Source organism: Oreochromis niloticus, linkage group LG10, assembly GCF_001858045.2.
Source record: "Oreochromis niloticus isolate F11D_XX linkage group LG10, O_niloticus_UMD_NMBU, whole genome shotgun sequence".
Classification (NCBI taxonomy): domain Eukaryota; kingdom Metazoa; phylum Chordata; class Actinopteri; order Cichliformes; family Cichlidae; genus Oreochromis; species Oreochromis niloticus.
In genome coordinates, this window is record NC_031975.2 from 17810752 (window position 1) to 17932647 (window position 121896).

Below are 121896 nucleotides of genomic sequence, written 5' to 3' on the forward strand. Positions count from 1 at the left end.
GTTGAACTATTTTTAGCATGACCTAGACATAAGCGCAGTCCAAAACAGAAGAAGAAGAAGAGATTTTTTAGGCCCTTATTATTTGAGGCCAAACTATTCAACAATTCAACTAAACCAAAACAAGCCATTGATATCCAAGTGGAGCCAGGTCATAATCTACTCAGCACACTAAACTATCCAGCTGATCACATTGTGTGACCCACTCAGCAGCACAGAGCTACCCAAACGAAAAGTACATTTACTTTGAAGGATTCTGCACTTTCTTTGACAGCAATTATTCTTTTAGTGAAACAAATGAGCTCTGATTATGGAAAATGACACCTGATATGACGGGCACTCTTTGTATGTATTTCTACTGTCATATTGCAAAATAGGAAGTTAGAACAAGTTATTTTTCCGTTTTATTAATTCCTCATATTTACTTACACTAACAATGCGAACATTGTTTGTCAATCACCATCATCCCGAACTTATTCCAGTGCTGAAATACCATAAGTGTGGTGACACATTCCCCTGTGGGAATGGCCACCACTTAAGCTCTCTTCAAGAGCGATTCCAACTGTGCAGCTTCCAGCTGGACTTTTTCCATTAGTTTAGCACTTTTGCGAGTTTACATGGTTGACTATGATATCATCATTTAACAGTTCTCCAGGTCACAAAATAGGCTTGAATGATCCCCTCCACGATTGTGTGTGTGTGTGTGTGTCTGTTTCTTTGTCAGTGAAGCCTTTATTGTTTTATGTGTGTCTTGAGATTTGTAGCCTTGGTACACCTCTCTCCTGACTTTATTTGCTAGACTGTTTTGTTCATTTTCAAGCACCATTAGTGTAACATTGGTGGCTTGTTTACCAAGCATGAAATGGAACAGATGGTTACAGAGGTAACACTAGTTCTATGAATGAAGGTCAATGATCCTGTTGGTGTGGTCACTCAACAGGCTGGTGTGGTCAAGTTGGGAAAAACTGAAAATGATGCCATGGTGGCACAGCTGTATATGTGCTATATTAACAGGAAAGTGGTTAATTTGGTATTTTATTTCTCCTAAACAGCTCACGCTAGGACAGGCTGACTCATACTGTGGCATTTCGTGCTTCATTTAAAAAAAAACCAAAAAAAAAAAAAACCACAGTAACCTCTGGAGTCATCTGTTATTTCAACACAGAAAAAAAGCGCAGCAAACAGTTTCAAAATACAGTGGGGTGAAAAAGTGTTTGCTCACTTCCTGATTTCCTTTTTGTGTATGTTTGGCATGCTTAATATTTCAGATCATCTAAAATATTAAAATATTAGACAAACATAACAAAAATAAACACAAAATGCAGTTTCTAATTTAAGATGTTCATTATTTTGGCCCACATCTTTGCAGAATTATTGTATTTCAGCCACACTGGAGAGAGAGAACCAGCTAATTGTAACTGACATCCAAATACTTTTTGAAACATGACACATAAAATTTTTTTTCAAATGCAGCTTTTTATTTTAAAAAAGAAGAAAAGTAAAGAAAAGATCTGTCTGTTGCTACGTGGGTAACTAATATCACAGGTCTGTATGTGTCTAATCTTTTTCTCCATATGTTTATCTTCAGCTTCTGTCACCTACATTTTTCCCCCATTAGGTTACAGCTGAACAATTAGTTTTAAAAATCAAATGTTCAATTAGGATTCCAGCTTCATGTAACAAAAGTTCAAGTTGAGCAAAAGACAACTATAGACATTACAATAGTTATGAAAGTTATCAATATACACTAGCCTCACTATAGAGATATAGCCACACATAAGTTTGAAATGCATTTTTAAATGGTAACAAGGTACTCAAATACGCAAATTGCAAACACTTCTGTATGCTGTCTATTTTAACCACAATTCAGACTTTGCTTTTCTACGCATGCAGTCAGAGCCAATTTTGGCTCATGGAAAATCAGACAAATTGATCAGAAATAAAACTTGATGAAAGGACTATAAAATGGGTTGCATGTTCAGTTTTCTACAATCTTTTGCATCTCTGCATAATCATCAGAGCTCTGTGAGCCAATTGATCTTCTAACATTAGAGCTTAAAGTGATCTTGCTTGCAGTTTATGCCTTGGTGACCCTGAAATTGAATAAAAAAGAACCTGATTGCTTCTGTATGCAATGCCTGGATATAATGTGTGCATGCAGAATGTATTTAGGGTGAAGTGTTTGTCAGGTTATCATAGCTGCATGGTATTACCGACTATTTATAAAAATATGTTAAAGAAGCAATTAGTATTGTTGAAAAGCCACATTTACTGATGCAAGTTTTTGTGGGTGTATTTTTGTGTTCTTTTTTTCATGGGATAGTGGAGCACAGATGATGATGCTCCGCACAAAGCTGACAATGACCAAGGCCAAGCCTAGAAGTTGTCTTACACCAACAGTCATAATGAAATTCTACAGAAGGGCTGGTATGTAAATGAGGTCTACAATATTTTATCTACAAGAAAATGAGTTGAGCAGTAAGTGGTCTTTGTGTTTTTTACTCTGAGCTTCCTCACTCACCCTCTGAACACACAGAGTAAGAAAACTGTACATTTTGCAGTCAAATACTGGCAGCAGTGTTCACAGTAAAAATGTCTTTGATTGTTTACTGTATGGCAGCTACAAAAAACATTATAAAGAAAATTTTGCAGAAAACTACTCAAAAACCAAATTCTAATAATAATTGACGAAGGTTTGCTTGGCAGCTGGTATGCAAATTAGTGCACTTGGTTGGCATAGCAAAAAAAAAAAACAATGCTGAGTGAAGAATATTATTGCTCTGGATTTAAAACATATTGATATTATGCATTGCTACTACCAAAGGTCTGTTTTGTTGTTATATTGTTAATCTGATCCTTTTGAAAAAATTCTGTATTTGATTAAAGAGGAATCTGATTTGCTTCAGATCTTTATACATGTGTGAGATGAGTAGTCTCTGTATGTGTGTGTGTTGCATGTGACTGATGTGTGCATACAGAATGTATCTGAGAAGCCGGTGGAAAATGATGAGAAACAATTTCCTATGTAAGAACCAGTTTCACTGAAATGTGGCTTTTGTGTTAAGTTCTGTCTGTGTCTCTGTGTGACCTGCCCAACCAATTCCTCTTTCAATCCACTTCCTGTCCTATTTTGAATGTTCAAGATTCAAGATTTTTATCTGCTATTTGTGCACAAGACCAACAGTTCATGCACATTGGAATTCTTGTGCAGAGCTCTCCAGGTCAAGTTAAAAAATTAAATTTTTCACAAGGTAAAAACAAAGAAACTAAAAAAAAGAAAATAGAAATAAAGCAAAGAATGGAGCAATCATAATATTCACTATATACAAAAACACTGTACAGAGAGGGTGGTAATACACTTCCTAGTATTGCACACATAATATTGCACATTTTCACAAATCTGTTCCACAAATCTGTTTCAGTGAGTATATTGCACATTAATCAGTGATATATTTCCATTGTACATTTGTACATTCAAAATGAGGTGAGGTAATGCTGTGTTATTTTAAGAGTTCAGTGTTGTTTTTTTTGGTTTGCCATCAGTCTGACAGTTGCGAGAAAGAAGCTTTTGAAAAACCTTGTTCTGTGTGTGATGATGCTGTTCGCTGTGTTGTGTCTCAGACTGTATGTACAGTTTTTGTGTCTGAGCAGATGGTGAGCTGGATGGTGTGGTTCCCTGATAACTCTCTACTCTAGTGTTGTGTTTACGGAGAGTCCGTGGAAGGAAGTTTTGTTCCTATGATCATCTCCGCAGACTTTTTGCAGGGCCTTCATCTCTGCTTGTGTGGTGTTCCCATACCAGACAGAGAGCATCCTCAGCACAGGCATTATTATGAGTCCTCTGTAGGCCTGAGTGAAAGGGCAGTGGTTCATGCCAACAAAGGGGGTGTCCAAATTCATAGGCTGCACATTCACAGCCAATTCCAGTGTCCAACAATGGCGGCAGATACTTAGTTTTAATATTACTCTAATTACTCTTTCTGGGTCACAAAATAAACTTTGAAGATATTTTCAGGCAAGACTGTAGCTGTGTAAACTTCAGATATCTGCTCTGTTTATCAAGACATCACATATTTACAAAAGTGCTCCGACATTTTCAGAGACGTCTGCTACCCACCAGCTCAATACCTAGCCGGGAGCTCGAGGATCACTAGAGCTGGTGAGAACAGCGAACTCCCGGCACATCATTTTCAAACCCCCCGCGGTCTTTCGCTACTCAGGTAAACATGATATATAAGTCACTTAGATAACTTAAAAATGTTATTGTGTCACGGTTCTGGTTCGTTTCGACCCAGTATTTTTAGTTCTTGTGTTTTGGTTTATTTTTGAATGATGGATCGTTTTGTTTCCCTGGTGCTTTGTTGATGATTATTATTATTATCATTATTATTATTATTATTATTATTATTAATCTATTTTCAGTGATTCTGGTTTAGGGTTTTGTGTCTCATGTTTTGCATAATTTGAGTTCCATGTGTTATATTCTGTCTGCCTCTCTGTGTCGAGTCTGCATCCTTGTGTGATGGTTTCTTGTTTCCTGTTTTATTTTGATAGTCCCAGTCTGATCTCAGTGTGTTCAGTTTTACTTCCCCCCCTGTCTCGTTAGTCTAACTTCTCCCAGCTGTGTCTCCCTCCTGTTGCCCATTCCCTGATTACTCCCCTGTGTATATAAGCCCTGTGTTTTTCTGTGCTCTCTGTTGTGTTGTACTTTCTCCATGCTTTGTGTTTGTCATGTTCCAGTTTTCCAGCACCTCTGTTCGTGAGATTTTGTTCTGTTTTTGTGAGTCTTATTTCATGAGAACGTTTTGCCAGTAATAAAGCTGTGATTTTGAGTTCCAGTCCTGTTTTGAGAGTCCTGCATTTTGGGTCCTTTTTCCTGCCTGCCTGCCACACAGCCCCCCATGACATATTGTTTGGCTTTTTTTCAGTGTTTTATTTGTTCCTGAGTAAATCGTTTTGGCTGAGATTAAAGTTATAGTTTTCACACAGCTGAAAAAAACGTTAAACAGAAGTGTGAGACGTTTGAGAATTTATGCCAGTGTCCTGATTTAATTTACATAGTAAGTAGCAGAAGGCTGATTTATTAAACTTCAATGAGACAGCTGGTGACGCAAAACTGAAGGCTAGACCATCCAACTTCAAAGCTGCTCACTTCCGGTCTACCCGGCCTTCAGAAGACCCGGCCTACGTACACCCTGAAGGAGTCCTCAGAAGGATGCAGCCTATGAATTTGGACACCCTCAAAGCCTGGGCTTTTTTCACTGTTGCTATGGTGTTGAGAGCAGTATTGGTCAAGTTACTTGAAGAAAGTAATTAGTAACAGTAACAGACAAAGACCTGATGAAGAAGGGCCATTGAGCCTGTTATTACAGGTCTGATGAAGGTCTGATTGCAATAAATTGGTTTGACAACAAATGTGTCAACCTCTTAAACAATGCCCGTGGGTTCATGCCTCTTTCATTGGCCAAACAGTGGAGCAAAGAGTCCAATGCACAGATCACCATTCCATGCCCATCACTCATCCCTGTATATAATTAGCATTATGGGAGGAATTAAACTTTCTGATATGCTAATACAACTCTATAAGACAAGTTATAAGTTACAAGTTAAGGAGATGGCATATTCCACTGTTCGGATACATCCTTGACTTGAATACCTAGTCTACAAGACGGACTGTGCCCTATTGGACCAGAAACCGATGGCTCTCAAAAAGTTTCCACCTTGCCGTGTCTGAACCAAGTTAACAAGCCAGCATCTAGAGTTGGACAACCATGATTCAGCTCCCCAAGACCACAGAATAAATGCTACACCCTAAGACCCCAACGACCGAAACCACAAGCAGATGTGCTTGATTTCCACTGTTTTTATTTTTTAAAACAAAAATGATTTTGCACAGTAGCATTCAATAAGAAGTGGCCTGAATGTGAGTATTTTGTGCTGTTGCACATTTTTCACAATTGCATAATAAAAAATATGCATTTTGTTGTTTGATATAATACTTTCCTTTGATTGAATTAAAACAGCAATGGTCACTGGCATGCTCCTAGAAATAAACTGTATCCAATGCCCTGAATAGTTTTTGTTATTAATTTAGTTATAATTTGGCCCTTTATTTGATTTTTTCAACTGTATCATCTACTGTACTTGTATTTGCATGACATTTCATACATTTACCATGAAGTGACATCTTAACCATTTGGTAGAGATCAATATTTTAAAAACTACAGGGTCTATTGAAAAAGAAATGATTGTGGTTATTACTCACCCAAGTCAATAAGAAAAGCAAACTAAAATTTTTCCATTGCTGTTTTCTTGGTGTGGACCTCAAAGGGTTATTCAAACATTTCATACCTCAGCTGTCTCACTCTTACTATAGCGTTCTGCAACTGTGACTAACGTGAGGAGGCTTGGCTTTGGCTGCAGGTATTCCTGTATCCTTCTCAGCATCACACATGTGGGGACCATATAACAGTTCAATAATACTTCTTCCTGAACTTTGCTTCCTCACAAGACCAAGCTGGCATCCTATGTTACACAATTTTTTATCCCCCTGGATGAAGAAAAATTTACACCAAACCTTATTTTTGTTTTCTGATCCTGCAAAACGACTGAGATGAGCAAAGCCCAGAGAACACAAGATACACAAGATCCAACATTCAGACTCAAACAGCCTTCATAAATGAAGTGCACCATGTTGGTCCAATACCAGATACCATTATACATCATATTACTGTGTATAAATAATAACCACAAAGCAAAGTTTGAATATGCTGAGCATGAGGTCCCATCAACAAACTGTAAACAAACATCTACCAGACTTCTGTGTTGGACGAGGTCATGCCTAAAAATAGGACTGTTTCTTCCATCAAGGATCTGTGAAGTGTGTTAAACTGTGGTATAGGCAGCAGTCATTGAAATATTACCGACCAAAGCCAAATGCAGAGGAAAGGGCAGCTCATACATACCAGGCCCACTGAACTACTCCACCTAGAAAGGAGAAGGGGGGCTTCTCAATCCAGAAACAACAGGTGACACATCATGCCAGCAATTTCTACCATGCAAATGGCTCAAATCAAAGATTAGGTCCAAAACAACCAACACATCAAACATTCAATGCATACCTCTTCTGTTGTATTATGCTCGGCCGGACAGCGAGTGGTAAACCTCACATCCCAGTACAAACAGGAGACACTCCAAGCAAGAGGCCTCTAAGTGCACAAACAAGTTGGATTAAGCAGACGGGAAATGGGACCGCCAGTGAGCACATAGCACAGAGCAATGACTGTAGAAATCAGATAACAGATTTTCTACAGTCATTGGCATAAAGAGGCAGGTGACACAGTCTTATATACACAGCGCACCTGCTTGCAATAGGTCAGCAGATTCAAAATGCTGTAGATCACTCATTGAGAGCAGGTTTAAATCATCCTGCTACATTATTAAAACCTTTCCCCCATGAAAGAGAGAATGCTCTTGCTGTGAGTGAAATGCACAACGCTGAACTGTTGCTGCATTTTCAGTATAGTTAAATTTTATGTATAGTCCACCTGGTTAGTACAACCACATGTGTCAGTTCACTTAAGTAGCAGTTTTAACATGTTCATTTCCACAGAAAATGAGCACAGCGGGTAACAATTATAGGTTACCTGGGTTACCTGTGGTTGTTTACATCCTCTGAGCGCCTGCTGATGTTTCTAGTCACAATGGGGGGTATTGAAGATTTGATCTATTTTCAAACAATAAGAAAGCATGTAGATGTACAGTATTTTTTGGATATCAAGCACGTGAAGCAGACTTTGTAACCAGTGTCTAATACATGTAGGCTAAGGGAAATTAATAATGTGAATAGAAAACATGCACAGAAAGTGTGAGAATTTAAGTTTCTTTTTTAATAATTAATAGAGAGATCATGCTGTGTGTGCAGTAAACATGAACATTGGTCAGTTATAAAGGGATGTGCAATGTGTGTAAAACGTAATCCACTAGCTTAGGACTATTGTGCCACTTGGTTTTCTCAGAAATTTACCAAGAAGTCTTTGTCAGGTTGTTGTCATTACGTTTTCTTGTGCTGACCTTTATGCTTTGATTTATTTTATTTGCTCAAAGATTTGTTGTCATTGTGCAGACTCCTCTTTTAGTTCTTTTTCTTATTATTATTGCTGTTTTTGAGTTGCCTTTCTGACTGACTGCAAGTACAACCTGATTTTCTTTCGGTGTTTGAGTTGAACAATCTAGTTTAGAAGATACTAAATGTTTATAAGTATAAATTGTAGATTTCTGTCAGTGTTAATTAAATTTAATTACTTATTTAATTAAACAATATTTTTGTTCAAGTGGAAATCTAAAATGAATGTCATGAATACATATTAACAAATGTACTTGAAAACAATAAACACATCTGTGCTGTACTTGTTCATATTTGTTTTCTTCAGGTCTTCTTCAGTCTTTTAAAGATAGAAAACATGTCCCGAACAAAAATATTTTTTCAGAGTTTTTATTTAGGCTTTTGATATTAAAACAGAGACAATGACATAAAAATATTTGCAACATATGATCTCTCATGAGAATCCAATAGAGAATTGAGAAAAATGAATCTTGATTTGACCTAAATTGTATGGTATATAATCAAGCAATAAGAGTTAAAAACAACAACAACAACTCAAAAGAAAAGTATTCAAAGAGTAAATGAAAATCACATTATCATCAATATTGAAGCAGTTTTTCAAAGAAATAGTTATCAGGCTTAGACTTAAACCACTTGATACACATTCTATAGGAATATTAGATACACAGCGTAATAATATCACAGAGATCCGGGGGGTTGGGGGATAAAGGAAGAACATAAGTTACACACTCAGTGCTAACATTTCTCCTTATTTTCATTACATTTCAGGCTGTATTATTGTACTGAAGGGAAAAACAGAAGATCATAATTATGAAATAATTCTGAAAACATTTCTTTTGTTTCCAATGGGCTGGCGGATATCTAAAAGCAAGCCTTACACTGAATTACTTAACTGTACATTCAGTATGACAGTATCATTCCTGCCGGTACAGGAGCAGGCCTCCTCCCAGGAACAGAAACCCAGTAGTGAACCAGCCAATGTAGAGTGAGGCTCCCAGCTTTATGCTGGCATCACTGCCGTGATTTCTGAGCTCGTAGGAATCACGAATGATGATGTTGGCCATCCAGCAGACAGGTATGAACACCAAGAAACCTGCAATGATGAAGACAACTCCGGAAGCAAAGCCCACTTTGCGTTTTTGCCCATCATCCAACATGAAGTTAATGCGCTTGTTCCCGGCCACACCAAGCAGGATTCCAAAGATCCCACTGAGGATTGCGATAATGACGAGTGCTCTGATAGCTTTCATGGTGTCATCTACCAGTGGTGCAAAAACCTCATACTCAACGCATTCCATCTTGCCTGTGGTGTATATTGTACAGATTTTCCATAAACCATAACATGCCCCATAAATTCCATGATGGTACACAGTATTAATGAAGACTTTCCAGGCAGGGAGAGCACAGATCATGATGGTCCCCAATACACCGTTGATGGCTAAAGCCAAACCCAAAATCTGTCTTCTACCACCATCCATAATGAAGCTCTTAATCTCTTCAAAACAGTAAGTTGGTGTGTGCTTCAGAGCTGCAGTAATTGATCTTGTTAGTAACTGCTGATCAGGCAGAGTTTTTATGCGTCCTAAACACTCAGCGCAAATGGGTTGTGGCTTTCTCACCCACTTGGGGGTGTGTCCATATGAAGCCTGTGTTGAGGCCCTTATCATTATCATACATCTCTCTCTCTCTCTCTTTCTCACTCTCTCTCTCTCTCTCTCTCCCTCTCTCTCTCTCCATCTATCTGGTGGAAGGAGGGCGATACTGCAGGTCACTCCCCAGCCCCTGGTGCACACAGGGGGAGCTGATAATAGAAGATAAACTTTGATTAATGGGAAATTTCTTTGGTCACGGCGGAAAGTGAACAGTACAAAGTTAAGAGCACCAAAAATTAAGAAAAAAAAACTGAATAGAAGATAAGATAGAATAATATACTATACAAAATAGAATAAAACACTGTTGCATCAGAAAAAAATGCACTACTAGAAGGAATTAAAAAAAACTAAATAAATTTACATTTAAATTTAAATTAAATTTTAAGAAAATAATTTGGGGATAGGACTTAAAAGACTTAACATTTTTTAAATTAATTGATTAACAAAGACAGAGTAATAGTAAGGTATAAATAAATACAGAGTATAAAAAACAACAGTAATGAGTGAACAGGATTATTATTATTATTATTAATAATAATGATAATAATAATAATAATAATAATAATAATAATAATAATGACAATAATAATTAAACAACAAATGAAGTTGAAATAAATAAAAACAAATTAAAAGCAGTAAATAAAAGGGTTCAGGGAGGTCTGTACACAATGAGAGAAGTCAATGTTCAAAAAGAGAACAAGGAAACACAAGGAAATCACTAAGCAAGCTGGGGTTACACTGACAGACGTTAGCACAACAATCCAGCAAAGAACTCCACTGAGGCCTTAAGTAGGGCAGGAGGAATCAACGGTGATAGATAGCAGGTGAACAATTAGCAACGATGGAAAACAGGTGAGTTTGAATTTAATTCTGGATTTAACAGGGAGCCAATGAAGGGAAGCCAATATAGGAGAAATATGCTCTCTCTTTCTAGTTCCTGTCAGTACTCTTGCTGCATTATTTTGGATTAACTGAAGCCTTTTCAGGGAGTTTTTAGGACATCCTGATAATAATGAATTACAGTAGTCCAGCCTAGAAGTAATAAATGCATGAACTAGTTTTATCTCAGTTGTTCTTCTGGCTGAAGTTTGTTCCGTTTACAGCATCCTGACATGTGATTGCATTTGTCCCTAACCACTGGGAACCAGGGGCGTTTTTAGCCCATTTTGGGGTGTGCTGACGCATCCCCAAAATGAATCAAAGCACCCCCAAAGATTTCTTACTTTTTTTTTTTTGACAATATTTACTGTTTGCGTGACACACTACTAAAAATATGAAAACCATAAGTTCATACAGATTGAGACGTAATATTTTAACAACAAGAGTATAGATATCCCCCCCCCCAAAAAAGAATGGTTTGTTCCAGCTCGCTCTCCCCTACTCTGGCTCTATCGCCCTTTCTGCCACAGCGATGATGGCTGAGACGCAGCAGAGCAGAGGTGTGAGTGCCTGGCTTAAAACAGGATATGTTAGCTGCATTTAACCTTCAGTTACTCTTTATATAGTTCGGTAGGAGTCAGACCATGTTTCTTTTTAGCTGAAAAACATTACACCCAGGTAACCAGCAGTGTTGAAAACGTGTTTTCCGACGATGGTGGAGGTGGTGGTGGTCAATGGTAACTTTATTGTCCTGAATGGGAAATTGATTTGCAGTATGTCCATACAGTGATATAAAAAAAAAAAAAAAACAACACACAAAACACATGCACGTCACTGCAACCCCTCTGGCCTCTGCTCCATGGCTGCTGGGTGACCTCTCGTTTGGGGCTCTCCTCAGCTCTTTCCAGGAGGGTGGCACAGTTGCCCCTTTGGTGGTCCTCCGTGGGTCCTCGTACTCTGGGGCCTCTGGATGTCTGGACCACACAAAGGCAAATGTGTCTGACAGTTAAAGGTATAAGAATATGGAATTCTCTTCAAGATAATCTCAATCTCAAATATGCAGTGTTGAAATGAGTTAGATACTTAAAACAATAAATCAATATGAAGAACACAAAAGTAATTTGGGCTAAATGTGGAAGGAACAATATTTCTTTGCCATCTAGTAGTGTTGTATATTGTTGATTATAGTGATTTGTTGTTTAGTTTAACATGTCTCGATATGTAACAATGCAAGAGTGTTTTTGGGGTTGTTGGCGCCCTCTTGCAAGAATAATTAGATTTCAGATAGGGGGCAGGTGCTAATAAGAATTTATTCTTCTTCCTGTTCCTTTTTCACCCATGGGTGCAGTGTAGTGATGCGCGAATCATGAACGAATCGTTCAATACTCGAGAATCACTTTACTGACTCGTGAATCATGATTCACAAGCGCAACTGACTCACTGACTCATCCCTGTTGCTGTTAGCAAACTAATTTCATTAGTAGAAATATATCTAGCTTATAATTCAAATTGTGAAGAAAAACACAACATCCAGTATCTTAACAAAAACATTTCTGCTCTGAACTGGAAGAAAAAACCCTGAGTAGAAGCTCACATCAAGACAATAGCTCCTCGGTTCACAGTAGCATCGCTCTGCTAACATGCTAACAGCACATTTGAGCTACTCACCCCCTCCCTTCCTGCGCTGAATCGTAGGGGAAGCAAATCACTCAGGACTCACTAACCCTCTCCCTCCTGTGCTGAATCGTAGCGTAAGCAAATCACTCAGGACTCACTAACCCCCTCCCTCCTGTGCTGAATCGTAGTGTAAGCAAATCACTCAGGACTCACTAACCCCCTCCCTCCTGTGCTGAATCATAAAGCGCGCGAATCACTCATGACTCGCTAACCCCCTCCCTCCTGTGCTCAATCATAGAGCGAACGAATCACTGGCTGTGTCCCAATTCAGGGTATGCACGCTTGAAGTACGCACACTACGCGTACTACGTACGGTGCGTACTACAAGTACGGGAAGTGCGGAAGTGAGAGGCTTGTGAAATGGGACGGTCTAGCCTTCGTCGCGCTGTTCAGGTTGCCTAGCAACCATGATACTAACCGCGAGAAATGTTTCATACAGCTTTGTGTGACAGAAATGAAGGAGAAAAAATGTTTTGTTGGTCATTCATTTTTGTCATGACATCACTTTGATTAGTTGAGACCACAGGACTGCTTGCTCATAGGGGGTCATATGATTGTTGGGTTTTTCTCTGTATTTATTATTGTGCTATCTACTGTACAATATAAAGCGCCTTGAGGCGACTTTTGTTGTGATTTGGCGCTATATAAATAAAATTGAATTGAATTGAATTGAATTAAAACATGATAGTTGGGCTTCATTTCTGTACTGAAGTCATTTCAATATTAGTTAGTAAATAATAATTAGCTAATGTTGTTCATGAGACTAAAGTCATCTCACTGTGGTAATGTTAATATAATATGGACAATATTATATGTATTGTCAGAATATATCTATATATATCTATATATATCTATATCTATATATATAGATATATATCTCTATCTCTCTATATCTATATATCTATATCTATATCCATCTATCCATCCATCCGTATATACATACGTATATACATATGTGTATATATATATGAGCTTGAACTCTGGGTAAAAGATGCAAGTAGCAGTTATTTATATTTCCTATCACCTTAAATCTTCACTCAAAGACAAGTATCTCTGACAGTGTATATACAGATGTATTATATATAAGAGACAAACATTGTTCTTTCAATATGTTGGCATTACTAAATTTGGCTCAATGCTTATATATATGTGTAAAAAGAAAATGTACGAGCTGTGATAACCGTTTCTAATAGAATGAAGATCAGACTGGTATATGAAATATTCCTTTATTGGGTGAGAAAATCAGACCATGTCATAACTGCTTTAAGTCATACAGAATAGATATCAGAGCCTTAAACAGGCTGACTTCTGCTAAATGGGCCAAACTGGGCAGAAAGTACACAAACACATAACATCCTTATAGAATATGATGTAACACTATAGATCAACTTACCTCAGAATATATAAAGCATATAAACAATTACAGCAATATGATGCAACAAACACAGCAGTGCTACTAATCCAAAATACTGAAAGCTTCATAGAACTGAAACAAACATTTATCTTTAGCTCCATTCTGCTGCTGATACATACTTTAGGTTTCTGAATATTAAACTTGTTGCTGCCTTTCATAGTGTGTAACTTGAAGGCCCTGAGTACTTTCTCCCACACTGAAAACACTGGAATGATCAAATTATTTGAACATTACCTAATAAGACTGATTCAGGACAGACAATTAGTTATTTTAAACTTTTCTAGCAGTCCTTCACAAACAGGGAACAGTCTGTCTATTCTCTCCATCTGTCAGCTGCTGCTGGCTCTTCCTCCTCCTCTTCCTCACACACTCCTGAGTTTGTCCTGGTGGATCATCAGGGGTGCAAAGCCTCACAGATGATGTGCAGCAGTGGGTCCCTCAGTCTGTCCTCACTCTGGACACTTGTAGTTGTCACACATGGAAATCAAATGTGTGATAAGCTGCAGGATTCAAACACAAGTGTAACTTATAAATACATGTTCATACTTTTATTCCACAATCAGAGAGAAAGAAACAGAGAGAGAGTGCAGGACAGACAGACAGGTGACAGTCTCAGGTGTACACACTGCTACAAAACAGCACAAGAGAAGGAGGATTTAGTGTTTGTGTTATTACGAGTGCTAAACAAGAAGAGTTCCAGATGGTCCAATGGACACATGTGTGACTCCTGTCATTAAAGCATCTTTCTTTCAGCTTAACGAGTGAACCGTCAGCTCGTTCAAACACACGTTAAAGTCCGTTTGGCTCGACACCACCGAACAGAGGCAGCAATATAACATAGCTAACATTAACAGTGCAGTGAATCCTGCTTGTGCCGTCATATTCAGGACTGCAAACCGAGCAGCATCACTGACTTTCAGCTTGTGTTTGTGGATATATGACTGACTTTAATTATCCATAAAACCATCACATTCTCTGTAAGATTAAGGTCAACTATATATATATGTATATATATTTAGAAGTAGAGGCTTTAAAACCAAGTTACCGCTGAAAGTACAAACATCACTAATGTCACATAACTTTGCCGACATGTGGCCAACAGTAATGTTTTAATGTTCTTAAACATTCGCACATAAATAAGTGACATAATATTCAGTACTTACTTTTGACAGTTCACTCTTCGGCCGCACCCTTCTGCCGTATTTTGCGGCAAAATTATCCACACCCACCGCCGCGCTATGGATTGTGGGATATATGGGGCCACGAAGCGTGCACCGGACCACGCTTGATATTTGGGGAAATCGACGGAGCATTTGGAGTATGTATTTGAAGTACACTTTGAATTGGGACAGCCGTCGTCGCGTGGCGGTGACGTAATCGCACTTGAAATGCGTACTTCAAGCGTGCATACCCTGAATTGGGACACAGCCACTCACTCACTCACTCACTCACCCCCTCCCTCCTGGCTCGCAGCTACTTCTTCTTCTTCTTGGTTGGCAACCAATGTTAAGGCGCACTACCGCCCCCTGGCTCACAGCTCAGTGGACATTTAGATGAGAAAATATATATTTGACACATGTAAGGACAATACTAATGAAATAAAAATAAACAAAATAAATGTTCCCTTTAGAAATTCTTTTGCTCTTTTTTGCTATATAAAATAGTTGTTTTCTTTAAGAATCACTCATCTTAGCAGTAGGATTTACATTAAAAGAGAAACAAATTAAGTTTGAGTGAAAATGTACATTTTTTGCACTCTCTGGTCAACTGACTCAGTGACTCAAATGACTCAAAAAACCCGATTCACTTTGGTGAGTGACTCATTAAAACTCGATTCAGTAAAAAGAATCAAATTTACCATCACTAGTGCAGTGTTATATTAATGGGAAAGAGGATTTGTATGTAGGAAATGAAATGCTGTTGAACCATGTGTGAAACAAATAAATAAATGAAATATATATTTAGTTTTATAACAGAGAGTTGTATATATGTTTTAGTATGTTTAGTGATTTATTTTTTTATTATTTTAGTAACTTTGATTAAGACTGGATCCAAGTTGTTTTACATATTTAAATTTTTTTTAAAGTAATACAGTTACTTTTCCTAGTAATTAATTACTTTTATAATACTGTAACTCAGTTACTAACTCAGTTACTTTTTTGAAGAACTAGTAACACACACACATTTAGTTTTGTTTTTTAATTATACTGCACTATAATTATACTGCTATATAGATAAATCTCATTCCTCTCAATGGCCTCAGAGCAGTGAAAGGCAGCTTATACCGGTAAAGACCAGAGTTTCATCCACAATGCGCATGTGCAAACCACGGGGGGAAAAAAAAGCTGCTGGTCTCTCAGCTTGCCCAGCTCAGTCAGTGTAATCGGGAGATGGATACGCCCACATTAAAGTGAGAGTTTTCATCAACAATAGCAGACTGTGGCCACAAGATGGCAATAATGTAAAGGTTAGATGTATCTAAGGAGAAAGATTGCTATTAGTGGTGTGCGATACTGCATATTTTGGTATCGATCTGATACCAAGTAAATACGGGCCAGTATCGCCGATACCAATACCGATATCGATACTTTTCAGTAAATAAGGTGGATGCCTCATTGAATTGCTAAATCGCAATTAATTTTCATGACCTTAAGTGTTTTTTGTGATTTTTCTTTTTGTATTATTAATTACTTAAAATCCGGGACATAATTAGGAGAAATAATTCATTTATAATTAAATAAAAAATGCTTTATTATTGTGGCAGCCGTCTGCCATGCTGCTGCAGGTGAGATGGACTCACCTTCATTGCATCTACAATCATGCCTCACCGGCTTAAAACCTGTGCGCTGCTTGTGCTGTTGTTGTTTTTGGTGTTGATGTGTATAGCTGGCAGCAGGAGGGCTGCAGCCGTTTAATGTAGGCTACTGTTACAGCAACCGTGTGATCACTGTAAGGGTGGACAGCGCGTGGCTCGGGGTGAGCCGGAGGCTGGCGCGCCAGTGGGACCTGCCAAGCTGGAGATGGAGGTCGAGGTGCGCGGGGGTCCTGCCTGAGGGAGGCATGCTGTCTGCTTCGGCCGTCTGCCCAGCTGCCTCTGAGCCCCGGCTCACTTCCACTCCTGCTCCGCCGCCTCTGCTTGCCATATGGGTGGCCATCAGGCCAGCTCCCGGGCTTCCACTGGAGGTGCGGGCGACCGCCAGAGTGGACACTTCCCCGTCGCTGGGCCGGGGAATGGGGCGCCGACGGTCCAGGCCGATTCCCTCGCCTGCTCGCGGTGGGGTGAAGCTGGCAAGGGGGTATGTGGCAGGGCGTGTTCTGCGATGCCGCTGCAGGTTTGGTGGTGGTGATGTGTACGGCTGCCAGCGGGAGAGCTGCAGCCGTTGAATGTACTATTACAGCAACCGTGGGATTATTGTAAGAATAAATGATGCGCGAAGCATGAAAATGCCATCGGGTCTGCCGTGGTGGCGATCTTTTTTTTTTCCTTTTTCTAAATCTTAAGTGCACGGAAACCAGTAAACAAATTAAAACAAATACTGTTGATAAACTATAATACAAAAATGACAATTAAAATTCTCAACAACAAAAACAATATATACTAGAAAGCGAAAATTTCAGAAGAAATTTTATGTGTGCCTATGCCGCTGCTAATCTGTGTAGTTTTCCATTCATACGGCTACAGACAGCAAAACTCAGAAGAGCAGCCATTCTCCACCATGAATTATGGTAAAAACAAACACCGCTCGCGCCTCACAGATGACAGCTTACAGTTTTGGGTAAAGATGAGGTCACTTTGTACAGCCCCGATTTGCAGACGCTGTGCACACAGGTTCATAAGCAGAAGTCCCTCTGTACCACGGCAGACCCCGACAATGTTTGCACGAACACACTTTGAACCAGTACGTTATGGACCACTTTTCACACATGGTTGATGTACCCTCCCAGCCAGCTGTAGCTTTTCAACTCACAGCCCGACACACACCCAAAAAACAGCCGAGAGAGCACAGACTACGCCCGAGAGGTGTGATTGCAGATGCCCCTCAGGTGGGTCCACCTCCCCTGCAGCGGCACTGCAGACCACGCCCCGCCACACATATCAAACACGTAAAATAAATATGTATGCACTTTCGCATTCACTTTTTGTTTTTTGTTATTTTTACATAGTGTTCTGAATGATGAACAATGGTCTACAGCCAATCTTGTGTATTATTATACAAACTTTGGTTGTAAGATTCAGATAACTATTTAATAAAAGCTAAATATTTTATACAGGGAGTGCAGAATTATTAGGCAAATGAGTATTTTGTCCACATCATCCTCTTCATGCATGTTGTCTTACTCCAAGCTGTATAGGCTCGAAAGCCTACTACCAATTAAGCATATTAGGTGATGTGCATCTCTGTAATGAGAAGGGGTATGGTCTAATGACATCAACACCCTATATCAGGTGTGCATAATTATTAGGCAACTTCCTTTCCTTTGGCAAAATGGGTCAAAAGAAGGACTTGACAGGCTCAGAAAAGTCAAAAATAGTGAGATATCTTGCAGAGGCATGCAGCAGTCTTAAAATCGCAAAGCTTCTGAAGCGTGATCATCGAACAATCAAGCGTTTCATTCAAAATAGTCAACAGGGTCGCAAGAAGCGTGTGGAAAAACCAAGGCGCAAAATAACTGCCCATGAACTGAGAAAAGTCAAGCGTGCAGCTGCCAAGATGCCACTTGCCACCAGTTTGGCCATATTTCAGAGCTGCAACATCACTGGAGTGCCCAAAAGCACAAGGTGTGCAATACTCAGAGACATGGCCAAGGTAAGAAAGGCTGAAAGACGACCACCACTGAACAAGACACACAAGCTGAAACGTCAAGACTGGGCCAAGAAATATCTCAAGACTGATTTTTCTAAGGTTTTATGGACTGATGAAATGAGAGTGAGTCTTGATGGGCCAGATGGATGGGCCCGTGGCTGGATTGGTAAAGGGCAGAGAGCTCCAGTCCCACTCAGACGCCAGCAAGGTGGAGGTGGAGTACTGGTTTGGGCTGGTATCATCAAAGGTGAGCTTGTGGGGCCTTTTCGGGTTGAGGATGGCGTCAAGCTCAACTCCCAGTCCTACTGCAAGTTTCTGGAAGACACCTTCTTCAAGCAGTGGTACAGGAAGAAGTCTGCATCCTTCAAGAAAAACATGATTTTCATGCAGGACAATGCTCCATCACACGCGTCCAAGTACTCCACAGCGTGGCTGGCAAGAAAGGGTTTAAAAGAAGAAAAACTAATGACATGGCCTCCTTGTTCACCTGATCTGAACCCCATTGAGAACCTGTGGTCCATCATCAAATGTGAGATTTACAAGGAGGGAAAACAGTACACCTCTCTGAACAGTGTCTGGGAGGCTGTGGTTGCTGCTGCACGCAATGTTGATGGTGAACAGATCAAAACACTGACAGAATCCATGGATGGCAGGCTTTTGAGTGTCCTTGCAAAGAAAGGTGGCTATATTGGTCGCTGATTTGTTTTTGTTTTGTTTTTGAATGTCAGAAATGTATATTTGTGAATGTGGAGATGTTATATTGGTTTCACTGGTAAAAATAAATAATTGAAATGGGTATATATTTGTTTTTTGTTAAGTTGCCTAATAATTATGCACAGTAATAGTCACCTGCACACACAGATATCCCCCTAAAATAGCTAAAACTAAACACAAACTAAAAACTACTTCCGAAAACATTCAGCTTTGATATTAATGTGTTTTTTGGGTTCATTGAGAACATGGTTGTTGTTCAATAATAAAATTATTCCTCAAAAATACAACTTGCCTAATAATTCTGCACTCCCTGTATGAGAGTAAGAAAGAAAAGTATATCTTTGTGTCCACCTTTCTCTGTTAATGCCCTACCTGGCCCCCTGGCAAAAGCTTTGCTAGATCCGCCCCTGCACAGTTACCAGCTGTCAGCTAAATAAAAAAAGGAGCTTGGTGTTTATTTCTCTCAGAAACAGTTCATAACTTCCCTTCAACTCATTCATGTCACCTCAAAAAAAGGTAAACCTGTTTCTCCATCACCAGTTCAGCTCTGATGATTCAGTAAGGTCATCTCCTGGTTTCGACCAGCCGCTTCTACAGCTGTGGCTCCAGCAAACATCAGCTGATACTAGAAATTAAAATCAAATGAATTCTAACAACAGCTGATCAAGCTTAAACGTGCTGCTGTTGTTTAGCGCGATAAACAAACAAGAGAGAAAAGCCGATCATTGATCAGTTTCATGACTGAAGTTTGAACAGGCGAGAGAATGACAGGGGAGGCTGTCATAAACTCCATCGTGCTAGCTACCACGCAGTACGAGTTATTATAACTGATTGTAAAAAGTCAGCACAACAAAAATAAACTACACCTAAACTCGGTTTATATCTGACCCAAATAGAGTGCAGGTCATAACTTCTTACCTGAAATTCAGTTCACCTCACGCTCCGACCGGCAGCCGCCTGCTTCTCCTGCCTTCGGTTTCCCTGATCCACGATCTACCACCGGTCGATCGGCGGTCGCCTCGCCGCCTCGTTCCCCGCATGTTCTTTCTGACACACACCGGTGGATAGCTGCCCTCGGTTGTAGCTCCGCGTCAGCGACTACCAAACAACTCAGTTATTTTTTCCACATCGACCAGCATCTGGACAATCCACCGCCTTTCACTGTTTGTACCGTTACTAAAAAAAAACCCTCATCGGCTCATAAAATCGAAAAAATAAGTCCAGCTATGACCCTGAGTCAAAAAGACAGCCAGCTCGGGTTAGCTAGCTACCTGTCTAGCTCTTTGCAGGCACCGAAAACATCAGAGCTAATATGGGATGTCTTGGTAACACGAGCAGATATTTGAAGTTTACATCTGGCCAATCCACCACCTTTCACTGTTTATACCATTACTAAAATGAATAAATAAATAAATCATCGGTCCATATAAACGAAAAATAAGTCCAGCTAAAACACATACTGTCGGCGAGCGACCGGGTGCTGACACGAGTTTCACCCGCCTCAATATAAGCCAAGCCTGGGTGCTTTTTCACGAAGGGTCGCTAGCGGTGCTAGCTAACTATGCTAGCGGCGCTAGCTAGCTAGCCGGCTATCAGCAACACATAAGAGAACTGCTGCTAAATAAACTACACCTAAACTCGGTTTATATCTGACCCAAATAGAGTGCAGGTCATAACTTCTTACCTGAAATTCAGTTCACCTCACGCTCCTGCCTTCGCTTTCCCTGATCCACGATTGACCTCCGCGTTAGCAAACACAGGTCGATCGGCGGTCGCGGCATGTCCTTTCTGTCATACACCGGTGGATAGCTGCCCACTGTTGTAGCTCCGCGTTATAGCACCACCAAACAACTCAGTTATTTTTTCCACATCCAGCTGTAACTCCGATTCTGTGCGAGCATTTGCGAGAGACCGGGGAGGTGAAACGACAGAGAGAGTCCCCTCGCTATCCATTTGCAGCCAAGTGCGGCAGCTAGCTAGGTAGCCGGCTAGCTGTCAGGCAGGACCGACGTCGTCAGAGCACTGTCGCTAAATATGGGATGTCTGGATAAAACAAGCAGATATTTGAAGTTTACACACCTACATTCTCGCCTGAAATATCTTAAAAGTTTATTTTGTGACCTAGAAACACGAATAAAAGACATATAAAACGAAGTGGTGGCCGCCATTGTTCACTCTGTAGAGGCGTGCTATGAATTGTGGGATATGGAGTTTTCAACACAAGGATAAATCTTTTCGGCTGTACTACTCCCGGTATACCACTAGAGAGAGCCAAGACACCACAAATGAAGTCTGTTTATTTGGCGCCAAAAGATGAATTGGCCTAAATTTGTACTAAAATATTAATATTTAAAAAACTATAAAAGTCATAAACACCAAAAGTCACAACATAATAGTCCAGCTCCAGCTGCACAAAATGATCTAACATATGTAATCCTAATGTCAAAACTGTTTGGCAGAGGAGCGCGGGAAAATTTTCACTAAAATATTAATATTTAAAAAACTATAAAATTCATAAACACCAAAAGTCATAGCACACCATTCCAGATCCGGCCGCACAAAATGAGGTAACATATATGAAGCTTGTCTCAAAACTGCGGGGCGTGATACGTGCCGAAATTTAGGCGGAAGATGGAGAATAATAATAATAATAATAATAATAAGAACTAGAAAGCGAAAATTTCAGAAGAAATTTTATGTGTGCCTATGCCGCTGCTATTCAGTGTAGTTTGCCATTCATATAGCTACAGAGAGCAAAACTCAGAAGAGCACCCATTCTCCACCATGAACTATGGTAAAAACAAACACCGCTCACGCTTCACAGATAACAGCTTACAGTTTTGTGTAAAGATGAAGTTACTTCGTACAGCGCCGATTTGCAGACGCTGTGCACACAGGTTCATGAGCAGAAGTCCCATTGTACCACGGCAGATCCGACAATGTTTGCATGAACACGCTTTGAAGCATTACGTTATGGACCACTTTTCACACATGGTTGGTGTACCCAAACAGCCGGCTGTAGCTTTTCAACTCACAGCCCGACACACACCCAAAAAACAGCCGAGAGAGCACAGACTACGCCCGAGAGGCGTGATTGCAGGTGCCGCTCAGGTGGGTCCACCTCCCCTGCAGCGGCACTGCAGACCACGCCCCGCCACACACATCAAACACGTAAAATAAATATTTATGCACTTTTGCATTCACTTTTTGTTTTTTGTTATTTTTACACAGTGTTCTGAATGATGAACAATGGTCTACAGCCAATCTTGTGTATTATTATACAAACTTTGGTTGTAAGATTCAGATAACTATTTAATAAAAGCTAAATATTTTATATGAGAGTAAGAAAGAAAAGTATATCTTTGTGTCCACCTTTCTCTGTTAATGCCCTACCTGGCCCCCTGGCAAAAGCTTTGCTAGATCCGCCCCTGCACAGTTACCAGCTGTCAGCTACACAAAAAAAGGAGCTTGGTGTATATTTGTCTGTCAGAAACAGTTCATAACTTCCCTTCAACTCATTCATGTCACCTAAGGGTAAACCTGTTTCTCCATCACCAGTTCAGCTCTGATGATTCAGTAAGGACATCTCCTGATTTCATCTTCATGCTCCAGCAAACATCAGCTGATACTAGAAATTAAAATCAAAAGAATTCTAACAACAGCTGATCAAGCTTAAACGTGCTGCTGTTGTTTAGCGTGATAAACAAACAAGAGAGAAAAGCCGATCATTGATCAGTTTCATGACTGAAGTTTCAACAGGCGAGAGAATGACAGGGGAGGCTGTCATAAACTCCATCGTGCTAGCTACCACGCAGTACGAGTTATTATAACTGATTGTAAAAAGTCAGCACAACGAAAATAAACTACACCTAAACTCGGTTTATATCTGACCCAAATAGAGTGCAGGTCATAACTTCTTACCTGAAATTCAGTTCACCTCACGCTCCGACCGGCAGCCGCCTGCTTCTCCTGCCTTCGGTTTCCCTGATCCACGATCTACCACCGGTCGATCGGCGGTCGCCTCGCCGCCTCGTTCCCCGCATGTTCTTTCTGACACACACCGGTGGATAGCTGCCCTCGGTTGTAGCTCCGCGTCAGCGACTACCAAACAACTCAGTTATTTTTTCCACATCGACCAGCATCTGGACAATCCACCGCCTTTCACTGTTTGTACCGTTACTAAAAAAAAACCCTCATCGGCTCATAAAAACGAAAAATAAGTCCAGCTATGACCCTGAGTCAAAAAGACAGCCAGCTCGGGTTAGCTAGCTACCTGTCTAGCTCTTTGCAGGCACCGAAAACATCAGAGCTAATATGGGATGTCTTGGTAACACGAGCAGATATTTGAAGTTTACATCTGGCCAATCCACCACCTTTCACTGTTTATACCGTTACTAAAATGAATAAATAAATAAATCATCGGTCCATATGAAGGAAAAATAAGTCCAGCTGTGACCACGAGACATTGCGAAGGACCGGGGGTGAAACCATAGTAAGCCGCCCTCACTGTCATCCAGGCCGGCTGTAGCTTGTTAGCAAAGCCGCGCTAGCTAGCTAGCCAGCTAGCCTCAGGCAGAAACGACATCGTCAGAACAGTGTCGCTAATATGGGATGTTTTGACAAAACGAGCAGATATTTGAAGTTTACACAACTACATTCTCGCCTGAAAATATCTTAAAAGTTTATTTTGTGACCTAGAAACAGTATTAAGAGGAAAATAAAAACTAAGTGATGGCCGCCATTGTTTGACTCGGCAGAGGCCTGCTATGAATTGTGGGATATTGAGTTTTCCACCAAGCATTACCGTAACTTTTGAATGATTTGCGCAACCTTAAAAATTCCAATGGCTCCTGAAAGCAGCGACGCTGTGCGCACCGTTGAAATTGTCATCATTACGGTAATCCAAATAAGGGTAGACAGGCTGTACCACTCCCGGCATACCACTAGAGAGAGCCAACACACCACAAATGAAGTTTGAAATTTGTTTCAATGGGACCAAAAGATGGAGCCAACACACCACAAATGAAGTCTGTTTATTTGGCGCCAAAAGATGAATTGGCCTAAATTTGCACTAAAATATTAATATTTAAAAAACTATAAAAGTCATGAACACCAAAAGTCATGACATAATAGTCCAGCTCCAGCCGCACAAAATGATCTAACATATGTAACCCTAAAGTCAAAACTGTTCGGCAGAGGAGCGCGGGAAAATTTTCACTAAAATATTAATATTTAAAAAACTATAAAATTCATAAAGACCAAAAGTCATAGCACACCATTCCAGATCCAGCCGCACAAAATGAGGTAACATATATGAAGCTTGTCTCAAAACTGCGGGGCGAGATTCGCTGCAAAATTTCAGGCGGAAACTGGAGAATAATAATAATAATAACTAGAAAGCGAAAATTTCAGAAGAAATTTTATGTGTGCCTATGCCGCTGCTAATCACTGTAGTTTGCCATTCATACGGCTACAGAGAGCAAAACTCAGAAGAGCAGCCATTCTCCACCATGAACTATGGTAAAAACAAACACCGCTCACGCTTCACAGATGACAGCTTACAGTTTTGTGTAAAGATGAAGTTACTTTGTACAGCGCCGATTTGCAGACGCTGTGCACACAGGTTCATGAGCAGAAGTCCCATTGTACCACGGCAGACCCGACAATGTTTGCATGAACACACTTTGAAGCATTACATTATAGACCACTTTTCACACATGCATTCACTTTTTGTTTTTTGTTATTTTTACACAGTGTTCTGAATTATGAACAATGGTCTACAGCCAATCCTGTGTATTATTATACAAACTTTGGTTGTGAGATTCAGATAACTATTTAATGAAAGCTAAATATTTTATATGAGAGTAAGAAAGAAAAGTATATCTTTGTGTCCACCTTTCTCTGTTAATGCCCTAGCTCCCCCCCTTAAAAGCTTTGCTAGATCCGCCCCTGCACAGTTACCAGCTGTCAGCTACACAAAAAAGGAGCTTGGTCTTTGTCTCTCAGAAACAACTCATAACTTCCCTTCAACTCATTCATGTCACCTAAAGTGTAAACCTGTTTCTCCATCACCAGTTCAGCTCTGATGATTCAGTAAGGACATCTCCTGATTTCATCTTCATGCTCCAGCAAACATCAGCTGATACTAGAAATTAAAATCAAAAGAATTCTAACAACAGCTGATCAAGCTTAAACGTGCTGCTGTTGTTTAGCGCGATAAATAAGAGCGAACAGCCGATCATTAATCAGTTTCATGATTGACGTTTCAACACGCGAGAGAATGACAGGGGAGGCTTCGTAACGACAGAATAAATCATAATGTTTTCTCTGAATGTGGGACGATTCCGTTTGTACAGCACGGCAACTCTATGAACTAACCCTAATGAATAAAATAAAGTCCAACGTCAGTAACTTAGTGCGCACACAGCTGTATATAAACTCCCGTGGCATTACGATTGTAAAAGGTCAACGAAAATAAATTACACCTAAACTCGGTTTATATCTGACCCAAATAGAGAGCGACCGGGTGCTGACACGAGTTTCACCCGCCTCAATATAAGCCAAGCCTGGGTGCTTTTTCACGAAGGGTTGCTAGCGGCGCGAGCTAACTATGCTAGCGGCTATCAGCAACACATAAGAGAACTGCTGCTAAATAAACTACACCTAAACTCGGTTTATATCTGACCCAAATAGAGAGCGACCGGGTGCTGACACGAGTTTCACCCGCCTCAATATAAGCCAAGCCTGGGTGCTTTTTCACGAAGGGTTGCTAGCGGCGCGAGCTAACTATGCTAGCGGCGCTAGCTAGCTAGCCGGCTATCAGCAACACATAAGAAAACTGCTGCTAAAGAAACTACACCTAAACTCGGTTTATATCTGACCCAAATAGAGAGCGACCGGGTGCTGACACGAGTTTCACCCGCCTCAATATAAGCCAAGCCTGGGTGCTTTTTCACGAAGGGTTGCTAGCGGCGCGAGCTAACTATGCTAGCGGCGCTAGCTAGCTAGCCGGCTATCAGCAACACATAAGAGAACTGCTGCTAAATAAACTACACCTAAACTCGGTTTATATCTGACCCAAATAGAGAGCGACCGGGTGCTGACACGAGTTTCACCCGCCTCAATATAAGCCAAGCCTGGGTGCTTTTTCACGAAGGGTTGCTAGCGGCGCGAGCTAACTATGCTAGCGGCGCTAGCTAGCTAGCCGGCTATCAGCAACACATAAGAAAACTGCTGCTAAAGAAACTACACCTAAACTCGGTTTATATCTGACCCAAATAGAGAGCGACCGGGTGCTGACACGAGTTTCACCCGCCTCAATATAAGCCAAGCCTGGGTGCTTTTTCACGAAGGGTTGCTAGCGGCGCGAGCTAACTATGCTAGCGGCGCTAGCTAGCTAGCCGGCTATCAGCAACACATAAGAGAACTGCTGCTAAATAAACTACACCTAAACTCGGTTTATATCTGACCCAAATAGAGTGCAGTTCATAACTTCTTACCTGAAATTCAGTTCACCTCACGCTCCTGCCTTCGCTTTCCCTGATCCATGATTGACCACCGCGTTAGCAATCGCCTGCCCGGCCTCATATGTCTCGTTGGCGGCATATCCTTTCTGTCACACACCGGTGGGTAGCTGCCCTCTGTTGTAGCTCCACCACCAAACAACTCAGTTATTTTTTCCACATCCAGCTGTAACTCTGATTCTATGCGAGCATTTGCGAGAGACCGGGGAGGTGAAACTACAGAGAGTCCCCTCGCTATCCATTTGCAGCCAAGTGCGGCAGCTAGCTAGGTAGCCAGCTAGCTGTCAGGCAGGACCGACGTAGTCAGAGCACTGTCGCTAAATATGGGATGTCTTGATAAAACAAGCAGATATTTGAAGTTTACACACCTACATTCTCGCCTGAAAATATCTTAAAAGCTTATTTTGTGACCTAGAAACACGAATAAAAGACATATAAAACGAAGTGGTGGCTGCCATTGTTCACTCTGTAGAGGCGTGCTATGAATTGTGGGATATTGAGTTTTCCACCAAGCATTACCGTAACTTTTGAATGATTTGCGCAACCTTAAAAATTCCAATGGCTCCTGAAAGCAGCGACGCTGTGCGCACCGTTGAAATTGTCATCATTACGGTAATCCAAATAAGGGTAGACAGGCTGTACCACTCCCGGCATACCACTAGAGAGAGCCAACACACCACAAATGAAGTCTGTTTATTTGGCGCCAAAAGATGAATTGGCCTAAATTTGCACTAAAATATTAATATTTAAAAAACTATAAAAGTCATGAACACCAAAAGTCATGACATAATAGTCCAGCTCCAGCCGCACAAAATGATCTAACATATGTAACCCTAATGTCAAAACTGTTCGGCAGAGGAGCGCGGGAAAATTTTCACTAAAATATTAATATTTAAAAAACTATAAAATTCATAAAGACCAAAAGTCATAGCACACCATTCCAGATCCGGCCGCACAAAATGAGGTAACATATATGAAGCTTGTCTCAAAACTGCGGGGCGAGATTCGCTGCAAAATTTCAGGCGGAAACTGGAGAATAATAATAATAATAATAATAACTAGAAAGCGAAAATTTCAGAAGAAATTTTATGTGTGCCTATGCCGCTGCTAATCTGTGTAGTTTTCCATTCATACGGCTACAGACAGCAAAACTCAGAAGAGCAGCCATTCTCCACCATGAATTATGGTAAAAACAAACACCGCTCGCGCCTCACAGATGACAGCTTACAGTTTTGGGTAAAGATGAGGTCACTTTGTACAGCCCCGATTTGCAGACGCTGTGCACACAGGTTCATAAGCAGAAGTCCCTCTGTACCACGGCAGACCCCGACAATGTTTGCACGAACACACTTTGAACCAGTACGTTATGGACCACTTTTCACACATGGTTGGTGTACCCTCCCAGCCAGCTGTAGCTTTTCAACTCACAGCCCGACACACACCCAAAAAACAGCCGAGAGAGCACAGACTACGCCCGAGAGGTGTGATTGCAGATGCCCCTCAGGTGGGTCCACCTCCCCTGCAGCGGCACTGCAGACCACGCCCCGCCACACATATCAAACACGTAAAATAAATATTTATGCACTTTTGCATTCACTTTTTGTTTTTTGTTATTTTTACACAGTGTTCTGAATGATGAACAATGGTCTACAGCCAATCTTGTGTATTATTATACAAACTTTGGTTGTAAGATTCAGATAACTATTTAATAAAAGCTAAATATTTTATACAGGGAGTGCAGAATTATTAGGCAAATGAGTATTTTGTCCACATCATCCCCTTCATGCATGTTGTCTTACTCCAAGCTGTATAGGCTCGAAAGCCTACTACCAATTAAGCATATTAGGTGATGTGCATCTCTGTAATGAGAAGGGGTATGGTCTAATGACATCAACACCCTATATCAGGTGTGCATAATTATTAGGCAACTTCCTTTCCTTTGGCAAAATGGGTCAAAAGAAGGACTTGACAGGCTCAGAAAAGTCAAAAATAGTGAGATATCTTGCAGAGGGATGCAGCAGTCTTAAAATTGCAAAGCTTCTGAAGCGTGATCATCGAACAATCAAGCGTTTCATTCAAAATAGTCAACAGGGTCGCAAGAAGCGTGTGGAAAAACCAAGGCGCAAAATAACTGCCCATGAACTGAGAAAAGTCAAGCGTGCAGCTGCCAAGATGCCACTCGCCACCAGTTTGGCCATATTTCAGAGCTGCAACATCACTGGAGTGCCCAAAAGCACAAGGTGTGCAATACTCAGAGACATGGCCAAGGTAAGAAAGGCTGAAAGACGACCACCACTGAACAAGACACACAAGCTGAAACGTCAAGACTGGGCCAAGAAATATCTCAAGACTGATTTTTCTAAGGTTTTATGGACTGATGAAATGAGAGTGAGTCTTGATGGGCCAGATGGATGGGCCCGTGGCTGGATTGGTAAAGGGCAGAGAGCTCCAGTCCCACTCAGACGCCAGCAAGGTGGAGGTGGAGTACTGGTTTGGGCTGGTATCATCAAAGGTGAGCTTGTGGGGCCTTTTCGGGTTGAGGATGGCGTCAAGCTCAACTCCCAGTCCTACTGCCAGTTTCTGGAAGACACCTTCTTCAAGCAGTGGTACAGGAAGAAGTCTGCATCCTTCAAGAAAAACATGATTTTCATGCAGGACAATGCTCCATCACACGCGTCCAAGTACTCCACAGCGTGGCTGGCAAGAAAGGGTTTAAAAGAAGAAAAACTAATGACATGGCCTCCTTGTTCACCTGATCTGAACCCCATTGAGAACCTGTGGTCCATCATCAAATGTGAGATTTACAAGGAGGGAAAACAGTACACCTCTCTGAACAGTGTCTGGGAGGCTGTGGTTGCTGCTGCACGCAATGTTGATGGTGAACAGATCAAAACACTGACAGAATCCATGGATGGCAGGCTTTTGAGTGTCCTTGCAAAGAAAGGTGGCTATATTGGTCGCTGATTTGTTTTTGTTTTGTTTTTGAATGTCAGAAATGTATATTTGTGAATGTGGAGATGTTATATTGGTTTCACTGGTAAAAATAAATAATTGAAATGGGTATATATTTGTTTTTTATTAAGTTGCCTAATAATTATGCACAGTAATAGTCACCTGCACACACAGATATGCCCCTAAAATAGCTAAAACTAAACACAAACTAAAAACTACTTCCAAAAACATTCAGCTTTGATATTAATGTGTTTTTTGGGTTCATTGAGAACATGGTTGTTGTTCAATAATAAAATTATTCCTCAAAAATACAACTTGCCTAATAATTCTGCACTCCCTGTATGAGAGTAAGAAAGAAAAGTATATCTTTGTGTCCACCTTTCTCTGTTAATGCCCTACCTGGCCCCCTGGCAAAAGCTTTGCTAGATCCGCCCCTGCACAGTTACCAGCTGTCAGCTAAATAAAAAAAGGAGCTTGGTGTTTATTTCTCTCAGAAACAGTTCATAACTTCCCTTCAACTCATTCATGTCACCTAAAAAAAAGGTAAACCTGTTTCTCCATCACCAGTTCAGCTCTGATGATTCAGTAAGGTCATCTCCTGGTTTCGACCAGCCGCTTCTACAGCTGTGGCTCCAGCAAACATCAGCTGATACTAGAAATTAAAATCAAATGAATTCTAACAACAGCTGATCAAGCTTAAACGTGCTGCTGTTGTTTAGCGCGATAAACAAACAAGAGAGAAAAGCCGATCATTGATCAGTTTCATGACTGAAGTTTGAACAGGCGAGAGAATGACAGGGGAGGCTGTCATAAAGTTCAACATCAGTAACTTAGCGCGCACACAGCTGTATAGAAACTCCATCGTGCTAGCTACCATGCAGTACGAGTTATTATAACTGATTGTAAAAAGTCAGCACAACGAAAATAAACTACACCTAAACTCGGTTTATATCTGACCCAAATAGAGTGCAGGTCATAACTTCTTACCTGAAATTCAGTTCACCTCAGGCTCCGACCGGCAGCCGCCTGCTTCTCCTGCCTTCGGTTTCCCTGATCCACGATCTACCACCGGTCGATCGGCGGTCGCCTCGCCGCCTCGTTCCCCGCATGTTCTTTCTGACACACACCGGTGGATAGCTGCCCTCGGTTGTAGCTCCGCGTCAGCGACTACCAAACAACTCAGTTATTTTTTCCACATCGACCAGCATCTGGACAATCCACCGCCTTTCACTGTTTGTACCGTTACTAAAAAAAACCCCTCATCGGCTCATAAAAACGAAAAATAAGTCCAGCTATGACCCTGACTCAAAAAGACAGCCAGCTCGGGTTAGCTAGCTACCTGTCTAGCTCTTTGCAGGCACCGAAAACATCAGAGCTAATATGGGATGTCTTGGTAACACGAGCAGATATTTGAAGTTTACATCTGGCCAATCCACCACCTTTCACTGTTTATACCGTTACTAAAATGAATAAATGAATAAATCATCGGTCCATATAAACGAAAAATAAGTCCAGCTAAAACACATACTGTCGGCGAGCGACCGGGTGCTGACACGAGTTTCACCCGCCTCAATATAAGCCAAGCCTGGGTGCTTTTTCACGAAGGGTCGCTAGCGGTGCTAGCTAACTATGCTAGCGGCGCTAGCTAGCTAGCCGGCTATCATCAACACATAAGAGAACTGCTGCTAAATAAACTACACCTAAACTCGGTTTATATCTGACCCAAATAGAGTGCAGGTCATAACTTCTTACCTGAAATTCAGTTCACCTCACGCTCCTGCCTTCGCTTTCCCTGATCCACGATTGACCTCCGCGTTAGCAAACACCGGTCGATCGGCGGTCGCGGCATGTCCTTTCTGTCATACACCGGTGGATAGCTGCCCACTGTTGTAGCTCCGCGTTATAGCACCACCAAACAACTCAGTTATTTTTTCCACATCCAGCTGTAACTCCGATTCTGTGCGAGCATTTGCCAGAGACCGGGGAGGTGAAACGACAGAGAGAGTCCCCTCGCTATCCATTTGCAGCCAAGTGCGGCAGCTAGCTAGGTAGCCGGCTAGCTGTCAGGCAGGACCGAGGTCGTCAGAGCATTGTCGCTAATATGGGATGTCTTGATAAAACAAGCAGATATTTGAAGTTTACACACCTACATTCTCGCCTGAAAATATCTTAAAAGTTTATTTTGTGACCTAGAAACACGAATAAAAGACATATAAAACGAAGTGGTGGCCGCCATTGTTCACTCTGTAGAGGCGTGCTATGAATTGTGGGATATGGAGTTTTCAACACAAGGATAAATCTTTTCGGCTGTACTACTCCCGGTATACCACTAGAGAGAGCCAAGACACCACAAATGAAGTCTGTTTATTTGGCGCCAAAAGATGAATTGGCCTAAATTTGTACTAAAATATTAATATTTAAAAAACTATAAAAGTCATAAACACCAAAAGTCACAACATAATAGTCCAGCTCCAGCCGCACAAAATGATCTAACATATGTAATCCTAATGTCAAAACTGTTTGGCAGAGGAGCGCGGGAAAATTTTCACTAAAATATTAATATTTAAAAAACTATAAAATTCATAAACACCAAAAGTCATAGCACACCATTCCAGATCCGGCCGCACAAAATGAGGTAACATATATGAAGCTTGTCTCAAAACTGCGGGGCGTGATACGTGCCGAAATTTAGGCGGAAGATGGAGAATAATAATAATAATAATAAGAATAATAAATCCGACGAATAGTAATATGTGTGCCTCTTGGCATAGGCACACATAATAATAATAATAATAAATCCGAGGAATAGTAATATGTGTGCCTCTTGGCATAGGCACACATAATAATAAATCCGAGGAATAGTAATATGTGTGCCTCTTGGCATAGGCACACATAATAATAATAAATCCGACGAATAGTAATATGTGTGCCTCTTGGCATAGGCACACATAATTATTAATATGTAAACAACTTAACAACCCTCAAAGTGTCTAAGTCACGTGACGTGTCAGCGCAACACCGAAACATAAGAAGGGGGTGGGCAAAGTGTGCCTGCTCTCCGCTGTCACAGGAGCGGCGAGTCCAGCGACCTGGCTGTTTCGTTTTTGCCGAAAGCACAGCGTAGCAAGCAAGCAGAACTCAAAGTAAAGAATCGATCTAACCAGGCTAGTATCGATCCGATACCGATCCAGACTTGGGATCGATACTATCGATATTTGGATCGATCCGCCCACCACTAATTGCTATACTTTGGTCATTTCTTCTCTCTGCCCTTGAAGGAAATATTGTTTTTCCTACTTTGTTCTTCCTGTCTGAATGCGCACTGCACACCTGGTTGCACACATTATTTCAGCAGTACTTTGAACTTGGAGCGGAAAGGCAGTACGTTTTTTGGGAGGAAAGGTTTTATTCATTTGATAATATAGGAATCATCACACACACATACATTAAGCAATCAAATAAAACAGCAAATGAATCACTATCGGCTGCTTTATTGCTGTTTTGATTATGGGTGAGATTGTGTTATATTATGAAAATTAGGATATGACATGTACAGTGTTGGGACTAACGCATTATTAAGTAACGCGTTACAGTAACTACGTTATTATTGTGGTAACGAGCACGGTAACTAGTTATTATGCCAAACCAGGAACGCATTACTCCTTACTGGGATTTAGATAGGCTCGTTAGTCGTTACTTCGTGTGGTGGATATCGCGGAGCTTCCACAGATTCAATAACATTAGCAAGTGGTGGAGGCCAGCAGGTGGATGAAGGAAAAGGGAGGCAAGAGCAGAGACCCGAAGCGGCCGCCGGTCTGCGTGTCAGGTGAACTGAACTTCAGGTAAGAAGTTATGACCTGCAGTCTATCTGGGTCAGATATAAACCAAGTTTAGGTGGAGTTTATTTTCGGTATGCTGACATTTTCGTACTGCGTGCTAGCTAGCATGACGGAGTTTCTATACAGCTGGGTGGGTGCTATGTTACTGATGTTGAACTTTATTTTGTTCATACGGTTAATTATTAGAGTTGATAACCGTCCCGTAAAAAACAGAATCGTCTGGTATTCAGAGAAAATATTACGCGTTTCGTACTGAGGTGAAAAGGAACACAGTTTGTCCCGGACTTCAGCTACAATGAAAAAGACACAAAGCTGAAGCTGCACAGCTGCCTCTTCTTCTCTCATTCTCTCCTCTCCTGTTTCTACTTCAATCACGAAACTGATCAATGATCAGCTGATCGGCTTTTCTCTCTTGTTTATTTATCGCCCACATTGCGCCAGAAAGAGGAAACCAGCGGATGTCGCGTTAAACAACAGCAGCATGTTTAAGCTTGATCAGCTGTTGTTAGAATTTATTTAATATTAATTTCTAGTATCAGCTGATGTTTGCTGGAGCCACAGCTGTAAAGCTGCTGGTCATGATATCGGTTTGGTTATCTGGTGAGATGGAAACATGCAGATGAAACCAGGAGATGTCCTTACTGAATCATCAGAGCTGAACAGGTGATGGAGAAACAGGTTTACCTTTTAGGTGACATGAATGAGTTGAAGGGAAGTTATGAACTGTTTCTGAGAGACAAATAACACCAGGATCCTTTTCTACGTAGCTGACAGCTGGTAACTGTGCAGGGGCGGGTCTAGCAAAGTGTTGCCAGGGGGCCAGGTAGGGCATTAACAGGGAAAGGGGGGCACAGAGAAATACTTTTCTTTATTATTCTCATTTAAAATGTCTAGCTTTTAAAAAAAATAATTATCTGAGTCTTACAACAAACGATTGATAGATTGATACATATATACCATCAGAACAGTGTACATCACTGTCACAACAGTGTTTGTTTTAATTCAAAGGCTTTATGATTTTTCCTATAATGGTGGGCCGGTCTCTAGTCAAAATGCCCGGGACGATTTTTTTGTCCCAGTCCAGCTCTGTATGCAGCTCATCTGCAGTCTGGTGTTACCTACATCTTCCTATTCAGAAGGCAGAATTTCCGAGTTCTGAGTACAATCAAAAGCACCACGACTGCAGTTTTTGTGTTGGATGTAAAAAGCAGGCTAGAATCATGGCGGCGGTCAACGACGGTCCAGGTGTGGGATTTCTCTCGTGGAAATGTGCACATTATTTTTTCCTTTCTATTGGTAGGTGGCACAGTGCACTTGTGGCAAGTAAGCAAGCTAGAAGACTGGTAATCTTGCTGGGTATCCAGTTACGGAAGCAACACATTAACAAGAGAATTCTGAGTAAAACCAAAGTTACTTTCCCTAGTAACTAGTTACTTTGAAAGTAACGAGTAACTTGAAGTAACTGAGTTACTTTTTTAGAGAAGTAACTAGTAATGTAACTAAGTTACTAATTTAAAGTAACTTACCCAACACTGGACATGTAAAACTTAGTTATTTCACAGTATTTCCTTAACCTTTGAGCCACCATGATTTTATTGGCTCAGTTTGCATTTACCATACCTTGTGGTGGATTTTTGTATGATATGTATAACTATGTAACTATATACACTATATATATCTATGTGCACTGAACATATATATTTTAACTTTCATGTAGAGTCTTAAGCACAAGAAATTTTGCTTCACCGAGGTTTTTTAAGGTGGTACAGTAACAGGGCATTTAACGTAAGGGGAAAGTTCTCCTGAATAATTTACTCTCCGGTAACTAACCTTCCCTAATACACACTCAACGTCTTTCATGCAGCACAACCAAAACAGTAACATTGTAACAGAGATCCTGAACACATCACGATAAAATATCATACGATATAATCACACATACACACACACACACACACACACGCACATACTTTGAACAACACTGAAGTGTTTTAAGAACCTATGTAGTTAAGATTTAATAATTAGGATTAATGTGTGACCTTTGACCATGTTGTGACCTATTGTCAGAAGGCAAAGCAAAGGGTTAACCTAAGGGTGTTCCTTTGGGCAGGGCCCTCAGCCAGAGCCCTGTCCGTACCCTGGCCTGTACCTGACCCCTGCAGCTGTGTTTGGGCGCGTGGGAAAGTTACCCAGCAGCAGGGGGCGGGGATACTGGTCCCTATATATTAGAGGACCAGAGGACACCCCCAGCACTTTTTCCCCTCTGCTGTTTCCCTCTGTCCGGCTCTGTGTTTCTCTGCTGTCTGTGCTTAAGGCTGTACACCCCGGGGTTTTGCTTTGCTTGCTTTCTGCTGTGTAACTCTCTTGCTAAATGTCTGTATGTATTTTTCCTGCTGTTCATATGATTCAGTGTAATTCTACTCTTTTCCAAAGCATCTTTTTGAGTGTCTTGATTTTAATTGGATCTAAAGAGGTTGGATCTCCACTTCGTTGGTGGGAGAAGGTTATCAGGATGGCTTCAAAATTTGCGACCACAACCTCTACTAATTCTTTTAAATTTGATAAAAATCTACTTCCACGGTAATGAGCAGTAAGCATAGGGACCACTTAAGGACGTTGGGCATTCTTACAAAGTCTGTTTATGATCACTGTTTAAAGACATTCACATCAGTGACCTGCTGGGGAAAATTATCTCCACCTCCGTCATTCCTCTTTACACAAAGGAGCAGATATCGGCCCTGCCGATGAGTTAAGGACCTTCTACGGCCCTGCCCAGCTCTCATAGAGTAACTATCTCCTTGAAACTCCACCGTTTCCTTTAGGCTGTGCTGGGAGACACAGCAAACCTTTTGGCAATGGCACATATTGAAGTGGCATCCTGAAGGAGCTGGACTAACTGTGCAACCTCCTGTAGGCTCCAGGTATTCCCTCATGCTACCAGTAATGACACTGACCATAGCTGAATGCAAAACTAGTGAAAAAACAAACAAACGTAAAAGTTGAGGAAGGAAAAATATCAGAAGCCTCCACCTGAAAAACTGTTTGCTGTTTTAGGGTTGCGGCTTGAGGAGGAACAAATAGTGCAGCGGATGTCATCAAGTAATGACGCCATGCGTTTGATATTTAGTTTAATTTAATAATGAAAAACGCACTGTTAAGACAAGTAAAAGAAGCTTGATGCATACTGACACAGAATCATACTGACACTGGCTCAGCTTCAGCACCTGGTGAGCTCATCATTGGACCCACTTCAGTTTGCATATCAACCTGGCATTGGAGTGGATGATGCCGTCATTCACCTCCTAAATCGTTCCCTCGCTCACCTGGAGACCGCTGGGAGCACTGTGAGAATCATGTTCTTTGATTTCTCCAGTGCCTTCAACACCATTCTTCTTACGGTCCTGAAGGACAAGCTGGAGAACTCAGGAGTGGACCATCACCTCACTACCTGGATTCTGGACTACCTGACTCACCGACCACAGTATGTGAGGACTCAGGGCTGTGTGTCGGACAGGGTTGTCTGCAGTACGGGGGCCCCACAGGGAACGGTTCTGGCTCCGTTCCTCTTCACCATCTACACTGCAGACTTCTCCCACAACTCCACCCAGTGCTTCCTGCAAAAGTTCTCTGATGACTCTGCAATAGTCGGCCTCATCACTGATGGGGACGACAAGGAGTACAGAGGACTGACTCAGGACTTTGTGGACTGGTGCCAGCTGAACTACCTCCAGATCAACACCAGTAAAACCAAGGAGCTGGTGGTAGACTTCCGCAGGCACAAACATCCTCCACTGCAACCACTGAACATCCAAGGTATGGACATTGAGGCTGTGGACAGCTACAGGTACCTTGGTGTTCATCTGAACAACAAACTGGACTGGATTCATAACTCAGACGCCCTCTACAGGAAAGGGCAGAGCAGGCTGTACCTGCTGCGGAGACTCAGGTCGTTTGGAGTAGAGGGCCCACTCCTGAAGACCTTCTATGACTCTGTGGTGGCCTCAGCCAGCTTTTACGGTGTGGTCTGCTGGGGTGGCAGCATCTCTGCCAGGGACAGGAAGAGACTGAACAGGGTGATCAAAAGGGCCAGCTCTGTTCTAGTACTTCATGACAAACCAGTCACTAAGTGAGTTAATTCAGTGCAAATAAAGAAAGTTTGTTCATTATCACTGAAATGTGTGAGATTTATTCAAAGCAGATAGTAATATAGAGTTTCCAGGAAGAACTTATGACTTTCAGAGTGACTTTATTGATGGTTGTAGGTCAACTTGTTGAAAGAAAGTTTTGAACAATAAAGTGTGTTTCATGGAGAGTGGCCAAAAGTTCCCTGCCTAGATGCTGATTTTGATTCCTAAGCAAATAGTGCAGCCTAGCCTTGCTCAAAGCCCATAGAAAATGTAATCCAAGTACACTAATGTAACTTTCTGAGTGTATTGGCGCACCTGGGCTACATTTTTCATGGGATTTCGCTTTGCATGATCATCAGACAAGCAATCATCTGTGGGCCAGTGGATTTTGTAACATAAGATCTTACTGTGACAGTGCTGACTAGTTATGATTTGGTGGTCTTTCTGAAAAAAGGTCAAACTGAATAAAAAGGAATCTGATTTGTGAGATTAGGAGCTTTTGCATGCAATGTGTGCAAATGTGTGTGAATAAGAACCACATGCGGTCCTCTTTGCTCCAGTTTCACTGTGGCAACATGTATACTTTGCAGAAACAACCATACAAACCAGCCACCACAAGTGCAACATGAAATGCTCAGAACAATCATTAATCTTTTTAATTTCTTTTTCTTCTCCTTGTTTGTGCTGTTTATTGTTGTATGTTAATTGTAATCTTTATGTTTATGTTTTACTAAGAGTTTTCTTCTTTCGTTTGCCTCCTGAATTCCCCTCTGTGCCCCTCTGTGCCCCTCTCTACGTGAGTGTGGTTTTGGTTCCTCTTTCTGTTTGATTCCTTCCTTTTAAACGTTAGACCCACATGTAACTTACAAAGACCTGAGTCTTTGTCAGGTTGTCAATGTTTTCTCATGCTGATGTGAAACGTGGGGGGGAAAGGGTTAAGAAAAAAAGAAAAGCCATCTTTTTTGATGCAAGTTTTATATTAATGTTACGGTCAGACATCACTGAGGTGATAATTCAGTCAAGTATTGGCTAAATTATTTGTTTATTCCCTTCATTCATCACTGATTTTTAACTAAAAGCTTTTATTAATGCAGAGCATTGTTATGAGCGGAGGACTGCAGCAGCGCAAACAATTCATGAATCAACACGCTGAGCTAAAGTTAGCTACCCCATAAAAGTGGTCACCTTTAAGAAGAAATAAGTCGAAATCTTATGAAAATAGAGAAACTTTGGGTTAATATCTTTCACAAGAAAAATGCAAAATGCATGCAGACTGAGAGCAGCCAGGGATCAAACCATCAACTTTCCAGTTCCAGTAGAATTTGGCATATCAACATTACAAATAATAATAATAATAATTATAAAAACACAACTTACATTACAAATAAGTAAAGTTTGTACAACAATACAACATGTTTGGTTTCCTGCATGTGTTTTCCAGAATCCATTTTGTAGTCAAACTTCATTACATTGTGCATTAGGTTCTTGGAAATGATAGATTTATGTATCGACTTCCTTGTATGGACGCTGGTGAAATCGGAGTCTACGGACAGACCAAAATGTTTTCAGTCACAAGACTCTGAGGAATATTTTCAATTGGAGCTTGGAATTTGCCCCCCGCATGCAATTTTGTGCATCTCTGACCAATTGACACGGATTGCCTGTCTTATTTAAGAATCTGATTTCACTGTTCGACATTGTCAGACCAAAGGTATGCTTGTCTTGAAGAACTCACTCATTAGCTAACTCTTAACTTAGGAAAGGGACTTTCAGTGCTGCTGAAACAGTAAAATTAAATTCACTTGTTCATTTATAGAAACATCAATTTTTAAGGCAGTCGGTCAAAAAAAAAGAGTTAAAGAGATCCAACCATCTAGAATTAAATATTCAGCAGCAGTCCAAAGATCACTGGAGAGCATATACACAGACCTTCTCCAACACGCTGTATGAAAAGTGAAGTTTGCTAACTAGATGTGATGTGAGCAATTCCTTCTTTTGCTTTCTGAGTCTGCTGTTTCAAAGTCCTCTTACCAAAACACTTAGGACCACCACAGGTGGTCAGGACTTAAGACACAGAAAGTGGAATAGCCATTTGGACATTAGCATGAGGCTGCACCTTTTTGGCAGGCTTACCATGGTGGAAGAGTTGGATGAAGGCTATCAAATTAGCAGAATAAAGCACAACAAAAAAATCACATCATTTCTAGACTCATAGTAGTAGAAGATACTTGCAACAAGTCCCAGTTGGACTTGTGATGAAGTGTTCATGTTTATTTAAAATTTGTGTAAATATTTATGTTTTAAAGGGTTTTTTTTCCATAGCAAACATTTAAGAAATATTTGTGTTGATTTAAGATTTGTGCTTTTTTTTCTCTGACCTGTAAGATGCTTTACATTGTTTGACCTGTTGTGCACTCGCCAGCCAGCGAGGTCACTAGGTCAGGTACTAGGTCACCTCTCCAATCAACAGGATGTATTACTCCTGTCATGGGTCTGGGTCTGGGGACCCATGGTTCATGTGTGCGTTATGGACTTCCTCATGTTCCTTTTTTTGTGTGTGTGTGTGTTCTGGTCTCTCTGCAATGGTCCTGAGACATTTTGACCCAGTGTTTTGTTTTTTTGTTTTGTTTTGCTTATTTTGATCATTCTGTATTTAGTTCACTTGTATTCTGTGGTTCCTAGGTTATTCCCCTTGTGTCTTTGCTCTCTCTTGGACTTGTAGTCAAAACCGCCTAAACCGAGACCAAGACAAGACCAAGGCCGAGACAAAAAAGTCTTTAAATTGCAGCCAGATGCTGCTTCGTTTACGGGTGTGAGGCATATTTATGTGTTTTTTGTTTTTCGCAGAGCCCTCCTCACCACTGTCTACTGTCTCACTCACTTACTGAGAGGATAGACGCACGCTACACTTGACTGTCGCGTCCATCACCCTCTCTGTTTTTCACGTAATGATAATATGGTAAATGGCCTGTATTTGTATAGCGCTTTTACTTGGTCCTTAAGGACCCCAAAGCGCTTTACACACTCAGTCATCCACCCATTCAGACACACATTCACACACTGATGATGGCAAGCTACATTGTAGCCACAGCCACCCTGGGGTGCACTGACAGAGGCGAGGCTGCCGGACACTGGCGCCACTGGGCCCTCTGACCACCACCGGTAGACAACGGGTGAAGTATCTTCCCCAAGGACACAACGACCGAGACTGTAAGAGCTGGGGCTCGAACTGGCAACTTTCCGATTACAAGGCAAACTCCCAGCTCTTGAACCACGAATATCCTATATCCTCACTTGTGATTGGCAACAATATGGAGGGATTGGAGCATAGCTGAGCCAATGTGCGAGAGCTGAGCAGCGAAAGGAAATTAAGTGAGGAACCGGCTCTCGCTCAATGGGAGTCAACTCTTCTGATTCACTACAAAGCACTCTCTAAGCACGGCTCTTAGAGCTGATGCTTTTGCGCATGACACATTATCGAATGTTACGTTGTGTGTCATGGACACTGTTGACTCCAGAAGCAGAGGCAGACATTTTATACACCCGGGGCTTAGCCCTAAAGGGTAGTATGCATGTGGGATTTGGGGGGGGGGGGTTAGAAATGACTGAAAGATTAATGGGCTCTGTTTTGAGTTTTGTTCATAAAAGAATGACTTCATATAGGAGAAAATATATATCACATATGCAGGACACCTTATTAGTTTTTTAATTAAGCAGCAAGGCAGAACAAAGTTGGGGCTGTATCAAGACACAGGGACTAAACCCCAGTTCAACCAGACCCAGAACTGATCCGGAATTAAAACAGGACTACAACAGTTCAAAATCAGGACTACTTAGGACTTAACCAAAACAGAACCAGAATCAAAACTAGATGATAGTAGCACTAAAAATCATCATACACCTGCACTACACTTATTTTTTAATTCTACCAAAGTCCACTATTTAGATTCAGAAAAGTTCATATAATTATTTAGCCTTGTTGTGCAAACAAGCCTGCATAACTTAATAAATATAGAATTTGAAAAGTAACAAATGGTATCTAAAAAGATACACTAGTTACTAGATGTATGTTCTGATGAGTTTTGGCAAACAACCATTTGACTGACATGTCTGTCTCACCTGGCTCGTGTTCCATCTCTGTTCTGTCCTCATTCTCCATCTCCCTCTCTGTTCCTCTCTCTCCCTCTCTGTTCCTCTCTCTCCCTCTTTGTGCTGACAATCAAGCCAAACACCAACATCATCAAATATACAGTTGAAACCAGATATTTACATACTCTTCAGATAAAAACACAAACACTTTTTTTTAAATTGTACCATCAAATCAGACTAAATGTTTATTTTTTTTAGATTGATAAAAGAAAGAATCATTTTTGTTAAATTTAAGAGTGAAGAGATAAATCGTATGTATTTCTTAATTGCAAATGGCACCCAAATTGTATTCACAATTGAGCCACACTTATGGAGGTCCCCTGGTGTCTTGGTTGATGTCTCCTGATTTTCCCATGTCAAAGAAACAGGCTCTGTGTCTTGGGGGTGCCTTATATGCATCCACAGGTGTGCCACCAATTTACTCACATGGACTCTACTAACCTATCAGAAGCTTCTTAAGCTCAGAATGGAATCGTCTGGAGTTTTCTATTAATTAACAATAAACTTAGTGTATATATATACATATATATATATATATATATATATATATATATATATATACTCCTAAAGTTGATGAAAGTAATAAAAAATAGACAGCTCTCTCTCTCTTTTTATTCTGACATTTAACTAATTCAAAATATGTTTCAATATTTATTTATCTAAAACGAAACAAGTTTACCCTAAACTGATGTTTAACAGCAAAAATTTTTTTTTAATGTTTTCTCCCTAAAGTGTATGTAAATATCTGGTTTCAACTGTGAATGTACTGCTGTGCATTGAAATTCCTCTTGTTTTGCATAGAAATATACTGAACAACATACAACGCATAATATATAAAATAATAACATCTACCTGAGTTGGGCTCGAAACCGGTCTCGAGACATTCAACTCTACTCTCTCTCCCTCTGCATATCTGTGTTTATTTAGTTGTGAGTCCTTGTGCCTTGTTTCCCCTCCTTGTGTCTTATTCTATGTTTACCCAGGCCATCATGTATGTGCTCTCCCTCGTGCTCCTCGTTCTCTCTCCCCCTCCAGTCTGCATATTGTGTACATCCTGTTTTACTTTATTGGTCTCCCATCAGTGTATGTCATGTTGCGTTTGGTCCTGCCCTGTGTCGTCATGATAATTCATGTCAGCTGTGTTCCCTGTATGCTCTCACGTCGTTATCTTTGTATAGGGCTTTGGAGTTGACGTCACGCCGCAGTGCATTGTGGGATCACAATGCACAATGCAAGCCATACCACTGTGGCAAATCAGCTCAAAAGTCAAAGGACTGTATCGAGACCAATTGCGCCTGGACACCAAGAGACGGTACTTGGAAAAAATAGTAATGTGGAGCCGTATAAAATACGGCAGTGGAGTAGAAACCCTGAAGACCTACCGCCATTGTCCTATTCTGATACCTTCACGTACCTTGTCTGTGGAGTCAGCGCATTCACAGCGAATCATTTTCGGAATTATAAATCCCTGAAGGCGCACATCTAATTCACAAACGGTTGGGTACAAGATTTGGCCATTTTTTAAGCCTCCAGTTTGTGAGTATGTTGACCATATGACCAAGATACAGCCAGAGGTTGCACATGACATTGACTTCTCCGCAGCAGCTGCCCCAAAAATTGCTCTAGATCAGGGGTCGGCAACCCGCGGCTCCGCAGCCGCATGCGGCTCTTTAGTCCTTATAGTGCGGCTCCGCGTGGTTTGGGAAAATAAATTAGAAGTATTTCGCTGAAGTGCATTTTATTCATGTTAGTTCTTTTAAACTTGTAGTTCTAAATCGGAAGATTATTGTGATATTGAAATATAAAAATAAAATTATATTCTATTATTTTTTCCTCGCTCAATATAAGCGTCACACTCGCAGAAGCCGGTATTCCCGCCGAAACACCGTGCATTTATCGAGACTTTCAACCCCAGGTAGGCCAATTATGGATCTTCGGATCCACATTATGTCGGCAGCTCCACCGTGAACTATGTTAAAGACAAACACTGCTCACGCCTCACAGACGACAGATGACAGCTTACAGTCCTGCCAACACGTTCTCACTCCCAAAGCGTAACATTTTACGCTAGGTGACAAATCTTCAACATATTACGTTTTCGGGCACCCTCCGCGTTCCTACGGGACGACATCGGAAAACTGCGGACACATGAGTACCGTTTGGACTCCATCTACACATCTTCGCTTTTTCCCTTAAAATCGCTTGGGAAAACACTATTTCATGTCATTAAAATGCTGGTTAAGGTTAGGAATAAGGTCATGGTTAGGTTTAGGGATAAGGTTAGGTTTAGGCTTAGGGATACGGTTATGGTTAGGTTTAGGGATAAGGTTAGGCTAGGTTTAGGGATAAGGTTAGGTTTAGGAGTAGGGACATGGTTATGGTTAAGGTTAGAAATAAGGTTATGGTTAGACATAAGGTTATGGTTAAGGTTATAAATAAGGTTATGGTTAGGCTTAGGGATAAGGTTAGGTTAGGTTTAGGGCTGCAATACAGGGCTGGAACCCGCCGCGTACCATAACAACGTGGAAGGTCACATTTCGCGTTCCTCAGGAACACCGCAGGACGTGACAAAACGTCGGGATGTTACGCCTCGGGAGTGAGAACGGACTTGAATAGCAGCTGTGAGACGAGCTGATATGCAGTTCTCTTCCATCTCCAAATATCTGTTGGTGTGCTCCAGACATTTTCATTCCGGTAAGTTCTAAATATGTTTATATCAGTTTTTATAGCCTAGTTTTATTTTCAATGCACTCTGAGGTCACAGCAAATTAGAACAAACATTCCACTGACTGATTTTGCAGAACTTCTTTCTATTTATAGAGTTGCTAATTATTTGGCAATATTGCAGGCAAACCAACCTATGAAATGGATGAAACACATCGTGACTGGGTTCCAGCGCTACACAAGGGGCACTCCGAAATCCCTGCTTCAAACATACCACCATGCCAATCAAGATTACTTCTTCCATGTGAGGGTGAAGAGGTGACCCTTCTGGATAAGATGGTGAAGGTTTGCTGTGTTTTGGTGAACAGTGTGGTAGTAAAACCAGTGAAAAATGAATCTTGCTCTTGTTAAATATTCTTAAGTCTTGTGCTGTATAAATACCGGTCATTTATCAAAAGATACAGTAAATTAAGTAGTGTTAGTAGTGGGTGATATCATGTAAACGCTGTCATGATTTTGTGTAAACATTTTGTCATTTGTAAACTATAAATGACATGGATTCTACATTGTTACTGATGTGATGTTCTATAAAGTGGTTTTAATAACAAAAAGGCAAAAACTAGTTTTTTTCTTTATTCAACTTTTGAACAGTGGTACTCAGTCAGTACATACTCAGTAAATGCAAATTATTTACATGGCAGTGCACTACAGGCATAAATCTGTGCCCCTAGATAAAACATTATAGGTCATTCCCACAACCCACAGTTTTACTGTGTTCCAGCAAAGTATCCAATAGTGGTGACGACTCCTCCACAGTAGGAGGTGGGATTGTTCTTTTTTGAGGACGGCTCCTTTTACCTTTTAATACGGATGGTCTGTTTATATTTTGATCGAGAGCCTTTTTTTGGGCAGCTGAAGAGGAGAAGTCTATCTTATGGCCAACCTCTGGCTGTATCTTGGTCATATTACCAGACAAAACCCAGTATGCAGGTTCATCTATAAGAATCCTTGTGCCACGGATCCGCACTGTTGCTTCTACTTTAAACCGAAGATCAGCGACATGGGTGCAGGTCTCCACGACTCCGGCCGTACAGGTGCAGTGGGCGACTTCAGGCTTCCCTGTGATGCTCACAATGACCCATGGCTGCAATGCTGGTTCATTCAGTCTTTGAGAGTGCAGTACCTGAAACACACACAAAGTTCATTTAAAGGCAAGGACTTTAATGAGCCAAGGCCGGCACAAATGTGTTTAATCTACTTTATCATAAATGTAACAAAGTGTTTAGAAAGTTAGCACATATGTAGCGCATCAAATCCAATTTTTTTGACCCTATGCGACCCATATCCGATCATGGTATGACAGTGTGAACGGCACAAATCCGATCTGGGTCACTTTCGTATGTGGTATTGAATCCGATACATATCCGATGTTTTAGAAAGCGACTGCTGTTTGAACGGCCAATTATCAGCGCCGGAGAAGCGCCCGAGAAGACATCGCGAACGCTTCCTGGCCATCCAGTGTAGATGTTAGTGAAACTGTTGGGAAGACAACGTGAATATTTTATTTGTACTGTATAATCTGCAGATTCTGACAGAAATCTGCAACTATCCTTTGAAGCACCGCTCCTCTCTAAAACAGCAATAAGGATAATTATTAGGTTATTTACATTATTATGTAAATAACAAAATAACTTAAAGCAAAAATTTGGAAACGTAAAGTCCGAAGTCAAACAATATTGTTTGCTCTGGGTCTAAACAGAGCGCGTTGTGTGTGACATCTTCTTTTGCACATGCGGGCCGCTTTGAGCGTATTTGCTGTCGCATTTTATTTGTAGTGTGAACAAGCAGACAAAAGAATCGGATTTGATCAAAAAATCGGAATTGAGCATTAAGACCTGCAGTGTGAACGTAGCCTAAGTCTCGCTCTCTCCGTCTTGCTTTCTCAGATCGACATAGGTCGTGGCCAAATTCATGGGCTGCATCCTCCTGAGGACGCATTTGTAGACCGATTACGTCACCTCCTTTTCCCCGAATTTGAAGGATGAGTCGGGTGTGTCCTTCATGACCCACCATATCCCAGAATTCATAACGCGGCCCAGCCAAACTCCAGTTTCCGGCAATGGCGGCCGCTACTAAGTTTTAAAATTACTCTTATTAATCTTTCTGGGTCACAAAATAAACTTTTAACATATTTTCAGGTGAGAATGTGGGTGTGTAAACTTCAAATATCTGCTCGGTTTATCAAGACATCGCATATTTGCAAAAGTGCTTCGACGTTTTCGGAGACGTCTGTTACCCACCAGCTCGATAGCTAGCCGAGAGCTCGAGGGTCACTGAAGCCGCCGAGAACGGCACAACTCCCGGCACATCATTTTCAGATCACCGCGGACTTTCGCTACTCAGGTTAAACGTAATATACAAGTCACTTAGACAACCTAAAAATGTTAAGGTTTGTCTTTTTTCAGTGTTTTATTTGTTCGTGAGTAAATCGGTTTGGCTGAAATTAAAGTTATTAGATTAGATTAGATAAAATAAAACTTTATTTTAGGAGGTCAGGTCACATCAGTGACCTCCTGACCCAGTATGAACCTTCCAGAGCCCTCAGGTCATCTGGATCCGGACTGTTATCAGTCCCCAGAGTCAGAACCAGACACGGAGAAGCTGCATTCAGCTTTTATGCTCCTTATATCTGGAACAAACTCCCAGAAAGCCTCAGATCAGCTGAAACACTCAGTTTATTTAAATCCAGGTTGAAGACTCACCTATTCTCAGCTGCATTTGAATAAAGCACCAAATCCACACTTAAGTTTAAATTTCAAAACCTACTTTTTAACTACTGATTTTATCTTCTGTTCTGATTTTATCTACTGTTTTGATATTTGATTTTATATACTGTTTTGTTTGTTTGTTTGTTTGTTTGCTTGTTTTAATCAAATTTAAATCATGCTTTTTATTTGTTTTTGTTTTTAATGTCTCTGTAAAGCACTTTGAATCACCTTGTTGTTGAATTGTGCTATATAAATAAACTTGCCTTGCCTTGCCTTGCCTTATTAATCCTCCGGGTGGGTTCCTCCTTGGTTTTCACACAGCTGAATAAACGTCAAACAGAAAACTGATTAAACAGAAGTGTGAGATGGTCGAGAATTTACGCCAGTGTCCTGTTATATTTTAGATAGCAAGGTGCAGACGGCTGAGTTTATTAAACTCCACCGAGACAGCCGTGACGCTAATCTGAAGGCTAGACCGTCCAATTTCACTGCCGTTTACTTCCGGGCTACCCGACCTCCTGAGGACCCGGCCCATGTAGACCGCGAAGGCTGGGTCCTCAGGAGGATGCAGCTCATAAATTTGGACACAGCTCTAGTGTGTTTGTTTTGATTCGTGGCCGAGATATATGGCGCCGCACTCCCACTATACATTGCAGCGTGACGTCAACTCCAAAGACCTATTAGCGTGAGCTTTGCTTTGGTATATTTTAAATTATGTCTATTTTACACCACTGCAATGCAGTAAATTTGGTGGCTGATGATTGCAGGAAACATTTTTAGAGTGCTAGTTAAATGCAGAAGTTTTCTATCTACGGAGCCCCGGAAGGGACATGGGAGACAAAAAAATTAAGATGAACTTTGCGAGATCTTGCATTCTTCGGAGGCTGCCAGCTCAAAGCACGATGTGCCGGGAGAGCGGTGTTCCCCCGGCTCTAGTAGGTCTCGACCTCCCGTTAGCTTCGAAATGGTGGGTGTCAGATGTCTCCGAAAATGTCGGAGCACTTTTGCAAATATGTGATGTCTTGTAAACCGAGCAGATATTTGACGTTTACACAGTTACATTCACGCCTCAAAATGTCTTAAAACTTTATTTTGTGACCCAGAAAGAGTAATAAAGGTATCTTAATCTTAATATTACAACTAAGTAGCTGCCGCCATTGTTGGAATTCCTATTTTGTGAGATCTTGCAAAACTTTTGCGAGATCCCGAGTTAGTTTTGCAAGATCTTCATCTTATTTTTTTTTTCTCCAATGTCCCTTGCGGGGCTCCGTACCTGTCTGTGTTGGAAACAAAAAAAAAAAAACAAAAAAAAAAAGAGAAACAGAAAAAGAATTTGTCTTAATAATTTCTTTCTAAAATCAGCATTTTGTACAGAATAACACTGCCTTAGTGGCAGCAGTGGGGTCAGGGACTAAGCCCATGTGAGCAGAAAAAGGTGACAAACACACACTTTCTTAATTGCATTAATATATTTTATACACTAAAAATGTTTCTTGGCAATAAATATAAGAGCAACAGTTCTTCTACCCCATGCAAAAGAAACACACTATGCATATAGTTATATTTTATTCTTATTAATTAATCAAACATCGTTTTTTCACCCAACGAAATAAATTGTAACAGCAGTAGCCTGATATTAGACAGAACTTTCACACGATATTAAACAGAAGATTCAGCTCTGTAGAGTTATAATGAGGTAGTTCATTTCAAGTTGTAGATTCAAGCTGCTCTTAATATTTTCGGCCGCCAGATGTCAGCAAAGTAAAGAGAACCGTGTTGAAAAGCTTTGAGTAATTCAGTTTTTGTACAAGAGTCAGTTGCTTCAGGATCTTCATTTGCCGATCACTACTTAACTTTATACCAGATCTAATTACTCCATTCAGAAATGGAGCATTAAGTTCTTCTAAGGCAGGAAGAGTCCTCCTGTGGACAGACCATCAGAAAAGATCAAGAACAGCAACACCAACTGGCAGTTATAGGAAATGGAGGTAGTGCAGAGAGGCAAAGAAAGAAAAGAAACCCCTGACACACTAGGCGTGTACTACCAAGTATGATTTTGTCTTTGGGGTGTCACTGTGCTTTTAAGATTATTTTATTTGTAAAACCAGAGACCTGAAGGCAAATGAAGCAAAAGACGGAGGCATTTCTATTCCTTTTAGGTCTGAAGCGCATCGTTTTAGCTTCTGAATCTTTAAAACGAGCGCAGGTGAAAGTCAGGAGTATTCCTTCAACAAGCTCTTGTTAGCATAAAAGTGTAGTGTTGCAGTGCTTGTGTCAGTTACTAGTGTAGTGTTTTTATCTTACAATATAAAGAGTAATGCAAATATATTTGATCTGAATTAGAGAAATGTGAATATATCTTAACACCATTACAAGCACACGTGATTGTTTTTCCTTACATTTTCACACATATATTCAGATTTATTCTTAAATATACTGATAAACATATTAAAATGTATTAAATGTGCATAAATTCCTAGATTTTCTTTCAGTTTTCTGTAAAATGGAAGTAAACAACTGTCTCAAAGAAAAAAAAAACGCAAAAAAGCCTGCGGAAAAGGAATCTCGGTGAACTGAAGAACATTGTTGACATCGGCTTTAATGATGATAGCCTCTAAATAAAATACACCTCTTAAAATTAAAGATGGGATGCTCGATTAGGTTTAGACTTTGTGTTTGAAGTCTAAACCTAATCGCGCCGACTGGACTAAGCGTCGAGTTTAAGAAGTACAGGTACTTCGAAACTCGCTGTGTTGAGAGAGTTGTGTGGAGTGATTAACAAAGGAAGGAAGGAAAAACATAAAACAAACAAACAGAAAACAAAACAAAAAAAGCCAGAAAACAAACGTGCAACAAGTTTATTTATTCTTTTTAATAAGTCAGGAGTGGTAATTTATGAAAAAAAAAAAACCCAAACAAACACTAATCTTCATTTTCAATAAGCTTAATAGCATTTATTACACCAGAGACGAAGTATTGCCCACAAACATAATTCAGTATTATTTGTAATTAAAAACTTTATGACAACATTCAACAAAAAAACTTTTGAAATTTCTCCAGTCTAAACTAAATGCTTTTGTTAGTTACTGTTTGACACAACAGATGTGTTTAAGTACAGAAATTGACACTTTGTCAACTCTGACTTGTCTTCCACAACTTAAAAACCTAAAAACTTAGTTGTCTTTTTTAATGTATCATTTGTAAACTTAAAAACACACCGAGTCAAGTTTGGCAGTGTGGTCTTTGTTAACACTTTTTAAAATCATCTTGTCATTTTATTCTAAAATGTGAAACTCTCAAATGAAATCTTTTATAAAGTCATTCATAATATGTTATTGTCCGTTTTCTGTAATATTTCTTTTAGGCCTTTTTCAACTTTTTATTCAATGGGCACAGTGTAAAGAGGACAGGAAAGCAGGGGCAGAGAGAGGGGAAGACATGCGGCAAAGGGCTGCGAGGGGACTCAAACCCGGCTGGCCGCTGGCATGTGTACCCGCTTAAAGCTATGCCCTATTGAGCCGGTTTAACAAAAACAAAACAAAAACAAACAAACAAAGGAGGACAACAAAAAGAGATGCAAAAGATTATTTTACATGCTCAGAAATATTAATTTTCATTTGAGATCAATTTTACTTGTAAACAATCAATCAAATATATTTATATGTAAAAACAATTCCATGATCATCAATTTTGAGTCAATTTAATAAAGAGATGGTAATGAAAGATAAAAAAACATAGACTTAAACCAGTCGATACATAGTCAGAAATCATAGCAGTTTACCAAAATAAAAAGTAAAGTCTGTCTCCACATAACAGAGTAAATAACAAAAACAATAAATGAAAAAAAAAATAGGAAATGGTGTAGGATACCTCAAAATACATTCAGAATCAAGTTACACAATCAAACTGTAAATGTAAATATTTCTTTCTATTTGAATCTGATTTTATACTTTGTTAATCTACTCATTCAAATGACAAACTTGAGGTGAAAACTTTCATAAATCCTTTTTCTTATTCCCAAAAAACTGCTCGATGTATAAAAGTAGGCCTTATTTAAAAAGCGATAAGTAAGGCCTTGCTTACACAGAGTTGAAGTAATATTTTACTCAGTTCCACTTCTGCGGAAAAAGGAGCTGCAGACGAGGCCTCCTCCCAGGAACAGAAGGACGGTGGTGAACCAGCCAATGTAGAGCGCGGCTCCCAAATCCATCTTTTTAAGTACCCCATGATCAGGACCATAAGGAGACTGGGTAGGATGAAAATGATCATTGATGGTGTTGGTGGTCCAGCTGACTGGTATGAGAAAAAAGAAGCCTGCAATGAGGAAGGCAATTCCAGAAGTCAGAGCCATTTTGCTCCTTTGCCTTTCGTCTGGCACAAAGTTCATAAAATTTCTCCCAGCCACACCAAGCAGGATCCCAAGAACCTCAATGATAATGGCAATGATGATAAGTGCTCTGGCAGCCTTCATGTCTTCAGGTAACGGTATATACTCGTACCCCATGCACTGCATTTCACCTGTTGGTAAGATCGCACATCTCTTCCATAAACCCTCCACAATGGATAAGAGCATTTCGTAATCTTTGAAGGCTGTCATGATTCTCCATGTAGGGAGAGCACAGCTAATGATGCTCCCCAGTAAGCCAATGCAGGCCAAAGCCAGGCCTAGAAGTGGTCTTTCGCAAGCCACCATAATGAAGCTCTGTGACTCTCTCCAAGGACCAAAGATGATGTGTTCAAAGGAGGTTCACTAATTTATCTGAAGAGCTGAGAAGGAAGTGGTTATCAATTGGTTTTAGTACTCGGAATTTGACTGTGGTTTCCTCTGTACCTGTAAAAATGCAAGTAGTATTTGCTTGGCTCATACTAAATATGAATTGTGAAAAATGCTACATCTTCATTACAATTATAGTTGTATTGTTAACTTTTTAATATTTAGAACTTCATGAAAAACTAGTCACTAAGTAAGTTAATTCAGTGCAAATAAAGAAAGTTTGTTCATTATCACTGAAATGTGTGAGATTTATTCAAAGCAGATAGTAATATAGAGTTTCCAGGAAGAACTTATGACTTTCAGAGTGACTTTATTGATGGTTGTAGGTCAACTTGTTGAAAAAAAGTTTTGAACAATAAAGTGTGTTTCATGGAGAGTGGCCAAAAGTTCCCTGCCTAGATGCTGATTTTGATTCCTAAGCAAAAAGTGCAGCCTAGCCTTGCTCAAAGCCCATAGAAAATGTAATCCAAGTACACCAATGTAACTTTCTGAGTGTATTGGTGCACCTGGGCTACATTTTTCATGGGATTTCACTTTGCTGCATGATCGTCAGACAAGCAATCATCTGTGGGCCAGTGGATTTTGTAACATAAGATCTTACTGTGACTGTGCTGACTAGTTATGATTTGTTGGTCTTTCTGAAAAAAGGTCAAACTGAATTAAAAGGAATTTGATTTGTGAGATTAGGAGCTTTTGCATGTAATGTGTGCAAATGTGTGTGAATAAGAACCACCTGTGGTCCTCTTTGCTCCAGTTTCACTGTGGCAACATGTATATTTCGCAGAAACAACCATACAAACCAGCTACCACAAGTGCAACATGAAATGCTCAGAACAATCATTAATCTTTTTAATTTATTTTATTTTATTTCTCCTTGTTTGTGCTGTTAAATATATTTACTGTTGTATGTTAATTGTAATCTTTATGTTTATGTTTTACTAAGAGTTTTCTTCTTTCGTTTGCCTCCTGAATTCCCCTCTGTGCCCCTCTGTGCCCCTCTCTACGTGTGTGGTTTTGGTTCCTCTTTCTGTTTGATTCCTTCCTTTTAAACGTTAGACCTACATGTAACTTACAAAGACCTGAGTCTTTGTCAGGCTGTCAATGTTTTCACATGCTGATGTGAAACGTGGGGGGAAAAGGGTTAAGAAAAAATGAGTATTGTTGAAAAGCCATCTGTTTTGATGCAAGTTTTATATTAATGTTACTGTCAGACTTCACTGAGGTGATAATTCAGTCAAGTATTGGCTAAATTACTTGTTTATTCCCTTCATTCATCACTGATTTTTAACTAAAAGCTTTTATTAATGCAGAGCATTGTTATGAGCGGAGGACTGCAGCAGCGAAAACAATTCATGAATCAACACGCTGAGCTAAAGTTAGCAACCCCATAAAAGTGGTCACCTTTAAGAAGAAATAAGTCGAAATGTTATGAAATTAGAGAAACTTTGAGTTAGTATCTTTCACAAGAAAAATGGAAAATGCATGCAGACTGAGAGCAGCCAGGGATCAAACCACCAACTTTCCAGTTAGTAGAATTTGGCATATCGACATTACAAATAATAATAATAATAATAATTATAAAAATACAACTTACATTACAAATAAGTAAAGTTTGTACAACAATGCAACATGTTTGGTTTCCTGCATGTGTTTTCCAGAATCCATTTTGTAGTCAAACTTCATTACATTGTGCATTAGGTTCTTGGAAATGATAGATTTATGTATCGACTTCCTTGTATGGACGCTGGCGAAATCGGAGTCTACAGACAGACCAAAATGTTTTCAGTCACAAGACTCTGAGGAATATTTTCAATTGGAGCTTGGAATTTGCCCCCCGCATGCAATTTTGTGCATCCCTGACCAATTGACACGGATTGCCTGTCTTATTTAAGAATCTGATTTCACTGTTCGACATTGTCAGACCAAAGGTATGCTTGTCTTGAAGAACTCACTCATTAGCTAACTCTTAACTTAGGAAAGGGACTTTCAGTGCTGCTGAAACAGTAAAATTAAATTCACTTGTTCATTTATAGAAACATCAATTTTTTAGGCAGTAAGTCCAAAAAAAAAAGAGTTAAAGAGATCCAACCATCTAGAATTAAATATTCAGCAGCAGTCCAAAGATTATTGGAGAGCATATACACAGACCTTCTCCAACACGCTGTATGAAAAGTGGAGTTTGCTAACTAGATGTGATGTGAGGAATTCCTTCTTTTGCTTTCTGAGTCTGCTGTTTCAAAGTCCTCTTACCAAAACACTTAGGACCACCACAGGTGGTCAGGACTAAAGACACAGAAAAGTGAAATAGCCATTTGGACATTAGCATGAGGCTGCACCTTTTTGGCAGGCTTAGCATAGCAGAAGAGTTGGATGAAGGCTATCAAATTAGCAGAATAACGCACAACAAAAAATCACATCACATCATTTCTAGACTCATAGTAGTAGAAGATACTTGCAACAAGTCCCAGTTGGACTTGTGTTGAAGTGTTCATGTTTATTTAAAATTTGTGTAAATATTCATGTTTTTAAAGGGTTTTTTTTTTTTCCATAGCAAACATTTAAGAAATATTTGTGTTGATTTAAGATTTGTGCTTTTTCTTCTCTGATCGTAAGATGCTTTACATTGTTTGACCTGTCGTGCACTCGCCAGCCAGCGAGCCCTGGTTTAGAAACACAATCAGGTACTAGGTCACCTCTCCAATCAACAGGATGTATTACTTCTGTCATGGGCCTGGGTCTGGGGACCCATGGTTTATGTGTGCGTTATGGACTTGTGTACTTTTGCAGGTCTGTTTTGAGGCTGGCGGTCCCCGCTGGTTACTTGGTTTATTTGTTGTGTCCTCATGTTCCCTGTGTGTGTGTGTGTTCTGGTCTCTCTGCAAGTCTGGGCCCAGAGAGTGGTGTCCCTGTCATGGGGCTTGCCGCACCTGCAATGCAATCACACACCTGCAGCTGATCAGCCTCACCTCAGGAGCAGTCTTAGCAGAGTGGCTGAGCACCCCTCAGTGCTGGATCGTTGCAAGACTTCCTGTTATTTTCCCAGCAAGTCAGCTGAAAGGGTGAGTCTGCCACTATTGTGGGTTTTCAAACAGCTGCCTATGTGAACATATGGGTTCAAAATAATAGTGATGGGCAGATGAAGCTTCATGAAGCACTGAAGCTTTTCATCCAATTGGTTCACCCCAGCGCAAAGCGTCTTGAAGCTTCATTTGCTCTAGTAGCACATCTACTGGATGTAAAAATATTAGTTGGCATGAATTTGAAGAGTGTGGCATTTTGCACACAGCCTGTAAATGTCAACAACAAAAGGAGTGTGTAAAACATGTATATTGTAGTGATGGCAGCAGTGGCGGTCCTAGCCTGTTTGGCGCCCTGGGCGAACACCCCCTCTTGCGCCCCCCCGCCCCCCCATACACACACGAAGAGAGAGAGAGAGAGTATGCATTGTATGCAAACTTGTATGCAAAATGCAAATTGTATATATTGTTTGGAGTTTAGTCTCTTACTGTTACTATTTTTACCGTTTTTTCTTGGAGGAACTGTAACCCACATAATTTCCTAAGGGATTAAGAAAGTATTCTGATTCTTAATGTTTTAGGATACATGACCTGCCATTATCCAATGACACATCTGCTTACCTGTATCTTTCTCCTTATAGGAGCCATAATTAAATGTATTGAATTTTAATGATCACCGGGTTTTCATTTGTTTGGTTGCTATGGTGATGTGTAACGTGAGTCACGTGGGTGCTAGCGGCGACATTAAGAGGGCGTTTTCAGTCTGTCATTCACTGGTTTGATTTTGACAGAGAGGAGGGCTGGGTAGCCGTAGTTTTTGTTGACCGCAGCCAACGAGTTTCCCCTTCTTGCATTAGAGCCTGTGATGTTTTAAGAGTTTGTATCGCGAGCCGATCACATTGCTCTGTAAACTTTTCAAGCACTATAATGAACAAGCAAGCAATTCCACCTCTCGCATTATTGCCTAAAGTTGACAGCGCGTCAGGCAAATAGGCAGGCTCAATCCCCGGCCTCTAGCGACTGTGGAAGTCGCTACACTCCTCCTCTTTCTCTTTTTTTTTAAACTTTAAAAACGGCTTGTGTGTGAGACTTTAAATCAACAAAATATAAAATATAAATTTTAAATTGTTGTTGATCCCTTTACCCCGAGTCCTAAAGTGTATATTTATTTTTTTTACTCTTAAATATTTATTGTTTGTTTACTTGCACTGCTGTAACTGCAGCCTCTTCGTCTCGTCTCTCTGTATGTAGCGGAGATGACAATAAAGTTTACTTTGACTTCAGCAGCGAGCAGGCGCACCGAGGGCTCTCGCACTCACTTTTCGCGTATAGAATTTTGAAAAAACATCGATGCAAATTATAAGTCTGTATCATGATGTCTGGTGTTTTCGTGTTTGTTGGTTTGCTTTTATTTTGCGAGTTAGTAATTAGATGCTGCTCCAGCCAGCCACAGAATCCCCCGCCGCCCCGCCCTCTCCTCCCTGTGCCACAAGCAGCAGGCGCACCTCGCAAACGGAGGGCGCCCTTACTCCCAGCAGATGGGCGATAAAAAACCGATCGGTGCCTATGCCATTCCCAATATGCGCTGGCATGATGTCGGGGCAGCATGAGTACGAGCATTTTTTTTTTTTTTTTTTTTTTTTTTTTTTTTTTTTTTTGCCGATGCCCGTGATGCCGCCCTCCACCCCCGTATCTAAAACCGCTACTGGATGGCAGTATACTGTGTATATTTATACTGGCAGTATGGAAAATGATTATTTGGAAATGCTTAAAATGGAAATGATCATTTACTGCAGAGGCTCCCAAAGTGTGGGGCCCGCGCCCTAGGGGGGGCGCAGAGCCATTGCAGGGGGGCGCGGTATGGAAAGACAAAAAAAAAAAAAAAAAAAAAAAAAAAAAAAAAAGCGCTTGGACACTGCTAGCATTATGGACAGGTTTTTGACGGGGCTCCCACACATACGCAAAGCAGGAGATGAAGCATCGCCAAATATGTTTCCAAACCAACTAACTTCCAAGCCAAAGACTAGAAAATATGGTGAAGCATATCTTCCCTTTGGCTTCACTTGCACAAGTGCCGAGGTAGGTCTCCCCTGCAAAATTAGTTTCCCTGCGTCGGGAGCACGCGCTGGGCTCTCCAAATCACGGACAAACAGTATCCCACATTCTTGATTTTTAGTTCACAAACACTTCTTGTAATAACTAACTACTCCTGACATTTTGGACATGTTAGCTCTTTATGCAGTAAAGTTACAGTGGGATACAAATAATATCAGGCAGATCCTGCCGTACTTTGTTCCCCCGGTTCAAATCACGGACAAACAGTATCCCACAGCTGTTGTTTTTTTTTGTTTTGAACCCATTTTGCACAGAGGCATTTTTTTGAAAAATGAATTGATAGCAATATTATTGAATATTATTACACAGGAAAAAAAAACAACTATATCCCAGTAAACACCAGTATGTGGGCCCCACATGGGCTATGGGGGTTCCAAGTGGGGATGGGCTTACAATGGGCATCCAATCTGGGACCCACCTAGGTTAGCCATGTAGGACCCACCTGAGCCAGCCCAGATGGGGTATGTTCTATGGGCACCATATGGGTAATATATGGGAAGTTGCATGAACAAGCAACTGAGTTTAACGACCTTAGTTAAGTATAATTATTAGTCATGTGTAAGTATAAACATGAATTAAGATGAAATAACTGATAATAAATTATGCCAGAGGCAGCATATGTATATTTAATTAATAACAAAATATACATGTAAAATATATTATAAGTGAAACACAAAGAACAGATGTGACTTCAAATTGTAAGACGCTTAATAAAATAAAATAAATGGTTTTACATTTGAGTGGGAAAAAAATTTCACTCCATGTAGGAGTGAAATTTATCTATGCATATGGGCCCCACACATGTTTTTTGGTTGGGTCTGATTTGGGGCCCATCATTAACCCATCTGGGCAAACACATTTGGGGCCACCATGGAAACTGAGGACAAAAGTAGCTGGGTCCGAGGTGGGTAACCCAGGTGGGCCCCAAATATCAGACCCTCTTCTACCCATCTGGGCCTCACATCGTTTGTTGGCTGGGCCTGATTTGGGACCCATCCGGGGCCCATCATTAACCCATCTGGGCAAACACACTTGGGGCCACCATGAAAACTGCGGACAAAAGTAGCTGGGTCCCAGGTGGGTAACCCAAATGGGCCCCAACTATCAGACCCACTCCTACCCATCTGGGTCCCACACTTGTTTTTTGGCTGGGCGTGATTTGGGGCCCATCCAGGGCCCGTCATTAACCTATGTGGGCAAACACATTTGGGGCCACCATGGAAACTGAGGACAAAATTAGCTGGACCCCAGTTGGGTTTCCCAAGTGGGCCCCAAATATTAGCCCTGCTGCTCCCTATTTGGGCCCCACATATGTGTGTTGACTGGGATGTAAAATAATTACACCATGACGCCTCTGCCTTTCTAAATGGAGGGAAAGTAACGTGTGTATATGCAAGCGTGTAAAACCTGAAGATAGTCAGATTAAAAGTATTTTGTCTCTATCTGCAATTCATCTCATGTAAACTATAACGTGGCGCACAACGTGACGTGTAAAGAGGCACATACCTTTGACGTTGCGTGACGAACTCTGTATTCCTCGTCCACACATAAAGGCAAAAAAGGAGTTTTAAATCTCCGTTTTCGGTGAATTGCAACGCCGTTTACGTGTTGACGAAAGGCCCAAACGCATAGAAACAGCTGCGTTTTCAAAAATACCCATGTAGCTGTGGACGTAGCGTAAACGAGTTAGTAGTATATTTTATTACTACCTGTAATTTATTGCCGTTTACTTTTATTTGCTTAATTGTCTACTAAATGTTTGAGGTGTGAAATAAACCGCAATGGAATTTGTAAACAAAATATGGGGGTGTGTGTTTGGAGGATGTGTTTGTGCGAGGGGGGGGGGGCGAACATTTTTCTTGTTTAACAAAAAAAAAAAAAAAAAAAAAAAAGGGGGCCTGGCAAAAAAGTTTGGGAACCACTGATTTACTGTTAGGTGAGGTGTGGTTGGGGTATAGACAGTGGTTGTGCTTTTGTAACGTTGAGGTATGGACAGCTACACACTGCGGCTTTGAGCCTCAGTCCTGCCTGTTCACATTTTATTCTGTAAAAACTAAATTTTCACTTCTTTTATGACCTTTTTAGTGGGGAGAACATAGCTAGGATTTAATGATTTAACAAATCTTTTAAATCTTTTGTCCACCACAATGCTAAATGGCTGGGAGTCCTCAATCACCATGCTAAACAGGTCTTCATCTATTTGAGATAGTTCTCCTGAGGAAAAACAATAAAAACAAAGCACAAATATAAATATCACACACGTAACTTATTACAGTTGTATAATATTGTTATATCATAACAATATTATCATAACATTACGGCATGCTATATTATCATGGCATTTGATGGCTCACCTGGTCTTGCTCCACAATCGGTGTTCCTCTTATTCTCATGCAAAGCTCTGTAGTGCCTAAGCATGGATGAGGTGTTGTTGTTATATCCCTGGCACATAGCAAACAGTTCACCTTGTACAAAAGTAAAGACAGCTTAAGATAAATTGTATTGCACCATCAGTATTATGAAAATACATCTTCTGTAGAAATTTACATACCTTGTTGGGAGGAATAAGATCAAAATGTTCCCACACGGGGGAGGACATCCTCCTCTTTTTAGCTGTCTCCATTCTCTCCTGACTTTCTCTCCTCACTCGCCTAAACCTCCAAACTGTCACTAACCGCAACTCTCCATCAAACACCCACATTTTGAATGAAGTCTGATGGGTTTATATCGCTGTCATAGCTCGCGGCAAAGTTTGAACCACTTCCTGAACCAGTCACGTGGTACAGCCGGGGAGCAGGGCTTCGGACGTCATCATTTTCAGCTCCTCCCATAAATGAAGCAAGCCTCGTTACGCGCATCGCGGAAACACCCCCTCCATTACTCGACACAAGCTTTGAAGCCTCGATACAGAACGTCACATCACTACAGAATCACTTTTACTTTTTCTTTGCTATGACAACTGTCATAACTATAGTTTTGGATAGGTCTTAGCCATCTCAAGTTTAGCTTGATATGGAATTTGCTCTGTCTTGGTCTATCTGCTTGATAACACTGACCATCTTTGCCTTTTTTTTTTTTTTTTTTTTTTTTTTTTTTTTTTTTTTTTTTGAAAATTTTAGCTGTTTCTGACTCTGGGTCAAGCTTCTTTAGCAGTGAAATCACAAAATTTCACAATTATTCAATTTCACCTCCTGTGCTTTCTATAGGACTCTGAGTAATAGATTTTTACAAACCTGATTATGTCCCAGCCTTCATGACCTTTTGGTGCTTAATAGTCTATGGTTTTTATTGTCAAGATCCTGAGCCATTTTGACCCAGTGTGTGGGGTGGTTTTTTGTTTTTTGTTTTTTGTTTTTTGGTTTGTTTGTTTGTTTTGGGGTTTTGTTTTTTTTTTGTTTTTTTGCTTATTTTGATCATTCTGAATTATTTTTTTGAGTTCACTTGTATTCTGTGGTTCCTAGGTTATTCTGGTGAGTTTGGTTTGAGTCCCTGTATCTTGTTTCCCCTCCTTGTGTTTTATTCTATGTTTACCCAGCCCGTCATGTCTGTGCTCCTCGTTCTCTCTCCCCTCCAGTCTGTGTATTGTGTACATCCTGTTTTACTTTATTGGTCTCCCATCAGTGTATGTCATGTTGTGTTTGGTCCTGCTCTGTCTCGTTATGATAACTCATGTCAGCTGTGTTCCCTGTATGCTCCCACATCGTTATCTTTGTGTATTTATGTCTGCGTCTCCCTTAATTCCATGTCTCATTCTCCCTCATGGTTGTGTACCTGTGTTTTCCCCCGGTGGTGGTGGTTGTTGTTGTATCACCTTTTCCCTAACAGTGAATAAAGCTGCATTTTGAGTTGAAGTTTCATTTCCCGTGGGTCCTCTCCTCCCTCTGCTACACAGCCAGTTCATGACAGTTATGCCTAAATCAGTCAGTTAATACAGAAAAAATATGCACCTGCTAGTTAGATGGCATGTATGTATATAGATGTAAGCGTGTATGTGGAAATATGTGTGTGTATGCATGTACGGATGCAAATACGTATATATACATATATGTATGTATGTGCGTGTATGTTTGCAGGTGTATGTATAACTTGTACATATCTTTCTTGTGTAAATGTAAATTTGTCTGTTATTGTGTAAATACTTGCGCTATTGTGTACTCCACACACGGAGAGATGCCAAACTGCCTTTCACTGTTCTTGTAACAGTGACAATAAAAAGCTATTCTATTCTATCCTATATGTTCATTGAAACAGCCACAAATGGTACAAGGTAGACTTGTAGTCAAGACCACCTAAACCAAGACGAGAGGGTATCGAGACCAAGTCGAGACGAGACCAAGACCGAGACAAAAGTCTTTAAACTGCAGCCAGATGCTACTTCATTTACGGGTGTCAGGCATATTTATGTTTGCTTTCGCACAGCCCTCCTCACCGCTGTCTCACTCACTTACTGAGAGGACAGACGCACGCTCCACTTGACTGTCGCGTCCATCATCCTCTCTGTTTTTCACACAATGATATTATCCTATATCCTCACATGTGATTGGCCACAATATGGAGGGATTGGAGCATAGCTGAGCCACTGTGTGAGAGCTGAGTAGCGAAACGAAATTGAGGGTAAAAATGACTGAAAGATTAAAGAAGATCAGATGAGTTTCTGTGATAGGCCGATATCTATTAGTGAAGTGCTACCTGCTATTCGACGTCTTAAACTTAATAAATCCCCAGGAACTGATGGCTTAACCTCTGAATTTTACATTACTTTTGCAGATCAACTGGCTCCATTTCTTCTTAATGTATACATTGAAAGTCTTGTAAATCAGTCTCTTCCCCCCACTTTATCACAAGGTCTGTTAACCCTAATCCAAAGAAAGATCCCACTTATATTGACAATTGGAGGCCAATTTGCCTCCTTAATAATGATTATAAGATCCTAGCTCAGATCTTTGCCAAAAGACTCAAAGCTGTTTTGAATGATATTATTGATGAAACTCAGTCTGGCTTTATGGCTAACAGACACATATCCAACAACATTAGACTTGTTTTTGACCTAACTGATTATGCAGATTTGTGTAGGGATGATGGCTTTATCTTATTCGTAGATTTCTGCTAAGCGTTTGATACGATTGAACATGGTTTTATTTTTCAGGCTTTGGACAAATTTGGCTTTGGTCCTTATTTTCAGAATGCAACTCGGTTCACTCTGGCACAGCTGGCTGCCGGCAGAGCCGGCGGGCACGCCGGTGCAGCCCCCTCTGGCTTCTGCTCCGTGGCTACTGGGTGACCCCCTCGTCTGGGGATCTCCTCAGCCCTTCCCAGGAAGGTGGCACGGATGCCCCTCCGGTGGTACTCCTTGGGCTCTCGCACTCTGGGTCCTCTGGATGTCTGGAGCCTGGATCTCCTCCATGCCTGCTTCATGCCCTGGGGGACGGGGCTATGGGCCTCCACACCCTCTAGCAGACCGTTACATGGGAAAACCTTTTGTATACAAGCGCGTTGATCCACACAGGTGTGCACACGGGTGTTCACTGTTCGTAGACATAAACTACACCTTTCTTAGCTGCTACTTCAAAGCACATTGTGCGCTGTCTGTCCTGCGTGCTGCACAACAACTTTCAATATTTAGTATTTACTGCTGTTCACACTCAGCTAGATTAACGTGATGGTGTTGTGTTTAGTATGTTGCTTTGTTTTTGTTTGGTTTTTTTTGCTTGTCTTCTCTTCTTTTTCTCTCAACAGGTGATCCAGGAGATTTTTTTTTTTTTCTTTCTCTTTGTCTTTATAAGTGCCCTTTCTCACTGTCCCTTTTCCCTTCTGTTTTTCTTTTCCTTCCTCTCTTTCTTTCTCCCTTTCCTATCCCCCAGTCATGTCTGTCCCATCTGTAACAACTGAAAATAAAATAAATAATAACAACAAAGTTTGATCAAATGGACCAATACGGCAATGCCATGATGATCCATTTGGCAAAATAAATCCATTTGGTATCCTTGTTGGTCTTCAGACAACAATTCTGACGGCTTAAGAACCAAATGGGACAGACAAAAAAAAAAAAAAAGAATGCAATTAAAACAATGTACAAAAATGTAAATTGCTCCATCAAACTACAAGCAGGTACATCACCTAGGTTTAACTTGAACCGCGGTATCAGGCAAGGCTGCCCCATCTCCCCATACTTATTTCTCATCTGTGCTCAACTCCTCTCTGACTATATTAAACGCAGTCCTCTGGAAGGTATAACAATTGCGGATCAAGAAATATTCATTAGTCAACTTGCTGATGATACCACTCTTTTTAAAAAATGCTTCACAGGTGCTGATGGCTATTAACACAATTAATGCCTTTTCTTTAGCTTCAGGACTCCACCTAAACATTGGCAAATGTGAACTGCTTGCCCTTAGACTGGTACAGTTTCTATCTATTACTGGCATCCCTGTGAAAGAGTCTGTCACTTACCTTGGTATCGTCATTAATAAAAATCAATCCACCAGGTGCTCCCTTAATTTCACCCCAATTTTGGACAAAACACAACATAAGCTAAATGCTTGGCTGCAGCGGGATTTATCCATTAAAGGGAGAGTTTTACTCACGAAAGCTGAGGGTTTATCTCATCTAACTTATGCTGCTTTGTCTCTTGATGTAAATAAAGAAACCCTGGCAGATATTGACAGACTTCTTTATAATTTCATATGGAAGAATAGAATTCATTATATTAAAAGATCAGTTTTATCCAACTCATACCAACATGGTGGAGTAAACTTTCTTGACTTCTCCTCATTAAACAATGTGTTTAAAATAAACTGGATTAAACAATTTTTCAGGAACCCAACCTCAATTTGGAACTTTATTCCCAATTATATTTTCTCAAAAATTGGTGGTCTTTTGTTTTGTAATTACAATATCGATAAAATCCCTTTAAAACTATCCAACTTTCATAAACAAATGCTTCTTTCCTGGTCATTGATTTATAAACACAACTTTTCTCCACATAGATACTATATTTGGAACAATAGAGACATTTTATACAAACATAAGTCTGTGTTTTTAAGTAACTGGTTTGATAATGGGATTCATCGTGTTGCACAACTTATAAATCCTGTTGGAGGTTTACTCTCTTACTCAGAATTTTTGAATACATATGGTCTTCCTGTACCACCAAAGGAATATGCCATAGTGTTTGATGCTATCCCTGCTGGGGTCTTAATGTTGTTTAGAAATCCTGTTGTTTATGATTTGACCCCTTTACCACTGGATCCTGCTGTTACCTATGTCAGTCAGGTGTGTTTCCCCTCTATAAAGAGGAAAAACAACCGTGAAATACGAACTCTGTTTCAAAAAGACAGAACTTGTGTCCCAACGGCTGTCGCCTACTGGAATAACTTATACCAGGACCTGGAATGGGAGAAGATTTGGACCTTACCGTCAAAATTTCTATTAAATAACAAAGTAAAGGAAATATCTTTTAAAGTTATTCATCGTTTTTACCCAACCAGATCTTTTCTTGTACGTTATAAAAAGGACATTGATGTTAACTGTACATTTTGTAATTGTGTGAAGGAAGATATTTCTCATTTATTTTGGTCATGCTTATACATGAATCTTTTCTGGCAAGAATTTTGTGTTGTGGTTTTTTTTTTTTGTGTGTGTGTGTGTTGTTTCCTTTATCTTTTCTGAGTTCTCTCTTTGTTACGAGAAAATATTGTTTGGTTACTTTAAGTACCCCATGCACAGGGCAAACGAATTTTATTTGATCAATTTATTGATATTATTGGCTAAATTTCATATACATAAGTCGAAATTTTCTAGCGCAAAACCATCCTTTCAGTGCTTTTTAAATGAAACCAAACAATATGTTAAAACCATACAACATTCTCAAAATCTAAAAGCTGTCAAAACCATAAACTTATGTTCCCTGTTCAATATCATGTGATTCTTTATTAGACTGTCTATTTTGGTTTGTTTTTTGTTTTTGTGTTTTTATACGAAACCCCCTGACATTGTGTTTGCATTTTGTGCTTTGTCAATAAAGTGTATTCAAAAAAAGAAAAGGGGGGGGGGAAAGGCTGCAGTGTCACTACCCAATCCGTACCGGAAACCCGATCGGTACCACGCATGTGCGAAAGGTGTCTACTTCCGGTCGAAACATTTTACGATAGTTACAGGTCAGAGTATCTGTTAAGATGTAAGAATAATAAGTATCTCTTAAAATGTTTGCAATAATGAAACATTTCAATATAATGTAGACAAAAACGAAAAATAAAAAGAGTTACGGATCAGGACTCCCCGATCCTTACTGCACATGTGCAAAGTCAGACCGTACAAATCGGGTCTACCCGATCCGTACCGCACATGTGCAGATGTTTTCTTATTCCTCTGTTTCGTTTAATGGCAGTTTACTCCCCAGTGTACGAGGATACCGCCACCTGCTGACCGAGCGAATGAACCCTATTGTAAACTGAATTAGCGTCATTACAAATGCGTGTTAAATTTGATTTAGTGATAGTCGAGTGTGTTTATGCTTGTCTGTGTGGAGAGGATTGTTGGAATAGTGGTGATGTCTGCTATCACTGTCAATTGTCAGTAAACACTTAATCTGGCTGATGAATCTTCACGTGACACATTACTAAGTCAGTATTAAGTCTGTAATTAGGCGCCATTCTTCTTATTTTGCGTTGTTGTTCAATCGGGGGACACTCTCTGTTGAGGAGAAAAGCATGAATTTGTTTGTATACGGATTATCCATTGTTTAAATGTCCCGGGCAGTCGAAAAGGAGGCAGAGCTGTTGAGAAATGCTAGGAGCTAACTGGGCGCTAACCGTGTCATTCAAATACATAACTGGTACGGATCGGGTAGTGACATGCAGACCCTGAATTGGGATACAGCCATTATGCCCCTGTCATGGTCTAAACCAATCAGATAGTCAGGGGTGGGACCTCTCTGATTGGCCGTGCATTCTTGTTAAGAACCGGTTCCCACTGTTTCAATTCCTTGGAATTGTTTGCCATTTTTGCAAACTATTCTCTTATCGATTCCAGTCGCCCCGAAAGACGTCGCCACGTTGCGGAGCGTCATTTACCTGGCAGGGCGCCTAAGCGGCTCAAACGCTCAAAAGTTTGGTTATACTTTACGAGAACAGATGACAACAGGGCAACTTGCAAAGTAGATATTTCATTTAAGGGAGGAAACACTACGAATATGCAAAAGCATTTGCTCACAAAACACGCGATAACCTTAAATGAATGTCGTGTTTTTAATTCCGCTCCGGACTCGTGAATCTCAACCCAGCAGCAGCAGTAACGTTTGCATGTCCTCTCCCGTTAATGCGGCAGGTAAATAATCAGCTAACGGTGCATTTTATGTTAGCGCGATCTGCCTTATTACAAAACCTGCCATTACTGTGCGCTGCATTTAGGTGACCATGTTGAGAGAGATAGTCTGGCCAGCAGTTCTTGCTGCAGTCTACCGTTAGCGTCTCCTTTCAGGCCAGGATAGTCGAATGTCACCGATCAGTCACTAAGTTTGTGGTCAAAGGCTTGCACCCATTTACCACAGCAGATGCCCCCAATTTTCAGTAAGTGAATGTGTTTAATTGTAGGTAGGGACATTACTGGATATTCTTGTGTAATTGCTACAGAATAATTTATGTTATACTTTGTTAATGCTACAGAAGAATATTTATTTTATTATTGTACATTTACAATTTTTTTTTTTTTTTTTTTTTTCCCCCTGGGGACCCCGTGACACCCCATTGAAGAGCCATAGGCTGTGGATCTCTTAAGATCCCACTGTTGGGTTTGTAAGGCCATGTTACTCTTAAATTTCTATCTTGTTCAAAGAGAACATATAAAACAAAGTTCTAAGCTAATCAACCTTAGTGTTCTCTTTTAAAAAAAAAAAAAAAAGAATTGATAAAGAATCGAATCGTTAAACAGAATCAAAAATGGAATCGGAATCGTGAAAATCTTATCAATACCCATCCCTACCCTGTGCTGTCGGCTGCTGGTTTTTAGTAACAAGAATATACTGAAGAAATTTTAACTTTTTTAAAATTATGCAAAGTTGCAGAATATTTTTAAGGTTATCTGCTATAAAAAGACAGGCCAGGAAAATCTCCCTCATGTTTTTGTTTTATTCAGTTACTTTGTTCACAGCCATTGACATGTCAAAGAGAAACTTGTTAATAACTCATGAAAGAATAAAGTTGCGTTGAAACCAAGCACACCATTGTTTTTCTTGTGACATTACCAATAAGTTTGATGTGTCCATGGCCCTCTTCCTATTGAAAAAAACAAGTTGTATCCGAGATGGCCGACTTCTAAATGGCCACCATGGTCACCACCCATCTTGAGAGTTTGCCCCCTCACATATACTAATGTGCCACAAACAGGACTTTAATATCACCAACCATTCCCATTTTATTACGGTGTATCCATATAAATGGCCGACCCTGTACAATCTACAGATCCCATAATGCAGCGCTGCAGACTCCTTGCTGAACGCTAGGCTAACTGGGAACATTCCTGCGTCAATCAAGTCAAACTTATGTTATTGCGAAGCTAGCCGCTCACAATGGTGGAGAGAAAAGTTGATTCTGAAAGCAGAGCCTTTCAGTGCCAGTGGGTGACTGAATATATGTTTACAGACATTGCTGGTAAACCTGTGTCTCTTATTAGTGGAGTTAATGTGGCTGTAATTAAGGAATTTAATTTAAGATGGCACTACGAGACAAAACGTCAGGATAAGCTGAAAAACCTAAATGCAGAAACTACAGAAAGTAGAAGAGCTAAAGAAGAATCTGACATTTCAGCAGACGTTTTTCACCAGAGCAAAATCACAAAGTGAAGCTGTTGTGAAAGCAAGTTTTATTGTAGCAGAGGAGATAGCCAAATCAGCCCGGTAGCACTCTGAAGAGCTGCATGATGAAGGTGTGCGAAGTCTTGTGTCCAGACAAAACGCAGATTTTGGCAAATGTGAGCGTGAGGAGAAATACGATTGCTGATCGGGTTTGTGAGATGGCCACTGATTTAAGAACACAGTTGTGTGAAAAAAGCAAATACTTTATTGCATACTCTCTTGCTGTGGATTAAAGTATAGACATGATGGCCATTGCACAGCTGGCCATCTTCATCAGTGGAGAGGAAATATTGGACATTAAATCGATGCACGGGACAACGTCAAAGTGTAACCAACACGAAACTGCCCTGGGACAAACTTGTTGGACTTACAACAGATGGAGCGCCGGTGTTGTGCGGTGAAAAAAGCGGACGAGTCAGCAGGATGCGAGTAAAGATGCAGGAGGAGAACTGTACCAGTGAGTTAACAGCATACTGCATCATACACCAGGAAAGGCTGTGTGGTAAAGTCCTAAAAATGGAGCATGTAATGATCACCGTAATGCAAACCGTTAATTTTTATCTGAGCTAAAAATTAGCTAAAAAAAAAAAGGAAATCTGTCAGTTCATGGACATGGCATGTATGATGCGGTGAAGCTGTCACAAATGCACCAGTGCAACCTGCCTCACTTTCCCTGTTGCCAAGTAATGTTGAACCAAGTCAGCAAGTCAGTTGCTGAACTGCACCTGTGCAGATTCAGATGGAGCTGCAGTGTAATGATACACTCAAGGGAAAGTACGACACTGAATGGCCCGCACAGTTTATTAGTTCCATTCCTGAAGCAATGCCCCAGCTCCGTCTACATGCAGCTCCAACCTTGTGTATGCTTTCATTTATTTTTTCTGGGGTTTTTGGCAGCATGTTCATATTTCTGACTTGCATAATTTTGACAGGATATATTTTTATGAAGAGCAAAATATTTAAAGTTAAAGTTTATTTTTTTTTAAGTTTATTTAATCTGGAATAATATTCCTGTCTGTTTTTATTCATATTTATGTTTAAAAAAACATTGATTTAGTGTGTTCAATAAATGTTTATCTTGTTTGGCCCCCTGTGATAAATGATCAGAATTATAATATTGAATTGAATCGGGACCCGTGAATCGGAATCGAATGGATTGTAGAAATCAGTGATGATACCCAGCCCTAATGAGGAGCCTAGGCCCGACAGAAGTGGATGTAGCTGTGGGTAATAAGAAAAGATGAAAAGAACTATTGATAAATTTTTCGTTAATGTCTGAAATTCATAGCCAGTGCTCTGACACGGAGCCATCAATCTTTGAATGCTGAAAAAGCACAATATATCCAGAAAACACATTATATGCCGTGATAAATGCACTGCCCAAGTGTCCCCTCTCCCCACTGCTTTTCAGTGGCAGGCAGCACCAAACAGGTTGTCAGAGGAGGCCGATGTGATGATTAAGTTTAACATTGCCTACAATATTGCCAAAGAGTGCCAAAGCACTTTAAGTATAAGCAGTTTTTCAGTAACTTTCTTGTAGAACTGTGCTACAAATAAAGAACTTTGTGTTGAAAAGATTGTTAGTTAATCATTTACAAATTAATATTGTCTGTATGGACAGCAATTTTCCCCCCTTAAAAGTGCATATGTAAAACTGCGGTTAATCGATGCGGTTGAAAAATTAGGTGCACCAGCACAAAAGTTAGGCGCACCCAAACGTGGCAAAAAGTTAGTCTAGAGCCCTGCTTAAGGGAAGTGGAGCTAGTGCAGAGACAAAGAAAGAAAAGAAAAGAAAACCCAGACTAGGCGTGTACTACGAAGTAAGATTTTGTCTTTGGGGCTAACTTTGGAGTTACCTTGAATTTACTAGGAAGGTGGTTCACTTCTTAAGAGGTTACATCACCACGGCAAGTTTTACTGTAAACTCACTTTGTAGTTTAAAGCAAAAATTGAGTTCAGCATATCCAGGGTAACTTTCAATTATGCAGGTCCACGTTCCCTAACATTGGCAATCAGAATAAGCAGTCACACAAAGTTGGATATCAACTTGCTAAGTTAAACCAAGGTTTCACTGTGCTTTTAACATTTATTTTATTTTTGCAAATCAAAGATCTGAAGGCAAATAAAGCAAAAGATGGAAGCATTTCCTTTTTTTGTCTGAAGTGCATTGTTTTAGCTTCTGAATCTTTAAGACGAGTATGGTTTGCACTGGTGAAAGTCAAGAGTATTCCTTCAAAAAGCTGCTGTTAAAGCGTAGTGTTGCAGTCTCATGCTTGTGTCAGTTACTAGTATTTATCTTATATAAGAATATATGCAAATGGTTTATTTGAATTCAGATCAAATGTGAATAGATCTTCACACCAAGTTCACATGTTGGGTTTTTTGTTACTATTTATAATATATTTTTTAGAAAGCAAAGAAATTTTTTTTCCTTATTTTCACACATATATTTACATTTATTCTGAAATGTACTGATAAATATATTGAAATGTATTAAATAAATCCTTATGTTTTCCTTCAGTTGTGCGTAAATGGAGTAAACGACCTTGTCGTCTCAAAGAGGGGGGGGGAAGCAAAAGGCTTGCTGAAACGGCTTCTCAGTGAACGGAAGAACATTGTTGACAGCGGCTTTAATGATGATAGCCTCTAAATGAAAAACATCGAGCTTAAGAAGTACAGGTGTTTGGAAACTGTCTGTGTTCAGAAAGTGGAGTTACCGTCCACTCTCTGAACACCTATGTGTGGTTTCAAACACCCACGTCACGTTTATTTTTCAGCCAGCCCGCAACCTCGGAAAGACCGTGGGCGAAGAGGGGAAAAAAAAAAACCATAAGCAAAAAGAAAAAAAAAAATTGTGCGAATTTATTGTTATTCTTATTTTTTTATTTTATTTTTTAAGAAGGGGTGGTAATTCATCAAAATACAAACAAAGATTGATCTAAATTTTCCATAAACTTAATTACATTCATTACACCAGAGACAAAGTATTGCCCATAAACATTATTCAGTATTATTTGTAATTAAAAATTTAATGACAAAATTATTCAACAACTTTTGAAATTTCTCCAGTCTAAACTAAATCATTTTGGTAGTTACTGTTTGACACAACAGATGTGTTGAACGACATAAATTGTCACATTGCACATTATTTTACATGATCAAAAACATTCCTTTTCATTTGACATAAATTTAACTTTCATACAGTCACATGCAAAAATATGTTTATATTCAAAAAACCTAAAATCTGCCTCCACAAAATAGAATAAAGAAGATTAAAAAAACATTTTTAAAAATGGTTATAATGGTGTAGGATACAACAAAATGGATTAAGATGCAAGTTACACAATCAAACATACAAATATTTCTTTCCATTTGAAACTGATTTTATACTTTGTTAATCTACTTATTCAAAGAACAAACTTAAGGTGAAAACTTTCATAAAACCTTTTTCTTATTTCCAATAGACTGCTTGATGTATAAACCTAACTTTCTATGGGATTTCGTTTTGCTGCATGATCATCAGACAAGCAATCATCTTTGGGCCAATTGATCTTGTAACGTCAGATCTTACGAGGCCATGCTGAGTATTTATAACTTTGTGATCTTTCTGAAGAAAAGCTCAAACTGAATAAAAAGGAATCTGATTCGTGAGATCAGGGGCCTCTGCATGCAATGTGCACAAATGTGTGTGAATAAGAACCACCTGTGGTCCTCTTTGCTCCAGTTTCACTGCAGCAACATGTATACTTCGCAGAAACAACCCTACAAACCAGCCACCACAAGTGCAACATGAAATCAAACCTTTTAGCACACGCTCAGAACAGGTGTTCATTTTTATTATTCCTTTGATTTTTATTTTTTTTTCCTTGTTTGTGCTGTTAAATATTACTTCTTGAATTTTTATTGTAATCTTTACATTTATGTTTGACTAAGAGTTTACTTCTTTTGTTTGCCCCCTGAATTCCCCTCTGTCTCGCTATATGAGTGTGGTTTTGGTCCCTCTGTCTATTTCCTTCCTTTATTTTAAATGTTAGACCCATATGTCGGTTTCATTTTTAGTGTTTTAGTGTCTTGTGGGTTTCTTTGGCCTAATTCTTTGTCAGTTTGGCAATGTTTTCTCATGCTGGTGTGAAACATGGAGAAAAAGTAGTTTAAGAAGGAAATGAGTATTGATAAAAAGCCATCTTTTTTGATGCAAGTTTTATTGTTACTGTCAGGCATCACTGAGGTGATAAATCAGTCAAGTATTGGCTAAATTACTTGTTTATTCCCTTCATTCATCACTGATATTTATTTTATGTTTTTTTTACTGAAAGTTTTTATTAATGCAGAGCATTGTTATGAGTGGAGGACTGTAGCTGCAGAGAGAATTCATGACTGAACACACGGAGCTGGAGTTAGCAACCCCATAAAAATGGTCACCTTTAAGAAGAAATAAGTCAAAAACTTACTAAATTAGAGAATCTTTGGGTTAGTATTTTTCCTAAGGAAAATGCAAAATGCATGCAGACTGAGAGCACCCAGGGATCATTACAAATATGTGCAGTTTATACAACATGTGTGGTTGCCTGTATGTCTTTTCCAGAATCAATTTTGTGGTCAAACCTAACTACATTGTGCTTTAAGTTCTTGGAAATAATAGATTTATGTATCAACTTCCTTGTATGGATGCTGGCAAAGTCAGAGTCTGAAGACAGACCAAAATGTTTTCAGTCAGGAGGGTCTGAGGAATATTTTCAATTAGAGCTTGGAATTTGCCCCCCGGCATGCGATTTTGTGCATCCCTGACCAATTGACATGGATTATTTGTTTTATTTAAGAATCTAATTTCACAGTTCACTGTTAGACATTGTCAGACCACAGGTCTGCTTGTCTTGAAGAAGAAGAACTTACTCGATAGCTAGCTCTTAACTTAGGAAATCGACTTTCAGTGCTGCTGAAATAGTAAATCTAATTTCAGTTGTTTATTTATAGAAACAAACATTTTTAAGGCAGTCAGTCAAAATAAAATTGGATCCAACCGTCTAGAATGAAATATTCAGCAGCAGTTCACAGATCATTGGAGAGCATATACACAGACATCCAACACGCTGTATGAAAAGTGGAGTTTGCTAACTAGATGTGGGGTGAGCAATTCCTTTTGCTTTCTGTGTCTGCTGTTTCAAAGTCCTAGTACCAAGATGATCAGGACCACCACAGGTGTACAGTACTTATGGCACAGAAAAGTGCAATAGCCACTTAGACTATAACATGAGGCTACACCTCCCCCCCCGTGTGTTTCCACTTCCCTAATGACCCTTCAGTGAATATATTGTCTATTTTCCTCGGACCTTTAACAGAACGTTTGTTCTCCTGCCCCTGTGTCTGCAAATTCCTAATAGTCCAGGTTTCTGGTGTTTTACCAAGTTTAGGTTTCCTGTTTAGTTGCTTGTTTCAGTTTTGTTTTCCTATTTTTGTACTGTTTTGACAATCAGCCTTAATAATTCTGTCTTCCCTCTCTCACCCCAACAAGTTGCAGCAGATGGCCGCCCCTCCTTGAGCCAACTCCCTCCTGCCTCCAAACATCTGCATTTGGATCCTGTTTCTGCTCCAAATGATCTGCGTCTCGCAGATCTTGAAACCTTGACCCAAACCGGTTGCAGCAGATGGCTGCACCTCCCTGAGCCTGGTTCTGCTGGAAGTTTCTTCCTGCTAAAAGGGAGTTTTCCTTCCCACAGTTGTCTGATTGTTAGAATATAAATCATCTTATGGTGATTGCTGTGATTTAGCTGTACATAAATAAAACTGAATTTAATCTTTTTGTTTTTATTCTAATTCAAGCAAATTCTGCAGTAAAATATTCAGAATGGAAATGAATAACACAATCATCAATATTGAACCAGTTTAATAAAGAAAAAGGAGTCAATGATCAGGCTCAGACCACTGGCCATACAGTCATGTTTTATAGCGGTTTTGAATATTTTGATTTTGCAAAGATCACAGAAAAAAAGGAAAACAGTGTCCACATTTTTATAGTAAACAGGATAAATAATTTTAATCAGATTTTAGATATTCTTATTCTACTCATTTAAAGGACAAACTAAAGTTAAAATGTCATACAACATATGTCTTGTTTCCAGCAAACTAAGTTTATGTTTTACAAATATAGATAAGTAAGGCCTTATTTGCATAGAGTGAGCATTGAAGTACTTAAAGTTTTAGTCAGAGTTACCACGGCAGATAAAGGAGCTGCAGAGGAGGCCTCCTCCCAGGAACAGAAGCGCTGTGGTGATCCAGCCAATGTAGACCGAGGCTCCAAGCTCACTCTTCTGAAAGCCAAGAGGCAGAAATTGATCGGAATTATTGTTGATGGATGTGGTGGTCCAGCTGATTGGTATTAGCACAAATATGCCTGCAATGAGACAAACAACTCCAGAAGCCATAGCCATTTTGTTCCTTTTCCTTTCGTCTGACACAAAGTTGATGAATTTGCTCCCAGCAGCCCCAAGCAGGATCCCAAAGACACCAATGATAATGGCAATGATAATGAGCACTCTGGCAACCTTCAGGTCTGTACTTATAGGCGCAAGTGTTTCATCATACCTTTTGCACCAAGTCAGGAGTACATTGGAGGTTTCACAGAACTTCCATAAACCCTCAAAGAACATCAGAGACACAGTGACGTTGGATTCAAAGGGATAAGCTTCACGCCAGAACTCTTTCACTCTCCACTGTGGGAGAGCACAGATGATGATGTTCCCCACAAAGCTGACGGTGGCCAAGGCCAAGCCTAGAAGCTGTCGTACACCAGCAGTCATGATGAAATTCTGTCAATCAATTCAAAGTGGAAAGCCTGTGTGTTCCTGAGAACTGCAGCAAGTTGTATGTGAGGAAAGTGCTAAGCAGGATGTGGTCTATATATGTGTGTGTGTGGTTTTTATTCTTAAAAGCGAAGCTGATTGACTCACACACCACACAGACACTGTACAACATGGTTACCAGCACTTTATTGTGAAATTTTACTTTTAATTTTATGTGTGTATACATTAATTTCAATATTATAGATTTAGTGGTGATCTATTGTATACAGCAATGCTGTAATGTTCATGGTAGATTGCCATACTTGGAAAAAAAAACATTTAAAAAGAAGCAAATACTGCAGAAAAATTAAGTAGAAAATGTATAGATTCACATAATTTGAGAGGTATTTGTGCAGACTTAGTGGTAGGCGAAATGCAGGAATGTGGGAGTGAACCAGGGCTTGAGAAAACAATAGCTAATTCCACACGCCCATGCTGCCTCGGGCCTATGGAATTAGATAACAAGTTAGGGAGAGGCAGGCCAGTGTGTGTGTGTTCATCCGTAGGTGAAATGGCAACCGATTGAGGAGAAGAAGACTATCAAGAGGTTGGGACCATCCTGTCTGCCAATAAGGGGGGTCAAAAATCTAAACCACTGTCCTTCTTGATGGTCTTTGACCAATAGGACAGATGCACCTTCTCTTTTATAAATATCTATAATGCCAAGTTAAGGTCATCTCTCTTCTGGAAGCTGGCTACAGCAAACTGCGACAGACTGTGGTTTTCTAACCGGAAAGAGATCCATTTACCTGAATATTTTTTGAACTGCTTCAGGCAATAAATGAGTGAAAATCTGGATTGAGACTGAAACCCTCTTTTACCTTAGATTAAACAAACAAACAAAAAACAAAAAAAACCCACGCTATGCTACTATGTAATCTGAAGAAGAATAACCTGGACCAGAAGCTGCTGTTGGCCTTCTGCTTCTCAGTGGAGAGCCTGCTCTCCTATTGCCTGGGTGTTTGGGACATAGGGGCTAGGAAGGCTGCACAGAGGGTAATTAACGCTGCCCAAAAAATCATTAGCTGCCCTCTGTCACCCCTGGAGGCCATCACCAGATCCTCTTGTCTCAGGAAAACCAGGGCCATCACAGGTGACTCCTTGTAGCCCAACAAAGGGCTATTTTAATCTATTCCATTGTAAAATACCGATTTGTAGAACAGACCTTTTCAAACTCATGTGAAAATCTTAAAAATGCTTGTAAAAACTTTGCCAACATTAAATAGAGAATAACCTTCCTCTTAAAACAGTTTAAGTGAAATGCACACTTCTTGGACTGTTTTATTGCTGACCAAGCTGTTCATGATTATACGTGTGCATTTTCAATATGGTTAAATTTCCTATTAAGTGCACTTGGCTGTTATCACTACCTATATCAATCCATTGAAGAAGTAGAATTTACTATGGCTGTTTCAACAGAAAATAGGCACAGTGGATACCTGTATAGATCATCTGGATAGATTGTAGTTGTTTATAGCCTCTGATAACTTGGTACTTTTTTAGTCAGTATGTTAGGCACTGAACATGTGCTTTTAAACAATTAGAAAGCTTGGGCAGTAATTTGAATATGCAACCAATAAAGCAGGGTTTTTTAACTAGTGTCTAATATATGCATGATTGTGAAACTTTAAGCTTTTGTGGAAACAATGAGGGACTAATGCTTCCTTTTTATTCATTATGAGACTGACCATATTGTGTGTGCTAGTAAAAAGTGGTCAGATATAAAGGTATATGCAATTTCTCTATAAAATGTAATCCATTATATCGTGGCAATTTGCCACTCAGAAATTTAGCCCAAGTCACATCATAATGAAATCTCTCATAATATTCATCCATTGAGGATATTTTGGAACCAACATTTAGCATCAAGAACAAGATGACTCTGAACCAAAATGCTCTTAAAACATGTTTATAAGATACTCAGCATTGCCAGGAGTCTTGTGTTTTTATATTGTTAATAGCAATGCTTCTGAAGAAATACTGTGTTTGAATTAAAGGGGAATCTATAATTAAGAACTCATATGTGTCAGATCAGTAGTCTGTGTGTGTGTGTGTTTAATGCATGGCAATAATTATTTCATACAGAATAAAACAGAGACAGAAAGATGGGAAAACAATATCATTTGTGAAAATCAGTTTCACTGCAGCAGGATATAGTGTGAGAAATGGAAACACACAAAGCCACCAACACATTAAGCACCAAACGAAACCTTTTTGTCAGGCTCAAAACAGTTTCATTTCTGGTTTTATTTTATGCCTATTTACTGGCACACACAGCGTGGTCTCATAATCATCATTCATCTCATAATGAATTTTAAAAAAGCATTCATTCCAAACTCTTCCTGAGCATGTTTAAAGTTTCATATTCACATCAATTATTTCCTGTAAATCATTTACAAATTGGGATCAGGTTGATCAATTTTGTGCCAGATAAAAGGAAAACAAGGATATGCAAAGATGCTTTTTTCCCCACCATTGTTATGCAGCATATTATTATTATTATTGTTATTATTATTATTATTATTATCATTATTATTATTATTATCATTGTTTTGATTTACTGCTTTATTCAACACACCTTATTTATTGAATGTTATCTCAACAGTTTGACATGACAGGACAACAAAAACATCCCAAGCCCCCGTCCCTGAGAGAAATCAGATAATAATTATAATAAATAATCAGGTCTTCAGTATTTCTGTTTTCTTCCAAATACCCTCATTTGCCACCTGTTGAGCTGTTGACATTTTTCACATACAAACCATGAAAATTGTGTCGCATCTCTGTGAACCCACTCACATGCTCCATTGAATAAGAGTAGCCAATGACACATCTTTTCACCTTATAAGGATGAATCTTTTAGCTATCACTGTACCAAAGGCAATGGTATCCAGCCTGTATTTTGTGTTCATGACATTGTTTGTCAAGCCTGACATGTATTGTCCTTTTCCTAATGCAGTACATTTAAAAAAACAAACAAACAAACAAACAAAAAAACAGCGACCATAAAGACATCTTTAAAAAACTAAACAAAACCTAAAATGCCCCAAACCCTAAAACATAATCTCATGCTCTTATGAACAGGCATCTTAATGTGACAATTTTACTGTTACAATACAATCATACTTTACACAAAACCCATTAAACAAATACTGCAGAAAAATATTCTGAATGCAACTGCAAATGGATAACATAATTATCAACTGTGAACCAGTTTAACAAAGAAAAAGTCAAAGATCAGATCTAGATTTAAGCCACAGAATCATGTTTTTATTTGAATGCCCATGCTTTTTATTTTTACAAAGATCACAGAAAAAATGGAAAACTGTTTCCACATGTTTATAGTAAACAGCATAAATAATAAACATGAAAAGAAAAAGTGTCTATAATGGTATAAAATACAACAAAATATATCAAGAATCAAGTTACATTCTCAAATTGCCAATATTTCTGCCTATTTTAATTCAGTTTTAGACTTTCTTATTCTATTCATTCAACCTTTGTTTTAACAGACTGTTGGATTTCTAAGCTTAGGTTAATATGAGAAATCAAGTAACTGGGTTGGCGTACTTAACGTTTTAGTCAGTTCCATCTTGGCAGATAAAGGAGCTGCAGAGGAGGCCTCCTCCCAGGAACAGAAGTGCTGTGGTGATCCAGCCAATATAAAGCGAGGCTCCCAGTTCCAGAGTGCCATGAGGCAGAAAGTTGTTGAAATTATTCTGGATGGTGGTGGTGGTGATGGTGGTCCAGCTGATTGGTATTAGCACAAATATGCCTGCAATGATGCAAACAACTCCAGAAGCCATAGCTATTTTGCTCCTTTTCCTTTCGTCTGGCACAAAGTTGATGAATTTGCTCCCAGCAGCACCAAGCAGGATCCCAATGACACCAACGATAATGGCAATGACGATGAGCGCTCTAGCAACCTCCAGGTCTTGACTTATAGACACAAATGGTTCCTCATACTCTTTGCACTCAGTGTGTGCACTGTAAGGACCACAAACTTTCCACAAACCTTCAATGAACACCTGGGGAGCAACGTTGCTCGATTCCCAGAAGATTTTTTCGATTCTCCACTGTGGAAGTGCACAGATGACAATGGTCCCCACAAAGCTGACAATGGCCAAGGCCAAGCCTAGAAGGTGTCTTACGCCAGCTGTCATAATGAAACGTTCTCACTCCCTTTAAAGATGAAAGATAGTGTCTTTGAGAGCTCCCTCGAGAGCTGTAGTCATTTATCTGTGAGAGAAGATCTGAGCAGGAAGTGGGTTTTATGTGGGTTATCTATGCTCGGGGAAGAAGTTGACTGTGGCTTCCTCTCACTGGTGATACAATGATTCTTCATTTAAATATTGGCAGCAGGGCTGCAAGTACTTTATTATAAAATGTATAATTATTTCGGTTTTCTCATTATTTTGGCATGTGGTGACTTTTAGAGAAATGCAGGCAGGGATTATCATCATCTATCAGTGTTAAATTGATTAATATTACTGCTGAATGTGTTTAAGACGGAGTTCATTTTCAATAATTTTTTTCTGTTTAATGTTCAGCATCATATTCATAAATGTTTGTGGAGTAAGGACCAGGTATATTCGGAGAAATCATTTGTTCATGAGTTCAGAAACACAGGCCTACATTAGTAGTGACAACTGAGGATTTGTCAGAGGAATTCACTGCAGTCTGCTGAGGTACTGGCTCGGGCCATGTCATCTTATGCACATGGCGTCTCTATAGGGGAGAGTTGTACCAGTTTTTACTTAAAGTGACTTTAAAGTGAGGCCATGACAGTAATGCTTCCAAATAAAACATGTACATATAATTCAGGATGTTGTCCATCCCTGGAAACAATCATTGTGGATCTGAAATATAGTTTTTAAGTAATATGGCTTTCTAAAAAAAAGTGGTCTTGTGACACAACTTGCCCCTGGTGTGGGGTAAGTTGTGCCTTTGGAGAGAATAGCTTGGGGTAAATTGTGCCACTGATTATAAAAGTAAAACAGTATATTTTGGTCGCTCTGTAATGCTATATAAAAGCTAGACAAATATAACACAAAAGTACTAAGGTTTATTTAAAGTTATTAATACAACATAAAAGGCCAATTTTATACAAGCCAGTTCTACCACATGAGCCCATCAAAAGTCTTACTTTCGTATTTACATATGTCAAGCTATACACTCTAAATAAGTACCCAACTTTGCGTCTCTGTGAGCTATCTGCATTTTGATAACTGATAATGAGCATTTGGGAAATAATTATGAATGTTCCCTATTAGTTTTTAAAAAGAATATGTGCAGACTCTGATATCCCTGTCAGCTGGATCAAAATGCCATTTCTTTGTGTATACTCAAATACCCTGAACTGGCTTTATAAAGGGTGCTAGTACCTTTAAATGAGCTGCCAGGTCTTTCTCCATATGTTTGTCAAAGATTTGATTGGCAAGTCCAGATCTTTTATATCCTTTTATAGCCTTATTTCTTTTCCATCAATCCTTTTCTTCTTCATGTATCGTCTTAATGTCATCCTGAATATGTTCATCTTCCTCAACACCTGACAAATGGACTTCTCCACTTTGTTCACTGGTCTGTCCATGTCCTCTAAAGGAGTGGAAGGCCTTCCTGTCCTCCATATTATAACCTTCGGTTCATGACAAATGATGGTTGTAAGTAGTAATATACCTGCAGCATTTTTTATTTTTTACCACAAACAGCAGGTATTCCTGCTGTGATACTTCTAAAACTTCAGATTCTTAATTCTGCAACAGTTAGACAGAGGGGGGTTACAGTTAGACCCCCTACCGTCAGCAGAAGAGGTCATCCTTATCAAGAGCATCTCAACTGTACTTCCATAGTTTTCATTACAAACAGTGTCCTTTATCTTATCATGTCAGAGGTCAACTGAAACCAGGTCCAACGGAGCCACCAAAGGTTTTTCACCTTTTATCTTTCCATTACACTTTCTACTGACCAACCGATCCTTCAAACAGGTTTCACCTTTTGCTTACACCCCCACACCTTTATCTCTACATCTCAGAGGCCAACTGAAACCAAGGCCAACCTATATAAAAACGCCCTAACCAGGCACACTAACCCTTTACAACGACCCTTGAGAGCATAACACTTCGTTCATCAGCACGAGCATTTTACTTTTAATTTAACTAGTTTAGGAGCATTTTACTTTTCTTTAGCGCTTTGAAACACACAGAGGCTAATAGTTTCAAACAGAGTGTCACAAATAACATGTATTCCTTTAGAAATAAACTGTGATACTTCTAAAAAACACATATTCACACTAGAGATGGACCGATCCGATATTACGTATCGGTATCGGTCTGATACTGACCTAAATTACTGGATCGGATATCGGCGAAAAATAAAAAATGTACTCTGATCCATTAAATATCAAAAAAAGCATCTCACAAAACTTGCAACACGGTGTAACTCGGCTCATAACCGTAGCATGTTGCAGCAGTATGCCTCATGTGATAGAGCCTGTGTGTATTTGTAGCCTCGCTACCAAACCAGCATTTCATCTCTGAGGAAGTTATCCCGGAGAGAAGTAAAGCAAGTGTGTAAGTTCATCTCTGAATGTTTGTAAAGCGTTCCCATGTTAAGCTTAACAACCGATATATGGAGCGACTGCCTCTTCTCTCTCCCTCACCTTCCTGCAGCTACTTCAATCGTGAAACTGCTTATGCCGGGCTCACACTGTGCGATTTTTGGCCCATTTTGAGCCGATTTTTGAGTCGTGCGACCGTTTTGGTGATCGGCCCGAGTTTGTCCTTCATCGTGCGTCGTGCATCGTGTAGTGTACATGGGGTAACGAGAAGCGATTAACACCTCACGACCAGCTCCCGATCATCAATCGCTTGGTCGGGAGGATTTCAAACCTGTTTGAAATCCTCGCGACCGTTGTGAGGGTGTCACCGCAGCTTCTCACACTGTGCACGCGCAAACACAAATGTCAGCGAAAAAAACGGCGCAGCACGGCAGTGCAGCGTGTGATCTGGACAGAAGCGATGGAGGCACAACTTGTAGAACTTTGGAAAGCTCACCCGAGCCTTTTCGATGTGGCCTCACAAAATTATCACGACCACAAGAACCGTGAAAATAGTTGGATCTACACTGCTGCTCAATCACAGCTGCCTGATCAATGTTTTTCATAAAGTTGACGGTGGTGGTGTGCGTGTCTGTGTGAGTGAAAGACAGAGAGGGAGAGCGAGCGACAGAATTTCTGTTATAACCTTCATTTTATGAACGCACAGTTTGAGCACTCAGGTCGCATCAGAGCATCGGGCCGTATAGTGTGAGACCCTGCATCGTGACCTATGAACTTCTAACCCCTGCGAGTCAATCGTACAGTTTGAGCAGGAGCTGAATCGCGCAACTGAAAAAATCGCACAGTGTGAGCCCGGCATTAATGATCAGCTGGTCGGCTTTTCTGTCGGGAGTCCGTCTCTCTTCTTTGTTTTTGGGCCACTTCATGCCAGAAAGAGGAAACCAGCGGCTGAACAACAGCAGCACGTTTAAGCTTGATAAGCTGTTGTTAGAATTTATTTAATATTACTTTCTACACCAGGATCCTTTTCTACGTAGCTGACGGCTGGTAACTGTGCAGGGGCGGATCTAGCAAAGTGCAGCCAGGGGGGCCGATAGGGCATTAACAGGGAAAAGGGGGCACAAAGACATACTTTTCTTTCTTATTCTCATTTAAAATATGTAGCTTTTAATACAAAATTATCTGAATCTTACACCCAAAGTTTTAATCTGATGTAAAATGTATAGAAGTCCATTACTATATATAGTAACTCTTAAGTCTATATACCCTAGTAAGCTATAGTACTTTTTCCTTTGGGAAGGTACCGTCTGTGAATTCTGCAATTCTGTTGAAGAAAGATGTTGAATCTATTTAATTATTCTTGAAAAATAATTTGTTTCTGTGCATTTTTTTCCACCCTGCATCAAATTAAAGTTGATTACATCGATTAAGCATCATGAGGTGGAGGGTGGGGGGTGGTTCCCTATTTTTTTTTTTTTTGCTGGGAGTTTGCAACCCTATTAGTTAGGTTGCTTAATATTTCTGCTAAGTACTCTTTAAAATACCAGAATAGGGAGGATGGAGCAGGTTTAAGTTAGGTTTTAAGTTAGGTAAGGTTTATTAGATTGATCAGTGTTGCTGAACTATGAAATATTTTGGGTGCAGTGTATTTTTTACACACAGGTATAACAGAATAGCTTTAGTGTTGTTGTTTATTTAAACTTGAGTATGAACCTATACAAAATGCAGCAAGATATTAAAAAAAACAGTTTTATTGATTAAAAAACACAATATTGGATTCATATCGGTATCGGCAGATATCCAAATTTATGATATCGGTATCGGTATCGGACATAAAAAAGTGGTATCGTGCCATCTCTAATTCACACATAGCCACACTAGCACTGTATCAACCCCCAATGTTCCTTTAATGCAACTAGCTCTCTAATTATCTACTAGTCACAAACACCCTGTAACAGTAAGACTTGTTGATTACACATAGATGATTTAACTGCATTAGGAACATTTCATATTCTTTAGCGCTCTGAAACACACAGAGGCTAATAGTTTTTAAACAGAATACCCTAAACAACAGGTATTCCTTTAGAAATAAACTGTGATACTTCTAAAAAAAACAAAAAACAAAAAACAAACACATATTCTTTCCTCATCACTAGCCATTTCACCATTTTATTTAAAAATCTGAATTTTCGGAATGATGATCCAAGCGGGACACAGAGGCTGCTAGTTTTAATGCACCAGAATGCAAATATAAATAAAAGCCTGACTATCCTGAGAGCCTAGCTGCAGCGACACCTTTCTTTCAGACGGATGCCTGGATGTGCGTTGGAGCTGCCTTTGCTACCCGCACACAGCGTTTCTGACCTACGGGCGCTGCTTATACAACAGAGAAAAGCAACAATACAGTGTGTTTCTCTGCTCCAAGATATCGGTGGGCCTTTCACACAGTAAGCATGTCTGTTATACCCAGCGCATAAATGTCTGTATGTCAGTGCTGATTATTCAAACCCTGTTTAAAATGTGACACATATGTTGTCCGAAAACAAATCCTCTAAATTTGCAAAGTTACTGATTTAAAAATATATTTTCGAATTTTTAGTTGCATGACAAACATATGATAGACTCTTGAGCGTATTTATTTATATAGCTACATTCACAATGGTACAACCATGCTAAATAAAAGATGCCCAAGCACCAAAGCACTCTAATGCAAGCCTCTAAACTGTATGTTTGATAAGTGCATAAAGTGTACCTCTACCTCTACAGCTGAAAACAGTTTGTATCCGCACTCTGAGGGTCTGCTGAATTGTTTTTAATATTGTGCTTTTTCACGAACTGCAGATGATGAATTCCTCTTTATTGGACATAGTGTCCTTAAGCTATTGTTGCTCATACTTACTGAGTTCCCTAGCTACTTCTTTACTATGTCAGTAAACTTTTTGAAAAGGAAGCTGTTGTAGATTTAAAGAAACATCCTAATTGAAGCAAAGGCAAAAAATTGGAATGAATTTTATGTGACTGTTCATATTAAAGCCAACAACAAGTGAAAATCCAAAACCGACTCCAATCCTTTGTATTAATGATCTCCACCTCTCTCTCTCTCTCTGTGTGTGTGTGCGTGTGTGTGTGTGCGTGTGTGTGTGTGTGTGTGTGTGAGTGTGTGTGCCCTCACAGAAGGAAGGTCACAGCAGGAGCTTTTTCAAACGCATTTCCAATCATTTTTTACAAGAAGTGTAGCTCATACATTGGTATAAATGTATTATTTGCGATACTTCATAAATATGAAACTCTAAAGATTTTGAGTTCATGCACATTGTGAAACAAGAATATAAATATTTGTGTCACAATGATTTCTATAAAAGCATGTTGTTTATGGGCATAATGTGACAAATCTTTTGTGGCCCTATTAATGATCAATGGTAATTGAAGAGAAACCCTGGCTCTGGACATTTTCATGACAGGTGACAGCGCAGACATCTACTAATGAGAGAACATGTTTTATCATCACAAACACGGTGATATGAAGCATCGTTAAAGTGTCACTTCAGTAATGTTGACTCATGTTTTTAATAGATGACTTTAAAACACTAAACTCTAATTTCTGTGGTTTATTTTAAGTTTACAGAATATAACATGTGGTAAGACGATGAGTTTTACTTCTCACTGTCCGTGTTATGTGTATCTATTTATCATATATGCTACTTTGTTCTGTGGACTGTAAAATGTTTCATTGTGTTCATAAAATAAACCAGACTTTCACTGTCTGCATCTTTTACTGTTTTTCTGCTTTTGTTCACTCCAAGTTTGACAAACCTACAGATATTGAGAGTTAACTCGCTAACAATGTGGAGCAGTCTCAGTGTATTTAGCTGCTTTTTCCCTAAACAAAACCAACTGAGAGAAATGCTTGTAGTCCTCTGTTAAGGGAAAATCCCAAATGGCAAACTGCAAATATAAACAGAACACAATGAGACAGCGTAATGAATCACATGTACATGGGTGAGCGTCTCAGAAGAGAGTCACACCGTGTACCTTTTTATTCGTGCATTTATAGTCACTGGTGCCCACACAACAGGGCGGCGTATTTTCGCTCTTCTCAGAAAAATGACTATACAACAGTATGTGGCTATCTTACTGGAACATTCCGTTCCTCTTTTTATCAAGACATGTTACACAGGCGTGCTCTCCCGCCCAGCAGGCCGTCCAAGGACGAGCTTCCGGCAAGCAATATGAATCACAAACAGCAATGCATTTAATAAAAATCTTTTTACATCCTCACTTTGGTCATTTTGAACGCTGAAGGAGATTTGTTCCATAGACACCTTATACTAGTGTTTCCTACACTTAATCCATCACTACTATGTTCTATTTAAATCCAGATTCCTTTATAGTTTGCAGTGAAATTTGTTAAACCGTTGCTTAATGGGACAGAAGTACACGTCACTCTTTACTAACACATTTGTAGATAAGTTTATTGCTGAACGACACAGCTAGCAGTCTCACACACGCTTTAGATTTTTGAAGTTTTGTGTGTAACGGTTTAGTCTATCAAACCTTATCCTTTTCTCCCAGTATCACAACAGTAAGTACGGCTCAGTAAACAACCAATGATTCTAAAGCCAGAACAGAAAGATACAGTTGGAAGATGCATGATTGCGTTTTTATGATGCATAGTAAAACTACCCCCTCTTCTTCTCTGTGTTGTTGTTCTTGTGTGTGTGTGTGTGTGTGTGTGTGTGTGTGTGTGTGTGTGTGTGTGTGCCTTAGAAGTCAAATAATACATTAGCCACACTTAAAAAGCATTTGAATTTCATTTAGAACTGAGATTCTAAGTTGTAAGCAGAACTCTTATGCTCAGCCACAAACGTGTTTCCCCACTTTCACAATGCTGAGGTGTCAAATCCACAACCCCCATCAGATGGTTTGTTACACGTGGGTGTGAAGGGCAAGCTTTACTCACACAGCCTCACACACAGTAGATTTTTTAAGTTTTTGGGTACAGTGGTTTAGCCACAGATGTAACTTCTACTTTTGATAAAGATCACTCCACCTGTTTATTTCTTAAGAAATTAAGCATCTTTATTAAGCTCTTATTTATAAATGTCTACACAATAATAGACACCGTGTGCTCTGTGAAATTACAGTCTTCTACTTCTGCTTCCATTGGTTTGCATTTTAAACTCCCAACCTTTTAGGATGTTATGAACGACTTATATTTCTAACATTTTGTGATGTAAAAGTGAACCACATGGCTTTTTTAATTTTCTGTGTGATGGAATGACTTAAGACACGTGTTATTTAAGCAATTCTAAATGACAGTGTGATGGCCATAGTACTTTATGCTGGGCCAAATATGTTAAGGATAATGTTTATCAACGTAAAATTGCAAAGAACTTGTGGATAGAATATAACATTTTGTAAACAGTTACCTCAGAAGCTGTACTGTCAGATCTATGTATGTAAGGTAAAACTTTCCACAGTACTTCCACTTAAGTAACTAAACACATAAAGTCACCCTTACCAATATCCGACTGCTCCTTGAAAAATGTAGCACAAACAGACAATTGACTCAGCAATGATGAGTAGAGCTACCCGAGGCCGAGACTCAAGCAGAAGAAAATTAAAAGTTTTGGTTTTGGTGGCTCGAAAAATTAAAGAAAGTATATTTAATAATTCAACAAGACCTACACTTTCAACACACGTACATTCAAATTTTGAATCAGACTAACATCGCTGTTGTTCATTAGTTTTTAGCCGTTGGAAAAAAGTCATTTTACGGCTTTAATGTTTCCAGCCGATAAGGAGAATGAGTGCATTTCATCAAATGGGCGTCCAAAGGCTTTAAACATCCGCTTTGTCTGTAACGACAGTATCAAACTACAGAGCATTGTTTTTACTAAAATTCAACATTTTCAGATGAAAATTTGGCTGCTTTTTTCACTGTAACACCCCCATCATTGCCATTTTTAGGATATTCTTGGTGATCCCATTTTTTTTTCATATTTATGCTTTTGGTGTAAGCGTATCTAATACGCACGTTGTCACTGTGTTTTGTACTACCAACTGTGAGGGCTCTGCTTTTACTTTGAGCAGTCTGTTTTTATTTTGTCATGTGAGTGGGGATCTTTCAAACGAGATCTTCATTAGTTTGATTTTGTTACCACAAACTTTGTGTGAAGTTCACAACAGAGGTAAAGAGATTTAAACACCCCAGTTTAAGGAGGCAGGGGTTGGACCAGCTGCAGAGGGCAGGTGAAGCAGAGAGTGTCAGGGGTGATGTGCAACAGAAGCAGAGGGGACATTTTACAAGATGATAAATGTCACATTTAGGTGATTAAGGTTTTGTTGACAAGATTAAAAGACACGTCCGTCAGAGTTCAACAACATTACAGTTTGATTAAATAAAAAGTTTTAAACTACACAATGTTCATTTTCTCCTCTGATATAGTAATCATATTAAACATGTGAGTGATGGAAGAACGAAAGAGTATAAAGAAAAATAGTAAATGTGTGTCTAATTCAACTCTTCCTGTGAACCTTATATCATCCTTTAATATGTTTGGTGTTACAAACTTGAAGAAGCACAGAAAAGATCATCAGACATTAATCTAATCAGTTTTTAGCCTTCGTTCATATTGAAAAGTTGAAATCTTCCCTGCTAGACCAAAGTGCAACGTTTAACACCGTTGGCCATAACATTTTATTACAACTATTATTAAATGGAGAGTCCTCTTCACACACTGAGGTTAATTATGAAGCTCCACAGGCTTCTGTGCAAAGACCAGTTCTGTTTACATTACACGTACTTTGGAAGACATAGCGTGCATTTTCACTGCTATGCAGGTGATACCCACTTTTATTGGTTAAACTGCCGGGATGTCTTAGACACATAATGAGCTTTAATTTTCTGCTTCTAAGTTCAGATAAAACTGAGGTTATTGTAACGGGACGTAAAAATCTTAGAAACACTGTGGCTAACAAGATCCTTACTCTGGATGGCATTGAGCCGCCTGTTGTAGTCATTTGGCACATTATAAGTAAAATTGAAACATACAATCCCGTTTATCAGGTACAGGCCTTGTTACTTTCTAAAGTGCCAATTCTCCTCAGCTTTTTTAGCTAACCTATTTACTTTCAACCTTTTAGCACCAAGCCACGGTCCTATGGAAGTAACAAACCCATTGCAGTTTCTCCAGAAATTGCATTGAGTAATATTTCTGCTTTTGTATGTACACACAGTTGTGGAAGGAGTGTTTACCAGTGGCTTTACTAGAATCATTTAGTGAAAATCCAAGTAAACATAGTCCACAAAGTCACAGTATCAAAGTGAAATGTTGTGAGGCCATAGTATAGGCTGTCTGTTGGCTGCCCACACTAAGCAGATCTAGCCCCACAGTGGGTCCAACAGTGCAGGGCATGGATGTGTCCCAGATTTCACATCGGTACCAAGGCCCACAGTGGGCTGCCCAGAATGTTGTTAAAAAAACAAAAACAAACCAACTAAAAAACAAGAAGAGCTACTTTCAGCTATTCCCTCATTCACAAGGGGTTATAACAGGTAACCCAGCTGCCTGCATATTTTCTTTGAAGTATACTATTTCTTGCACAACCCCCAAGGGTTTTATGTCTGCTTCCAGGGAAAGAGACTTCAAAGGGTTCTTTCACATATTATGCAAGGTTCTATACCACTGCACTATGAGCTCACTATTAAAAACAAACGACAAATTTTATCTTATCAAACGAGTTTGTCTTAGTAAATGGAATGCAGCCTGATAACTTTAACTTAAGTTCTTTTACAGTATATCATAAGGATCCAGGTTAACTTCCTTTTACTAAGGTTTTGAATCAGCTCCCTTTGCTCAGCTTCATATTCCAGGAAATGTAGTGATGTGGTTTGGTGTGTTTTCATTTTCTCTACAATAGTCAGCTTCATTTGGCCAATAGCAGTTTTTCCCCTTTCAGGGCCCTGTGAGGGTTTTCTATGGTTTTCTATGGGTTGCCCATACAACTTACCCAGCACGCCTCTGTGGGCGGTTTATCCTTCAAGCTCGGGTCCTCTACCAGAGGCCTGGGAGCTTGAGGGTCCTGCGCAGTATCTTAGCTGTTCCCAGGACTGCGCTCTTCTGGACAGAGATCTCGCCTAGCTTGGGAGTCACCGCACCTAGTGCTCCGATTACCACGGGGACCACCGTTACCTTCACCCTCCACATCCTCTCGAGCTCTTCTCTGAGCCCTTGGTATTTCTCCAGCTTCTCGTGTTCCTTCTTCCTGATGTTGCTGTCATTCGGAACCGCTACATCGATCACTACGGCCGTCTTCTCCTGTTTGTCTACCACCACTATGTCCAGTTGGTTAGCCACCACCATTTTGTCCGTCTGCATCTGGAAGTCCCACAGGATCTTAGCTCGGTCATTCTCCATCACCCTTGGGGGCATCTCCCATTTTGACCTCGGGACTTCCAGGTTATACTCGGCACAGATGTTCCTGTACACTATGCCGGCCACTTGGTTATGGCGTTCCATGTATGCCTTGCCTGCTAGCATCTTGCACCCTGCTGTTATGTGCTGGATTGTCTCTGGGGCATCTTTACACAGCCTGCACCTGGGGTCTTGCCTGGTGTGATAGACCCCAGCCTCTATGGATCTTGTACTCAGAGCTTGTTATATATATATATATATATATATATATATATGTGTGTGTGTGTGTGTATGTATGTGTGTGTATATATATATATATACATATATATAATACATATCAGCTGGGCTCTAGTGATCATATCAAATATTGACTTTCAAGCTTGTTGGAATTGTGCAGTCTCTGTTGTTCCCCTATATAATGTATTTTCATGCAGGTTTGCAAATTTCAAAAAAATTCCATAAACCATGTTCCATTTTCTTAGCAAAAAAGTAAAGAAATGTGGTGCTGCTCGAGATTTTTGCACAGCACTGTAGCTAGTAAGGAACCAAGCATTTATTAATCTTTTCTTATCTAAAAAAGTAAGGCTCCAAAACAGCAAGGTAAATTCAATACTGCAGCAGCAGGCCTATGTGAATGTTAAAGGCTGTGGGGACACAGTCCTTCCTCTGCCAGTCCCTCAGTACCCTCAGAAGGTCTGGTAGATGATGTTAATGCAACACCTACGGATGATACCTACAGCCACCATTACCAAGACTAACAAGCTGATCTACACCATGGCAGCAGTGATCAGTGAGATGCTTGGCAACAAGTTGAACAGCCACAAGGAGCAGTACCCTCCATGGAGAAGGAGGCTAGAGGCTAAGATCAAGGTAGCACAGAGGGAGGTTTGCCAACTATCGGAGCTGGAGAAAGGTGCGATGAAGAAGGTGCCTAAGAAGTACAGGAAGCTGTCCATCCCTGAGGCCTTGGAAACTGCCAAGCAAAGACTCACAGCCTTGGCCAGCCGCTCTTCAAGTGGCTGGGCAGATCGAAGGCAGGAGGATAAACCAGGTGTTCTCCACAGAACCAGCCAAGGTGTACTCTCAGTGGCAGGGGAACAATATGAGAACAGCACCACCAAGGCTGGAGACAGAGCAATACTGGAAGAGCATATGGGAGAAGGATGCAACCCATAGCGGCAATGCTCAGCGGCTAGTGGATCTGAGGGCAGACCACAGCAACCCCCCGACAGGGTCCAGTAACCATCACAGTGGCAGACATCCAAGAAAGGGTCTCCAGTATGAAGAGTTGGACAACACCAGGCCCCGACATGGTTCACGCCTACTGTCTGAAGAAGCTGACTGCACTCCACGAGGGCCTGGCAGCACAAATGAACCAGCTGCTAGTTGACGAGAGACACCCAGATTGGCTAAACAAAGGGCAGACAGTCATGATCCTCAAGGACCCCCAGAAGGGACCAGTCCCCTGCAACTTCCGACCAATAACCTGCCTCAGCACCACGTGGAAGCTCCTGTCAGGCATCATAGCGGCTAAGATGAAAAGGCACATGGGTCAATACATGAGTGGGGCACAGATGGGGCACAGAAGGGATGGGCAAGAATACCAGAGGTGCAAAAACCAGCTACTGGTAGACCAAACAGTCAGCCGAGTCAGCCGAGACTGCAAGACTAGGCTGATCAACCTGTGCATTGCCTGGATTGATTACAAGAAGGCCTGTGACTCAGTGCCCCACACCTGGATCCTGGAATGCATAGAACTATACAAGATCAACAGGACCCTAAGAGAATTCATCAGGAACTCAATGGGGATGTGGCCGGGACACTAGAGGCCAACTTCAAGCACATAGCACAAGTCACCATCAAGTGCGGGATCTACCAAGGAGATGCTCTGTCTCCACTGTTGTTCTGCATAGGCCTGAACCCCCTCAGTGAGATCACTGACAAGACTGGCTACGGATACCGACTACGGAACGGAGCAGTTGTCAGCCACCTCCTGTACATGGATGACATCAAGCTGTACGCCAGAGTGAACGAGACATCGATTCACTGATCCATGCTACCAGGATATACAGCAATGACATCGGGATGTCATTCGGACTGGAGAAGTGTAGTCGGATGAGAGGGAAGGTAGAAAAAAAAAGTGGCAAAGGGGCATTCATAGCTTCCATTTAGTGTTTGGCTTTTCTGCTCTTACTGCGCATTCAAAGCTTTACACATTCACACACACGATTTATTGCTGCAGAAGCCTTGAGGGAGATATTATAGGCTCAGAGATGACTCAGTTGCTAGAGATGACATTAACTTTATTTAGCTTAAAATGATTGAAATAATTAATTTCATTAGAACATTTAGGATATTTATCAAAGTTAAAAGAATTTTTACATGTCATATCCTACTTTTCATAATATAACACAATCTCACCCATAATCTAAGCAGCAATAAAGCAGCTGAAGTGATTCATTTGGTGATTTATTTGATTGCTTTATGCATGTGTGTGTGATGATTCATATACTATGAAATGAATAATACCCCCCCCCCCCCCCCCCCCCAAAAAAAGAAAAAAAACAGTATTATGTTTAAAGAGAACTATTTAAATAGGGATTCTTGATGCCTTTCCACTCTAAGTTCTAAGTTGTAATGTGTACAACCAGGCGTGAGCAAGAACAAAGTAGCTAAAACAACATATCCTTCAGGGGCAGAGAAAAGAAAGTACCAAAGTATAGAACTCTTTCTCCTTTCATGCATCTAACCTTTACATTATTGCCATCTTGTGGCCACAGTCTGCTATTATTGATGAAAACTGTGTTTTCTCCTGCAGACTGTCAGTGTAATGTGTTCATGTTTTGCACATGTGCATTGTGGATAAAACTCTGGTCTTTTTGGTGTAAGCTGGCGTGGGACGCCTAGTGTATATATGTATATGTATATGTATATATATATATATGTAAAAAAAAAAAACAAAAAAAAAAAACAAAACACCCAGCACGCCCCTGCGGGCGGTTTATCCTTTCAAGCTCGGGACCTCTACCAGAGGCCTGGGAGCTTGAGGGTCCTGCGCAGTATCTTAGCTGTTCCCAGGACTGCGCTCTTCTAGACAGAGATCTCCAATGTTGTTCCCGGGATCTGCTGGAGCCACTCACCTAGCTTGGGAGTCACCGCACCTAGTGCTCCGATTACCACGGGGACCACCCTCCACATCCTCTCGAGCTCTTCTCTGAGCCCTTGGTTATATATATATATATATATATATATATATATATATATATATATATATATATATATATACATATATATATATATCTACACGTGTGTGTGTGCATGTGTATGTATATATATATGTGTATATTTATATATGTATACATACATGTATATCACATACACATTTGATTTACAAGTACAAAATATTTATGACTACAATTTGAGCCCATAAACATCCATCTTCAGCCCCCCCTTGCCCAGTTTATCCTCATAACAAGCAAGATGCTAGTCATGAAAGTGTTGTACTTTCTCTGAGTATATGCAGTTGTTTGTTTACTCATAGCTGCCATTGTTTATCTCATCTACATAATTTAGTAGGTTTCTCACTATGTTTCAGTATTATTTTCACACGTTAAAAATGTCTGACAAGTAATGTCACGCAGTTAGCGGTCAAGAGTCTCCAAAACATCTATAGGCTGTAGATTTGATGTAACAGTCAAATGAAGTTCCAAGATCATTCAAAATGCTTTTCTGTTTGCAGAACATTATTGGACTTATGAAATACAGCCTTCTTACAGTAACAGTGTGCTGTAGTTTTTACAGAAATTTGTTACAGTGCTCCTTTTTTCAGAGGAAAGAACAGGGCTAAACTAGCACAGAAAAAGAAGCGGAACAGGAGCTGAAGTGATTAATTTCTATTCTTTGGAATTCAGATCATCACTCACCTCCCGACAGCTTGCTGGATGCCTTGAACTTCCTGATGCCATTATACCAACTCCTTCTTCAGAAAACTCCAACATGATAGCGCATGTGAACGCAGCATGAACATTCACCCCCTCCCTTAGCTGTTAATCAGAGGTTGGCTTGCTCAAGGACATTGTAGTGACAGAGGCATTCTGACCTGCATGCCGTTTTCTTTTTTTCACACCGCCCAATAACAATGGGCCACAGACTAAAAGTCCTTTTGAAAGTGTGCCATTTCATTATTCCATAGAATACAACAATGCATGTTTTTGAGGGATTTAACATGCTGGGAGGCTAAACAACTTTAATTTTGTTTTGTTATTAGTGCCAGAGGTTGTTTGGTTTGTGGTAGCTGTCCAACTCAGCTTTCAAGTGTGGGCAGACAGAAGTCAAATGAAAGTTAAGGTGTAGGCTTTCTGTACCTGTGGGCAAATAATGTATGAGTACCTGTCTACTTTATTAGGTAAACTTGTTTCCTCTATCAGGGAAACTTTATCAGATAGCAACTATATTAGCTTCAGCTTTGGCAAACTAATCGGTATCCCTAATAAAGCAGTACAGTAAGTCAGCTCCATTGTCCAGAAAATATTATTTAACTCAAAGGCCTTTCAGCTTTTCAGGCACTTCTGCTCCCAGTTATGTGTTTTTTACATTTTTAAAGCAAATTCAACAAACACAGTTCCAGTTTCTGCAATTTCTGATTCATTAAGTGTTATCTTCAGCATCCCATTCTGCTTTTACATTTACGCTGGTACATGTTTTCATAATGCAATGCAGTTGAGTTGGGTCAGTAAAATTAAGCTTCAGGCATTTCAAATGTTTAAAGCAATGGCAGGCAACAATCGTCAAGCTTTCAGCATTGAAGTTACAATTTTGAACAATTATGTATGCCCGTGTGCCCAGACACTATATTCGATAGACAAGTTGCAGCAGATCACAAATGCCTGCAGAGAATGAAAGACTTAGTCACAGCAAGTGGTATGATAATTCACCTTTGGATTTCAAGCCAAGTTGTTCCTTCTGCCAAGTTTCTTTTTTACATCACAGTCGGTTCTAAGAAATCTTAGACATGTCTTATCTAACACCTTCTTTAGTTTCCGTAGAACTGGGATGTGTTTAGAGAGTTTTATTTTGTATAAAAGATTCTCAAGAAACCTGTGGGAAGTGTATTTGACTTTGTATGGTGTCTTGGTGCCTGCCTGGATTACTTTACTTTACTAATGTTTTGAATTTAGTTTTTTATTGACTTTTGTTTCCTATTTAGAGTTTAATATACCTTCTTGTTTTGGGGTTTTTTGTTTTTTTTTAGATCCCTTTGCTTTTTCTGTTTAGTTTTCTGATGTGATGTCAAGTGCACATTAGTGAAAAGTGGTCTACCATGTAGGATGTAACACAGCTACTCATATGTTATCAAACGAGTTTGTCTTAGTAAACGGAATGCAGCCTGATAACTTTAACTTAAGTTCTTTTCCAGTATAATATTAGGATCCAGGTTAACTTCCTTTTACTAAGGTTTTGAATTAGTTGCACTCAGCCGCATGTTCCAGGCAATGTAGTGGTGTGGTTTGGTGTGTTTTCATTTTCTCTACAATAGTCAACTTAATTTGTCAGTTAGCAATTTTTCCATTTCAGGCCCCTATGAGGGTTTTCTGTGAGTAAGCCCTCTATAGGTTGCCCATAGAAAACCCTTATGGAGACCCAAGTGGTTAAACTATCGTGTTCTAACCCACAGAGGAGGCAATAAGGGTTTTCTGTCATATATGAGGTGCCACATAATTCCACCTTGGGGAGGATTCTGAAAAAAAGAATCAAAACAGAGATTCTTGGGTAAGTTATTGTTTTTCCTTTGACTTGTGATTGGATTTATTGACCTTTTTAAAAAAAAAAAATATATATATATATATATATTCCAACAACGCCCTGTTTTCGTCTCTTGCCCACCGATGCCTTCTTGTTCCAGTAGCCCACTTGTCGTCAGGGTGCCCTGGTTCCTCAACACCTGATGCGGACCTTGTTGATCCGGGCGACGTCCGAGCCGGCATGCCTTCATATTTATCTGTCTCGCTCATGTCTGCGGTAGGCTCACTTTAGCATAGGGGGTCTAGCCTTAGGACCCTTACTGGATACAGACGCCCCAGGCAGGAATCGAACTTGCGATCTTCTGCTCCAAAGGCGTGTAGTTTAACCACTACGCTATCCAGCTGGGTGCGGAGCACTAGGTGCGGTGACTCCCAAGCTAGGCGAGTGGCTCCAGCAGATCCCGGGAACAACATCGGAGATCTCTGTCCAGAAGAGCGCAGTCCTGGGAACAGCTAAGATACTGCGCAGGACCCTCAAGCTCCCAGGCCTCTGGTAGAGGACCCGAGCTTGAAGGATAAACCGCCCGCAGGGGCGTGCTGGGTGTTTTTTTTTTTTATATATATATATATATATATATATATATATATATTTCTGTCTGTAGTGATGTGGTAAATTACCAGGGAAAAAATATGAATATCTGATTCTTCATGCTCCCTGTCAAATATTAATCTCATCTAAGTAGGGCTTAATTCATTTTTATTTTACTTTCTCTGTAAATGTCAGACTGCCCGAATGTCTACCCCCCGTCTAGATGTTGCTACAAGACTAGCAACTCTCAGTACGGTTTAATCAGCAGCCACATCCATTAACATTAGCTTCCTCTGAATGATCTATGGTTTGCTAGGTTTTACTTTTGTGACCTGGAAAATAGGCCCCATGGATCTGTTAATTTTAGGGCTAGAATAATTTATAAGAACCTTGAAATGATATTAGTACTCATTCACTTTACTTTTAAAAAAGAATCCCCAAAAAAGGAATGTCCGTTAAATTAACTTTAATGGCAGAAAAGATATTTTAATTAAGCAATTTTACCTGGAGCAAAACAAACAGCTCAACAAGATGATAACAATCAAAACATCTTAAAATTTATAAAAAATTATAATAATTAATAATAATCAAGTCTAAATTGCTGCTAAATATCTACTACTGATCTTGATGTTGTTGTAGAAGAGAAGAGAGAGAACACTCAGCAACAGATGCAGTCTCCTCCCTACCATGCAGGATGACACACATTCAAAGAGAGAGAACTCTGTACAAAGTTCCAATCCAACATGGTGACAGTGAGCAGAGTAAATCCCAAAAATAGTCAATCCAATTTATAATCCACAGTGGTTTGGAAAAAGAAGGTTCAATTCTCTGGGATTCTTGCAGAAAATCCTAACTGTGAATTCCAAGGTCTTCTAATTCTCCACTCGACCAACAAAAAACAACTTATTCCATCTGCATGTGATTATTATACATGTTGTTCTCATCTCTGCTTCCCCTCTTTAACACCACCATCAGCCCACATGACATTCACATTGTCTCAAAGTTAAGCCACACCCTCTTGTTCTCTCTCTATAACCTTTCAGACAGATTAACTAAAGAAAAGTTTAATCATTCATTTCAGTGGTTACATTTTCTCATACATATACTGTATTTCATTGTACATTTATATGCTGTAGCTCAGCCACACATGAATATGCTCTTCATCATGTCTCATTCAGTTTATATGCTGTTTTATTTCAACATAATTTCTCATTAGCTCAATCACATATAAACATACTTTTTCTCTTTATGACTGTGTTAATCACAATGTACTCAATAAGACTTCTTTCCTAATCATACATGGTGAAATCAGCCATTCTCACATTTCTTTGTCTTTTACAATCTTACACACTCACTCACAAAGAAAGAGCCAAGGATGCACTATAGTCATAACAATGCTCCCACAATCTAGGTGAAAAAGCAAGGAATCAAAATTATTTCATTATTCAAATAACATAATCTTACTCATCATATTGATTAGATTTATCCTTTATTATACTATGATTAGAATTAAGCACGATTAACTATTAGCAAAAACACAAGTAAATAAACTGTTTTAACACTTTTCCGTTACAAAGGTCGAATGTTGGGTCCTTCTATTCAACTTTTGGGTAAAGATAAGCTGGGGGATTTCAATCTTTCAATCAATTTTTTTGGCTGCTCTTCTTTTCTTTTCAATTTTATTCCCCCCTTCAAGTTTGGCCAGGATTTCAACTTGCTCCTCCAGGCCAGCAATTTTCCCGACCAGCCTGGAAGCAAGCAAGCCACCATGACTCTCAGCAGCTTTAGCATGACTCTCAGCAGCCGTACGAGCAACCAACCAATCAACTGGAAGGCATGAGAAATTAAGCAGTACCACAAAAGAACCTTGAGAAGCCACTGTGCAATAAAGATCAGTCCTTCTGGGGTGACTTTGCTGATGGGGAGATCAACTGTGGACAACAAACACAAGCAATGACATTTAATATAACAATCCTTTATTGTGTGTTTATTAACAGCTTTCCTATAAAGCACATCGCACTATGATTTGAACTGAATCAATTATTTACTGGGAATAATCATCTGAATGCAAGTCTGGTAGGTCCGATCAGCAGGTGGAGTGAAACACAAACACCAAGATTTTTCTTTAGTTTTACATTGAACAGAACACTATTGTTGAGTTTCTATATTTAATATTACTTATTTTGTTGTTTGCTTATGATTTGTTTTGAGACTCATTCTTAGATCCTCACCCCCTGCTGACGTTCACCCGCACCAGTTTGAATATCGAGCATAGAGACTGACAGAGGATGTAGTCAAACAGCTCTCCATCAGCTCTTACAAAACTAGACCAGGAAAACATCCAAGTGAGAATGTTGTTTGTAGATTTGAGCCCAACTTTCAATAAACCTGTGCCTCACAAACTGGTTCAAAAACTGAACAATCTGGGCTCAGTTAATTTGCTGTGCATTGGGATACTGGGTTTCCTGAGTAACAGAGCCCAAATTATCAGAATGAGAGATCATATATATCATCTAGTGTTATCATAAACACTCGTTCACAACCATGTGTGTTCTCAGCCTCTCAACCCTCACTTCCCTCATCACCTGCTTGACCACCTACTATCAGTCAGCATATCTGCATTATAAATACTGATACCAATATATCCAAAAAAGTGAAAATTGATTAATACATATCGGCTGGGCTCTAGTGATCATATCAAATATTGACTTTCAAGCTTGTTGGAATTGTGCAGTCTCTGTTGTTCCCCTATATAATGTATTTTCATGCAGGTTTGCAAATTTCAAAAAAATTCCATAAACCATGTTCCATTTTCTTAGCAAAAAAGTAAAGAAATGTGGTGCTGCTCGAGATTTTTGCACAGCACTGTAGCTAGTAAGGAACCAAGCATTTATTAATCTTTTCTTATCTAAAAAAGTAAGGCTCCAAAACAGCAAGGAAAATTCAATACTGCAGCAGCAGGCCTATGTGAGTGTTAAAGGCTGTGGGGACACAGTCCTTCCTCTGCCAGTCACAATAGCAGTGCTATCTGACATGTCTAAATTACCCTTTTGTGCAGAAGGAAGAAGTCTTCCATCTTTACATACAGCCTATGCTTTGTTGGTGCTATTTAAGCATCTACTCCACAGAGCCTGGTGAGTGTAGAATGGTAGGTGAAGGGCAATGCCACTTTTTGAGCATGTCTAAAATTAAAACTGTATGTAGTTTTCTAGTCACTGGCCCATCAGAAAAACACATCCTTACCTTGAATTTCATTAGCCTGCAGGAATTGTGAGCTGTACTGTAGTACTGCATTTAGATGATTAGCCACACTTTCAGCAACCACACCTATAACCTGAGAGAAATCCTGGAAGGTGGGGAAACAGGGGTTAATAGAAGTAAAAAGAAAAAAAGAAGGGGGTGGACAGATGGAGACATGGTTAGTTACAGCCTAGATTTACCTCATTTATACCTCATATTGCTTGCATTTACTCAGTGTGAATTGTCAGTGTGATCTTGTTAGACATATACAGAGTAACTCTGGGCCAAAACAAACACACATTTATCCATGAAGACAGATTACTGATATTCCATTTAGGAATGTCCATGATGAATGATGGCCCCTTGTTTCTTTAAAAAAGTGTGTGGGCTGTGTGGGCTTAATGTCAACATTGATAAACTTCTATTATCATTACTAATCCCAAATAAACTGGATGAATTAATTAATCAATTAAAAAACAATCCAAGGTCTTTTTGTTTCCATTCTTGGTAACAATTATTACCATGCTGACACCAGCCAAGAGGCAAAAACCTTAAATGACATTACAGGTTTTTTCCAGGTGGGCGGTTTGTGTGCACATGTGAAGCCTTGAGAAATGAAAATGTTCCTGAACCAATTTGATGGAAGGACATTACGTTTCACAAGGCTTCACCTGGCCATCACTACAGGAAGAAACAGCACACGGGAACAGACACGAAGAGAGAAAGATAAACAAACACAGAGACAAATCAAAACATGGTTCCCAGAATAAAGAACTAAAAGCAAAAATAATGCCAACTATAATGAAAAAAAAAAAAACAATACAGAATCATAGCCTAAAGCAAAACTATTCTAAATTAATAAATATATAAATAAATACATATATAGAGAGAGAGACAGAGTTTTTCTTTAAGATAGATAACAGCTACCTTCTCCACTGACAGATACGTCTGCTCCCCGACCAGCCTGCCCAGGTAGGTCCTTCCCTTCCAGGCCAAATCAACCAGGGTTGCCCGAATCTCCCGCATCTTCTGGGGTCGACCCTCGAACTCTGTTGCCTCCAAAACTGCAAGCACGAAGAAAACCAACGCAAAAATTCTGCCAAAACGCCCTCGTAGGCAACGGAAGAACATTGTTGATAATGGCTTTATTTTATCGCTGACAGCTAGTAAATAAAATACACCTCTTAACAAAAAAGAATGCGATGCGCAAAACTGACGTTAAGGCGCTGTTCTGACTGTAAAGTATTTTGAGGTACAACACAGGTGTTTGGAAACCCTCCTCCTAACTGTAAAAAAAATAATAAAATAAACTCTGAATGCCCGCCTCTTTTTTGTCTTCATTTTCCATGAGTGTAATCACCTAACGTTTATTCCACCAATTTGAGTTAGGAGAGATATCTGCCATCTGCTGGACCGAGTCTGAAACTTCCTTTAGTTTCTCTTACACAGACACACACACACATATGTATATTTATGTATATTTCCTATTTTTTTTTGCTGTGGTCAAGCGCTTGTAAAAATATTAATAATAATCCATCCTCAAAAACGGTTCTATTTAGCTTAAACCTAGGTACATGCACAAATTCCCTCTACCCACACATGTGCAACAAGACTGCTATATGTGCAATTCTTTTTCTGACAAAGTTGTACTTTTGTATTTTCTTACTCAGTTGTATATAGCATTTGTATTCTATTTTTATTCTATTGTATATATTATTCTATTTTATTCTATTGTATATAGTATTTTATTTTATTTTTTATTGCATTCCAGTGTTTTCTAATTTCTGCTACATAACTTTGCACTTTTGCTGTAATGAAACAAATTTCCCACCTGTGGGACTAATAAAGGTCATCTTATCTTATCTTACCCACACAGCACAGAGACACTGTTTAATTGTGTTAATAATGCAGAGAAGGGGACCTGCCAAATAATCAACACTGAAACTGGACTTTGGCAATTTCAGTTTTATTACAAGTTGTTTATTTATTCAAGATTTTTGATAAAATACAAATGAATCATGAAGCTGTTCCAGTATAGATCAAAGGATCCAGAAATTTCTTCTGAATCCCTGAAATATGTGAGATTTATTCACCGCATGTTATTATTATAGAGTTGCCAGGAAGAACGCACACTTTCAGAGTGACTTTACTAATAGTTTACAGTTGTAGCTCATGGAAGTGTTTGAGTGATACAAAGTTCATCTTCTTCACTGGATCCTCTATTTGCAGTTTGTTGCCTGCTCGGCTAGTGACAGTTTTCATTTACCTCAAGCTGTCACTTTTTATTCACTTTACTGAACATGCAGATGCTGTGACACTTAATGGAGTTTCCTCATTTGTTGGTATATATAATCCATAATCCACAGTGACCCAGACACTTCTGTGTCCATAAATAATAATAATAAAAAAAAAATATTAAGGTGCATTCTTGAAAAGTACAGTAATTTGTAGAGATGGCTGAGCAGGAAGTGGTTTTCATACCGAGACGAGAAGTTAACTGAGGTTTGCTTGTTTACTCGTTACTCTGCTCGACAAGACATAGGCTACAGTAAAACGATACTGATAGCACAATATTAAAATATGAACTGAGATGTGATGTAAATGAAGAACTTAATTAAAAATGAAAAAATCAAAGCTTGATAAAGAATGTAAATCAGCGCCGTTAGTGTTAGTGTTACTAAATAATTGGACTTTAAGACATAACATTATGCACACATACCGTTTATTGCTGCTGACACTGCATGTTTTATTTTGTTGGTTTGCTCATCATAAAAAAATGTAATGAGTGAAATATTTTTTTTCTTTGAAGTGTACTGACTTACGATATTGGATTCAAATCTTTTCTCACTCCCCATCAGCAGAACTCATGCGAAAAACAAACCTGACCTGAAATGTCCAGTGTGACTCCAGATGAGTAAAAAAGAGAGGACTGTGTTTCTGTTTCTCTTGTTCTCTTGTGTGGTTACTTCAAAGAGACAAAGCTGTTCCCATAACATATTATCTCATTTTAGTAATAGATTTTAAGTTAAATAAAATGGTCAAAAATAACAGTATTATCTGTAAATATAAACATTATAACAATAATTATATTATCTTTCAGACTTTTATGGTTCTTAAAATGAAGTCTGTCATGTTCTGACACAAACTCATGAAAGGACTAATCAGTTTATTTGTAAAACAGGAGTACAGTGATGAAGGACAAATGATCACATGTGATAGTTTGGGCTGCAGCACACAGGTGATGATGCTCCCCCAAAAAACAATGATAGCCAAGACCAAACCAAGAAGCTTACAGCCCGCTATCATGATGAGCTCTGCTGATCTCTTCAAAGAGTAAAGATGGTGTGTTTTTGAGAGCTGCAGTAATTTATCTGCATGAAAGGAGTTAAGCAGGAAGTGGTTTTTAGGTGCTTGTAATAATTAAAGGAGAAGTTGACTCCGTCTTCACTTCATGGTTACTTAGAAAGCCTGAAAGTAGGTTGAACTATATAAAGAACAGCTTAGAGATAACCGCAGTCCAAACAGCAAATGCCACAAAAGTTTGTAGCAATGGTTTGATGCTCACTTTACTTTTTCATTTCAAGCTATGCCTAGAAGAGAAGAGTAATGAAAATGTAACAAAGAAAATAAGACGTCTTACTTTGGCTTTTCTTTTATTTGATTTTTGATTTGAGGTTTTATCATTAAAGGATGATTGTGTGTCTTTAATAGACTAATAATCAGACCTGTTTGGCACTAAATTATATTCTAAACTGGAAAAGAAGTGGCCTCATACGGGTTCCTGTATTTTCCCCCACTTGCGAGGCTTTGCCTTGCAGATATTCTGTGTCATTGCTATTATTATTATTATTATTATTATTATTATTATTATTATTATTATTGTTATTATTGTTATTATTATTATTACTTTTTAACTTTTCATTTCATTTAATTTGTACATAATGTGAATTGCTAAAAATATTGTTAGTTAAAATAACTACAAACTAACACATGATTAAAAGCCCAAAGCTAATTTTAGCAAGTTAAGTGTTTAATCAAGCCCTTCCCCGTGTCATTATAAGGAAAGTATTTTTAATTTCAATCACCCACTACACCAAGGGTCTCAAGCTTAAATGAGCCGTTGGCCACTGCTGGAGCTGTCACTTTACTGTTCAATTAGAACAAAAACAAAACAAACAAACAAGAAAACACCCACAAATAGTTCCTAAAATGTGGTGTTTGTCTGTTTTTTTAAATATAACAAGACAAAACTGCAAACATGAACGCTGATTCTTTTCCTCCCTCCTAACTGAAGCCTTTCATTGACCTACCAAATAAACACACTGGTACTCTCTTTCTGGTCAGACATTCAAAAGGGCTGTTGGGGGTGGGGTGGGGGGGTAATATATATACATATATATACAAAAAAACTTTAATTTTACAGTGTTTATTTATCAGATAAAATAAGTTAAATGTCACCGTTATTACTGTCTGGCTGGAAACAGCAGGGGTGTCCAAATTCAGAGGCTGCATCCTCCTGAGGACCCAGCCTTTGCAGTCTAATTGGCCAGGTCCACTGTTCCCCCGTGTGTGAGTTTGGACCTTTCTGGCTTACTTTGCAGGCTGTGTGTTTTTCTATATTTTCACTTTCCTCATTTGTTCTTTTCCAGTCATCACTGCCATCTGTTTACATGTTCCTATAATTGCTTTCGTTTTCTTCGTTTAATCAGCAATAGTTTTTGGTTCCATCTCCTTTGTATCACACATCAAGAGAAATAAAAATGACTGTGTGTTTGACTTTATTCAGGGTTATAAAAATTCACCAGAACTGTAAAAAGTGTTGGACATTTGGACCTGGTTTAAATTTAGTAGTTTTAACCAAAGATTTGAACCATTATTTTAACCCTATAAAACCTGAACCATGACATAATTGGTAGAATTTTTTAATGGTGTGTCTCTTCAACTTTGTGACAGAATTTAAAAAAAGATACAATTCATACATTGTATGAAGTTCGATACGTGCTGAAAACAAAACAAAATTACTTTTGAGTCTTTTTAACAAGTATGTTCTAATAAAACTTGGAAATAAGAGCTAAGTGTGGCAGCATTGTCTTCCATCTTCCATCTCATTGTTGAATAAAAGAGTCTACAAAACTCATTAGTCTTTCAAAAAGGGAGAAGTCTATAAACACAGAGTTGTTCGCTCATTTTATTTCACCTTTTGACAAAAAAACACACCATGATAAAAAAAACAAACACGTGAACTCATCTGCTTGTAAAAATGCTTGCTAATTTTTGCTGCATATGCAGTACAACAAACACAAAACAAAACAAATACAATCTGAAAACTATTCAGCTAGAAAATGCAAATCTGTGACATGATCATTAATATTGAACCAGTTAAAACTGATTTCAATTTAATTCGCATCTAGTCCCATAAATATAGGAAGTACTGCATAAACTGAAAACCCAATTACTTTTTACTCTGTTTATTATACTGTTTTTTTTTTAAAAAAAAGAGTGGCTATGCTAAGATTAAAAAAAGCAAACACATGATCTTACATGCTTCTAATGTTTACCTTAATTTCATATTACATATACATTATAAGAAAGACACAAAAAACAGAAGAAAACTGTTCAACAAAAAAAGAAAGACCAGTCAAAGATGAGGCCTAGACTTCTAGACTTTGTGTGTAAATAGTGTAACAGTGTAAATAACCTATATAATATATATTACACAGCCTAAACTAAAAGAAATGTGAACTAAATTTCTATCATGGTGTAAAATATATTAGAAAATTTATTGTAATTTGTTGTATTTGATTCTCTTTATGCACACAAAGAGATTCAAAACACTGAACTGTGTTCCCTCAATATATTCTGGATGCAAAAGTAAAAACTTCAGTAAAGTTAAACACTTGTACTGCAAACATTGCTGCTTATTTGAATCACGTTACTTTCCTAATTTACAGAAGTATGATGTGATTTCTGCTGCAATACAATTTTCCTAAGCGTACAAATAAAATATCTAATTTGTTGTTGTACTCAGGGGGCACACAGGAGGTGAAACTTTGAAAACCCCTTTTTCTTGTTTTCAATAGCGGGTTGTATATTTAAATGTAGGACTTACACAGCACGGCTGTTGGAGTACCTAACCTCACAGTCCGTGTCATTCATACGAGGACGGGAGCTGCAGAGGAGGCCTCCTCCCAAGAACAGCAGTCCTGCAGAGCCCCAGCCGATGTAAAGCGATGAGCCCAGCTCCCTCCTCTGAGCACTGATTAAAATTGGGTTGTAGAACTCGTGAATGATAATGTGGGCTGTCCAAGACACAGGGATTAGGAGCAAGACACCTGCAATGATGACGATAACCCCAGAAGCTATAGTCACTTTGCTCCTTTTCCTTTGATCCATCCTACAGTTACTGCAGCTGTACCCAATTACACCAAACAGGATCCCAAAGAACCCTAACAGGATGGCGATGACGACGAGTGCTCTGCTAGTCTGCAGAGCACGAGGTAAGGCCAACATTGAATCATAGACCTTACACTGCATCTGGCCCGTACTCTGGATCACACAACTCATCCACAAGCCTTCCTGGATTATCTGAGCTGTGACGATGTTGGCACCAATGAAGGCTGTCACTCTCCACATGGGGAGCACACAGGTAATGATGCTCCCCAAAACGCCGATGATAGCCAAGACCAAACCCGGAAGCTTACAGTCAGCCATTGTGATGAGCTCTGCTGATCTCGTCAAAGAGGAAAGATGGTGTGTTCTTGAGAGCTGCAGTAATTTATCTGCATGAAAGCAGTCAGGCAGGAAGTGGTTTTAGGTGCTTGTGCGCTGCTGCATGGAAAGTTACATATAAAGAACCCCACCCTTTCATACAGAAAATCTGCATATTAGCAGATTTTTTTAAAAATTCATTTGAAAAAGACATGAAATTGTTTCTTGGATGACGCACACTTTTCAAGAAATCTGTGAAATGGTAAATGGACCAATTCTTCTTTTCTCCGTTCCCAGAGCACTCAAAGCGCTTCAGACAACATGCCTCTTTTACTCATTCACACAAGCACCTTTTTCTGTCCTTAAGTGCTTTCTAACAGTCACACACATCCAGTAGTGGTTTTTGATACGGGCGACACGGGCGGTTGCCCGTGGCGGCATCGTGGTGGGGGGAGGCATCACGGGCATCGCCAAAAAAAAAAATAATAAAAAATAAAAAATAAAAATTGCTCGTACTCAAGTTGCCCCGACGTCATGCCAGCACATATTGGGAATGTCATAGGCACCGATCGGTTTTCTATCGCCCATTTGCTGGGAGTAAGGGCGCCCTCCGTTTGCGAGGTGCGCCTGCTGCTTGCGGCACAGGGAGGAGAGGGCGGGGCGGCGGGGGATTCTCTGGCTGGCTGGAGCAGCGTCTAATAATCAACTCGCAAAATAAAAGAAAATAAAAACAAACAAACACGAAAACACCAGACATCATGATACAGACTTATAATTTGCACCGATGTTTTTTTCGAAATTCATACGCGAAAAGTGAGCGCGAGAGCCCTCGGTGCGCCTGCTCGCTGCTGAAGTCAAAGTAAACTTTATTGTCATCTCCGCTACATACAGTCCAGTATATAGAGAGACGAGACGACGAGGCTCCTGTTACAGCAGTGCAAGTAAACAAACAATAAATATAAGAAGAGTAAGAAAATAAATATACACTTTAGGACTAGGGGTAAAGGGATCAATAACAATGTAAAATTTATAATTTACAGTTTGATGATCTAAAGTCTCACACACAACCCGTCGAAAGGGGTTGGGGGGGCTGCTTCCAAATAGAGCACATTTCATTCATAATGTTGTAAATCCAAGCCCATTATGCATTCATGATTTGAATCCTGGGTTGTGCGAAATCCCAGAAAAAAACCCCTAGACAAAGTGAATCTGTGAACTAAGGTGTAGGTCTGTTAGGTTATGTTGTGGTGATCTTCGGGTTGGGGAATGGGTGTTCATACTGGAGTGCAAAATTAAAACAAGTGGAAGATGGACAAGAAAAGTTCAAAGCCATCAGGTGCTCAGTTTAGAAAAAAGAGAAAAGAAGAGGAGGAGAAACGTGCAAAAGATACAGCAGATGTGTCATTGGATAATGGCAGGTCATCGTGAAACAATCAGAATACTTTATTAATCCCTAAGGAAATTATATGGGTTACAGTTGCTCCAAGAAGAAATAGTAAAAATAGTAACAGACTAAACTCCAAACAATACATTATGTTACAGATTTTAATTAGCCAATCAATTAATTGTCAATTGTTGATTTGTCCTGTTCTCATTGTATGACGAATTATGATGGCTGTTTGGTAGCCGTTTGCATACTATGCATACTCTCTCTCTCTCTTCATGTGTGTGTGTGTGTGTGTTTCTCTGGTGAAATTCAGTATGGTTCCGACAACAGTTTTATGTTAATGTACAATCCTTAATATGTTTTATGTGTGTGTGTGTGTGTGTGTGTGTGTGTGTGTGTGTGTGTTTCTGTATTTTTATGTATATATTTGGCATGCAGCCAGAGATTAAACCACCAAGGTTCCAATCAAAGCTTGTGGTGGAGGTTTGGTCCCCGTCTCAACTGCAGGTGAGGGATGGTGCAGTGAGCTCAAGGTGCAGTGCCAGGGAAGGTGGAGGGACAGATGGCCTATTGAGGTTTTTCCTTTTGTGACCAAGTGGTCGGCGGGGTTAGATAAAAACTAATAAAAACAACAACGTCACCTAGGGGACTTCCACCCTCAGGAAATATTTCAGAAAAATAAATAAATAAATAAAAGCAAATAAAAGAGGCCGCACAGATTCAAGGATGCGCACCGAGGCAGGTTGGCTCCAATATTAATACAGTTTTATTTATAGTTAAAAAAATAAATAATAAAATATTAGAAAACGAAACGTAGCGTCGTAGTTGACAGTGTCCTAAAAGTACAATAAAACAATCATGGAACTTGAACTTACCAGCAGCCGTGGACCCAAAAGAAAAATCACACAAAAAGAAAGGATAAATGTAACCTTAGCCTCCTGTAATTGTGAATGCTAATAAAAATAGTTTTAACAACTTACCCCAGGACCAGAGGTGCTATACTGCACTGGTGAAGATAACTCGAGCACCTCTCTCCGCAACGCTGGAGTGAAACAGAAACGGCCGCGAAACTATATTATTCCAAATTCCGGTAATCGGAGGTTAAGCGAGAGCCTACCTGTAGTCATGCGATCTGCTCACTTGCTGATCGATCTGTAGCCGTGTGCCAGCATTCACTGCTGCTTTTCGCCAAACGCACGGGAGGAACAATCCAGGAGAACACCGGCTTAACTTTATACGGACTGACGCCACCCTGCAATCAATATGCAGGTGGGTTCCCAATGAACCTAGTTGCGTAGCCGAGAGCGAGCGCAGGAGAGAGTGAGGGCGGTAGAGCAAGCGAGGGAGAGAGAGAGAAAAAGAGAATGGCGAGTAGCCCATCCGGCTACACTTTCTTATAGTGAGGTGGAAGAACAGAAGAGAGCAGTGTGTGGAGCCAAATGCAAAGTTGGCTGTCATTGTATGCATAACCAAGGAAGTTGTATATGTGCAAAATCAATAAAAACTCTTAAATCGATCGCAAGAGCGGCGTGTTGGGTCATTTACACAGCTAAAGCCGCAGTTATCAAACTTGTTGATCATTGTGAACACATTTGAACATCAATGCTGATTCTCCATATCACAGTCATAAGTTATATTTATAAGTCTTAAAATATTACTCTATTACATAATCGTTATGACTCAGGAGAAGTTACAGCTTAAGGAATCAAATCAAATAATAAGACTGGAAAAGATTAATACATTATGAATTTGCTAATTGCATTCTTGTTTTTAAGGCTTTTAAATAATGCATGCTGTCATAATCATGGGGTTTTGGCACAGCGTTTTCAGTTTTGGACTTTCAGTTTCTGTTTATTATTCTCTGTTTGACTTGGTTTGTTGTTGTTTTTTCAGTTTTGAATATTTGCTTTGCTTAGGTTGAGTTTTCATTCATATTTGGCAGAGGTGGTAAAAGTACAGACATTCTGTACTTAAGTAGAAATACACATACTAGTGTTGAAAAATACTCAAGTAAACATTAAAGTACTGATTCAACTTTTTTTAAACAAGTAAAGGTGAAAATGCACAGGCTCTGAACTGCTCCCAGAGTTAGAAAGTAAAATTAACTCTTTGTTTCTATCAGCTGATTTGATGCAAAGCTAACTGAACAGTGTGCTACATTAAAGTAATGACAAAATAATATTGGTAGAAAGGAATAAAAACTTTATTTCAGTCTAAATTTTAATTCTAATAAATGTACTGAGCTTGAATCAGAAGAAAAAGAAGGAAAATCAAATTTATCTCTACTTTCTGCTGCTCACATTCTAGAGGGGGACTTTGCCCCTAAACAGGAAGATGAGTATGAAAGGGGTTAAAGTGGATTTAGTTGGTGGAGGAACCCTAAAATCAGCTTTAATGGTTTGGGTTTGTGGTCACAAATTTTGAAACCAATATGATAACCCTATTACGCAAATGATGTGGAGGTCCAGCTTTTCAGATCCAATTAAAATCAAATCACTCAAAAAGATCATCTGTAAAAGAGTAGAATTCTTGGAACAGAGTTCAATACACAGAATCATATGAACAGCAAAACCGTACATTTTACAGCAAAATAATAGCAGAAAGCAAAGCAAAGCAAACCCCAGGGTGAAGAGCCTATAAGCACAAACAACAAAGACACACGAAATGACAGACGGGGAAAAAAAGCAGCAGCAGCAGCAGACCGGGGCATCTCGACCCTCCTCTTTACATTGGGTCAATGACCCCTTCTCCTGCTGTTGGGTATTTTTCATTCCTTGTTTTTTACTTGATCCGCATTAAATTTAAACTAATACGTATTTCTACAAATGTCAACATTACCCCGAATTATCGATATAATATATTTGTCAATGCTTTTCCCGAATCAGTTGTCAGTTTGCACTTTGTTTTTCTTAAATCTCTGACACTTGTGTTAGATAACTTTCTGGTACTACTACATAACTCTCTGAGCGCTGTTCCCAACACCAATCATTTTAATTGGGTCCTTTTGACAGTTTTAAGGCCAAAAGTCTGCAAAACTACAGATATCAAACATACTGCGGAGAGAAAACAATTAATCCTCCTGACAGCTTTGTCAGGTTTGCTGCCAGGGGTGGGCTACTATATCCGTTAAAGAAGGGTTTTTCACAACTTTGGCAACTGGAGACAGGCAAAAAGTGTCCCAGGTGCACTCTAAGCGGGCAAAATTTACTTACTTTATGGGTTAGAGATGGGTGGTTCACCACCTTCTGGCAGCGGAGAGGCTTCCAGGTGCAGCTTAGTGGGGCCAAGTTTATTAAACCGTTTGTTTGGACTAGTTACCACCGGCCAAAATACAATCAAAGGTTACTTATTGATCCTAATCACTACACTTCAGACAGTATTGATCACATATACTCATTCAACAAGTGGCACAAACTTCATTAATATATTTGTGAATAATATTTGGTCTAAAGGTGTGGGTCTTGTGATCTTAAACATGCAGGTTAAATGCTTATCACAGTGATTCTATTAGATAAACACTCAAGTGTAGGTATGTATATAGTGTATACGAGTATATATGGTGACATAGTATATATGTGAGTATATGTTCAGTGTATACAGGTATATATGTCATAAAAAATCCATAACAGTGTAGAGAAAAGAATTGCAACTCTCAATAACTTCTAGTGAGAGCTACAGCAGATTTTCTTAATATAAGCTGTGATCAGCTGACCTGCTGCTTTTTGTGGATGTACGCACCTGAATTCATCCAGATGTCAGCAGATGTTTTATAAGTTGTCCTGGCTGACTTCCGTCCTCTACACTCAGAGTACACTGTTTATACTGTCTTGATATTAGACACTAAAGTTGGTATGAAGGTGGAATTCAGTCAATGGATCTCAGCATCATCACCTACAAACATATTTTTGATATCAACTTTTTTTAATTTCAGTATTTTCACTTTGTAACAAATGACAATAAGAATCACTAAATAAGATGTTTAAATGTAAACAAAGCAATCTAAATTAATTAATATCACTGACATATGTGACATATGTGACATTTATTGACAGCGGATGCAGATTCTGGGATTTGAGACAGAACATATGACTGTATCTTTAGCATTTATAGTAATCCACGAACTGTCCGCAATTTACCTTAACTCAACTAATTTAATTAATTCTTCCATGTTTCCAGAAACTTTGAATTTGGTCACTTATAATACGTTATAAATGATGTTTGTCCATCAAAGCAACTTTTAACATTTCTTAAATGAACTTAATTCATCTTTCTATTAACTATTGGACACAACTGACAGTGAAGCACACATGTGTTGTGTTAAGACTAACATTGGATGTTTCTGAGCTGGAGAAGCACATTTTTAAAAAAGTAGCCTTATTTAGTGTTTTGAAGAAGTGTCTTCTAATCAAACTTAGAAATACAAAGAGTGAAGTTATCTTTGTTAACAATGTTTTTATGTCATTAGTCTTGGATGATTAAGCATGCATCAAGACAGAAACACATTGTCTCACATTCATATGACAATACATTAGAAAATAAAACACAATCTGAAGATTTTATTGCAGTCTTAAAAGTAATGAATATACCACATATCCCAGAAAGAAAAATGTGAGTAGCCTGTTTACTATAATAAACAAGATGCAAACAAATAAGAAAAACAGATAAAAGGTATATTCATAAATTTGGTCAAAATTCTGAATATGTGCCATTTGTGTCAAGGTTGACATGGCCAAGGGTTATGCATGAACCCAAATGCAGCTTATAGAAGTCTTAGGTTTTCACCCTTACACAAGGAATAAGCCAATAACTGTGGAGGCACAAAGATGATGCAGATTTTTTTTTTTTTTTCAAATTCTGGGGCCAGGGGTGGGGGGTTGAATTACAGGGGGAGGTTTTCCAGATGGGGAGTCTCCTAGTTTGTTTCCTGGGGCTCGATAACCACTGGAGGTTGAGCAGGCAGGTGAGAAACAGAAGGAACGGATCAGCTCACAGAAAAAGGCTGGTTATCAAGGTAAGTGATCGTTCTTCAGCCAGGTTTTCTCATGTTGCCTCTGAGCTGAAAAAACTCTGTGCTGTTTAAAAGTCTAATATGAAGACAAATAACTGAAAGTGAATTAAATTGAGAGCTTTTATATTAAATATAATTTACGGATACTGACTGTGTGGTTTTTTCCCATATTTCTAACATGCCAATGTATTTTGTTGTGATTTATTATCAACCAGACTAGGGATGGGTATCGTTTAGGTTTTATCTGATACCGGTGCCAAACCAGTACTTTTGAAACGGTGCCGGTGCTTAAACGGTGCTCAAACCGGTGCTTAAAGAATGGAGAACACAAAATTGGTCCAAAAACCTCTCATGTTCAGCTGGTTTTTTTGTAAAAAGATAACAATGTTAGCCTTTTCTGCAGCTATAGGGCATATATGGTCTCACTCTTGGCTGGAAGCAGTGCTTAAACAATGGAAAAAACACACACTTTGTCCAAAAACCTCTCATGTTTAACTGTTTTCCACTTTTTCTTTGGTCATTTTAGCCTTTTGGGCCAGGGTGAAGGGAGTATCTGCCATCAAACAAGAAGACAGCCGCATGTAACTACGACGGTGTTTGCAAGTTCACCTTACATGCATTAATGTAATAATGTGGTTAGCGTACTCAACGTTAATTACACACGAACAACATGAAGCTACTCACGCAGAGGAGAACGGCTGCTGCTGCCATCATCATCCTCATCATTTCTGCTACACTGACAGGGCTAGGGGCCAGGACTCTACTCTTTTGGGGGGATGTTGCTAACTCCAGGTCCGCTAACAGGGACCACACCCGCAGTAGATGTGCACGGTGTGAGGTCTCGCAGCAAGCTATCAAACACGGCAAATTTCTCGGCTTTAAAAAAAAACGCTATGCGTCGCCAGGTGTTTCATCAGATTTGAGGTGTTACCTCCTTTGACAGCATCACAGTATCAGCTTAAAGCACTTGTTGCAGGCTGCTGAATTTGCACCTTTGGCTGTGAAGTACAGCCAGACTTTTGACCGCTTCGCCTTGGGCATTTTTAATCTGTAGCTCTGCTCTGAAAGAACGTACGTACCTGGCCCCGCCTACTATCCTCGGAAACGTAAAATGATTGGCTAGAATTGGCTCAGGAAAAAAAAAGCACCGAAATAAAGCACCGAAATGTGCGCTGCTTTTCGGTCTGGTTACTACCGTTTATGTGGCACCGGACACCGGTACCCATCCCTAAACCAGACCCGTATTTGCTTTAAATGACAATTTTATTTAAGACGGAGTGATTTGTGTAAGTCTGGGATGGAATGTGTTAACAGCCGCTCATAGATCCTACCTGCCGGATCTTCTTTTCATTGATGTTACTGTACTGGTGTCAGCTTATACTTGTGCAATAAAGCTTGTAAAAGGCAGTAATCAGATGTCCGAGCCTGAGTATGACACAGTTTCATCAGTTAAAACACACCCTTACGGTGGGAGTTTACTAAATTAAAGGTAGTTAGCTTAGTAAAAACCGTACACTGACTCTGAAAACAGTGCTGGAAAAAATGCCACTGCTCTGTTGGAATCTTAGAAACAGTATCAGCTATTTTTTTATTCAGAACAAAATATACACTGAATCACCAAGTAACTTATTTGAATGTAAATCAATTCACATCCTACCCAGTAAGTGGTCAATATGATGGGCATGTGCATCTAAACAGTTGCTTGAATGATACAGGGCGACCACAGACCTAAGACTGAGACAGAGGGCATATTCAGGAAGAGTTCCAATTCTTGACATGACAAGAAATAAAATGGCACTGACTGCAAAAAATCCTGTGTAGACTTGTTTTTCATTGATATTTGGTAGTATCATATTGCACATTTATTTATTATGTTTCCCCCTGTTGGCTTCACTTAATTTGCTCTAAGATTTTTTTTTTCATCCTAACATTATTCACCAAGCTTTGCATTTTCTTCTTTTGTTTGTTTGGGATATAATTTGACGATAGTCAAAAATAAACTGAAACACAAATTTATTTTTACATTGTTTATTTAGACGTTTGGCAAAAAAGCAAGTGCAATGATAAGATGAATAAAAGAACACATGTTAGTAAATATGCACATTCATTTCATCTACATATATACCATAACAAAACAAAAAAACACAATCAGAATAAAATTATTCAAACTACAAATGCAAATCCATCATATAGTCATCAATGTTCAATCAGTTTCATAAAGAAAGGGTAAAATCAAAGATGAGGTCCAGACACAAACTGGCTACACAGTCAGACATTGTAGCATTTTTAAATGCACATGCTTTGAACTTTCCACAAATCCCAGAAAAAGAAATTCTGTGAGTATCTTGTCAATATATCAACAGCATAAATAAGCAAAATAAGAGTGGGTGTTAAATATAAAATATGGGTCTATATCCTCTATGCCCTCTGTACAGATCTATCTTTGAGAAGATATAACTTCGACAAAACTTTTTTCTTGTTATAAATACATGGTGTGATATCTAAAAATCAAAACAGTCCAACTCAACCTCAAAGTCCATCTCATTTATACAAGGACAGGAGCTGAAGAAGCTAACCTCAGAGTCGATTTTATTTTTGCAGAAACAGAAGCAACAGAGGAAGCTCCCTCCTAGGAACAGTAGCCCCGTAGAGCACCAGCCGATGTAAAGCGACAGCCCAAGCTTTCTTCTATGAGCGCTGATCGAGGTTGGGTTGTAGAAAGTATTAAAGAGGTTACTGGTTGTCCCGGCGATAGGTATGAGCATCAAGACACCTGCAATGATGAAGACAACTCCAGAAGCTATGGCTCCTTTGTTCTTTCGCCTTTTGTTTAGCACAGAATTTCTGCAGTTGTCCCCGAAGACACCAAACAGGATCCCAAATAACCCGTAGATAATGGCAATGATGATGAGTGCTCTGGCAGCCTGCAGTGCTGTAGGTGAGACCAACATAGAATCATAGGCTTCACACTGCATCTGCCCTGTAATGTGGTGCACACAGCTCATCCACAAACCTTGCCAAATTATCTAAGCAGTGTAAATGTTTTGACCAGTTAAGGGTGAGACAATCCATTGCGGGAGAGCACAGGTGACGACGCTCCCCAGAAAGCCGATGATAGCCAATACCAAACCTAGAATCCGTCTACACCCAGCTGTCATGATGAGGCTGTGCTGATGGGTTTTTTTGAGAGCTGCAGAAAAGACTTGAGGGGGAAGTGGCTGACTGTGGGTTCCTCACTTAAGCATGAAATTGTTTACTTTACACTCTGAACCACATCTCTGTATAACCAACCTGAACGCCTTCTTGGTAATTAACCTAGTTTCAAGCTAGAGATTCTCTGGGTCAAATTCCCAGGATGAAGTTTTCAAGCTTTTCCGTATAATTGCAAGGCTTTCAAGCTCCCAATCACCACACCACCGTCTTTGTGGTTGTGACATCATCGTGTTGCATCATCAGTGATTCCCTTTTCTCTTTTTGCCTCATCATTTTCCTCACCTAAAAAATTTTTTTCCTCCTTAAAAAAAAGACGTGCCCACTTTTTCCTTTTCCAATGGCCTTAATCCTCTTTCGTACATACCACCACTACTCACTTCACTGAATTTTAGAGGGGAACATCCAGATGCTGTGTCTCTTGTGTCAAATAAATAAGCAAATAAAAGATAAAAGCCAAACTTTCTTCAGAAACAGTCAATAAGATAAGACCGTGTAACTTTAGGTAAATATGTACTTGTGTATCGTTATGACTGTCTGTGTTTTCTTTCCTAAAAAAGACAAAATTAAACCTGCTCCACTCTGTCTTTTTGATGTTTACTCTTGAAACTGCTAAAATCAGTATCTCACACCCAACTCATTCTACATCATTTTAATATAGAAAACAATCTATACAAGAATGTGTGTGTTTACTCCCACACCTGCAACAAAACATCAGAATAGTTTAAAGAAAAAGAAAAGATAAACTTTCTTCGGAAACAGACAAACAACAATAAACAAATTGGATTAATCAGTCTTCACATGTAAATGCTGGGTTTGATTCTAACCTCTTATTTAAGCATGAAACGTTTAGCAGAGGAAATAAGCACTGAAAGTAGGTTAAACTATATAAAGAACGGCTTAGAGATAGCTGCAGTCCAAAAAGTAAGGTGAGCATGCCCACTTTTTTATTTCAAGCTTTTTAATTTTTTATTTCAAGCTATGCCTAGAAGAGTAATGAAAAGTTATAAAACAAAGAAAAACATCTTACTTTGGATTTTATTTGATTTTTGATTTGAGGTTTTCTCACTAAAGCAGCGGTCCCCAACCTTTTTTGCGCCACGGACCGGTTTATGCCCGACAATATTTTCACGGACCGGCAATGAGGTGTCGCGGATGAATACAACAAAATAAAACTAGTCCCGGTACCGAAAAAAAAGAAGATTTATTCATAACACACGTGAAAAGACCCAGGAAAACCGAGTTAACGATAAAAACGATAACAAAATAACGTTGAAAACCGATAAAAACCCTGAAAACCATACATTTCACACCTGAGCCTCAACTCTCGCGGCCCGGTACCAAACGACTCACGGACCGGTACCGGTCCGAGGCCCGGGGGTTGGGGACCGCTGCATTAAAGTATGATTGTGCGTCTTTAATAGACTAATAATCAGACCTGTTTGGCACTAAATTATATTCTAAACTGAAAAAGAAGTGGCCTCATGGTGTTTCCTTTGCCTCGCAGATATTCTGTGTCAACACTGTTATTATTATTATTATTATTATTATTATTGTTGTTGTTGTTGTTTTTACTATTATTATTTTTACTTTTTAATTTTTCATTTCATTTCATTTGTACATAATGTGAATTCCTAAAACATTTTTAATGATTAAATCACTACAAACTAACATATGATTAAAAGTCCAAAGCTAATTTTAGCAGTTTAAGTGTTTAATCAAGCCCTTCCCCGTGTCATTATGAGGACGGTAAAAGTTTTGGATTTTAAATCACCCACAACACCAAGGGTCTCAAATTTAAATGAGCCGTTGGCCACGGCTGGCACCGTCATCTCATTGGAGGGCCACCTTAGTGTTCAATTAGTACAAAAAACAAACAAACAAGAAAACACCCACTAATATTTCTGAAAATGTAGTGTTTTGTGTGTTGTTTTTTTATTTCAATTATTGTATAACAAGACAAAACTGCAAACGTGAATGCAATTCTTTTTTCTCACTCTTAACTAACCGAAGCCTTTAATAAATACCAAATAAACACATAGGTACTCTCTTTCTGGCCAGACACGTGGCAGCACTTCTCCTATAATTTTATTCATATTTAAAAAAATAAAAATGCAGACATAAGTGTACACGTTAGTTTTTGACTGTAGTGAAAATTGTTTTCTTTAAAAATAAGTCTCTCAATACTGAACTAACACTGCAAATCCCTCAACATGTTTGTGCTCTCTGCTCATATTGCATTCATATTATTTATTTATTTTTTGCTTTTAAAGAACTTATTTTAACATTGCAGTCAACAACAAACTCATAACAAAAAAAGTAACTTCAAGGGCCAAATTGCTTTATATTTCGTCACGTCAATATATGGGCTACAAGTAGGGTTGGCATGGGCCACAAGTGGCCCCTGGGCCACGTGTTTGCACTACACTGTATTTCATTATTAGACTATTTGTGAACAAAAAACATAAAATACATCTTTATGCCAGTGGTCAAATCAATGTACTTCTGTTGGTTATTCTATTATTGTAACACAAAGTACCTTGAGGTACCTGCATAAATAAATATGACTGAATTGAATTGAATATTTTTCTCTCCCTTGACCCACTCTTTATGCAAAATATACACAACTCCTTAGTCTCTTATGAATGAAGACATAAACACAAACACAAATTGTAATCAGACTCTTTATTTAGCTGATTGACAAAAAAAGAGCCACTGCTATCAGATGCAACAAAGTAATGCCTGATCTCACATGCTTGTGTGTTAATTTAAAGTACCGTTTAATGGTATATGATCACACATTAAACAAACAAGCACAAAAAAATATGAAGAGAAGTATTTAAAAACAGCAAGTAAGACAACAATCCAAATCACTATTAATTTTGAACCAGTTTAAAAAAATCATAGATTTAAATTGTGGCTGCTCAGTCAGATTTTACAGAAAGTTTAAATTCACACACTTTGGATTTTACTACTCATCCAAATCACACATTTAAGTTTCAAAGAGCTTTTACTCTTTCTAATTAACTGCTTTTGGTTTTTGTTTTTACAAGACCCTAATTTACACAGAGGGAGGTTTGGAGTACTTAACATCATAGCTAGTCTCCTTTTTGAGTGGACGGGAGCTGCAGAGGAGACTTCCACCCGGTAACAGCAGCCCTACAGACACCCACCCGATGTAGAGTGCAGCTCCCATTCTGTCCCGAGTGTCGTTGGATTTGTGAGTGATGGTGATTGTGGTCCAGCAGACTGGTATGAGCACCAAGACACCTGCAATGATGAAGGCAATTCCAGAAACAAAGGCCTCTTTAGTCTTTTGCCTTTCATCCTGAACATTGGTGGTGCAGTTGCCCCCAACCACACCAAGCATGACCCCAAAAACACAGATGATGATGGCCATGATGGTGAGCGCTCTGGCAGCCTTCAGTTCTTGAGGTACATCCAGAGAATTATAAGCTTCACATGCTGTCCCGTAGTAATAGTCCCGACTCTCACAGTACTTCCACAAACCCAGCCCCTTATTCTGAGTAAATTTCCAAGTGGAGCCGATGCAGATGGCCATGCATCCAAGAGAGCCGAAGATGGCAAAGACCAAACCCAGAAGCTGCCTTCCACTAGCCTTCATTATAATGATTTCTTGTGTTCTTCTAAGAAGAAAATGGCGTATTCTTGAGAGCTGCAGTAGCTTATCTGTGAGCAAAGAGCTGAGTAGGAAGTGGTTTGTAGGTGGTTTTTATAATCAGAGATGTTATCTGTAGCTTCCTCAATGAGTATTCACATGTTTAAAGTTGGCTGATTATTTAGTACTACCCTTTAGCTAAAAAACTGTTTCTAAATGAAACACAGAGTTACAGAGATGCATGTACCAAAAGAGGCACAACGATATAATTGCTTATTTTATCATTTGAAATATTTTGAAAAAGCTCTTTTTTTAGTTGAATGATACTAACTATTCTAAATGAACTGCTATATGTCCCCAACAGATAATAGTGGAAAAAATAACACTACCTCAGGGGTACTTTAGTGTCAGTGTCAACTTTTCATTTATTCAGAATTGAGGTGATAAAACACAACTAAAATCAAAGGGTAAGCTGTTTCAGTGATGTTAAAGGAATCTCACTTCCTTTATTATCACTGAAATGTGCCCAGGCAGAACACATGACTTTCAGAGTGACCTCAGCTCATTTTTGATTTATTACCTGTTCAGGCTGTCACTCTTTCTTTTTCAGTGAGATTAGTTTAAGGGAACAGATGCTGTGACATTGTGATTTTCAAAAACTTCTTCAGGACTTCAGTACCTAAAGTTGTTGGAATAATGCTGTACGCCCAAACTATTACATGGAACATTTGAAATTATTTTGATACAGAAGGAGCTAGAAAATGACCCCTGGAACCAGTGGTCTAAACATACTATATGCAGACTGTATGCTATAATGTGTTCTGATTTTAGAAAGAGTATTCAAAATGCTATTTATTAAGAGAGGACAATGAAAGGGAGAGGAAGACTAAAGGCATGTGCCCACTTAGAGAACAAGGGGAACTACGGTGTGTTCCTGCATTGATAGGATTGGCTCTTCTCAGCAGCCGTCTAGTGCACCGGTTGATCTTGACTGGCGCTCCCAAATCCCTGTTCTTAGGATTGATCATAATTGGGTTGGAAAAAGCATGAATGATAAAGCTGGTTGTCCAGGAGAACAGTATAAACACCTAAACAGCTGTATTTAGAAAGACTATTCCGGAAGCAATACCTTCTTAAGTACTGTAGTTTGCCTTTTGTCCAGCACAAAATTGATACAATTTCTCAGACCGCACCAAACAGAATCCTAAAACCTCCAAAGAGCATGAAGATGGCAATGAGTACTCTGGCAGCCTGCAGTACTGCTTTGCACTCCATCTGTCATGTACTCTGGACCACATAACTCATCCACAAACCCTCTTCAATTATCTGAACAATTTGTTTTGACCAATGACGGCCATGACAATCCAATAGGGGAGAGCGCAGGGGATGATGCTCCTTAGAAAGCCGATGGCCAAAACCAAACCCAGATCGGAGTGTTGACTGTGTTGAGTGGTGTATTATTGAGAGCTGCAGTAATTTATCTGTGAGACAGCTGAGCGAGAAATTCTTTCATTGTAAGTTATTTTTCACTGAAAAGTGTGAAATTTATTCACAGCAGATGCTAAAGTAGAGTTTGAAGGAAGAACAGGTGATTTTCAGAGTGACTTCACTGCCAATCTATACATGTCTCTCTGCACTGGCATGTAGGGTGTGTGTGTGTAAAACGATCTGGATGCAAATCATGTGTGGCGAGGTAAGGACCCAGGAGCAGACGACACAGGAAGACAGGAACTTAATGAAAAGCGAAAACATGTGCCAGGAGTAGAAGTAACTTAGCAGGAAAAACCACGACTAAACTAAGTAATAGAAAACTAAAACATAACAATACAACAGAAAGAAATCCTAAACTCAAAATGCTGGGTCGAATGACCCAGAACCATGACAGTGTGAATATCAGGCTCATCTTCTTTAAAGAGAAAACACTAATGGATTCTAACACAAACACATTCCTCATGTTTGACAGGTAAACACAGACTTTAAGTATTTATACAAAGTAACCAATCTAATGTGGTAATATATGCTAATATAGGTATGATTTCCACTGATGTGCGATCTACAGTAATTTCTTTATTTTTGTAGCTTGTCCAATCCTGCTTTATAGCTGGAAATGCGACAGTTCCCTGTGGGTAAACTAATAATAACAGTGTTGATATAATTGAATATATTATATGTTATGAATATGCTATAATTGAGTACATCTTTCGCCATCTTACAATGCTGTGATTGCAGCCATTCCCCAACTCTCTGTGAATGGTACTCATGGCCATTGATCAGTGTTCTTTGATCAGTGGGTTTTGGTCAGTGATTGTTGATCAATGGTCATGGGAATTTGCATAATTATGATTAAGGAACTGACCTCACAGCCCATTGTTCCTTCAGTGGGCTGGTTTCAGTCATTATGCAAATGTACTGTTTATAAGGTTTGGGGAAACCTGCAGTCAGCTGAGACTGAAGAAGTCACTTGGATGAGTGACGAAACGTTTCTCCCACAAAACGCTACGTCCAGATGAACAGATTCAACTTTTGGAGATTTACTTTCCTG

General features: G+C 39.6%; 7 protein-coding genes and 1 pseudogene across 9 annotated transcripts; all 8 read right to left on the minus strand.

Annotated features, from left to right (window-relative positions):
- Nucleotides 1–8488: 8488 nt before the first annotated feature.
- On the minus strand, nt 8489–10228 carry LOC100707897 (claudin-4-like). Its single transcript, XM_005452680.2, has one exon. It carries the CDS (start codon nt 9793–9795, stop codon nt 9037–9039), a length of 759 nt encoding a protein of 252 aa, XP_005452737.1. The 5' UTR covers nt 9796–10228; the 3' UTR covers nt 8489–9036.
- Nucleotides 10229–50183: 39955 nt separating this feature from the next.
- Nucleotides 50184–52119, minus strand: LOC109203903 (claudin-4-like). Its single transcript, XM_019363947.2, has one exon. It carries the CDS (start codon nt 51976–51978, stop codon nt 51388–51390), a length of 591 nt encoding a protein of 196 aa, XP_019219492.1. The 5' UTR covers nt 51979–52119; the 3' UTR covers nt 50184–51387.
- A 22118-nt stretch (nt 52120–74237) lies between these two features.
- LOC109203804 (claudin-4-like) lies at nt 74238–74837 on the minus strand. The gene has a single exon (XM_019363536.1). It carries the CDS (start codon nt 74835–74837, stop codon nt 74238–74240), a length of 600 nt encoding a protein of 199 aa, XP_019219081.1.
- A 3620-nt stretch (nt 74838–78457) lies between these two features.
- LOC100707088 (claudin-4-like) lies at nt 78458–79042 on the minus strand. The gene has a single exon (XM_005452696.2). It carries the CDS (start codon nt 79040–79042, stop codon nt 78458–78460), a length of 585 nt encoding a protein of 194 aa, XP_005452753.1.
- Nucleotides 79043–96639: 17597 nt separating this feature from the next.
- On the minus strand, nt 96640–100723 carry LOC100706823 (uncharacterized). 2 transcript variants are annotated; one of them, XM_025910677.1, is made up of 4 exons: nt 100604–100718; nt 100350–100486; nt 99426–99528; nt 96640–98113 (listed from the first exon to the last, which is right to left on the minus strand). In XM_025910677.1, the coding sequence occupies exons 2-4, from the start codon at nt 100446–100448 to the stop codon at nt 97782–97784; spliced, it is 534 nt and encodes a 177-aa protein (XP_025766462.1). In that variant the 5' UTR covers nt 100449–100486; nt 100604–100718; the 3' UTR covers nt 96640–97781. The 2 variants fall into 2 exon arrangements, with proteins under 2 accessions (XP_025766462.1, XP_005452735.2); XM_005452678.4 differs by having other exon boundaries at nt 100350–100723.
- Nucleotides 100724–100893: 170 nt separating this feature from the next.
- On the minus strand, nt 100894–106193 carry LOC102080286 (claudin-4-like). 2 transcript variants are annotated; one of them, XM_019363652.1, is made up of 2 exons: nt 105581–106193; nt 100894–100919 (listed from the first exon to the last, which is right to left on the minus strand). In XM_019363652.1, the coding sequence occupies exons 1-2, from the start codon at nt 106131–106133 to the stop codon at nt 100894–100896; spliced, it is 579 nt and encodes a 192-aa protein (XP_019219197.1). In that variant the 5' UTR covers nt 106134–106193. The 2 variants fall into 2 exon arrangements, with proteins under 2 accessions (XP_019219197.1, XP_025766739.1); XM_025910954.1 differs by lacking the exon at nt 100894–100919 and having other exon boundaries at nt 105467–106193.
- An 8727-nt stretch (nt 106194–114920) lies between these two features.
- On the minus strand, nt 114921–115930 carry LOC100706551 (claudin-4-like; annotated as a pseudogene).
- A 2035-nt stretch (nt 115931–117965) lies between these two features.
- LOC100706283 (claudin-4-like) lies at nt 117966–119410 on the minus strand. Its single transcript, XM_003446913.5, has one exon. The coding sequence runs from the start codon at nt 119358–119360 to the stop codon at nt 118797–118799; it is 564 nt and encodes a 187-aa protein (XP_003446961.1). The 5' UTR covers nt 119361–119410; the 3' UTR covers nt 117966–118796.
- Nucleotides 119411–121896: the final 2486 nt, after the last annotated feature.

What these genes read in the sequence shown, in the direction of transcription:
- LOC100707897 (XM_005452680.2), bottom strand. Translation starts at nt 9,795, where the DNA reads ATGATAATGATAAGGGCCTCAACACAGGCTTCATATGGACACACCCCC.
- LOC109203903 (XM_019363947.2), bottom strand. Translation starts at nt 51,978, where the DNA reads ATGGTGGCTTGCGAAAGACCACTTCTAGGCCTGGCTTTGGCCTGCATT.
- LOC109203804 (XM_019363536.1), bottom strand. Translation starts at nt 74,837, where the DNA reads ATGACTGCTGGTGTACGACAGCTTCTAGGCTTGGCCTTGGCCACCGTC.
- LOC100707088 (XM_005452696.2), bottom strand. Translation starts at nt 79,042, where the DNA reads ATGACAGCTGGCGTAAGACACCTTCTAGGCTTGGCCTTGGCCATTGTC.
- LOC100706823 (XM_005452678.4), bottom strand. Translation starts at nt 100,553, where the DNA reads ATGTTCTTCCGTTGCCTACGAGGGCGTTTTGGCAGAATTTTTGCGTTG. An exon ending in CGTATCTGTCAGTGGAGAAG is followed by an intron (nt 99,529 to 100,349) that starts GTAGCTGTTATC and finishes CCCACCTTCCAG; the next exon opens with GATTTCTCTCAGGTTATAGG. An exon ending in GCAGGCTAATGAAATTCAAG is followed by an intron (nt 98,114 to 99,425) that starts GTAAGGATGTGT and finishes TGTTGTCCACAG; the next exon opens with TTGATCTCCCCATCAGCAAA.
- LOC102080286 (XM_025910954.1), bottom strand. Translation starts at nt 106,133, where the DNA reads ATGGCTGACTGTAAGCTTCCGGGTTTGGTCTTGGCTATCATCGGCGTT.
- LOC100706283 (XM_003446913.5), bottom strand. Translation starts at nt 119,360, where the DNA reads ATGAAGGCTAGTGGAAGGCAGCTTCTGGGTTTGGTCTTTGCCATCTTC.